Source organism: Tasmannia lanceolata, unplaced genomic scaffold (genome assembly GCF_043159265.1).
Source record: "Tasmannia lanceolata isolate RefF3 unplaced genomic scaffold, GAP_Taslan_0.1 ptg000015l, whole genome shotgun sequence".
Lineage (NCBI taxonomy): Eukaryota > Viridiplantae > Streptophyta > Magnoliopsida > Canellales > Winteraceae > Tasmannia > Tasmannia lanceolata.
In genome coordinates this window covers 48,988,196-49,132,374 of record NW_027518692.1, presented here as the reverse complement: position 1 = coordinate 49,132,374, position 144,179 = coordinate 48,988,196, and the positions used below count along the sequence as shown (strand labels likewise).

General features: G+C 38.6%; 6 protein-coding genes and 1 non-coding gene across 12 annotated transcripts in view; 4 read left to right on the top strand and 3 right to left on the bottom strand.

Moving 5' to 3' along the window:
- LOC143892131 (beta-adaptin-like protein C) overlaps positions 1 to 10,838 on the bottom strand; it is a 23,667-nt gene extending 12,829 nt beyond the window's left edge. The window contains exons 1-3 of the mRNA XM_077396592.1: positions 10,640 to 10,838; positions 4,584 to 4,781; positions 1 to 86 (exon numbers count right to left, since the gene is read on the bottom strand). The exon at positions 1 to 86 is cut by the window's left edge and continues 28 nt beyond it. Coding sequence (XP_077252707.1) covers positions 1 to 86; positions 4,584 to 4,781; positions 10,640 to 10,726 — 371 coding nt within the window. The 5' untranslated portion in view covers positions 10,727 to 10,838. The remainder of the gene's footprint in view (positions 87 to 4,583; positions 4,782 to 10,639) is intronic.
- Positions 10,839 to 11,747: 909 nt separating this feature from the next.
- TRNAL-AAG (transfer RNA leucine (anticodon AAG)) lies at positions 11,748 to 11,830 on the top strand. The gene has a single exon. It is a non-coding gene; the product is annotated as a tRNA-Leu (tRNA).
- Positions 11,831 to 20,726: 8,896 nt separating this feature from the next.
- Positions 20,727 to 23,581, top strand: LOC143846086 (putative indole-3-pyruvate monooxygenase YUCCA9). The gene is made up of 3 exons (XM_077354502.1): positions 20,727 to 21,380; positions 21,868 to 22,239; positions 22,947 to 23,581. Exons 1-3 carry the CDS (start codon positions 20,727 to 20,729, stop codon positions 23,148 to 23,150), a joined length of 1,230 nt encoding a protein of 409 aa, XP_077210617.1. The 3' UTR covers positions 23,151 to 23,581.
- An 11,275-nt stretch (positions 23,582 to 34,856) lies between these two features.
- On the top strand, positions 34,857 to 53,746 carry LOC143892163 (NADH dehydrogenase [ubiquinone] 1 alpha subcomplex subunit 9, mitochondrial-like). Its single transcript, XM_077396609.1, has 12 exons — positions 34,857 to 35,024; positions 35,645 to 35,741; positions 36,296 to 36,360; positions 36,631 to 36,716; positions 36,867 to 36,951; positions 37,039 to 37,109; positions 42,394 to 42,525; positions 52,122 to 52,237; positions 52,385 to 52,508; positions 52,586 to 52,654; positions 52,944 to 53,064; positions 53,179 to 53,746. Exons 1-12 carry the CDS (start codon positions 34,934 to 34,936, stop codon positions 53,313 to 53,315), a joined length of 1,194 nt encoding a protein of 397 aa, XP_077252724.1. The 5' UTR covers positions 34,857 to 34,933; the 3' UTR covers positions 53,316 to 53,746.
- Positions 53,747 to 56,410: 2,664 nt separating this feature from the next.
- LOC143892072 (RAF-like serine/threonine-protein kinase 20) lies at positions 56,411 to 73,634 on the top strand. Of its 3 annotated transcripts, none has more exons than XM_077396544.1 (9): positions 56,411 to 56,692; positions 57,388 to 60,123; positions 60,693 to 60,779; positions 70,030 to 70,182; positions 71,393 to 71,556; positions 71,635 to 71,782; positions 72,095 to 72,217; positions 72,292 to 72,379; positions 73,100 to 73,634. In XM_077396544.1, the coding sequence occupies exons 2-9, from the start codon at positions 57,421 to 57,423 to the stop codon at positions 73,288 to 73,290; spliced, it is 3,657 nt and encodes a 1,218-aa protein (XP_077252659.1). In that variant the 5' UTR covers positions 56,411 to 56,692; positions 57,388 to 57,420; the 3' UTR covers positions 73,291 to 73,634. The 3 variants fall into 3 exon arrangements, with proteins under 3 accessions (XP_077252659.1, XP_077252658.1, XP_077252657.1); XM_077396543.1 differs by having other exon boundaries at positions 57,276 to 60,123; XM_077396542.1 differs by having other exon boundaries at positions 56,411 to 60,123.
- Positions 73,635 to 75,511: 1,877 nt separating this feature from the next.
- Positions 75,512 to 102,801, bottom strand: LOC143892067 (uncharacterized). Of its 2 annotated transcripts, none has more exons than XM_077396537.1 (9): positions 102,578 to 102,801; positions 99,986 to 101,406; positions 96,592 to 97,270; positions 95,941 to 96,024; positions 92,353 to 92,499; positions 82,286 to 82,383; positions 76,541 to 76,640; positions 75,920 to 76,018; positions 75,512 to 75,832 (listed from the first exon to the last, which is right to left on the bottom strand). In XM_077396537.1, exons 1-9 carry the CDS (start codon positions 102,701 to 102,703, stop codon positions 75,770 to 75,772), a joined length of 2,817 nt encoding a protein of 938 aa, XP_077252652.1. In that variant the 5' UTR covers positions 102,704 to 102,801; the 3' UTR covers positions 75,512 to 75,769. The 2 variants fall into 2 exon arrangements, with proteins under 2 accessions (XP_077252652.1, XP_077252653.1); XM_077396538.1 differs by having other exon boundaries at positions 99,986 to 101,443; positions 102,578 to 102,701.
- A 5,365-nt stretch (positions 102,802 to 108,166) lies between these two features.
- Positions 108,167 to 138,384, bottom strand: LOC143892062 (uncharacterized). 3 transcript variants are annotated; one of them, XM_077396530.1, is made up of 9 exons: positions 138,133 to 138,369; positions 133,151 to 137,342; positions 128,232 to 128,355; positions 126,653 to 126,735; positions 123,433 to 123,677; positions 115,172 to 115,258; positions 109,567 to 109,666; positions 108,690 to 108,894; positions 108,167 to 108,539 (listed from the first exon to the last, which is right to left on the bottom strand). In XM_077396530.1, exons 2-9 carry the CDS (start codon positions 137,132 to 137,134, stop codon positions 108,169 to 108,171), a joined length of 5,199 nt encoding a protein of 1,732 aa, XP_077252645.1. In that variant the 5' UTR covers positions 137,135 to 137,342; positions 138,133 to 138,369; the 3' UTR covers positions 108,167 to 108,168. The 3 variants fall into 3 exon arrangements, with proteins under 3 accessions (XP_077252645.1, XP_077252646.1, XP_077252647.1); XM_077396531.1 differs by having other exon boundaries at positions 123,433 to 123,674; positions 138,133 to 138,366; XM_077396532.1 differs by lacking the exons at positions 108,167 to 108,539; positions 109,567 to 109,666 and having other exon boundaries at positions 108,752 to 108,894; positions 138,133 to 138,384.
- Between the last annotated feature and the right edge of the window lie 5,795 nt (positions 138,385 to 144,179).

Genomic DNA, 144,179 nt, shown 5'->3' with positions numbered 1-144,179 from the left:
AAATATTCTGTAATTTTATCAACGCGGATGCATCCCATAGTCCTGACAGCTAATGCACGAATTAAGGGATTTGGATCCTGTGAATCCTGCAAAGGAACAGAACTTAGCAGTGCAAGATAACAATTTGATCGCAACAATATGAATGCCAAACCATAGGTAGATATAGCACTTCACAATATTTCAAATAAATTTCCAAATTTTGATAGCCTAAACGGAAAAATGACAACTCTTTCACAAAGGTGTACAATTTCAGTCAACAAAAGAAAAAACGACCAAAACATGTTCAGCATTTGACATGGGCCACAGAGATATCTTCTAACCGAGTTTTCATGATAAAGCAAAACCCATAAAGGTTGACTGTTACTTCATTAAAGAAATGTTTGGTACAAACCATTTGCTTCATATATTGGGGATCGACAATGCATTGCTCATATATCATTGAAAAACAATGGGTTTGTGTGCGCACAAATGCACAAAAAGTAACGAAAGGGGGATGATATCAGCGTACTTGTGTAAGCTAGGAATGCAGGCATAACTAATTAAACTGAATAGGGGTCGAGTGTGAATATGGTATAACTGTACTGTTTCTGTGCGCCAATTGAGGTCGCAATGATGCATTAGTTACACACAACTGCCCTAGTTAACTAAAGTCAACCTAAAACCCTTTTTATCAGTAATAGGATATAAAAATAATGAACACAGATCATAGGGGAAGAAATTTCCTCACAAAAGACTCCTTACACATTCCTACCTTAGTTAGAAGATAGCAATACTGTCAGCACTTTGGAGGATATGAAAGAAGATAAAAGTGAGGTACATGAGTTAAAAATTTCACGGATAATCCCCGTAAATCTCCAATGGCCCAGAGATTGGTTCTTTGCTAAGAGATGACGTTAGACGAGTCCTCCTCCACGGGAAGATTTCTTCCCAGGTAATAAGAAAACAGAGAAGGGCTCTAGCTTCCGTCTCCCTCTAGTCTGCCCTATTAATTGGTCCAGAAAAGCAAAGGATGATATCACCTGTGTGATTCCTGAAAACACCACTGATACCCACTGGGCCCAGGTTACCAAGAGCAGCACGATCAATGTTGAAGGTGTTGGGAGGAGGGAGGGTCCACATTACCATTTTCTTTTCCCTCTCCACTCTAACTTCCAATGACTTCTTCTTTCTCTTGCTCCATAATACTCATGACACCATCAATGGAGTAACAGCCAAAAGGTCCGATCCCACTCCCCAAGATGGCACCACCACCATCCCTCAAAAAGTCCCATGAAGGATGACGCAAAAGAGAGTGAACATATTGCACCATACTTTTACCGAAAGATCACAACGGCCAAAAATATAATTGGAGGACCCCTCCACCTTCAAACAAAGAAAACATATCTGCCAACAGAAAGTTATTCCGCTTGAGAATACTAAGCATGTTAATCTTTTGGTGCACCACTGTCCAACAATAGCCATGGACCTTGGGCGGTGTGGGTGATCTCCAAATTGTCATTCAATTAAAAAGGCCAGTCCCCTTTCACCAAGCCATGAAAGATGGGCTAAAAAGAGAGATAATATTTGGGGTCAGGGCCCAAAACCTCATATCCAACACTTTCAGGAAGGGAGGATTAGGGCAATCCTATGGATTACTAATTTCTCCAGACCTCCGGGAAAAGCATGAAAAAAAAAGGCTTGAATGGTATGATCCCTCCGTCACCCCAGAATGAAAGGGGTGATCCCATAGTTCTTGGTCTATGAAGATGCGTTGTTAGGTGCTCCTTTTCCCATTGAGGCCGAACATAAACATATGCTCGAGAGATAGCTATCCATACAGTTATGAGGGATGATAAGGGATGTATGGACTCCCGAGAAGAGAGGAGCCGTGGTGGAATACCACCCACCCCGACCGCCAGGATCCCACGAGTGAATAGAAAGTTAGATCTACATTGGTTCTCACCTGAATCGTCCCATCTATCCTTTTCCATAACTGAATCCCACAATGATTTACGTGTGATATCAAATACAAGAGGGAGGCCTAAATAGGAAACATGAATCTTGGCTTTCTTGCAACTAAAAGCCTCTACAAGCTCAACCACTCAACCCTCCTCACCCCTGCAATAGAGCTTTTCCCAAGATTGAGAATAGAGATTTCCCCATCATTGAACTTGGGTAGAAACAGTGAGGAAAGACTTGATGGCTAGGAACATAACAAAGAACATGACCTTGGATATGAGAGAATGGAAGAAAATGATTCATGTAGGTGAAGCCAACTAGTGTCAAGATTAGACTTAGTCAATTTGAGCCGGGTAGATCCTTTCACCTTCTTCATGTAAATTTTCTAAAGGATTCATTAGCCAACTCCAACTAGTGTGGAACAAAGGCTTAGTTGAGTTGAGTTGAGTTGAGTTGATTCTCAATCCTGACACACCCTCAAACCACCATAAAATGCATCTAAGATTCCTAACTTGGTCTATGAAATCATCATAAAAAATCAATGTATGGTCCGCAAATCGGAGATGAGTTCAAATCCCCCCCGGTTTACGCGATGCGCATGGTTTACAGGTGATTGCGCGCATCCGTAGGGAATAGTCCCGCCCTAAAAATTGGCGTGGGGATACCCTATGTCATAAAAAAAAAAAAGGAGTGGTAAGGAATCTTATGAACAAATTCTTGTGATGTTTAAGTTTGCCACGACTACATATGACAATAGGGAAGAATCAATTTCAATATTTTATGGGGTTTCACACATCAATGCTCCAGGACTGCCGTAAAAAGCTTAGTAAACTTCAAGGCATATAGAAAATCCATAAATTTTCATTTATAATAGCTTTTCGTACCAAGTTATGTGGCTGGGTATATTATGTCTTGCACATAAAAAGACTCAAGATCTTTACAGTTTGTCTACTAAGTTCTCCATTATGTTGTAATGTAGACTGTCATCTGCCATTGGGCTGGTATGCTGCTACAAACAGCTAGGCATTTGCTTATGTGAAACAACCAATTACTCCAAAAGCTTAAGCTGTTAGAGATGGCGTTATTTAATCTTTTACACTTTAACAGCTTAGCATGATCTTCCATCAAGTTATGATGCAGATTTTGGTCCACACCCGATATGCAGATTCGTCCAAATTATTCTACATGCACTGAGCTATGTTTGACCAATTAAAAATTTACATTTAATATTGGTGCATCATGCTTTTCATTCGAATCAATGTATCACACATTTAGAAAAGCAGTTCAGATGTGTTGGTAGCATCACCGACATGTTTTTTTTCTCTGAGACAATCCAGATCGATTGACAAGGGATCTTATTCAATGGTTGCCTTCCACAGTTTCCAACTTTCTTCTCGGTGAAATCAGCTTTGAAAAAATGTCAATCATGGACCATATACTACAACTAACATGCGTTCCCTAGTACAGTCCCAAGCCCGAACCCTTCAGAAACTAACTAGTACTCCAGTGCCACTGCCATGTCTGCTCTGGCATGTGATTCCTAGTTTATCAAAGCTGACATCATTGACAATTTTTTGATAGAGGATATATTGCTGCTTCATCTAGATCTAGGTATCAGATAATCAGTGTAATGTATGATCTTCATCACATTCAGATGATCAACATCATGGTACATATATGCTGTATTGTTATGTATCAATGCATGTCCATGAAATTGAATGATTTGTCATGTATCAATGCATGCACTGTATCCTGCATTTGAGCATTGAAAAAGAAGAGCCAGAGCGTGGCCGTAGCAATCCCTCATTCTTAAAGGCAGTTGAGATTTTATATTCTTTTGGTTCCGAATGTTACAACTAGATAAATTCAAGAACGGATGGGTGAATCTTCCCCTTCTTTCTGTCATGTGAGGAGATCGGCTAACGACATAGCCGATAAACTACCTAGGGAAGGGGTCTCAAAAGAGGAGTTAGTTCTTTTTTATTTTCTTCCTCCTTGATGTTTGGTCTCCTCCCCCCGTTTCTGTGGGCCTTCCTTTTGTTTCTTATCTTGTATGTTATTTGTGGCTTGTATTGACCATCTCGGTCCCCTTTTGACTTAATGAATTCTTTACCATTCAAAAAAAATGTTACAGCTAGATAAAGCTATAGAATATATGCACAAGAATAAGAATAATTATTTTTTTTTGAACTATCTACAGTATTGATTCAAAAAATAAGAATAAATATGAATGCTTCTGTAATCATAACAGATCGTTGACTTCAAGTTTAATCTTATTATTTCATGTTTTTTCTATAAATAGACCTATGCTTGCAGGCAATTGAACATTCTAAGAAATTTTTTCTGTCTGCAGCATTCTTCCTTGAAACCAACACTATTTCAGGAAACTTTGGACCAAACAACTGAAGAAAACTTTCAGCAATCAAATTCCTGGAAGCTTGAACAAGTGTCACACCCATGTCCGTTAGATATGAACTGGGCAGTTAAAGGAACCAAGTAATTTTATATGCAATATTTAATGGAAACGCATGAACAAACATTAAATAGGCAGCTTATAAAGAGTAAGTATTTAAAAAGAATGGCTCCATTAAAATTCATACCGATGAATAAATCAAGGAAAAATGTATAATTCAAAAGCAATTTACCTTCACGAATGTATTTACAGCAAGTATAGCTAGGTCAGGTTGACTTTTCGCGTAGTTTATAAGATATAAATAGACAAGCTTCTTCAACTCCAAATTCTCTGTCTGCATGCAGTTCACCACGTCCGTGAACAATGATGAAACATCCTTCCCAACAGTCATTGCAGCAATTACCTTCTTCACGGCATCCTTTTTCTTATCCTAAAAGGCATATTAATAAGAGTAAGCTTAATATGTCAATAAACAAGTCTGAAGGAAACCTGATAAAAATAGTTGAATCCCAGTTAACCATAAACCAACTCATTGGGCAAGCACGCATTACAGCCATGATTGGCAAGCATACAGACAAAATACCAAGAACCATGAGATTTTATAGTAAAAGATGAAGGAATAAACTAATTTTAAGATTAAGAACAAGACGCATAAGCTCTAGCATAAGGAGAGGAAATTGGCAATAGAACTTTTCGAAAGATGCAAGGGTTAGCAAGAAATTGATGTTTGAATCTTCCATCCAATATTGCCCAATATTTTCCTTTTGAGGTTCATCGCTTAGTAAAATAGCATAATTAAGGAATAATTAATATTAGAGATTGATGTTTGAATCTTCCATCCAATATTGCCTTTTCTCTTTATAAAATAGCATAATTAAGGAATAATTAATATTAGAAATTGATGTTTGAACTATCTTTGTATTATCTTTGTTCCTTCGGGACCACCTCAGTTCTGTTTTTACATATATATATATATATATTCTGTTGCCCTTTTCAAAAAAAGAAATTGATGTTTGAACTTTGAATCTTCCATCCAATATTGTCTTTTCCCTTCTCTTTTCTTTCTCAGTTATTTTGCATTTTGACCACCTCTGTCACTTTCTTTCTTTCTTTTTTTAATGTTGGATTAGTCCCTCTAATAAAATTTCATCAATATTAAAAAATAAGAAGAATTTTAGTGCAGTTTTTTTTCATCTTTCCGATAAGTGGACATTGGCTGACCTTTTCTTCTGCTCCATCACAGAATATGTCCATTCAGATGAAAATAACAAGTGACAGTGGATAGCAATTCAATACAATAAGAAATTCAGAACCCAGTCTTGCATGATAGAATTTTAGTGGCTAAGAAACTAAAGCATGGGAATTCTGATTAAAGGTTGTTTCACATTTTGTGGACTGCAAAAGATAAGCATTCCGTCAAATGATTTATTGCAAGTTTTCTCAGTCGATTTGGCATTCCCATTTTGGTCCTCGCAGGGGCAGACAAGAAGACCACCTACAGACATGATCTGATCTGAACTCCCACAATGCAAGAAAAGAACTGCAGCTTCTAATTGTTGACATTTGTCACGACCTTGTGGAAAATATGGACGGAGCATAATTGTTGCACTTCCATAAAACCCAACATTGTGTGAATCGAACCATGAGCTTTACAATCCAACACTACGCACTTGATCACTTTACCATGAAATCACCTAGTGTTATATAATAGAAGTTATATGCAATATATAAACCTAAGGTGTTCTGAATAAAAGAACACCGTAGTTTTTCTGAATATTTTAACAATTCCCCACTAAATTAAATAAAAGAACACTATAGTTTTCTGAATTTTTTAGTATTTCCCCACTAAATTATTCCCGAATCTGAAATTGGTAACCATGGATTTGATAATACCATCGGCCATCATTGGGATTCCGATTTAGAGTCCACCATCTCGTGATAGGGGTGCAACTTGGGCCAGGCTCAACCCGAACCCGACGGGTTCAGCCTGAATTTGGATCGGGTTGGGTTGGCATTTCCTCGGGTTGGGTTGGGTTAGGGTTGGGAAAAGCCAACGGTTAGAGTTGAGTCCTTGGCAACCCGAACCCAACCTCCGTTCTCTAATTTTATCTAATATCCTTTGGGTTATGGTATTATTCTGTTTGGCCCAGGGTGAACTCGAACAAACCAGACTCATCCTGACCTGATTTCAGGTTAGATGGGTTGGATTAGGGTTGAGAGATTTAGAAGCAGGTTGGGTTAGGGTTGACCATCCTCAACCCGAGGCCCGGTTGGGTTAGGGTTGAGGGAATGCTACCTAGGGTTGGGTTAGGGTTGGCCTCAACCCGATCCAACCCGACCCAAGTTGTACGCCTATCTCGTGAGTGATTCAAGATTAACTTTGGCTATAACAGTAGAAACAATTGTGTCTAGATGGTTTTAGATGAATGGTAAATAATAATGCCAAATGAGTCGTATTGGAGTTCGTTGAATCATTTGAGTACAGAAGCTCCTAGGGTGGCCGATGCATTGAATCAAAACTCGGAATCCTTTTTTAAAATTATCCATTGGTTATTCCAGGCTACTCTCAATATCATCCAGTGGACTAAGGAGAGAGACCTACGGGGGTGGGGGTCCATACATATTATTAAGTAGAAGGAAGGATGTTTCTTTAGTAACTCAGATTGATCAGGTCCTCCTAAGCCCCAAAAGTATATGCAAATGAGCTACTTAAAAGTTTTAGTAGTGGCTACTGTTCCTCCCTTCAAATTGAAGAAGTTACATGGCAACTTGGCAACTCTCAGGTTTAGCCTAGCAATGAAAGCCCAAAATTACAAGAATCCAAGCCAGGCTACATATCCAGATGGTGCTCATGGCCCTAGTTGTAATCATTGAATCACTACAAGAATCACATCTACTCTGAAAGGATGTCTTTTCTGCAGCATTTTTCAGTGAGATTGGTGATATGTATACTTTGGGTGTAGTTTAGTCAACTACAAGATTGCCAACATAGGAAAAAATCCTTTCTTCCGATCCTACAAGTTCATCCTTCAAATCTTGATTTACCGATTTCCCTACAGAATGGAAAATGAATTTACACCTCCCATCAAATTAACAACTTTCTTTCCTATCAAAAGTTATCAACATCAGGTAGGGAAGCTGTATCAACAAATTAACCTGCCAAATAAACTTCAAGCCAGAGCAGATGACACATCCAGAGCAGAAAAAAAGATGATAGAGGAAATCAAAGCATTTGAAAAAACTACCTCGCAAACATACAGTAATCTATTGAAAGGTATCGAGCTACGCATGCATGTAGCGGACGGGTTTTCGCAAACACATAGAGTACATTGTTTAGAACATTTGCTCACTAACCATAAGGGAGTGATTTTGTCAGCTGTGACAAACAAATCGTGCCCATCACATCGATTAGATGTGAAAAATGTGTCTTCTAATTTACCTCCAATAGGAATTCTGTATGGCAATTCCACACGGGTTTTCACTTCACGGGAACAAAGACAAGGTTCCAATTTGTTGCGCATCATAAGGGGTTTTTACTAGTAAACTAGTAAACTAAAGAGAGCAAACTCATAGCATAATAAACTAAGGAATATATCATTTCCCAATAATACCGTATTCAATGGAAAATTATTGTGCCTCGAGATTTATCATAATTTCATAACCATCTTTTTCATTTAGAAAAGAGGATATGTCAGTCCCTTCTATGTCTTCATCACTGCATAATTGGTTCCTATAAATCAGTTTGTACTGATGGCATTATCACCACACAATGATCTATCAATCCTATTTTTGAAAAAAATGATCTAGCAATCCACAAAATAGTTGCAGAAGGCCACTTAACAGTTGAAACTAAAGGTACTCAGGCCAGCCACAATTGGATGATTACTTCAAATAGATAGAACCTAAATGAGTCATAACAGAAAATCAATGGGAAATTATTATGCCTCAAAATTTATCATAATTTCATAAGCATCTTTTTTCATTTAGAAAAGACGATATGTCAGTCCCTTCCATGTCTTCATCACTACATAATTGGTTCCTACAAATCGGTTTGTACTGATTGCATTATCACCACACAATGATCAATCAATCCTATTTCAAAAAAAAATTGATCCATCAATCCACAAAATAGTCGCAGAAGGCCACTTAACAGTTGAAACTAAAGGTACTGAGGCCAACCACAATTGGATGATTACTTCAACTAGATAGAACCTAAATGAGTCATAACAGAAAAGCATAAACTATAATCAAGGGATAACCCAATAATCCTTCACTAAGTGTCTATTCCTATTAACAGATATCACATCACACTCTCATAGGTGATATCACAAATTCTGCTTCAGGAATCCAGTGAGCCTTCCAAGAAGACTTCCCTTAATGATGACAAGAAAACTTTTGGTGATTTACTTCCTTATAAACCAGAATGAATAATCAAGACCCATCAAGGTATGATCCAGAGCGTAGTTAATCAAGAACCTCTATAAGTTCCTTAGGCAACTGAAAACATTTGTGGTGGTTTTTTTTTTTTTCTTTGAAGTGAATTTGTGATGTTGTTCTTTTCCTCTTTTCCCTTTTTTTTTTTTTTTTTTTGAAGACATAGGGTATCCCCACGCCATTTTAGGGCGGGACTGATCCCTATGGATGCAGGCAATCACCCATAAACCACGAGCATCGGGTAACTCTGAGGGAACTTGAACTCAGGCATTTTTAGAAAACCCATAGAGAAAACAAGCAACTAGAAGACGACGTCACTGAAAAGGAATACAATGAAAGAAAGAAACTATAAAGGGATAAGGTCTCCAATAACAAGTGATTCCCTTGTGACAGCTTCCTTAGGACCTGTTTTTTTAAGATTATGACAACCGATTGTGAGTGCCAAACCGATTATTGGACACAAATTTATGTTGGAATTTGAGTCCAAATAATTGGTTTGGCACTCAATCGGTTGTCATAATCTTAAACGAACAGGGCCTTGGCCAACTGGTCTGCCAGTTGCAATGGCCTCTCAACAAACACGGTCGAACAAAATATCTAACATCGAGACAATATCATGAGCCTCCTCAAAAATGTTGGGAAAGGATAAGGTGACTCAAGTCAAGGGATATCCACTTAATGACGTTACTTGAAACACCTTCCTTAGCCAACTGGTCTGCCATGCTTCCTTTCCAACAGTTACCAAATTTGAACTTCTACCAACCTCTGTGCGTATAAGGTTTCAGGCCTTTCGGCTAATTTTTCCCCACCCCATACATTCCAAAGTAACAAACAGTGACACCTGTTAAGGTCCATTTTGATGTAAATGTTCACTAGTGGCAGGTGCAATGCAAGTAGATCATGTTTCACTCATTTGCCACTACATCTGACTGTGTAAAGGATAAAAGAACTGTTGATCTTTCTCTACTTATGCTTGAGTACCTAATATACTTAGGGATTCTGCGATTTATCAAGGCTAATAGACGGGTTTTTTCCCAATTTAGCAAAAAATAAGTAATTTTATAATAACATCCTCAAGGTAGTACAGTAAATCTCCTCCTAAATTAACAAAAAGAATGCTAACATTACAAGGTGTTGATATTTCTCTACTTATGCTTGAACACCTAATATACATACGGATTCTGCGATTACTCAAGGCTAATAGACAAATTTTTCCCCAAATTCAACAAAAATACTAATTTTATAATAACCTCCTCAAGGTAGCATGGTAAACCTCCTCCAAAATTAACAAAGAGAATGCCAATATTACAAGGCTTAAAGAAGGCATATTAATTAATCATCATAAAAATTAACAAAGAAAATGGTAATATCAGAAAAAACATCAAGCAATTCCCATGAATCTTCCCCATCTTCAGTACGAAATCCAAATTTTCCACACATTTAAGCAATTGCCGATACATCAAACACTATACATACACAAACATGACTCCTAAAATGAAATAAACTGCTGAAATCAATCATTTCCCAAACAAAATGACGAAAATCCGATGAGATTTGGTTCCGATCGATCCATATCCAACATCGATCTCATCAATTTCAGATTAACATTTGAAAAAAAAAGAATAAAAATAAAATTAAAATTAACAGAAATTGGACTATATAAGAAGAGACAAAAGAAAAGTGAAAATCAAAGACGAGGAGAACGGATCTGATGAGATCTGCCCTAAGATAGTCAGATAAAACCCTAAGATCCATAGAATGAAGATCTAATTGAGATAAGAAACGAAATTTCCAAATACTTTAGATCGAAAACGGAAAAACTCGTCAAATGAGAGAGATAGAGAGAGATTTTGCCTTGTACTGAGAATTGAGCTCGTCTTTGAGTTCAGGGATTTCTCCCTTCTTCGTGGTGGAAAAGTACTTAGAATCGTGGCCACTCATCTTCTTCTTCTCCCTCTTCTTCCTCTTGTTATTCTTCTCCTTTGCTCTCGATTTTTTGAGGTAAATGGAGAAGAAAATGTGCAAAAGACCAAGATGAGCTTTGCGTTGCCGAGGAATTATATGTCCGTAACTAAGTTCCCAAATTAGAGATTTCGCCCCCACTATAGGATTATGCGCCCATTTTATGTTAATAGTGGGGCGCATAATCCTATAGTGGGGCGAGGGGGAGCGAGCATAAGATCCAGCATACAGCCCATGTTGGATCAAATATCAAGGTCAATGGTTTGAGGTAGTGCTGCAACTTGGGTCGATTTTACCTTAAAATCGGGTCTGGTTGATTCCTATTTATTTTTTTTAGCAAAAGCTCAAACCCGACCCGACCCAAGTTGCACGCGTAGTATGAGGCTTGTAGCTCAATGGTTTGAGGCTTGGCTTCTCAACCTTGAGGCCTCAGGTTCGGTCACAGCTTTCCAACCAAACCAAAAAAGTATAAAAAAGGGTGGCAATCCTTTATATTTTTTTGAAGTAAAAAACTAAGAAATTTTAGAAAAAATTTCCTTTCCAAACTTTTCCATAAAATTCCTGCAATCCAAACAGGGCCTTAGTAGAAATATTAAGACAATTTGAGCGATCAAAACTAGCAAACCAAAGACTCCTACGACTTTTGTATGAAAGTTGCATATTGCAAACCAGATCCGAAAATAAGGCCATGTTTCGCCACCATGAAAAAAAAATCCATGGAATATTTGTCGGGCCAGATGTGAGACGTGGAGGAGATGGAGAGACTTGAATGAGAGGAGCATGAAAAGCCCAAAAAAACAACAAAACAAAAACTTAATTCTAATTACTTATTTTATTTGCACTAGTTTCTAGGAAATTTTGATGATATCCCACTCCGGCCACACAATTCTCTCCCTATGCCTCTAAGCCCTTTTCATACATAGGAGCCCATAAGAATCCCATTGAACGAGCATAATTTTTATAGACTAAATAAAATAAAGAGTCAACCTTGAACAACAAAGTTGAGATGGCCGAGTTGGTCTAAGGCGCCAGATTAAGGTTCTGGTCCGAAAAAGGGCGTGGGTTCAAATCCCACTCTCTACATCATCATTTTTAAAATAACCTTATCAAGGGGACCAATGCGTACTGGTGGGGAGAGAATTATCATCGCCCATTATTCTATGCACCAATTTTAGGTAAAATTACTGAGACCCCATTAAATACGTTTAAGCAACCAAAAAAACAACCCCATAACTTTTATATAATTACCAGCACCATACATTTTGTTCTGATGATCCAAAGCATTCATTCATTTGATGAGCCCTGACATGGATAGGGTGTGCCCAAAAAATCAGCTCCATAAGATCATCCTAACCCTTCGATTTGTGAGGGTTAAAAAGAATGCTTTGAATCATCCAAACAACGTGGGCAGAAGGTTCTCTAGTCGGCTTTTCTTTAATTATACATAGACAACGGTGTATGAAGCATTTCTCCATCCTTCTTCTCATTAGTTTATTTTTTCAACACTTTTCTGCAAGGGTGCCTGCGAGTTAATTTAGAATACCTCTAAATGAAAGGATACTGTCATTTGAAAGGGTGCCTTTGTGTCTTTTTATCTTCTATAAAAGAAGGCTTGGGTCTCATTTTCCATTAGATTCTCTGCTCTTTCTCTTTTCTCCTATTTTCCCTAATGTCTGTCTTGAACTCGAGGTGCAACCCTTGTTCTTACTCTATGAGGTTGACAACCAAACATTCCTCACCACTTTTCTACAAGGTAACTACAGGCCTTGTCTCCTACCCGCTGACTACTTACACCATTACTCTACGAGGTAACTACCTGCAACCAAAATGGCCCTTATAGATATCTGTTCTCGATCCCCCCCCCCCTGCCTCACACACACACACACATCTACCTCTCTATCCAATATTATCCATCCATTTTCTGGTTATATTATATTTTGCTTGAACTTATATATGTTCTTTTTATTCTGGGAAAAAAGGGGCATAAAACAATCACTAAAAGATAAAGGAAGGGGGGTAACTACCTGCAACCAAAATGGCCCTTATAGATCCCCCCACCCGCCCCCCTGTCCAATATCATTCATCCATTTTCTGGTTATTTTACATTTTGCTTGAACTTATATATATATATATATATATATATATATATATATATGCTCTTTTTATTATTATATTTTTTGAATGATGTCTTTTCTGGTTCATGATTCTTAAACAAAACAATTTAAAAGGTTTTTCGTAATAGTGATCAAAAGGAAAAGGGCTTCTTGGGAAAGACCTTTCCTTTAAACTGAAGAGGCCCTTAGATTTCTACATTTATTCCTCTCATAATATTGGTTTTTCATTGAATTTGTAGTTTCTAGCTGCTTCTTTCGAATGTTAGAGCTGACCCATATTCTGAATTTTGAAAAGTATTTTTTATTTTTTAAATACGATTCAATTGATTAGTTGAAAATATTGGTGAAATTTTACTATGCTTATTTGTATCTAAGGCCACGCTTGGCATCCATGAATTTTTATTTTTCATGGAATATAAGTTTATCCAGTGGTGGTAGAGGGAGGGAATTGAGAGGGCACGAGTGAGGATAGGGTGAGAAGTGGGCGGGAAACACGGCAAAGAAAAACTAGATCTAATCAAAATAAAGTTTTATATTTCTTATTTTCAGCCACTCGGCAACATCTCCACAATCTTGCCCTCTCAAATTCTCTCCCTCTCCTACTCTTTCTACCCCTCTCTCACCACTTGGCAAACTAAGAGTCCCCGAAAAAAATTTCATGGTCGCCAAACATGACAAAAACAAAAAACTTGTACTGATATATTAATTGTTTAATAAGAAAATCTAAAAATTATGTTTGCTAATCCCTTTTCTTATAAAAAAATAAATACAAAATGAGATAAAATAAGGAAATGATAAATGCACCCCTTTATTACTTGGGACACCCAGCTACAAGGTATCCATAACTGCAATGAACTTCACATTTAGGGTCTGTTCACTTGTTTTTCCGGGAAAGGAAGAGAAAAGGTTTCCCGAGAATCTGACGTGGCAAAAGGAAAAGAAATCCCGAGAAACTGTGCAGGAAAAGGTTTCCCACGCCTGTTCACTTGTGTAGGAAATCCCGGGAAATTGTGCAGGAAAGGGTTTCCCATGCCTGTTCACTTGCCAATTAAACATTGGTGGGAAACCTAAACATAAAAAATCATTTTAAACATTTTAATCATTTTTGAAAGATACATGTTCTCATTTTCCTTCCTACTTTTCCATAGATTGTTGAAGAATTAATGCATATAAACCAATATTTTTCAAAATTACGTTACACCATGGATGATCCAAACCGTCCATTTGGATTACAACATAAATAGGAGGTTCCCCAAAAGTCATCTCCATAGCATGATCCTAACCCTCCGGTCTATAGAGGGACTGGACGTTGTGGGTCTGTTCTAGATTAGAGGGCTAGGATCATCCTGTCCAAACATTTTTGGGGATAAAAATGGTCACATTTCTAACTCTACGGTTTGAGGATAAAAAGGGTGGTTCCCACCAAATACCACCCTTGATATTTGATCCAACGGCGGCCTCTTAAAAAGTGTGCTGCTATTGGAACAACTATCATGGGTGGTACCCTTTCAAGGTACTTGATGGTTGGGCGCAACATATAAAAAATCAGTTTTTCTAACTCATCCCATCTTTTGTCTCCATAACAGAGTTTACAAAGGGGTGTTTTGTGTCATTTTAACACTTCTTGCACATAGATGTTTTGAAGAATATGAGGAATCCTTAACGTGGTTCAAACTAGCATCTTCATACACTTGCCCCAAAGTATTGCTTTGAGGCTTCTTATAAATCCGGGGAGCACTTTGCACCTAGAAGTAAAGAAATCATATCAACCATCATTATTGACATTTCTATAAACATAAACCCAAGGGGGCATGCCATTATTTTAGTACATAAAATGCTTTAAAATGGTTACTGCAAGAACAACTTTCAGCGCTAAGATTTCAAGGCAACAAAGTTTTTTTTTTTTTTTGGTAGGCAAAAAAGTAATATTTCTATACACTGAAATATTTCTATACACTGAATGGTGTTCAGGTACAACCATAAAAAGCAAGTGGTTTCTCATGAAACCATCTCTCATTTCATTTCTTGCTTTCCATCTCATTCACCACTAAATATTTCATTCATATATGTCACAACGGCAACACTGGTCAAAACATTTGATGCTCAACATTTGTCAACATAAGCTAACCTCCAAAACATAGACGTAGAAAAACAAACTTGTGTACTCCCTACATACACGAGTTAGCACTGAAGCATATTAGCCCACAACGAAAACTAACTACACGATGAACCCGTCACATCAGAACTTGTCGAGCCTTGGGAATCCAGATGAAGGTGGTTGGTATCTGCTTTCCTATCTTCTCTGGGCCCACTATTGGCTTGTATAAATGCTCGAAGGGCAACCTCTGCCTCATCCCTAGTACCGTAGGACCGGCAACAGGCTCCACTAAACTTGTTCACTTGATCATGACAGTCTTACCAACTGTCATATACACATACCTGCCTTCCCTTGAAGACCACATAAAATTTTATTTTGCCCATTAGCCTGCATAAATGCAATTCAAAATAATATAATGAAAATAACATACAAGTACTAATAACCACCACTAACATAAACAACATAACCATAGTTTGTCATCATACCATCAATTTCTCACCACCTACATAAGCAACACAAACCTGCTGGACATACCCACCAACATAACCAAAAGCTTCAAACACAACCGTATCCAAATAACACAACATAACCAACCATAAACAGAATAGCATGAGTTTCCCACCACCAACATAAGGTTGAGAACCCACCATAACAATATCTAAAAAACCTAACTTCAAAATAAGAAATACTCAACCCACCATCAAAAGAGCGAAATACTGTAACGACCAAAACCAGATATAGGGAGAAGCTACTGCTCTAAAATAGCGATAACTACCTCGTGACGTCCCTCGTCCTCCAGGGAAAGGAAGACCTCAGCTTCCTTATGATGGGTATGGAAGTACATGTAGGCTCTAACCCGCTCCCTGTAGGAGAAATTCTCCATGCTCATCATCGAGTCTTTAAGATGACTGAGGTCGTGCACCTCGGCAGTTGATGTGATGGCATCAGCCGTCATCCTGATACTGTTGGACAACCTATCCATATTTTGTCCAAGCTTTGCATCAGCACCCCGCCTCCTCTTTCCGCTGCTACCCGGAGTAGGCGCTTTCACAGGGGATGAGTCACTGAACCCCATGCTAGCGTCTCTAATAGGAGAAGAATGACGTGATCTGGAACATCGTGGAGGACCTGGAGGAGTAGCTGCAGGGGGAATCTGTCGGCCATATCGTCGAGCCCCACTGGGTCGCTGGAAGGAAAAGTACCCAACTCATCCTGGAAAGGGGCATGGCTGTCGTCAAGAAACTCTCCTGTAGCATGATCCTCCCCAAACACATACTTCCATTCTTCATAAAGGGGGTAACGGGTGTTAAAGAATCAAAGGTGTCCGGGAGTACTCTGGAAAAAATGGTGTAATTGTAAGTAATGAGTGGAAAGTGATTACAGAGAAAAACAAATCAACCACAAAAGCATTGGAGATTACCTGCAGGTAATCATTCTTCACTTCATCGTCAACACTTATTTTGCATTGTATTGTATCCCAACCAAAACCACTGCGACTGAGGATAGTGTGAACAATCCTGTAATTGGTTTTCATTGTCTTCATTTTGTTCCTCACATGATCTTTCGTGATATCCCTTCCAATTCTAATGGTAAGATCCTGTGCCACCGCGTTTAATGCAAGCTCTTTAAACCCGTTAGCAATCTTGTTGCCCTCGGCAACCTGATGAGCTAAGCTTGTAACAAGTAGTCTATCCTCATCCTCTCCCCAATGATTATTTTTTTCCTCCCTTTCGACACCCCTAAAGTAGACGCCATCTTACATGTGACATTGTTCATGCAGGAAACATGATACCATCAAACAGAAGACGCAAAAGTAGTACTAAAAGCAAATACGCATTCATCCCAAAGATAAAGTAATAAAAGCAAAGTGTAATAAGAGCAAAGTATTCGGGAGTGAACATAGATACAACCCAAAGACAGATAATAAAATGTAATACTAAACAACAGATCATCCTAAGTATGACCATGGTGTGCCTGGAAATCACGCCACAAATGATCCATAATGCCTGTACGGATCAGTCCTCCTGCTCTCACATCCTCGGCCCTAGAAATAGGGGGCAAAGGAACAGGTGGCGGAATCTCCTCCGGAGGGGCTACTGCCAACTCACGGTCAACCACTTCAATGTACCCATCGTTTGGCATATCCCTCCTGATGTGGTTGTGGACGCAGCAACAGGCTAACACAATGTCCACCTGCCGTTTTAAAGGATACATGGGTGGTGAATTTATTGTGGTGAATCGCTTCTTCAGGACCCCAAAAGTTCGCTCGATTACATTCCTAACCCCTAAATGCCTCTGATTATATAACTCCTCAGGAGATCAAGGCATGCGCCCCCTGATCTCGTTCAGGTGGTAACTAAGGCCGCAGAATGGAGTTATAAAATGAGCCAGGCATGGGTACCCAGCATTGGCAAGGTAGTATTTTTCTGCACTCACAAGAAGGATTATGTCTAAGTTTCATAACTCATACCATAAACTAAAGGTAAGGTAAGGTGTAAAAAATAAAGTCTTAAGTACCGGGTGGACACGGAATGGGTTTCGCGAGTGATAAAGCGGATGCCAAGACCCGTGAGTCTGATGCCGACCCCTCCCACCCAGCTAACACGTAAGTGAACTTCATATCGAAGTCACATGCAGCGAGCACATTCTGAGATGGGTATCCCTTACGACACCAAAATCTGTCATTCAACTCTGCACTTACTCTTGCATGTATGTGAGTCCCATCGATTGCACCAATGCAATCCTACAATGTACACATTAAACATCAGGATACATCAGCATATGAACCTAAGGCCCTAATCAGTTACTAACAAATACAGAGGTAATGCTTGCTACCTTAAAGTAGGGCATCCAGTTCTGATTTCCAGCGATTTGATGTGGTGTCTCCGTTGAAGGAGGTAAGATGAACAAGTGCCGGATATTTAGCACGGCATCCAAAACCTTGTTAAAATACTTCGAAACCGTCGCCCCTGACCGTTTAATTACTGCCCTAACACGGGGGTTCCTGTCGCTGTGACCAAGTATTTGTAAGAAAATGGCCACTTGTTCCTCGACACAACAGTGGATTGTGTCTTTGAGTAGAGACGTGTTTCTTAAGATGGCCACAAAAGTACGGAAGCAGCGAACATCCATACGAAGCACAACGACACAGTGATTCTCTGCATGTGTGATACGTGTAACATATTCCATGTGGGTTACGTACCCTGATTCGTAAGGGGCTCTTGTCCTGCGCTGAAGGTTTCGTCTAATCCTAAATAACAATGCAAACACCATATCCATAACTACCGCTGCTGCTCGAACAATCATCATCCTCCTATTATTGCTTATCGCGGCATGATGGTAGCCCTACAACACCCACAATCCCCTTTCAGACAAAACATCCAAGCTCCCAACCACCAAAAGACCCACAACCACCCATTCAAACATAGGCACCACATAGAAAGCAATCCCAAGCATAGATAATAAGAAGCCCCAAACACTACATGGAATGGGGCTTATAGGAGAAAATATACCTCAAGATCCGAACAGTAGTAGTAGGAGTGAAAGAGGGAGGGAGAACAGAAACGTCGTTCGGTGCCGGAGAGAAGAGTCTACCAAAAAAAAAAAAAGATGTACGAGAAGGGACTTTTGAAACAACACAACACATATGAAAGTAATAAACAAATTGCTATCAAACAATATATAATTTTAAACTATCAAACATCATAACCAAAAGGAAAACAAGATGACTGGTGATAATCACCATACAGGCGACTATTGTTAAAGGAAAACTGGTGATAACTAAAAGGAAAACAACACTTCCAATTTGATTTACACTATCACTACTGTTAAAGCAGTTCCACAACTAGGAATGAGACAGCCTTTCACAGGACTTTAGACAAACACCATGCAGGCGACTTCCATTCACTAGTAAAAACTTCAAATCCTATCTAAAATACTAAATGGATCTACCTAAAAAATATAAGGGTGCAGTAACTGACCTAAATCAATTCCACAGCTAGCATATACAAGCCATTAGCTATGGTTGGTTCTCATTTTATAATAGAATCATGGTTGCAATTTCTTTATAAATTCATGGTTTTACACAAACCAGTGAGCAATAACAAAGCCATGTCATTTAATTTCAGTATAAATTCATAGATTTTACACAAAGCAGTGAGCATATACAAAGCAGTGAGCATACACAAAGCAGTGAGCATATCCAACAAACTTAGCAAACCCTAGTTCACCCGATCCATAGCTAAAACCCACAAAAAATCCATAGCTAAAACACCCACAAAAAATCCATATCTAAAACCCACAAAAAATCCGTAGCTAAAACCCAGAAATTCCATAGCTAAAACCCACAAAATCCATATGGCTATACATCTTTCTCTACCAAAACCCCCCCAAAAAAAAGGAGAGGAAGAAGACGACGGACAGAGATAAAGCAGGGAGAGGATGGCCTACCTGATGCGAGCTACGTGTAGGATCTCACCAAACTGTGAGAGAGAGAGAGAGAGAGAGAGAGAGAGAGAGAGAGAGAGCTTCGTGGAAGGAGCGACAACGAAGACGATAGGGTTTATGCGTCTGGGTTGGTAGAAAGAAGACGAGGGTTTTGTGTTTTTACTTCTCTCACCAAACGGCTTTACTGCCTCACCCAACGATTTTAATTTTCTCGAGAAAACGAATCGCACCAATTTTATCGGATTTGGTTTCCCACTATTGTGAGAAAAGGTTTCCCTACATGTCATATTTTGAATTTCCATGTCATTTTTTACTTTTTCCACCTAGGCACTATTACTTTCTCAGGAAAACAAGTCAACACCGCTATTTTAGCTTTCTCGGGAAAAAAAAAGGTGTTTTCCCGAAATTCGATTTCCCGAGAACGCAAGTGAACAGAGCCTAAGGAATGAAGTGACCTGATTGCCACATACAATGCAGCCGGGTGTCCCAAGCGATGAAAAGGGGCGCATTTATCATTTCCCGATAAAATAAAGTAACTCTAGAAAAAACACTGCTGAAAAAACCAACAAAAGAAAAATGAAAAATTCGTAGTGGAAAACTGAAAGTATAGCATTATGTTTTCAAAATCGAAAATAGATAAAAAAAATGCAAATCTATCAGTGGGAAAGAACAATATATTGAAATGTAGTGATCTAATGAAGCACTTCTAAAAATACAGTATCTATGAAGTGGATCTAGATCCACCAAATGGGAAATCTTGAACAAAAATAAATTAGTAAACAGCATTGCATTGTCTATGGTTTGAGAGGTTCTTTTATACTTGTACTAGGAATATAGGGGGCATGAAGATACAGATATTTTTTTTTACATTTATAAAATCTAATAATTATAATAATAATACTAAATAATTCCAGTGAATTTTGTAGAGGCCCACAAATCTTGTGTTGGTAGAATTGATAATGATAATACTAACAATAATTCTAATGAATTTTGCAGAGGCCCACAAATCTTGTAATGATTGAGTTTCCAAATAAAATATAGTAAAAGGAAAATTCTCTAGTAAAGAAAAAAAATCAATGAAAAATGTCACATTATAATATAAGGAGGCGGCCATGATTATCATTTGAAAGCACCAATTTCCACTCTAATGGCATGTAGCTCTCCCTCCAACACCTCTATTTAAATCCCCGCCATCCTTCTCAGTCTCACTTCACATACAAACACCACTCTCTCTCTCTCTCTCTCTCTCTCTCTCTCTCTCTCTCTCTCTCTCTCTCCTCTTCTCTTTTTAAAAATTCAAAAAACCCAACTCATTTCAACCATGTTTTGTGCATCTGATCAGGAAAGTTTCACGAACTGCCGATGCGTTTGGGTTAACGGTCCGATTATTGTCGGCGCGGGTCCATCGGGGCTCGCCGTGGCAGCATGCTTGAAAGACCATGGAGTGCCTTTTATAGTCTTAGAGAAAGCCAACTGCATTGCTTCTTTATGGCAAAACCGAACCTATAATAGATTAAAACTTCACCTTCCAAAGAAATTCTGCGAACTCCCAAAACTCCCATTCCCTGAAAAATTTCCTAAATACCCAAGCAAGAATCAGTTCATAGAGTACTTAGAATTGTATGGGAAGCACTTCGAGATCAGCCCAAGATTCAATGAGTGGGTTCAGTGGGCTAAGTATGATGAGATTTGTGGGCTATGGAGGGTGAAGAGTGAAAGGAGTGGTGGTGGCGAGGTGGAGTACATTTGCCGGTGGCTGGTGGTGGCCACAGGAGAGAACGCGGAGTCTGTAGTGCCGGAGATAGAAGGGATTGGGGAATTCGGGGGGCAAGTTATTCATGTCTGTGATTATAAGTCGGGGGAGGATTATAGGGGAAAGAAGGTTCTGGTGGTTGGATGTGGGAATTCCGGGATGGAAGTTTGTCTGGACCTCTGTAACCACCACGCGATTCCATCAATGGTGGTCCGAAGCTCGGTGAGTGGGACCCATCAACCTCACTCACGTGTTGCCCCTCTTTTGGGTTGGCCATACACGTGGAACAACCAATTACTCGAGAAGCTAAACTGTTATAGTTGGTGTTATTTAATCATTTATACTTCAACACCCACCCACGACCACCCCCCCCCCTACGTGTGACCTCTCTTTTGGGTTGGCTGTACACGTGGAATTTTCACATCGAGCAGTTATTGGGTTTTGAACCCAGGACCTGCCGAGGCATATCTCTTATACCATATGAGACCACCAGTCACTCCAAAAGCTTAAGCTGCTAGAGTAATCATTTATACTTCAACACTAGTCTTATTTAATGATTTGGGTTCAATTTTGAAAATTTGAAAAAAAAATAAAAGCGGGGAAGAACAAACCTAGAATGAAAATTTGTTATTTTCAACCTTCTTTTTTGCTTCGAGGCCATGCGTTTTGTTGCTTCTAATGTTTATTTATGGGTTGCTTCAATGGACAGATTCATGTGCTGCCAAGGGAAATATTTGGGAAATCGACCTTTGAGACTGCTGCTTTTCTTATGAAATGGCTGCCTCTTTGGCTGGTGGATAAGCTGCTATTGGTTTTTTCATGGTGGGTGCTTGGAAATACAAAGAATTATGGCCTAAAACGCCCTCCAATTGGGCCTTTGGAGCTCAAGAACAACCACGGAAAGACCCCTGTTTTGGACACTGGTGCATTGGAGAAGATTAGAGCGGGTGAAATAAAGGTAGTTCGAGGAATCAAGAGGTTTTTACCTGGGATAGTTGAGCTTGTTGATGGTGATAATCTAGAGGTTGATTCGGTCATTTTGGCTACTGGATATCACAGCAATGTTCCTTCATGGTTACAGGTGAGCTTAGTTTCTCTTTTTCACTTTTTTACATTTTTTTTACAGTTAGAATGATGTAGAACTTTCCCTTTTTTTTTTCACTTGTTTTCAGATTTTGCTTGATAACTTGATTTTGGGTTGTGAAATTTTGGGTTTTTTTAACTTTTCTATACTAGTTTCTTTTCACTTAGTTTATGTTGGTTTGATACATTAGAAAAAGGGTAGAAATGAAAAGGAGCTTTCTTAAAAACTGGATTTGACTGAAATTTCAGTGGTGAGGATGTTTTTGAGGTCTCAAGTTTTCTTTTCCTCTTTTTTTTGGTAGGTCAGTTTTCTTTTCCTTGAGAAGATAGATATGACTGAAAGTTGGTTCATGTTTTATTATGAGGACTGTCACATCTTTCCTAAAGAGGGTTTTAAAATATCTGGAACCCAAAGCTAGCTGACTGGGTTTTATTTGGTGGTGTCTTAGTCTTGTTTTTTTATTTGCCTTGATGAAATGGGGTAACCAATTAGAGAAAAAAAAAAACTTTTTTTAATGAGAAGTTTGGACTTTAGCTTATGGCCTTTGAGTCCCCTTTCCATTCTTCAACTGCCAGTACAGAAATAGAAAATGTTTGGCTAAATATATTTTTTTAAAGGTAACAGTAAAAATGCTTGTCTAAATATATTCTTTTAAAGGTAACAGTAAAATGTTTTGCTAAATATTGCTGGACTTTATTTTGCAGGAGAGTGATTTCTTCTCAAGAAATGGATTCCCAAAGCATCCATTCCCAAATAATTGGAAAGGGAAGAAAGGACTTTATGCAGTTGGGTTTTCAAGGAGAGGGTTGTCTGGTGCATCATTAGATGCCACAAGAATAGCAGAAGATATTGGAAGACTTTGGAAAGAGGAAACCAAGCACACAAAGCCTTCATTGCCTGCCACATGAGGCGCATTTCACAGTTTTAATCAGTGTTTCAAAACACGGATGCAGGTCAAGACATGGCCAAAGTAATTTCTAGTCGGCTCGGCACGACGTGGTCGAGTATTCGGTTGACGCAGCTCAGAACTCGGTTGATGCGTTCATAACTCGACAGATTCCAAGGAGTTTTGGTTGACTTTGGCAGGAACTACCGGACTTGGACAGGAACGTCGTGAAGGTAAAAAGGAGTCGACTGACTTTGGCGGGAACTACCGGACTTGGACAGGAACGTCGTGAAGGTAAAAGGGAGTCGACTGAGGGGAAGTCCACGATTAGGTAGGGGAGTTTTGAAACTATGGTTTTGATGTAGACATTCCAACTTGATTGTCTTTCCTTCTTTAATGGCCAACATAATAGTGAGTGGGATTTGACTGAGTGCCAGGAATGGAAATTTGTGTATAAAGGAGACTTACTTTTGCAAAAATTTTGTAGTTTGTACAGGACCCAATGATTGGATCAAAGGAAAGAATATCATTCCCTTCTTATTGGGCTGTCCAATTTATTAAACAAATTGACCTTCTCTCTATAAATAGGCTGAAAAGCTGGCATTTTATTCCTCTTGTGAACTTAATGCAAATTTCCTTTCAATTCAATATATTTAAAAAGAGGGTAAGTAGGGGTGTAAACGAGCCGAGCCGAGCCGAGCTGGCCAGGCTCGGCCAGGCTCGCGAGCCTTATCGAGCTCGGGTTATATTAAGTTCACACCCCTCATCTCCCCTTGACAGCCCTATCTAGTGTAATTTGACTAATCATTTTTACATTACAGGGGGTGGTCCAAGTAACAAATGGGGTTCCAAAAAAGAAGTGACATATTTTGCCTCCCCCTTTCACTCCATGGACAACCCTTTTAGTGTATATATTAATATATAATATATATATTTAAATATATTAAATTCTTAACGAGCCGAGCCGAGCCTGGCCAGCCGGCTCGACTCGTTAAGGATTCGAGCCGAGCTTTTTCCGAGTCGAGCTTCCGAGCCCGAGCCAAAATTGACACCCTTAAGGGTAAGATAGGGACTCATAGTTTAGAAAACATATATGGTGGCTGACCGTGAGATTATAAAGGGCAGAGAGAGAACCATCTCTCCCTTGGATTTTAATCCAAGAGAAAACCCTTTTGTTGACTTTTCCTTGGTTCAAAAACCAAGGCAACATGTTTTGTCTCTACCTGCCCTTTATAATCTCACGGTCGGGCATTATATAATTTCTCCATAGTTTATTTACATTACAAAAGAAGTTAAAGCTATGTTGCATGTAGATAGGCCCACTTCAGCTTCCATGAATCATCATTGAAAATTGCAGGTAAAGAATTGTGTGGCACTTCATGAAAAGCAACTGCAGCTTGCATGAATTATTTCTACAAAAAGTAAGTTAGGACCTTTATTGTTTAAGTTATGTTGCAGAGAAGGAACCTGGGAACGAACCCTGCCGCAATTTTGAAATGACCAATTACTCCAAAAGCTTAAGTTGTTGGACAAGGCGTTATTTAATCTTTTGTACTTTAACACTCCCCCTCACGTGTGGCCCCTTTGTTTAGGGTTGGCCTACACGTGGCACATGTGGCTCCTCTTTTGGGTTGCCCATCAGATGTGGATTTCTTTTTATATCAAGAAGCCTATATGGGGCACATGTGGTCCCTCTTTTGGGTCTGCCATTAGATGTGGATTTTTTTTATATCAAGGAGTTTTAACCCATGACCTTTGCTTTGATCCCAGGTGAAACAACCTATTACTCCAAAAGCTTAAGCCGTTGGAAAAGCCGTTATTTAATCTTTTATACTTTAACAGCAATTTCGATGAGATATTTCAAATGTTTCTTTTCTTCTCTCTCTTTTTTTTTTTTTTCTACTTGTTGCTTTGAAATGATGCCAACTGTCTTGCTCAGTCTGGGGTGTTGTTAGAGATGCGATACTGATCGCTGATCATCTCCCTCGTATGGGATTCTTTTGTTTTATTCTTTTTTCTGTTGTTTTTTTTTTTTTGTTTTCTCTTTGTTTGTAGTTAAACCTTCTCGATCTTTGTTTGTTAGGTATTACTTATGTAGTTTTCGTACTCGATTGCTCATGCAGGATACATTCTGAAGATTATGGTGTTTTGGGATTAAGATATGGCTCTGGGAAGTTATCAATTGGAGCCACGTTTACGCCTTTCCCTCGTACGTGAATGGTATTTCATATTTATGATATTGCTGGGACTTGCTGTTCTCGTTATTCCTAATTATAAATGGGTGTATCATATCTTGAGGATCTTCTTCTAGATTCTCAACTTATTAAAATTGCACTACTTATTGATGCTGCTCTGATTGTAGTAGCTGCGCCTGCTGAGTTCCCAAGAAATGCATGGATGGTAGGCAAGATAGGGAGGATAACTGCAGGGGTGCAATACAAGCCAATTTGTGAGTTTTGATTCGCAAATTACTTATACTAAAAAAGAGGTTTATAACCCATCAATCATATATTTCTTAAATCTTAAATTCCAAAGAAATCAAGAGCTGTTGGGAACTCCTGAAACTCAATTATTCAATCCTATCACCCATCACATAAGCAAAGTTCCAAAAAATTTCAACTTGAGCACTCCGAAAGGATTAATTCCCTACCCTCATTTTATCATTAATTTTTCATCCATCTAAATCAAACTCCAGTAACATAAATTTTTTTAACAGAACTGTATGAAAAAAGAAACAAATTGGGTGTGTTCCAAATTCCAATATACCACACCATTTATACTTCAACTATTCTGCAATTAATTTTTCATATAAAATGGGCCATGGAGAGGATCCCCTAAATCTTTAATGTGAGTTAGTCGCCATCAATTGTGGAGATAAAGTTTGTAACTGCTAACCCTAAATTTATTGCAAAAGAATTTAGGTGTAGGATTATGAACATTAGTACAGCCGTACTTTCAGTTCTTTCCCCTTAACTATGAACTTCGCTTTTTCTTTGGATCTAAGATCCTTCCAAACTCTTTGATATATACCCACCACCAAGAGAAAACCCACATGGAGGGTGCCACCACCTTTCTCCTTCCATAACTATCACCCCACTTTGCATCATCCCTCTAAATTCTCCCCCTCTCCATTACCCCTTTCTCAACACCTGGCAAGCTAATATTCCATGGAAAAAAAGAATTCATGGCTGCCTTCGGCAGCAAACCCATCTGCACCATAGATTCGTCGTACCTGGAGCAATATTTGGCTCAAGGACATCGGATTTGGATCTAGGCCTCAACTCAAACCATCAAGTTACATCTTTATCTTTGGGTTATTATTATTATTATTGAGGAATTGCTAGCGTCCATAGCAAAAGGCATTTCGAGGCTGGTCTGTGCATGTCAGACCATCTAGCAAATCCCTTATTATTATTATTATTATTATTAGGGAGATGATTTTTTCGCCCCTGTAGGATGATGTGCCCTCTTTTAGCGTGACTTGACATCAAAAAGCGTTAAAGTCTGCTTCAAATCACGTTGAAAGGGGGGCGCATCGTCCTAAGCAAAGGGGGCGGAGAAATCATCGCCCTTATTATTATTATTATTATTATTATTATTATTATTATTATTATTATTATTATCAATAGTGGTAGACGGGATTTGCAAGCCAATTTTGTGGAAAGCCATTTCGCGGCTGGCTTACGGATGTGAGAACAGCCACACAGGTTGACATTTTGGCAGATTTTGTCTTATTCATTTAATTTATCGGATGTGGCTCCCTATTGTCACATGCAAAAGGCAGCTGTGAAATGGCTTTTCCGCAAAATTGGCTAGCAAATCCCTGTACCTTGTTAGTCTTTTAAATTTCTGTAATTATAGCTAAAAATATTGATCCATCCAATCATATGTCGGCAGATCTATAGCACTGTCACCAAGTCACCAACACGCCATGCAGACTGAACTTCTCGATCAAATTAAATCCAATTTTTTTTAATGGAAATTAGTAGCAAAATTTCAACGATTTTTTTATTTTATAATTTGGGCAGGCGACAACATGTGTTCTCGACCCAATAGCTACATACGTAGCTTAATCTGATTGTCAATAGGCTTCGATAGGCTATTTTATAATTTTTCTTCTTATCATCATCCATGGGGGAATAATATTTTTCACCCAGTGCGCTCAATACCGTCATTGCAGGGTCTGGGAGGAGTGACTAGATGTACGCACCCTTACCCCTGCTTTACAGAGAGGCTGTTTCCGCGACTCGAACCCGTGACCACCAGGTCACAATGGGAATAATATTTTTCACCCACTTTTCAAAAAAAAAAAAATTGCAAATATGGATAGTGTAAATGCATTCATTTTCATGTAAATGCAAATGAAAGGGGTGGAAATTAATATCATTTCCCTCATCCATATTATAAAATGAAAGGTTGGAATTAGCTTAAATATGGAAAAGGCTGGAGGAAAGCAAATTCTACGTGAGAGTCTAAAACCAGCTGAGGTTAAGGTTCTTCCTCACTATCTTATTCAAGAATCCAATGTAGAGAATATGTAACTAAATAATGTATTAAACTAGAGGTATGCTAAACTCAAGGGCGCCCCCCATTGGCTACAAGTAACCAAAGTGCATTTAATGCTCTTTGACTTGCAGCCATCACAAATGCACAATGGTGAGGCGCCCTTTCAGCCCACTTTTGCAAGGGCCCCTGAGTTTAGCATTCCTCATTAAACTGAGGATGACCTATAATTATGTAATAATATTCCAAGCAGGGTGAAAATGACTCAGTTGGACATATCCTTGGGGGCCCACCTCATCTCAAGCCGTAGAATAATTGAAATCAAAGCTATAATGGATTTGTGATTGCAATCACAGTGAGAGCGATAGGCTCGTTCATCTATGCTGCCATTTGGTGGCCGAGGGACGAAGAGGCCCACGGATGCCAGATGTAAGCCGGCCCATGTGGCAGGCTTGTTTTTTTATTGGATCCCAACACCAATGGCACAAGGAGGTTTAAATGGTTAGAGGTTGACATGGGAGGGGACCTCCCTATTAACTCTAAGTCAAATCAATGGAGAATTTGTTGAGGAGGACTAATCATCTTTAGTCTGTAGGACATAGACTCTCTAACCATGCATGAAGCTTCTTTCCAATAATTGGGTTGATCGGAGAGAACCATCAGCGATTTCTGCTGTATGCCTGGTGGAATTTTCTTGTTGATGAGGTGCATGGGTATTCATTTTTTATGGATTGATTCCACAGAGGTAGCTTGGAGGGGAGAGAAGGAAGTGGGTGGTGTTAGAATATATCTAGAAAGATCTAATGGTTGGATCATTATGGTGGTATGTGAGGGAACTCAATAGTTACTCTATACTCATTCTTAATTATGTTTTGAATTTCAAATATAGGTAGTTTTAGTACTTTTGCATAGGCGGTCTTGCACAGTTGTACATGTTTTTCATGTTTTTCATGTAAAAGCCTCTATAAATAGAATGCAAACACACACAAGACATCAACCGTTTCTCTTCATAAAACAACTACCGAGTTGTCTAATCTACCATTCTAATGATATCTGATCTCATATATTCTAACACGTGGATCCGCGTTGAATAGGAAAACTAAAGTCGGAAAGAGAGTAACTTTGTTGTATTTATATAGCAGAGCGCACCATACTTCTTTGAAGAGTGGGAGGAGTGGTCCAATTGGGGTCCTTGTTACAATTGATCTGGTCCCAAATTTTAAAGGAGGTTGTTTGCAGGGAGGTCTATGTTTGAAGGACCTAGTTAGCCCATGTGATCTCTTCATGAGCTAGAGAGGGAAGGGAAGCTGCCCTTGTCAATTCAGTTTTATATACTCATCACAAGGTTTATTAAAGTCTACATCTTCAATGTAACTTAATTCCTAGAATGCAACGCTTTGTCCAACTAAAAGCAAGATTGAATTGAATTTCGAAGCAACGGTTTCCTTGGATATTTGGGTACCTTGAAATGGTTCTTTTCAAGAGGCACTTTTTTGCCTGTCTGCCTTGTATGCAATGATAAATCTATCTCATCACCCCTTTTACTTCAGTCTTTCTAGCACTTAAGCTAGTATTTTTTTGCACCTGGTACTAGGTAGGTGTGTTGATTTTTCCTATTCAATCACTTAGAAAGTCATTGGTAGTCTTAATTCTTTTAATATTTCCTATCTTTGATGAAAATATTGACTATGTTTAGCAAATGATGCCTACTTTAGCTGTTACCGGATTACCAAATTACATTATCCAACACAATCTCTAATTCAAAAGACCATGTATTGTGCTTATGTCTTGTATTTTGGCAATGATTTATCGAGTTTTATAAGGGATACGTCTAGTCGTAATGAAGTTACCACGCTGATATTTAATCCAACGGATGACTTTTTAAGATGCTGTTGTTGGACCAGGACATTTTTGTCATGCCCTTATGTGCACCCATATAGTTTCACGTGATTTATCACCCACACAGACTAATGTGTGCGACGTGCCGACGTAGATGCTGGTGGCAGCCCCGGCATGGCCCTATTGAGGTCTGAGTCAACGTCTCAGAAGGAAATTTTATTTTTCGGATAGCTTCTCTAGGAGTGTATATGTATATGTGTGTGTTAAACACATTGGATATAAAGTTTTAATGTTTTCTGACAGAGAGAAAATATAGAGTTTTAACGCCCTTAAACTTACTTCTACAGTGGACGTAAGCAACCACTGAACCACGTAGTGCAAATATCAGTAGCCTATATATAGTAGAAGCTTCAATTCAAATCGCATGGTTAACCATGTTCTCACGAATTTTAATGTTCCTAGGACAAGTTAACTTACACAACGTCAGCCAAATTTCTGAGCATTGATGATTTCTACCACTCCTCCTTATTCCAGTGAAAACACATTGAGGCCATCTACCACTTGGTCCACTTCATAAGACAAAGGTTGAAGTTGAAGAAATCAAGACACATTGTCTTCCTTCAAAAGAGTAGTCAGTAAAGAGCTTTCCAAGGACTTGATTTTTAATACCATTATCAATATTTCATATGTACATAAAATATAATACAATTGCAACATAAGGATATGATAATCATTGTATAATGGAAAATCACTTATATTATAAACATTCAGTTAATCATGGGTCGGAGATCGTAATGTCGGTTCTCATATTTTCAGTATTGAATGGGACTAAAACACATTTTGGATCGAAAGAGACTATCTGATGAATTTTTTCTTTCTTTCTTTCTCCAACAAAAACCTAGGTCCGTTTGGTTGCACCAAAAATTAAGAAAATCAAAGTAAAAGCACGTGTATTCCTTTTCCCACCATTGTTTGGTTGCCATATACTATTCACATGAAAGGTCCCGGTCGGCGGTGAATTTTCCAAATGCAAGCCTTCTTCGCCATTTGACTTTCCTCTCAAATCAATAGAAAAAAGAAGAAGGGAATCTGTTTTCTATATTACATACATCCAGCGCAATTTGGAATTGCCTTGCTGTTTAACATGAAATTAATCAAGTCAAGCTAAAAGCCCTCAACTCCTTCGGGAAACCTTGATTTCAACCTGTTATTAAAAGCAGTAAGAGCTGAAGATAAAAAATGTAAACTAAGATCAATAAGATGAGTAAAATTATAGACTTTTTTCACTTGAGTTTCTGAATTCTGAAGAGCTAACTCTGTTTTTCAGACCCATAACTTGCCCAAGACAGATGGTTACCCATAACTTGCTCAAGGCAATTGGTTAAGTGCAACTACCCAAAAGACTGATGTAAAGGATGTTCAGACGATAAATTAGGCCTAAACAGTGAGTGTAAGGTTTCTGTAACGACCCGATTTCCGTCGTGTCGCTACGAGCAAAAGAAAGTAAAAATCATGGAAATATTTTTTTTTTTTATACAAGCATCAACGACGATCCCGATAGAATCTTATTACAACTTAAAAATGATACATGACGTAAGACGTCAAAATGCAAGGACTCCAGGAACGAACTCTCTGATCACACAGTCCCTTATCCCATGGTTCCTTCATTTGCAAATGCTCCGCCATCTAATGCCTCAACCCCTGTGGTGGAGGAATCAACGTCAAAGCAGGGTCATCCAAAGACCGAGCAAAGTAAAAGAGACAATAATAACAGTGCATACAATAAAATCCACATTTCAATAATGTCTAGAATAAAGATTACAATGCCCATGGCAATATAAATCAAAGGAGTGACAATAATTTCAATGTATGCTATGTATGCATGTATGCAACAATTTTATAAAATGAGACAGCACATTCCCCAAGTACATCCGGCTTTTCCCCCATTTATTTTTCTGTCAGTTCTTTTCTGACTTTTTCATTTTCTTTTATTTTTTTCTGCCGGTGTCCTTGCCGCACGGCTAACCACTACCCCTGTCTGAAGGTAGTGACGTTATGGACTTGGATTACGGTCTCGCATTTGCCGAGCCGGGGATACTATCCCTCGGGGATACTTTCCCTTTTTGGTTGGTTTGCCAACGAAAGGCAGTACACGCTTCTCGCGTTGGCCTTTGGACCTTAGGTCCCAGGATGATTCCACCACACCCTTAAGTTCCCCTTCACTTTCCCCCATGTATGCAACATGTATGCAATTACTTACCTTTTGCCTTTCTTCCTGCATTCATTTCAATTCATTTGATTCCAGCATTCATTTCAATTCATTTGATTCCAGGCAAGCGAGTATAAATTCACTAAGCAGGTATTTATCAGGCAATTTATAAGCAGAGCTACATTGCATAGACAATTATATTGAACACCATTACAAGACAAGGTCTAGCTGTCACCTGCCTTTTCTTATAGTCGCAGTAGGACGAGATGGCTCCTGTAGGCAAATAAGTGAAATAGGTCAACACTAGTCCTTTCTGTGTCCATTTATGTCCTAAAATAAGGTTCCCTGTGTTCACTATTCATGTGGGCCCCACATGCTACTATTCATGTGGGCCCCATCATGTCACTATTTATGTGGGCCCCGCATGTCACTATTTATGTGGGCCCCATCATGTCACTATTTATGTGGGCCCCATCATGTCACTATTCATTTCACCATAAGTTGATAAAGTTTACTTTACGGTTACTATGCTAGTATTTCACCGTTAAGTATATAGGTGGTAGAACCAACCATTACTTTATCCATATAGGTGGTAAAACCAACCATTACTTCAAATAAAATATAGGTAGGTGGTAGAACCAACCATGAAAGAGATCATTAAATAATTTAGGTGGTAGAACCAACCATTGAAAGAGATCATTGCTTTCAAATAATTTTAGGTGGTAGAACCAACCATTGAAAGAGATCATTAAATAATTTAGGTGGTAGAACCAACCATGAAAGAGAGACTATTATAAAAGACTTACTTGGTAGTGGATTTTCTTTTTCCTTCTTCTCTCTCTCTCTTCCTCTTTCTCTTTCTTCTCTTCTCCTTTTCTTCTCCTCCTCCTCCTCTATTTATAGACATTTTTTTGCATAGTACTTTTTGCATAGTAAAGACTATTTACTATTTTAAATTATTATTTCTGTCGGTCAATAGTATTTTTGCATAGTACTTTTGCATAGTAAAAACTATTTACTATTTTAAATTATTATTTTCGTCGGTTAACAGTATTTTGCATAGTTAATAATATTTTTTTATTATTAATTTTGTCGGTCAATAGTATTTTTGCATTTTTTTATTATTATTTTCGTCGGTGCGATGATATTTTCGTTTCCACTAGGGATGGGTCCCGCTGGTGGTAGGACCCGCTGGTCGTGGGGCCCGCTTGTGTGGGACCTACTTGTGTGAGACCTACTTGTGTGGGGCCCGCTGATGTGGGGCCCGCTGATGTGGGACCTGCGGGTGTGGGGCCCGCTGATGTGGGACCTACTGATGGTGGGACTCGTTTGTAAATAGTACTCGGTGGGTCCTACTGTGAATAATACTTTTAAATAGTGTATCTCAATAGTGAACTTGCATAGTATTTCTGCATAGTAATCTCGCATAGTGACTATTGTGAATAGTAATTGTGAATAGTGACTATTGGAAATTTTTAACATATATATATATCTATTCCGTTTTTGTTGACATCTGGGGCGGTGGCTTAGTGGTAGGAAGCCGTTCAATCTTAGCTTAGACTTGGGTTCGAATCGTGTACGCCCCATTATGCCAGATGTCCTCATGCCCGATTAACTTGGGGAAAATGAGTAATGGCCGATGATTACCCACCTATGAGGCCATTTTTATATTTATATATATATATATTTTACCGGTTCTTACAGTTTCCCTCTTAGAGTGAAAAACAAATTGAAATGTCAGAGACTGACTAAAGAAGCAATTCAAATGACTCAGTGCCAAGTGAAGCTTTGGTTTCTAGTGTAGTCAATTAAGCAAAACCAAAACCTCCACTAAAAAATAATGAGTCAAAACTGATCCTTTATTTGTACACCGGGTCCTTTACTTTAGAAAGGCCCTTTTTATAAAGATTACCCTCGTCTCTAGTTATTTCTAGGATTGAAACAAACTACTATAATTCAAAGGGGTTATATGCTGTGTGACCGTATAGTCCAGTATCTTTTAAAAAGTGTTGTAAGCTCCACTCCATAGGATGATCCAAACCATATGTTTGTTGGGCCCCATATTGGGTGCCAAAAATCACTTCCATAGGATGATCCTAACCCTCTGATCCATAGAGGCTTCCACAATGTTTTTGTTCCTCTATAGCTTGGAGGGTTAGGATCATCCTATGGAAATGATTTTTGGGGCACAACCTATTTACATTGTGCCCAACAATGTGCCCGACGGTTTGGATCGTCCTGTGGAGTGGGCTCTAGAACACGTTTTGAAAAATACCTGACGATACCATGCGAGGCACACACCATGTAAAATAAATCCTAAGTAAGAGAAGATTAAAAAGAATAAAAAACAGAAAACTGAATCGGGAAAGCTTTAGGTAAGTGAAAATGTAGTTTCCTTTTACTTATGCTTTTTGCTTCCTAACAATAGTAATTTCCATGCGAGCAATGATAGATACAAGGGAGCCCTTGCATATAGAGTGGCAAAAGGGCTCTTCATTGGGTCCACATCATTTCCAGTTACATTTTAAAATCGGTTGAAAAGGAAAAATCAGTTACATTTGATGACGTGGATCCAATCATGAGCCCTTGTGCGGCTCTTTATGCAAGGGATCCCTTGTATCTATCATTCCTCTTTTCTCATTAAAAGACAAACAAAAGGGGGGTGTCAGATGACAAGAAAATGGGTGTGAGGAATATCATTTCCCTAGTAGCAAATAGGGGTGCAACTCGGGTCGGTTTGGATCGGGTTGAGGCCAACCCTGGGCTGCTTCATTGGATCCGGAAGCTTCATCTAGCCCAACCCGAGATAGCATTCCCTCAACACTAACCCGACCCAACCTGAGCCTCAGGTTGAGAATGGTCAACCCTAAGCCAACCCCTCTAAATCTCTCAACCCTTACCCAACCAATCAAACCCAAAATGGGGTATGGTTGGGTTCGGGTTCACCTTGGGCCAAACCCAAAAATACAAAAATAAATAAAAAAAATATATATATATATAACCCAAAGAAAATCAAGATAAAATTATATGACGGAGGTCAGGTTCGGGTCGGGTCGCCAAGGCCTCAACCCTAAACCCGAGTGGAGGATGAACCCGTCTGGTTCGGGTTGAGCCCGACCTAAGTTGCACCCCTCATAGCGGTGGGACCCTATTTTTTTAAGAACCTTTTGTTAAGTTTGGTAGGATTAACACTCGCGCGAATTAGAAACTCGTCTCTCTCTACATTTTTTTCTATTTTTCCAAGAGCAGGAAGAATGATGCAGGCATACAGAAGATGTTTAGGGCACCAGTCCTTAAATCCCTACCCATCTATATCTCCTCTCTATTCCATTTATTCTCTCTCCGGTAATTCCACTTCATAATCCTCTTTCTAGGGTTTTGGAAATTCTCTCATTTTCTCTTCTTATTCCTCTTCAATCATGTGATTCTCTGATCTCCTTGGTTTCTTTTTCCTTTATTTCAACGCATTTTTTCCCCTTTTCCATTACGCCCTGTTTGGATTGCAGGAACTTTTAGGAAAAGTTTGTGAAGGTAAAATATTTGTAAAAATCTCTCCTTTTTTTTTTTTTTTTACAATTGAACAAAGTTAACTCAAACCAAACCTATTAAACTTTTATGTAGACGGTCCTTCAATTTATGATGATATCCATTAAAATTAACGATTATCATATTGTTTCCCTCTAAATTGTGTAAAGAAAAAACAAATACTGAGTTTTTTTTTGTTGTTGATATGCGCTTATGTTTATGGGTAGTTTTAATGTAGTAGTTATGTAGTTGTGGGTATGTAGTTTAGGGTTGTGGTGTTAGTTATTTGTGATGTGTCTTGTTAGTAGGTAAATGAGATTGTGATGTGGCTTTCCCTCTTTTGTGTGTGTGTGTGGGGGGGGGGGGGGGGGGGGGGGGGGTACGTCCGCCCCTCGCATTGTATTTATATTTGAAATTTGGTGATTCGGATTTTATTGCAGATTATGGAATTGATCATCCTCGCCATGGATCGACACTTACCACTAAGGGCGTGGGACATCTTGTTCGCAAAGGTACAGGTGGAAGATCATCCGTTAGGTACAATGTTAACTGCATTTTCATTTCATTTTCTCCTTTTAAGTTGATTGGAAAGAGCTGCAATCTTGTGATGATGTGAAACAACCAGTTACTCCAAAATTTTAAGCTGTTAGAGTTGGTGTTATTTGATCATTCATACTTAAACACTCCCCCTCACACGTCCCTTCTCTTTTGGGTTGGCCTTACACATGGTTTTTTTTAATATCAAGCAGTTGTTGGGTTTTGAACCCATGACCTGACATGAGGCAATAGCTCTGATACCATTTGAAACAACCAATTACTCCAAAAGCTTAAGCTGTTACAGTTGTTGTTATTTAATCATTCATACTGCAACATGCAAAGTTGGTTTGTAAATAATATTGAAATTAAGTAGTGTGGATTGCAACTTTTGTTTAGATGGCATGGGGATGAAATTGAAGGTTCATAAAAGAGTTTATTCATGGAAACAAAGATAACATGAATTGAGTTTGAGATTATAGGCTCATGTACGATGCATCATATTTTCCTCATCTCTCGTTTTATTATCTAACATGGAGTTTGTGTCATTTCGGCAGTGGAATTGTTGCGACTGTGTTTGGAGCTACTGGGTTTCTCGGCCGTTATGTTGTGCAACAGCTTGGTAAGCCGATTTGAAGTTTATTGTCTTTCCCTCCCTTTTTTAATATTGAATTCATATGATGTGCTCTTTGTCTGGATTTCTGTTCCTTATATTTTTTCTAGCAAATTTCAATATCTTTTGAGTTAGGTATGTGGGAATTGTTTGTTCAATCACTACATATGTTTCTATTTCTTGAAAACATTGTGATACCATGAATCTCAACCTCATAAAAGAATTTTCATAGAATCATCATAATGCTCTGAGGTGCTTATATTCGTTTACAAATGCCAGCTAAAATAGGATCGCAAGTGCTGGTTCCTTTTCGAGGTTCTGAGGATTCTCCTCGCCATCTCAAATTGATGGGTGATTTGGGCCAGGTAAATTACAGACATTTCTCACATTAATTCTGATATTGCATTTGGGAAGTCTTTTCAGCTTGGAATTGTACTTCATACATTGGTTGCACTTATTTTTCGTACGTTTATCTCCAGTTTACATTTTGATATTGTAATATCTAATGCATTCAGATAGTGCCAATGAAATACAACCCAAGAGATGAAAATTCAATTAAGGCGGTGATGGCAAAGGCTAATGTTGTTCTTAATCTAATTGGTTTGTATTCATATATAGGATTTGGTCTTTGTGACCTTTGGGGAGGCTGTGTGATACATTATGCTGATAAACAATTTGTGTTGGCAGGAAGGGAGTATGAGACTAGGAACTATAGTTTTGAGGAAGTGAACCATGCTATGGCAGAGCAGCTTGCAATGGTTGGTACCAACTTGTTTATTGGAGAGAGGTTTATAAAATCATTCTTAAGCAATTCATATTGTTTGTGGATTTATTTCTTTTTGAACTGGATGGTCTTGTAGCTTTATAAACTCGTGTTTGTGGAGGAAGAATGTTCTTCTGGAACATTTCCATTTAGTGGAAAAACTATAATTCTTTTGAATGGTGATGATTTATTATTAAGAAAGAAAAGGGCAACAGAAAGACCTCGACCATGGCTGACTTATGTCACAAGTTTTAAGAGCTTTCTATGGTTATGATGCGTTAAAGTATAAAAAGATTAAATGACGCCATCTCCAACAGCCTAAGCTTTTGGAGCAATTGGTTGTTTCACATGTCATCAGAGCAAAGGTGTCCTGGGTTCAAAACTCCTTTCTTTTAAGATCAAAACTCCTTGATATTAAAATTCCACATGCAATGGCCAACCAAAAAAAAACAGAGGTTCCACTAGTGCCATGTGTAGGCCAACCCCAAAAAGAGGGGCCACACGTGAGGGGGAGTGAAGTGTAAAAGATTAAGTAAAGCCATCTCCAATCGCTTAAGCTTTTGGAGTAATTGGTTGTTTCACATGATGCATGCATAGGAAAGAGACCATGTGACTAAGGGAAATGAGGGGTTTCTTTATTTGAGTTTTACAAGCTTAAGACTTTAGGGATTAATTTTTAGAGTTACTTAAAGAGGCTTCAGTTATTCTTTAATGGTATTTTAGTTTTTCATATTTCATCAACTTATGTGAGTTTTTTTAGTGATATGAAAGGGGGAAGTGGGAGTCACTAATTTTACAATATTGGGTTTTATCTTTTTTGAAGAGAACTTTGCTCTTTTTCTCTCTATTGTTTGGGTGTTATTTTAGTTTTTCGGGAATTATTCATGCTTAAATCTTATATTTCTACCCTCGATGTCATAGGTGGTTTCAAAATTGTTGTCCATGCTATGAAATTCTTTATTGCAGATTACATCAGATTTATAATCTTTTAATAGTCCAAACATCATCCTGGGATTTATGTTTGAATGACAACAATTTTTTATTTATTTTTGAATAGTAACATGTTTATATTAAAGCAAATAGAGACTGAGGAGATCCCTAGCAGTACAAGTACCATAATAAGCTCAATGAAAAGAAAACATAAGAGTACAATAATCGCTATGGGGGAAGGAAATCGAAGAGTTACAAAGACTCCTTCGCAACACCCTCTTTAGCCAAACTATCAGCGTCACTATTCGCTGAACGCCTGATATGATTGAATGACGTTGATGCTGCCCCAATTCTGTCTTGAATTTCATCAAAAAAAGCAGTGAATCTCTATGGGATTGGATGAGAGCCTCTTAGCCACCTGATTACGTTGAGGGAGTCTCCTTCAACCCCCACTTTATTTAGGTCCACGTTGTGAAGCAACCTGATTCCTTCCTTGGTGACTGGCACAAACTTCCGCCTCATTTGAATTTGCCACCCTGATCGGACCTCTAAACGCCCATATTACCCACCCCCCCCGGCCAACAAAAACTACAAACAAACAAACAAAAGTACCTTGATCTAGATGATCAAGACAACAATCAAAACCAACAAAAGAGCAAAAAGTGATCAAACGAATTGAATATGATCACAAACTATTAGAGCCTCTCTATGCACACCACTACAAACAAGCTAATTGGCAACCTCATTTGCTGTCCTAAAAACATGGTAAAAAGATACATATTTTCCTTCGACATGACTAGAAACCACCTTTAAAGCTTCAACGAACCTCATTGGAAAACCTTTCCACTCTCACACCCATTGGACTGAATCAAGAAGATCACAACCCACACGAAGAATACCATCTTAAGCGTCATTACTTTTGCATCAATTTTTTTTGAATGACAATCAAATATCATTAAAATTTGAAAGAAACAATAAGATCGAGGAGGTCTAGAAAAGGAGAACAACAGGCTATAGAAAGCCAACTAAACAAACCAACGCAATCCCAAAAACCCAAAACCCAAGAAAAAAAAAAACTCGGTCAATTCCACAACACGTGAGCCGATCCGCCTCACAATTAGCGACCACCATACGCGCTTGAATTATGTCTTGCGATCCTCAATCATATCCAATATCTCTTTGGTAGCATTAGCAAAGCCTTCAGGGGAAACATTCGACATCCCTCACTTAAGGGAATCAGCCTCAATGATCAAGCAGATTCAGATCCACCAATTTGATGCCAAAGAGATGAGCCTGCACTTCAGCCTCATTATAACCCGTCTCACTAATAGGACCTGAGAAAGCCCAACTAATCTCGTTTGAAGAGCTCCTGAGAAGGCCCACAACACTAGCATGGCCCAAATTGCCAAGGCTCGACCCGTCGAAGTTCAGCTTCAGAAACCGGATGACTTCCTAGGATTCATATCAAGAAGTAACTGATGTATCTTATGCGTAAAAAAAAAGTAACTGATGTAACCCTAAATATTGGGAGATCAACCGTCCACTAGACCATCACTGAGAAGATTTGATTTTGACTACTCTGAACACTCCTAGATGTCTCTTTAAAAACTCTTTTGTTCTGTTCTTTCTATACTAACTACAACATATTTGCAAAAAAGAGGTTCCATAGATTTCTACCCCTAGAACGCTAAGGAGTGAACACCCAAGCCTCAATAAGATCCGCAGCACAGCCAGGATGAACCAACTTACTCTGAATAAACTAGACAAAAGGCTAAATTGTATTTGTGAACCTACAATGAATTAGTAAATAATCAATTGTCTCAGCGTCCTGAAGACATTGTGTACATGGTTAACTAGGTTCTTTTGTCTATGCTGGAGATGGTCTATTGTAAGGATTTGTCGAGACAAGCCGTCCAACAAAAAGCTTAATTCTAGGAGGGGCCTAGGAATTCTAAGCTCTCCGAGCAGCCACGCTAATATTTTGACCAAAGGCATGTTGAACAAAACTTGAAAATCAGTGAATAAGGGATGGCTTCCACATCACTTCTGCATCCAGAATTTAATCTTTCTCTCCATTTCTCAGTCTGAAACAGATACCATCTAAGAATCTAGCTCCACACTTCCAAATTTATTGCTAGACCAAGGAGCGTTAAGATCTATAAACATCCTATGAAGACCAACAGTCAAAGATGGATCCATACTTGGAAACAATGACCATATACCAATGCCTCATTTTTTGGCTTGCACATCTCCTCCCATTTGACGAGATGATATTTTCTGTTGTTACCGTCATCTTTCCTGAGGAAATTTCTTTGAAGTTGCTCAATTTTCTCAATCACCTATGAAGGGCAACGAAAAAGGGACATGTAATAGATAGGAAGGTCCGGCGGCATATTCTTGATGAGAAAGATTCTTCCCCCCAAGTTACATATTACTTTTCTTTTAATGTGATAAAATTTTTCCCACTCTCCCAATGATTGGATCCCATAGGCTCTTTGGAGGTTTGCCAATGCACAGAGGAAGACTTAGGTAAGAGTTGGGAATGGTCCTAGTTCTACAACACAACGACGTCACAATTTAATCAATATTAGGTTCCATGACCTCATACTTAAAAAATTATTAATTCGTTGCCCCAAAACTACTTCGTAGCATCTAAGGCTAGCCTCGAGGTTTTTAATCTTTCCTACCTAAGGAAAGCCGAAAACTAATGAATAAGGTATTGTCATTTGTCATATTGAAGGTGAGGGATATTGACCACATCATTCCCCGTGCAAGATCCTTCAATTGGACAACTTGATTTAGGTTTAAAGGGATATTGACCATATCATTCCCCGTGCAAGATCCTTCTATCAGACAACTCGATTTAGGTTTAGACATTATCCAGTTGAAGGCTTCCTCCATGATGGTGAACAGAAACGGGGAGGGGAGGGTCACTTTGGTGTAAAGCTCTAGAGGTCTTAAAGAAGCCTTTAAGCAATTCATTGACAATAATAGAAATCCTGACTGACAAAACACAAGACTCATCCAACCTCACAATTTAGAGTCGAATCCCATCCTAACCATAAGATGATCCAAACAATCCCACTAAACTCTGTCATACATTTTTTCCATATCAATTTTACACAGAATGCCCCTTTTCCTAGTTAGGTGATAAAGCTTGATGCATTCGTTAGCAAGAATAGCCCCACTGAGGATTTCTCTTCCGTTTATAAACACAATTTGAGTGTTAGATGATACCTCCTAAAGCTCCACAAGTCTATCCTCCAACACTTAAGCTAAAACTTTATAAACAGGACTAAAAATCGGCAAGTCTTTCCACACCATCCTCTTTTAGGAATTAAAATAATGAAAGTAGCTCCCATACGACCATACCTTTATTTATATTCATGCCTTCAAAAAATTCATAGAACAATTTCATGATATCCCTTTTGGTCCGCTCTCAAACCTTGGAAAATGGTCCTCCAGCGCCTCACAAGTCCTAGAATCTAATTGATCAAACAACATATTCTATGACCTAGAAAGGGCCGACCTTCAGTCTGAAACTCCCAGCCCTTTCCCCTAAACAAGTTACATTAAAATCCCCCTCGCCGGATACAATAGAGGATCTGCTAGTCAACACTAATCAAGGAGAGCCAAACCACATGGAATCACGAATGGGGCCCAAAGTAGGATTTTACACATCTGAGAAAGCCAACTGGGAATTGCCCTCCACCCTTTGTCTAATGGAAACAGAAAAGACCCGTTTAACCTCCTTTAAGGGCAAATTTTACCCCATCCCATGCCACAAGAATGTTGCCAGCTGTCTCGGAAGCATCAAGAGCCAAAAACCAAGATTAGGGGAACACCTAAGGCCTCTAAGGTTGGCAATAGAGATACCTTCCAGTTTTGTCTCTTGAAGAGAGAAAATAGAAGGTTTATTCTTCCTAAGGATCTCTTTCTCATGAAGGTTTTTTTTGGAGCCTAGTCCTCTAATGTTTTAGTTCAGAATCATTAACCCACCTCATATTGACACCACAACATTTTTTTCCTATGGTGTATGCTTTTATTTTTTATTTTCCTCTTTATTACTATCAATATGGGATACATATCATAGGTAATTCTTTTAGTTATTAGTGTTTTACTTTCCAGATGATTGACCTTTAAGGCTAATTTTTTGTTCTAGCTTTCTTTTATTCCCTTGTGGCTTTATACTTAGGTTATCTTGTTCAATGTGTTTAACTGTTTTGATTGTGAAATAGAATATCGATTTATCTTCTTCCATAATGGGCAGGATCCGATTTACTGTTTGGTCTTTTTTTTTTTTTTCCAATTTTAAGTATATAATTGGACTTTCTTGCTTACATATGCAGATCGCTAAAGAACATGGTGGCATCATGAGATTTATACAAGTTTCTTGCTTAGGTGCATCTTCAACGTCTCCATCCATAATGCTAAGAGCTAAAGCAGCTGCAGAGAAGGCTGTTTTGAGAGAATTACCTGAGGTCATACTTTACTTTGGTTTCTTTCTCCTTATGAGAAAATTCCACCTCCTTTTCCCTATTTGAATTATAAAAGAAAGTTTGTATACTCTCAGCAAAAAATAAAAGAAAGTTTGTAAAAGGTAGAAAAGAAAGTTTTCAACCATATGTATCTTGTTTTGTGTGTTTATGTTTCTTGCGTCTTAACGTGTAGTTAGCTACACATCGAGTTTGAATATGCTTTTGAGGAGATTATAGATCTCTCGGTTTTCAACACGATGCTTGCAGTCGATGTGGGGGGAGAGGGGGTTCAAAAGTTGGGATTAACCTACTCTCTCTTTGAAGAGTCGCTACCTAGATTAGGGCCTAGAGTTAACGCTGACCTCAATGGATCAATCTTCGATACTAGAGGGGGTTTAAAATTAAGTTACGGTGTTGGAAGGTGTTAGCCCCAACTAGTTTGGGACAAAGGGAGATTATAGTTCTCTCGGTTTTCAACACGATGCTTGCAGTCGATGAGGGGGGTTCAAAAGTTGGGATTAGCCTACTCTCTCTTGGAAGAGTCGTTTCCTAGATTAGGGCCTAGAGTTAACGCTGATCTCAATGGATCAATCTTCGATACTAGAGGGGGTTTAAAATTAAGTTATGGTGTTGGAAGGTGTTAGACCCCAACTAGTTTGGGACAAAAGCTTAGTTGAGTTGAGTTGAGTTGGAAGGTGTTAGACACCAACCATGCCCTTTGAATACCAATATTCATAAGCCTCTTAATGTGATCTTAATATGTTTGATTCATTGAGTGACCACATTACGTAACATGTGAATGAAATCTAAATCATGCATTGATGCTAGGGAAGAATCATGCCATATGCATGCACCATCCATGGATAGGAAACTATTGAAAGATGTGACTTGAAGCTGATTGTATGGATGCACGATGTACTAACTTAACATGAAACTATAACTTAATGATGTGATTCGGTCATCTTAGCATCCATTAGATTTATTTTTTTATTGGACTATTAGACACATGTTATTTTCTTTTATTAATATTTTATTTGAATTATTAGCCTTTTTTAGCCTAGATGTGGGGGATGTCTACATCACCCATGGCCCACCATACCCTTTTCTCTCCATGGCCCACCATTCTCACCTTTTCCCAAGGTCCACCATCACATAAGCCTTAACCCACACATCGGCCATTAAAGAATCCGGTCTTACTATTTTTAGTATGTACGAACTATTTTTAGGAAGCACATACTTGCCATTTTCAGTAGGTGCAAACTTACGTTTTTTTAGTAAATCCGCAAAAGACCCTTCAACCCTCCTTATAAATCTTGGATAAAAATGTGAAAAGAAATCTTCCTACATTCAGCGTACTCCTTCCCCTCTTTTTCTTCCCTTCTTTTTCCTTCTCTCATGTCTTCTACTTTTACATCTCTCTCTTCTCGCTTCTTACATCATCTATTAATTCTCTTTCTTCCTTCTTACGTCTTCTATTCATAATCTCCCCTTTTCACTCACCCTTTTCGGTTGAGTCTATAAGTTGTTTCTCTCTTTCTCCATTTTCACCCATCCTGGTTGGGTTTTGTAAACCGTTTCCTACCCCCCTTCATCCTTCTCGTTTGGGCTTATAAATCGCTTCCTCTTTCCCCCGTTTCACACTTCCCTGTTGAGTTTATAAACCATTCTATATTTTCCCATTACCTTTTCTCCTCGATGTTCTTTTCCTTTTTTTTTTAATGGTAAAGATTTCATTCAAAAGAAAGACCGAGATGGTCAAATACATGAGCGTGAAAAGTAAAAAGGAAAGAGAAATACAAATTTTTTTTTTGAAAAGTTTTTCAATCGCATATATGAAGAAGCGGGGGAAAGAAATCAAAAAGTTGAAAAGACGACAAAAACACCCCATCCTTGGCCAACTTATCTGCCACCCCGTTGGCCGATCTCCTAATATGACGGAAGAAGATATTGGTTCTCCCCTTGATATCATTTATCTCGTCGAAAAGCTCGGCAAATCTTCAAGGGGGGACATGAGCACCACTAAGCCAATGAATTACATTGAGGGAATCCCCTTCTACCACCACACTTTCTAGGTCATCCCGCACCAACAATTTGATGCCTTGATAAGCCGCACGTACCTCCGCCTCACTCTAATCTGTCACTCCAATAGGTCCTGCATAAGCCCACTTGACCAATCCCTCCTCATCTCTTAAAACTCCTCCTATACCAGTCCTTCATTTCCATTTTCTTGATCTTGATCTTGATCTTTGTCTTATTTTTAAATGGTAATGAATAATATCTTGATCTTGATCTTTTCTGGATCTTGATCACCCTTTTCAAGATCTTGATCATTTCTTGATCTCGATCTTTCTTTCCTTCATCTCTCCTTATCCTCGTTGAGATCAACTCTTTCTTCTCATATCTCTATCCATATCTATTTCTTAATTTAGAGGCTGCACTATACTCTACACATATCCCTATCCATATTCCATTACCCCTTCTAGATTTCATTGGGCCATAGTTAGGGGTTTATTTTATATCCTTTTCGCATTGTGGACAGACTAGTATATTATTATTTCATCTTGGTTACATATCTGATTTCTTTGGAATGCTACTTGATGTTTATTCTATTATGAGAATGTATGGTGCAAATTCCCATAAATCATCCTGTGAACCTTAAATTCACATCAATTTGGTATCGGAGCCTTGGGTTTGCATCACTTAATAGCATGGTAACCGTGTATTCAAATATGCAAATGAAGTAAATGCAGAAATGAATAAAAAGGTAAAAAAACAAGGCCTAAAGTGAAGCATTGCCCTGAACTACACAGGTTACAGAGTTGATTGACAGGTTGGCCAGTCTATCTGCGCCTGAGCACAATCAACCCTCTAGATGGGGTTCAAATTTTGGAAAAAAGAAGTTTTAATTTCAGACTCAAGATAAATGGATTCAAATGAGGTTGCTCTACTTCAAAGACTCAAAAAATTGAATGACAATGGAACTGAGATTTGAATGATCTAATCCATAATGAACTTTCCAAAACAATATGCTTTTTCAAACAAACTAACATTTTACCAACTAAGCTAGCCTAAGCTATATTAGATGATGCAAATTGAAGAGAAGTGGTTTAAAACATGAAAGGACATCAAACTATTGCAAAAAAACTAACAGCAACCTAAGCATGCAAGAAACCCAGGAACTGAAAGTATCGAAAGGAAAGATTATGAAACAAAAAAACTTGAAAATATTAACTCGAGTAGAGAAAGGGTGTGCTTTCCTTGTCTTCTGTTTGGAGGTGCTCTTGCACTTGAACTTGAACTTGAACTTGAGCAACTCTTTCAAAGCTCTTGTACTTCGCATTGAGAGAAAATTCAATTATCTCTTGAATTTCTTGTTCTGTCTTTTTAATTGGTCTAGCACTCTTTTTATAGAGCCTAGGGTTTGAGGACTTGAGTTGAAGAATCAATGTGGGACTAAACTTTATGCATAGGCTAGTTTGAAGTAGATTGAGTTGAGTTCAAATGGGTTGGATTGAATTTTAGGCTAAAACAACTTAGACTTGAAGGTTAGAGATCAGTGATAATGTTTTGCACAAATTTAGACTTTCCTACAAGTTTATTTGAGCAATAATGATGTTTTGATAGAATCCCAATTGGAAATAATGGCTTTGGAGGAGGTTTTGTGGGTTTTTTTATTTGAAAGTTATGCAACTAGCTGGCAAGATCTAGGATCGAGAGGCCAGATTCTCGACCAAGTGGCAAACTCATCGACTGATGAACCATTGCATCGACCGATGGACTTGAATGCAGATCGACAATTTTCACCATAATAGTTAGGGTACTTTCAAAGCTTTTGAGATTTTTTTTTTAGAACTGATTTATAAGGGTCTTTTGCACTATTCTGAAGGGTTTGAAGAACATTGTGGAATGTTCTACAACTCATATTCCAAACATTAGTCAACTAACATCTTTAGGCTCAGATTATCTTGGGTTACTTTCGAAACGATTATCCTTTCAGACTTTTGATGCTATTTGAGGGGTGCTTCGACATATTTAAAAGAATTCAAGCGATCATTATTGGCAGTTTGGCACACACAACCTCTAACTTTTTTTAGGTTAGGAAGGACAAATGACGTGTGTACAGTATTTTAAGTTTTAAAAAGATTTCTATTGAATAATGAAAGTCATAGAAGATAATAGAAGAAGGGAGACCATTCAAAATAATAATAATAATAGTAGAAGAAGAAGGGAGAGTGGGTTCCAACCAAGTTGGACGAATTTATCATTCTAAAAGAAAAGTAGGTTGAAAGAACTTCTGTTGCAAAGGTTCAAGTTAAATTTTTTATGCATCCTAGTGGGCTTAGGGGAGTGATTAGGCATCATGTGGTTGATGCAAAGTGGGTTTACCTAGGTCTTTTCGGCATTAGAGATTTAAATGAGGTGGAGGCCGGAGCTCTCTTAGACAGTCTATCTCATTCCTTTAAAAATCTAAATGGTGGAAGGGGACTCTTGTACCATCAACTCTTGGGCTTCTAATATGTGTATGGATCCTTGGAGGTGTGGCATTCTTGAGGACCTGTGGGATTTTTCTTTTAGGAAGAGGTGTCTTTGTTCATTTTTTCCAAGAGGCAGTTGGTTTAACGGGTTTGTGCCGTGGAAAAGTGTATATGGTTTGAATATTTAGTGGAAAATCTATATGCTTCCGCTAGCTCCCTTAATCATTTCCTTGGCTAAAGTTGTTACTCATTAGAAAAAAATGATTGAAGTGTAAAGCATTGTTAGAATTGCATTGGATAAGTTGCTTCAATCGATCTGAAATTGACTGGTAAGAAATGCAATTTGAAATAGATTTGGTGAGACCTTTTTCTCCTTTTAGATGCTGCATGCTTTTACTTCATCAAAGGAATTCCATTTGCTTTTCTTTTGATAAATAATGCTTTTCTCAAGATGAAGGAAATATAAAAAACAAAAGTGAGACGATAGCTCCACAAGGATTATAAATTGAAGAACAACAAAAGAAAATAAACTAGACCAATGGTAGCACTCTAGAAACTCCATCTCTATGATACCTGGATACTTATGAGAGTTCCAACATATGTGTCTTACATATGTTGGAGTTGGAACTGTTGATTTCGGGAAAATCATGATTGTTAACCATTGTGTTATGTGTATGGAGGATGCGGAGTCAGTGGATCATCTCCTCATCCATTGCAAAGTAGCGAGAGAGGTATGGTGCAAAGTGATTCGAAGGTTCGGCATTTGTCGGGCTTTTCCAAAGAAGTTTTTGAATTTGTTCTTAGGGTGGAGTAAGGTTCTGTGGAAGAGTAAGGGCAGGATCCTCTGGAAGATGTGCTTCCTAGCTATTATTTTGGTGATATGGAAGGAAAGAAATGCTAGAATTTTTAAAGGAAAAGCAAAAAATGCTCAATTTCTTTATATTAAAAGTCATCGCTTTGGTGATTTCTTAGGCCACCCATCGTTTGCTATAAACTCTGCCTATGATCTGTGGGAAAGATGGCGCGAGGTTTGTAATAGTGAGGAAACTAAGAAGAAAATCTTGCAAGCCTGGACCCCACCACCTCCTGGTTTTGTTAAATTTAACTTCGATGGATCAAGTTTTGCGAGCCCGGGCCCTGCCGGTATTGGGGGAGTCCTTAGAGATGCTGAGGGGTCCACCTTGTGGGCATTTGCGGGCCCCCTTGGCATAGCCGATGCCACGGAAGCCGAAGTGCGGGCTGTTCATCAAGGTATGAGACTTGTTGCTCGAGATGGTTGGGAAAAGGTTATTGTGGAGGGAGACTCGGCCAATGTTATCCGTTGCTTAAATGGTCCTCAAAAACCTCCTTGGAGATTTGATGAGATGGATGATTTAGCTAGGTGCAAGTGGTTTGAATTTGAGCATATTCGCCGCTCGGCTAATGAGGTTGCGGATGGCTTGGCTAGAGCGGGTATTCCGCTAGAGGTGTTGGCGCTTTATGATGAGCTTCCTCCTTAATTGCTTCGCTTTGTTGTATTTTAGTACTTTTATTTTGTCTTTTCTCTCTCTCTCCTTCCCTCTTTCCTTGATGTATTGACCATCTCGGTCGCTTTGTTTTTCAATGAAATTTGGCTACCTTATTCAAAAAAAATAAAATTGTGTCTTACACGATAAGATATTGATACTTGTACAATTAATAGGGATATTTCTATTTTTTTTAATGGTAGTAGGGATATTTCTATTGGTCAAACTAAGTATCATATTCCAAACGTAAGTTTGTCTTCCAATTCACTATCATGCTTTTTGCTTGCTAAGTTGTGTGTTTATGACTATAATTTCAAGTATGCTGAGTCTAGTAGATATTCAAATTTATTATTAATTCATTCTTCTAATGGAAATCCAATTAAGTTTTATTTATACATGTCTTGTGTCTTGTCTAATTGTAGAACCCATCCATGTCCGTGTCCTATAGTTTGGAAAATGCCAAGTCGTATCTCCATTTTTCCTGTTTGTATCCTCGTCCGTATTTGTATATTGTTAGTGTGTGAGATCGCCGATCTCGCCACTGGATTATTTGGGTGCTATATCAGGTAACTAGGTTAGATGAGGCGCCGAGGCTAGATTAGGATCATGTTAGATTAGGTTCATTCAATGTTTATCTCCTTCTATGAGTAACCCTTTGAGAGTTTTCATAAAAAAATCCTTTGAGTGTACTATATAAACACTCTTTAGGATTAATTGCAATCATCTAAGATTAGTGAAATACAATTTATAACGTGGTACCAGAGCAGGTCGATTGGACCGAGTCCTGATCACAACTTGAACTACTTTGTTTTTCGGAGGACGACCGATCTAGCCATCTGCTCTGCCATAGTAAAACTCTTATTTATCTTTTTTTTAACCATGTAACGTACTTTGATTTTCATAACCAATCTTTTGTGCCATGACCTCTTCCTAAGCTCCACAACTAACCACACCAGTGCCACTGCCACTGTGATCAGTTCACTGCTGTCTCGATCTGGCCTTCCAACTCGTTCACCAACGTTCTAGATACCGCTGCCGGCGGACTCTTCTAGTACCTATTTGGCTCCACCCAACATTTGCCCCTGCAACCTTGCTTCACCACATGGCCAACACCGAGCCTTACCTTCGTTATACTGTCGCTGCACGCTTGCTTGTCTCCTACGGCAAATGTTGGGTGGTCACCTCTTCTTTTTTTCATTCATTGCTTTCTATATTGGCGCCCAACAAGATCCGAAACATCAGTGGCATTGCTCTCTTTATCCCTTTGAATGTTTTGTATAAATACTTACTAGGTTAATTGCTATCATCTAAGATTAGTGAAATACGATTTATAATATATGTATCTGGGTAACTTAGTGTTTTAGCAATATTTTTAGCAAATCATTTGCTTTACGGCGCATGTGCTGAAACATAGCAGCAATGTCGTCAGTGAACTCCATAATTTCAGCCCACACGGTCCAATATCATTATTTAAAGCCATTGAATGACATTAAAAGAGTCCTCTTCCACAACAAGAATCCCATGTATGATATATTTGAACATTTAAAGACCTTCCAATAGCTGCCTTTCTGCTTCATTCGAATTACAATTCACAAATGCTACAGATTCGAGCAAGTGAGAACCATTTCCATTTGTGATCTCTAGGGACACCCCCTAAACTAGTTGGGCCTTGGCTTCCAAATGAGTTTACCTCAAAGTCTTAATCAATCCCCTAGAATCATCTCCCACCGAAACACAATCATTTCCTTCGTTCATCCCAACACATCCTTCCAACTTTAATGAAGATCTTGAAGAAAATTTTCCAAAACTCTTTCCTAGTATTGGCCTGTTGGAAACGATGTTCTTTATTCTACAAGCAAGGCAACTCATTGATGTTACCCTATCTCTGAAATTTGATCATTTCGCTCCTTCCGGACTTCCCATGGGAATGTCAAAGGGATAATTCTCCGTGAGGTGACCTTTGTTTCTGGAAGGGCCACCAACAACTCCTCAATCTTAACACTGCACACCCAATAAACTCAAAAAACCCTCAAGAAATAATACCAAATCCTCCACTCCTCAATCTCAACACTACACACCCAATAATCCCCAAGCCACCATCCTTATGGCTTGCATATCGCTAACCATTCATTACTTGGAATTTTATTATGAATTCCACTACCCACCCTTTGAATCCTTTCCAATCTTTCCCACCGGAGCTGGAACCTTAAAGAAGGCTATGTAGTAGATACGAGCTTTAATACAGTGGCCTTGATTAGAGTGACTATGCCACCAAAGAGAGATATTTCCTTCTCCACATAGACAATTTCAGAAGGACCACCGAAGCCTAAAGGCAAACCCAAATTCATAGTATGAAATTAGATCTTACCCCTGAGGATTCCAGCAAATTCCTCAATGACACTAGCTTCCACTGCCACTCAACTCCTAGTTAATCTTTAAACATGAGCTAAATTCAAACCATCGTATGGCTTTCCAAGTTAATGGCTTGTTGAGAAGAAATGTCTCGAAAAGTTGTGTCACCGGGCAACTGGAAATGGAAATAGATTTTGGCTGAAATCATGTAAAATCTGGTTAAAATTTTCGGTATTTCTAAAATTTCGGCAATTTCAGTGGAAATCTTTAAATTTCTTCGGACATCATTAAAATTTTGGTGGAAATCTTGTAAATAAGTGTGAAAATGAAATTTCGGCGAAATCTTGTAAAAAAACGATTAACTGTGAATTTCGCTTCGGTCTTAGTCGAAATCCGAAATTTCGGCCGAAATATTTCGGTTTTGGCCGAAATTTAAAACCATGGCTAACCATATATTAATATTATTGTTGAAGTTTAAAATCCACATAGTACTCAACTATGGAAGATTCCAGTATTAGAATCATGATCTTGCTTCAGGTTTTCACAAAAATTCACTCTGATCCAATGTTTTGTATGAAAGCTTGCTGTGATAAAGTTTACTCCATATTTCTCTGCAAAATATCTGCAGATGGACAGTTGCTGGGTTAATAATATACCAAAATGTTAAACTTTTCATTCCACGGGCTGATTAAGCACTAAATGCCTTATTTATCTGCGATAATCAACAATTGACAAGTGCACTACTTTCTTCATCTCTGTTGCCTTAACACGTGGTATGATTTAGTAAACCAGCACTCTATGATCTGATGAATTTTCATGTCAACTTCAATGTTCAAATATAAAAAAAATCATGTCAACTTCACGGTACTCGAAACCATGGTGCTCTATTTTGTTCTTCAACTGAAAGTTACAGTAAGGATGCAAAATTCACCATAAAAATCCTTTGACCCTTTTTTTTTTCTTTTTTTTTTAATTTGATATTTTGATTTTGACAGGCTAGCACTAGCAAGGATCTTTCAGCAGTTCACTTTTTAACTATTACATTTTGCAGCAAAAAAAATTGAAGTTTTGGGTCAATAATATAATTGTGTCAAATTGGCAATAGAACTTTATGAATTGCTGTGGAACTCATGGACATTCACCTTTCCTTGAATCAAAAGATTCATCAAATGAGGACACACTATATTTCTCATATTGCTCTCCTAATTTCACAGGTCATTTTTCCAAGCCCCTATAATGCTCATATGATATTGATTTCCATTCACAGGCAACAATTATGAAGCCTGCGGTTATGATTGGCACAGAAGATCGTATCTTAAACACATGGGCGCATATTGCAAAAAAATGGAGCTTTCTTCCACTTATTGGGGATGGATCAACAAAGTATGTCTCGAATCTTTCTTTTTTCCAGAGGGTTTGTTGAAATGAAATTTATTATGAAAAATGATTGTAACTAATTAGTGGGTATATTGATTCATAGCTTCAGTAATGGGAGGATATTTTAAGTTTTTAACTAACATCCACTTGTAGAATCCAACCAGTATATGTTGTTGATGTTGCCGCCGCAATTATTGCGGCTTTGAAGGATGATGGCACCAGCATGGGGAAGGTCTACGAACTCGGTGGGCCCGAGATTTTTACTGTCCATCAACTGGTAATTTTCGCTCAGTTACGCTTTATTCTTTGCAGTCATTTGAGAGCTCATTCTTACTTATCACAAGCGTTCTGCAGGCAGAGCTGATGTATGACACAATCCGTGAATGGCCCCGATATGTGAAGGTTCCTTTCCCCATTGCGAAGGTAAGTATATGCCCATTATTCTTTATTCAATTCTGAAGTGTATACTTGGTGTTTAGAAAGTTCTGCAAATATGGACACATTATTGTGAGCATATTTTCATGAATTTTATATTATTGCTATAGCTTGCCTTAAAACATTAATGAAACCATGCTTTATATATTATCAGTTGTGGATATTTGAATTTCGAACTAATAAAGTTTTGTTCAGATTTTTATTTTAAATGTCTACCCTTTCTACTCTGATCTTTAGGTCCCATATCTCTACCAACAATGTGTGGTTGATTCTGCAGGCTATTGCATCACCTCGAGAATTCTTCCTAAGAAAAGTTCCCTTTCCCTTACCCACACCTGATTTATTCAATTTGGATCAGATCAACGCTCTCACTGTAGACACATTAATGTCAGATAATGGTTTGTTTCTGGCATGTCTTGCATTAAATTCAGCCTTTATCTTAATTTACTTTTATCACTAGTGTTACCTCTTACAGTTATCTTACATATATCCTTGTTTTCCTGTGATGGCAGCTCTAACATTTGATGATCTTGGGATAGTGCCTCATAAATTAAAGGGTTATCCCATTGAGTTTCTGATATCGTATCGAAAGGGCGGGCCTTCATTTGGTTCTACAATCAGCGAAAAAGTAACTGGTACTGAATTCTAGTATGACATCTATTTTTCTCGCGTGTGGGGGCTTCAGTTGTTCCCAGAAGGCTACTTGACCCGATATTCCGATTCTAGCAGGTATGGATGCCCTGATGATACCATGTGAACACCTTTATTCTGTAATAATCAAAAGGGTTTGTCAATTGCCCAATATCTTTTGATCTATTAAGAGTACCCTTCCACAGGAGGGAGAGGTCTTACACTTTAGGTGTCTGTTCTTTCAACATTGGTCTTTTTATTAGGCTTTTGGAGTGGGTCCCCCATCCATGTCTAGGTTAGCTATAAAAAAATAAAGATATGGATGGTGGGTTGCCATAATCAGTATAGAAAACAGAGCTTTTCTATCATTTCTTTCTAGTCTGAACGGACTTCTGTGCGCATGTTTGGAGTTTTAACAACCCTTTCCAAGAGAAATTTTGGTTTTGTGTTTATGCTTTTCCAGTAATTTATCTTTTTTGATCTTGTGGTATTTAAATTTCGGTTCTCATACAGCATTAGGTTCCATGTGTACACGCGGATTTTAGAATCCGGGATTTCTTCAAAATTGTAGCTAAGCGACGAGAGAAGAAGCGGACTAGCAGTCGTTTTTTACTTCTCACCCTTCTTTCCGCCAGCAAGAGAGTAGCAGATCCTCCCATATTTCCAGGTTTTAGAAATCTGAGGATGAGAAGGTTTTAGGCACTAGTCCCTTCCAATCCAAAGTATCAGTTTCCACTTTAGTTTGCAAGGTTTTATGTTAAATTTAGAATTAGAAGATGCTTTTGATTCATATACAACTATCCCGTCCAATCCAATTTCTAGATGAGTGATGCTAACAATTTTAATAATTATGATAGTTTAAACTTGCAAAAAATTATCGGGGAAAATACTATACATAAGTGCAGTATCGCCTAACCCCAGCTTACCGATCTGAATAATAGAGAGTTGCTCCTAACCCTCTATACATCGGAGGGTTAGGATCAATCTATGAAAATAATTTTTGGGGCACAACCTCTTTAGGCTGTTGCCCATCTAATGGATGATTTGGATCATCCTATGGTGCGGGCCATACCGTACTTTTAATAAAGTGAGGAGTGCCCTCATCAAAATACACTAGTGCTGATAACATTTCCCTTATAAAATTTATTATTGATAATCCGAATTTTAGTTTTACTAAGGTAGACACATCAATGCTAAGGTTACAAAATTCTTCATCATTGGAGCATCGGTGCAAGTAGGCTAGTGTCAGCTAAGGCGAGACAAAATGAGGTGTTTACATGATAACATCTGTTCAATATGTTATTAGTGTAAAGACTGGGGTAAAAATAGTTACTTACCGAGGTATTATTCTACCATGGGTAAAGAGAGTCATGTATCAAGGCAAAATGAGTTACCTATCAGGTTAATGTCCTGTTAGAGTAAAGAGTAGGATAAAAAGATTTAATTATCAGTGTAATATCCTATGGGGGAAAAGCTATTAACTATCGAGATGACAATATAAGAGGTGAATATCGCATCGGAGTAATATCATTTCAAGGCAATGTATTTTTTATTTTTTTTGATCGGTAAGCTGGGGTTAGGCGGACCCCGACCAGAGATTCATTAAAATAAATATAAAACAGAGATACACGGGGGCCTGAATCGGCGCCAAGCTAGAAAAGATATATCAAAAAGAAGTAAAAGAAAGCTAGAAGAAATAGGAATAATCAACTGAGAAGAAACTCCCATGACTTCAAGCAAGGATTGAGCAAGACAAAGGAGGCAATGGAGCCATCTGAAACAACAAGAGAATAGGTCTCTTTTTTATAGTAGCCACAACATGATGAGGATGTGAGTAATTTACGCCGTTTGTAGAGAGTTGCAAAGTGTAAAGTAAAAAGAGTTGCTAATCTTCTATGAGGTGTAAAGTGAATTATCCATTTGGGAAAAAGAAACTTATCTTTTGGGGAGTGGATCTTACTTTTGAGCTTATATAAGAGTAAGTAGGGCCTACTTATGAGCCCACATAAGAGTAAAAGTATGACCCATTTACAAGGGTCGTATAAGAGTATCAATATAGCTTACATATGGAAGTTGCATGGCAGTCCGAGTGGAGTCTACATGTGGCCCCCTAATATACTTCATTTTTTCTAGGCCATCTGCTTTATCTTTAGGGGCTGTTTGGATATGTAGATTTTAAAATCCAGGTTTTAGTTTGAAAGCAGTGTAAAATTATGGATTTTACAATCCATTATCCTGGATGTCAAGAAATCCAAGTTTTAGAAATCTCTCCCCCATCCTGGGATTTCTAAAACTGGAAACACAGGACGATCTCCTACTCTCTCGCTCGATAAAGAAAGGGTTGAGAAATCAGAAAACATCGGACAATCTCCTTCTTTTCTCGTCTCCCATCTAGGATCAAGATTTTGAGGAAATCCAAGATATTAAAATATTGATATCCAAACGGGCCCTTAGTCTTTCTCTCTTCTCTCTCTGCTCTCCGAATGACTACTGCACCATTGTCGTTACACCAGTATCGATTGGTGCGGCCCCACTACTACTAGCCATCTAATGTTCCTACCAAAATAAGTATGGGTGTCAATGGACCCAAACGATCCGAAATGTTAAGGACATTATTTGAACACACTAGTGAGATTCGAACGGTGTCCATTGGATTCATTTCCTAAGGCCTAAAATTATCACGGATCGTGACCATGGTGTAGCCACAAAATCCGATGGATCGTCCTAGATCCAATAAAGCATGCAACGTATGAAAAATCCCTTCATATCTTCCCTTATTTATGTCTATTCTTGATGAGTATTTCCTTCATTCCCCTAACCCTAAGCCCTAACTGTGAACAATGAAAATACAATCTGGAACACTCTAAACAGCCCGATTCAGAATGGATTGTCAACTTGGTCCCCACCCAGTCCCAGACCTAGGAAGGGACCCACTCATAACAAGGAATGGGTCCTGTGATCATGAGATAGCCATAGGAGAATGTGATCCCAAGCGGATCCGATGACAACCCTGGTCCTAATTGTGTAGGATGTTAACTGTTAAGTACGATCTAAGACCCTCCGATGGACTGTCCGATTCAGAATGGATCTTGTGAAGAAGACGAAATAACGACAAAAAAGGGAGACAAAAAGCGGGAAAAAAAAAGGTGAGAGGGGAGAATGGTGGGGGGTAAAATTTTGTAGTTTCTGTTAGGACTCTCATTTGTTAATGCCGCCCTTTTCTCAAGGATGTCGCTCTCTGACACGCCAGGTTGAAATTCAAGGCGTAAACGACGGGTAACAAGAACAAAAAAAAAAAAACTCAAAACCCTAATCCAAATCGAAAATCCCCCTTTTGGCATCCTCGAATTCGATCCTGAAAATCTAATCTCTTTCTCTAGTAATCGAGAGGGACAGGTACTTGCCTCTGATTTTCTCTTTATTTCCCCTTTTGAAATTTGATTATTCTATCACTATAAAGTTTGATTTCGATTAAACCCTAGAATTCCATTTCTGAAACAAAAATCCCTATTTTCTTTTGAACTCGTCTCGTTGATTGCAAGTTTTTTTTTTAATTAGGATTGAAAGAATTGTGGATGGATTCGATTTGATTTGCATAATCGATTTTGCTCTGGACCATTCAAAAAAAAAAAAAATCGATTTTGCACTGATGCATTGGATTGGTCCTCTGTTTATCAATTATTGATAGTCTCAATTTTAGCCTTAAGAAAATTTCACCCATTGTGTGAATTTTGGGGGATCATATGGTCTCTAGGGTTCCTTTTGGGTACCATTTCTGTGGGTTTTCTTGAGAACTGTACAAATAAAATGACTGATCATTCATTAGATTTGGTCGCACTATGCGATCTCGATGTTTTGTTGATTCTACCCCTTTCTGGTCAATGATCATGAACAAAAAGTTTAAGCTTCACAATTCTCTTAGACGACCCATTTAACTAATCGCCCTTACCATGTCGTTTGAATCATATGATGCTGTTAGTTGGGTGGGAAATAGTGTCTGAAGCTGAAACCTCGGCGAGCTTAGGTGTGCCTTTGAAAGTACATTTGGTGAGTTTATCTAATAATTATGGGAGTGTTAAATGCATGTGTAGAATTGGCAGCATAATCATTTGGAGAACTGAGGGATGAATAGAAAAGAAGGGTTCAAGGATCCAAACAATGTTTGTCCACAGCTAAATAGAAACAATTTTCTTCAAAGCATGGCAAGTGACGTACCTGGGCCTTCGAATAATGTCTCTATGCAGACGGGTGAGGAATTTTCGTTGGAGTTTCTTCATGATCGTTTTACTCCAAGGAGAGCTTTCGGGAGACCTGATATTGATCAGGATTATGCAATAAGAGGGGGGTTAAATTTCAATCAGAACCACGTGGGCTATGAGAATCTCAGTGCCATTCTCGGGCTTACGAGAACGGAGTCTGAATGTAGTTCTGATGTTACAAATTTTGCTTTAGGAACGGGAAAGGTTGAGGATAAGGGTTGTTCTAATAAAGCAAGCAATGTTCACAAGGAGACCCGTAGACATGTACCCAGTAAATCTTTGGGGGAAATTAATTGGGATCAAGAGGTTCCAATGCGGGAAACTCATTCCAGTGATTCTCTTTCAGAGTTCTCTCGTGGGTACCCCCATTGTAGATCGGGAGCATTGGATAGTTATCAAAAGATGAAGTTTCTCTGCAGCTTTGGGGGACGAATCTTGCCCAGACCGAGTGATGGAAAACTAAGATATGTGGGTGGTGAAACACGGATTATCAGCATTAGGAAAATCCTTTCTTGGGAAGAGCTTATGCAGAAAACATTAGGTATTTGCAACCAACCACATATGATCAAGTATCAGCTCCCTGGAGAGGATCTCGATGCCCTCATATCTGTGTCATCAGATGAGGATCTTCAGAATATGGTAGAGGAATACAACGGGCTTGAAAAGGTTGATGGCCCTCAAAGACTTCGGATTTTCCTTATCTCTTCAAGTGAATCTGAAAACTGTTCTTTCGATTCAATAGGCAGGCAGGGCAATTCTGAATATCATTATGTTGTTGCTGTTAATGGCATAGTTGCGCCCAGTACCCAGAAAAGCTCGAATGGGCACAACTTAGCAAGCCAATTGGGGCATTACTCAGATGGGTCTCCAAGTTTTCACAGAGATTCTCGTCCCTCTGCTGCTCAGTTATTTATGGCACCCCAAAATGCCGCCATGTCACCCACCCACTCACCTCCTTTTTCTTCTGTGTCACCTCGGCGAAAAGATTCTAGAAATACTCAAAAGCACTCGTATGAGGATCATTTCGGCTATGGAGGTAATGATAACACCACCCCCTCTCTCTTAGACCAACAACCTGAGAAATCTTTCTTCACAGATACCACCTATCATTTTCATGGGGAGATGTCAAAGCGTGATCCCAACAAACACAGGGATGGTGATCAACCAGTAAAACCCCGAGGGGTGCATTTTCATCAGCGCACACCCAGCAGAGATTTTGCTCGTCCAACATTTCATCGTGTTAGGAGTGACTTGGATGGGTATTCCACCTGGGAAAAGCCTTTGATTAATGAAAGGGCATTTCATTCCGAAAAGTTCCAAAGGCAGCCGGAAGAGTCGCTAGGTTTGTCAGCATCAAATGATTCAATTGGTTCTCACCATGGGATGCTACACGCGCTTTCCGATTCGATGCTGCAGGAACATTGTGAGAGGTCTGTTTACTGTTTGCAAGAAGGAACCATAGCCCCCTTAGACTTTTCAAAAGAAAATCCCAATTGTTATGAGAACTCTGAATTGAATTGTGAAAAGTTGACACAAATAAATGAGAAAGGTGTTCTTTGGAATCAGGATGAGAACCATCGTGACAGTGATATTTTTATTAGAGATCCTGTAACTGCCACCTATCAGATTGAATTTCCTGGCATCGACAACCAGCTCACTGGTATGTGTAGCATTCATGTTTCTTCACAAGAATTAAAAGTATCAAATAACATGGCTCCTGTATCTTCATCCAATGCTTCGGAAGTTTGTCCAGAAATTCGTCAAGAACACTCCCTAGGATCTCAAAAGGACAAAACCACATCTGAACTTTCTTTCACGGGTCAAAGAGCTACCGAGAATCAGCAGTGCAGTACATCCAAGCCGTTAAACGGATATTTCAGAAGGGATGATAGCAATGGCATCACATCCATGCCTCCTTTTCCATTGCTCAATAATTCTTCTAAACTTATAGGCCTCGATACATTTCCTGATCTCTATTCCAAAAGACAGTATGATGATGAAATTCTTTCAAGTGATCTACTTAGCGGCTTGCCCAATGACCTAATTTCTTTTGTATCTCCTAAGTTGCAATCTGTTGAATCCCAGAATACGAAAGCTAGCCAAGAAACAAAAGTTGTAAGGTCTGTAAATTTGTCCCCGATTGCTACTGAGAATGACACTGATCTCGGTTTAAACTCGCATACTGATAACCACACAACTTTGTCCTTATTTCGGAATATGGTTATGGATGAAGCTTTAAGGAGAGAAAATTCTCTCGCTTATCAGGACCCTATGAATTGTCCTTGTCCAATGGGCGAAGAGGTGGATATGAGGGGATGCCATTATCAACCCTTGAAGGGGGAAGATGCTATCATAGTCCAAGCACAGCCCGGGCGTAGTTCTAATGAGCAAATTCAGCTGGAATCAGTGGTAATTGTTGAAGATGTAACTGATACTTTGCCTCCAGGCTTCGGCTCTTTATCGCCCGTCATTCCCCATGTGCGAAATGAGACAATTGAGGATGTGCAGGTTCACGACATCCCATCAGAAGAAGATGCAGAAAGCACTCCTGCAGAGTCAGAGTCAGAGGTAATTCTTGTAGGTATTTGATTCAGAGCATGGTTTTAAATTTCGGCTGAAATCCGAAATTTCGGCCAAAATGTGTCGGTTTCGGTGTGGGCTGACACCAAAAGTACATTAATTCGGTGTCGGTCTAGATTTCATCCGAAATTTCGTTTTTCTGAAATTTCGGCCAAATTGATTTTTTTTTTTTTTTTCAAAATTTCCATTTTTTTCCGAAATTCCAGAAAAAAATTCGGAAATGCCGTTTTTTTTTACCAAATTTTGGCCAAAACCGAACGTTTCGGTTGTGGCCGAAACCGACACCGAAACCAAAATTTCAATCCTTGATTCAGAGCAGTTTCTTTTATGGGATTTGCTAGCGTCCATCACAGAAGGCATTTCGCGGATGGTCTGTTGCATGTAAGAGCAGCCGCACAGGCTCACTTTTCAACAGATTTTGTCTTCATTCATGACGGGGCTGCGCTCACATGCAACAGACCATCTGCGAAATGCCTTCTGCGATGGACGCTAGCAAATCCCTTCTTTTATAAGCCATGTTTATTCTGATCGATTTGAGTTATTGTCCTTTGTTCTAGGATGTTAAGACTGATGACAGGGATGAGGATGAATCTATCAGTGATGCTGCAATAGCTGAAATGGAAGCTGGAATCTATGGCTTGCAGGTTAGACATTTATATGTTACAGTGGTCTTATAGAATTTTGATATGGAGATACCTTGTGTAATACAGTTTGATTTCAGCATTTTCTTTCTGATCACACATTCCAAACTGTCACAGTCATGTTTGTAGTGTCTAATGGTTTAAGAGTTGAAATAGTTTGTGCTGAATTGATTTGTGTACTTACTCCGGCTTATGAATTCAACATTTTATGAACAATGTAAATTTGCTAATTTCACTCATTTTTATGGGAGCCAATGTGGAGCTCTAATCTTTCTTTAAGTAATTTGCATGTCCAAAACTGTTGAGCATTTGAAATCTCCAAATTGATTTCATCTCGTACCACTGTTTGTTGAAACATTGCATCGATGATACCAAGTGAGGGAATGTTGCATGACCAGTGTTTGTCATTTCTCTTCAACAAATTGAACTTGCAAACAAGAATCATGTACTGAAAGTATTCATTAAATCCATCAGGTAGGAAGTTCGTACATGAATGGTTTATCGTAGTGTTTCCAAGTTTATATAGTTGGCAGTTCAGTGACTTCTGTCCATGCTGCCACATTGATTTTTTTCATTGAGATTGGAAACTGAGTTGAGTTCCATCTCGGCTCACACTTGGGTTGACTTGATCAAACTTTTTAATAAATTTATTCAATATATTACGAATAATGTTGTAGACACCCCATTTTGACCTGACCCAAATTCTCCAAAAATTGAATAAATCCCAAATTTCGAGTCCCGAAGCCGAATTCACTGTCTTCCCGAATCAAGTCTCAAGTTCCCGAAACCTAAGGTCCGGAACCAAATTTAAAGTTTACAAAAAAATCCGAACCCGACATGATCCTAAGTTAATAGCCCAACCCGACTCTGAGAAAATTTAACCCAAGTTGCACTCTAATCATTTTTTTTATATCTCAAAATCAAGCAGGGGGGAGGTGAAATATCCAATATGGGTGTGCTAATACCAACCCCATGGGCAGTAAACAAATAAGAGCTAAATGTTACCCCCCCCCCCCCATTTTTTACCCAGACCACCCCTCGTAGTTAAAAAAAGAGTAGTCATGATATACTAGATGGGTCTGTCTAGAGAGTAAGGTGGGGGGGTAAATTTATTACTTTGCTTGTCCTACAAGCAATCGAATGAGGGTTTTGAGGGGAGGCCTCTCGGTTGCAAAAGGAGGAGAAAAGCAAAGAAAAAAAAAAGAAAAAAAACAGAGGAGAAGAACAACACACAGAGCAGAGGGAGATAGAAAGGCAAAAAAGCAGAGAGAGAGTGGAGAAGAAAGAAATCAAGAGAGCAAGGAAAGCAGAGGGAGGGTTTGCTGCCACCATTGCCACCTCCACCGACGACCATCCTCCTCCACAACCCATTTTTCTTTTTTTATTTTATTTACAAACCCTCTTCCACCCTTCTTCAACCTCCAACCACCGTCTTCCCCGGCCATCCTAGCCGGAATCCGGCAAAAATCCAAGCCGCCATCAACCCCATCTCTTCCTACTACCCTCTTCCACCATCAACCACCGAACCACACCCATTACATTTTTTTTTTAAAAACCCATCTTCTCCGATCCCACTCCACCGGAATCCGGCCGACCTCCAACCTCCTTCTCCACTCTCACCATCTTAGCAGCCACCATAACCACCATTACCATCATCCATTACCTCGGAAACCCTCGAATCTGGCCACCCAAACCCACATCAGCCGGCCACCTCTGCTGTTTCTCTACCGCCACCTCCACCGACGGCCAACCTCCACCGAACCACCTCCACCACCACCCTTCACAAACCCATATACCCTCTCTCTCCACCTCCACCTCCACCTCCACCAACAGCAACCACCACCTCCAAAACCGAAACCCATTTCCACCCCAAACCCATTTCGAAAACCCATCTCCAAACCCACTTCGAAAACCCATCTCCAAACCCATTTCGAAAACCCATCTCCAAACCCACTTCGAAAACCCATCTCCAAACCCACCTTCAAACCCCTCCATTACCGCCATTCTCCCATCCCTCCACCATACCCATCTCCGGCCGACTAACCATCTTCGCGCCAACCGGCCACCCAAACCCATTTCACTTCCACCCATTCCCATTTTCTTCCCTCCTCTGCCTCAGCCACAACAATAGAGAAAGAAAAAAAGGAAAAAAGCAGAGAGAAAAACAGAGAGAGAGAGAGAGAGAGAGAGGTTTGGGGTCGTTTTCCCCAACCTTGTTCTTGCCGACTAATATCTCCTCCACTGAGCCACCATCTCCATAGAACCCATTTCCTTTTATATCACCATCATAACCACCACCATATACCATCAGACCTTGTTTTCTCCAACCAAAACCCACTTCATTTCGACCATTTGATCCTCTGTAGAAACCCTTTTTGCTAATCCCTCAATTCCTCAGCTACTATCCATGTAAGTCTTAGACCCCAAATCCTACCTCTAAACCCATTACAACCTAGACCCGATCGATCTCTATCCCTCTTGTCTGTTTGGGTTTGAATTGAAAGAAGAAGAAGAAGAGCTCGTATTTCCCGAAATCCGTCGGCCTTGCAATTAAAGAAGACAAATCAGTGGCTGTGAGGATTTCGAATTTCAGAGAAAAGGAGCAAAGAAGAATTGCTAGAGAACGCCATTTAGGAAGAAGAGAAGGTGACTTCGCAGCTCCGGCTATTCGGAATCTTGTAAAACGAAGAAGATACAAGGACGATTCTAGCGCGGAATTCTCGTTCGTCATCAAAGGTAATTTGTTCAGCTTCTTCTTTGGTTGCTTCATTTCTTACCTTGTTAAATCTCCTTTCCGTTGGGCCTTAATGTCTCTGTCCTTCTCTTTCGAATTCTATTTTGAATCATGATTTCAATTTCTTTTCCAATTGGGAACCATATCGGGCGATGACGGAATTTTTCTCGAGCCAACCCCTCGCCCTTCCCATCATTTTCCCTATCTTAGGGTCTTCACAGGGTTTGAGGGGTTTTCCTTTATTTTCGGGACTATTCTCCTCATGTTCCTAGGGATCCTACTCAAGCTTCGAGATCCTTTCGACTATAGGGACATTCTCTTGGGTTTCTTTTTCATTCAGAGTCATTCTCCTTAGGTTCCTCGGGATCCTTTTCGAGCTTCAGGATTCCCTTGATTACAGGAACACTCTCGTCGGGTTTAGGCGATGACGGACGGCAACCTCTTGAGCCAAAACCCCCTTTCGATCAAAAGGGATAAAAATACATAAAAATCAAATAATAAAAATCCAAAAAACATCACAAAATACTCAAAGCGTACTTCGAAAAGCAGTCGAACTACGTTGGCTTGATCCCTTTCTACAGGGTACGTAGGCAGCTTGGGATCGTCATCCCAAGTTCAGTCAAACATTTCAATAAAATCATTTAAACCCCTCAAAAAATCATTCAAACATCCAAAAACCTTTCAAACCTTTCACAACAAAAATCAAAATGGGCAAGGATGGTGATTGCCAGGTCACTCAGAGCCTTCCTTTCATTTCATTTCCGATTTTGATCGTGGTTTGCCGGTTTTATCGGTTTTTCGACGTTTTATCGGGTTTTGGGATGGGCGACGACGTAGCGTGGCCCCTTTACAGGGATTGTCCTCGCTGAGCCCAACGATAGGCTATGACGATCGCGAGACTTGTCCGATCTTTAGCGGATCAGGATCACTGAGCTTGATTCCTTTAGAATCGCTCCCTGAGTCTATCGTATGTCCCATTTTCTTTTCCCTGGCATTTTGTGTTTGCGCATACCGTCTATTTTCTGATTCCTTTCTTTCCTTACATCTTTTAGTTTATCGTGTGTTTGTATTTGGTTCCTTGTGTGTTTACTTTCAGCTTGCTTATTCCTTGTGCGTTTAGTTTCACATGCTTAGCTAGATATTTACTGCTTTTCTGCTTATCATATCTGCTATTACTTGCTTAGCTGTAGCTGTGCATGCGGATGTTATTGCTTTCCTAGATGTGATGGGTTAGGATTAGATGCGGTGAGTTAGGATTTTGATGTTTATTTTCTTTTGCCCATCCCCGGGTCATACATGCTTAGATAGACGTTTGCTCGGGGATACTTGTTCCCATTTCACATGATTTTAGCCCAAAAACTCTTCAAAATTAATTGAAAATGGCATAAGAGACCAGGTGCTTGCACTTGGGCGAATTGGGGGCGCTTAATACCTTCCCCATTCGTCATCAGGCACGGACTTTTGTATCTCTGGTTATCCGTTGCAACAGAGTATTTCATGGGATCCAGGGCCTACTTCCTTGGATGGCGACTCTTCTTTGTTATAGGTACATCTTGGTTCCGGGCTGGTCCTTGAATCGAGAGGTATCTCATTTATATCGCCACCCATGATGTGAGTGGCACCATTTCGAGAGTTCCTTGGTAGAGCTCTCCTTCACATTGTGGAGATCTTAGAGGATCGGCGTGGGATCTCGTGTCCCTCGCCCATTCGTCCTCGGGATCGGGGTCCACAAATGTATGTAATATCAAAGTTAAATATGTTTTTTGAATGGTGAAGATTATTAACAAAAAAGGGCAAAAGCCCAATGACCGAGATGATCAAGATACACCAAAACAAAAACAAAAAGAGAAGAAAAGAGAAAGCAAAGAAAGGAAACACAATGAATAAGTAGCAATACAGCAATAGTAATAAGATCCTTAGCAATGGAGGTGATCAAACTTAAAAATTGACTCTCTGTCAATTCCTGAACCAGCAAGTAGATCCATATTCTTAAACTCTCACTAAAATCAACATGAAATGACTGAAATATTTCCGTTTCCACCCCCATTGAAACGCATACCGAAATCAAAACGCATACTGAAACTAAAATCGTAAGTGTATTAGTGGTATATTGTAGCCGTATATGTTATATGATTATATTTATATGAATTGCATGTGAAATGTGGCGTATGTATTTATAAAAATTTATATGAATTTTATGTGAAATGTAATATGTACTAAATTACCATTTACTACATATTACAATAAAATTTGTACTAAATTATCAAACATGCGTGACAATGTCAGTAGGTGTTCAATACCATCATGGGTGGGTTTTTTGCTTATGTGATGGTTTTTTAGTGTGTATTTATGCTTATGCTATCACTTCTTGAAGTTTCAACTTAAATGTCCATCGTTTGCATATGTTTCCATAATTTTTCGTAATTTTATAGGATTTTCATTAGAATTTTCATCCGAAACCGATGTTTTTCCATTTCCATCATAACCGAAATACATACCGAAACCGAAGCCTGAAACCTTGAGTAGATCTACACCACTATCCGTAGATTGCCAAATATGTTGAATCTCGGTTTTGTTTCCCTCGATCCCATCGAGAATCTTCTCGATAGCATCCGTGAATCTCCAAGGATAGAGGGCCCCGTATGTCACCCATTTGACAACATTGAGACAGTCATCCTCAATGATATGTCATTTAACTGCTTCTGATCCACAAGGCAGATACCACAAAGAAGCGTCTAAACCTCTGCTTTCTTGGAATCCTTCTCACTAATAGGCCCCAAACAGGCACATATAATTTTTGTTTGTGCTTCTAAGAAGACCCTTGATGCTAGTTGGGGCTGGGTTGCCGAGACTTGAGCCATCAGTTCAACTTCAATATTCTATGAGATGGAGAGTCCCAGCTGGGGACATGACACTCCTTGCTGCATCTGCCCAACCAAATCTCCTCCCAGGACATGTTCAAAGACGTCACTGAAATACCTCTCAAAATTGGAAGGTTCGCTGCCTGCTTGACTACCAAAGAGAAGATTTTCGGGTATTGCGCAAACCTCTAGTGGTGCGTTTGAAAACTCCCATGTTCCAGAGAGGTCTACCTCTAGAAGACCATGAAGTAAAAACCCATAACTGAAAATGGTCTTCAATATGACCAAGAACAAGCCAACCCACTCCAAAAAGACCAAGTAGGAGGTATCAAATTTCACCCGTGAATCTGCAGTGAAACAGAAGGTGATCCACAAACAACATCGGCAAGGCATAAAGTACAATGATTAACAATGATCTGTTTGGGATGGAGATAATCGACTGTGATTATCTTGTCAAGACGCGTAGCATGACAGAAAACTTCAACTCTTTTGGTGTGTGTTTTTGTGCGCGCGTGAGTGGGTGTGGGTCTGTGTGTGGGTGCGTGTGCGTGCCTGTGTGTGGGTGGGGGACTGCTCCAAGCTCTCCAAGTGGGCAAAGAGTTACAATGATGGACCGGCTGATATCCTATCAAAGTTATATGTGTTTTTTTTTTTTTTAAAATGGAGTTATATATGTTTAATTTACTTATTATTGTACAATTTGTTTACTATTATGAAAATTTGACTGCTCTTTAAAATCTCTTGTCCCACACACGTATATAATATTTAAGCACAAATGTGTATGCTCACTATTATATACACAGTACACTTCATAAAGCATATGAGGAAATGTGTGTTGTGTGTGTGTGTGTCGGGGGGGGGGGGGGTAGGATATATATTTCATTACTGAATTAAAATAGTGAAATAATATCCACCCACCCTTGTTTTGACATTAACTCCCCACTTTATTAAACCCTTTTTTGATTGGCTGTTGATAGATTTTAGGGAATTATAACAACCTTCAAGAGCAAATTATGGAAATGTAGAGTGCAAGGGGGTACTATTATCAAAACCAGGAGTGTGGACATCATTTCCTTTGACATATTATGTACCATATAATGTATATTCTTCTATCAATTTGTATATTTCCTGGATGTCATATAATGCGTACTATGATATCTTAAAAGTCGAAAAGGGTGGCAGGCTCAAAAGTGTTAGCCACCTACAAGAAAGGAGCAAAGGTTGGATCCTGTGGATCTTGTGCTCAAGTTTCTTCTTCAATGGAATTTAATGCAAATATATCCAAGATAGTTCTTGTAGTGGATCTTGAGTTTTGCTTTGCTTTGTGGTTCTCCTTTTTGGCAGATTTTGGACTTGACTCCATAGTCTAAAGGTCTCTTTGGATGGCACCAAAACCACTACAGTGTGTTGTTCTTCTTCCACTCCATTTGATTAGAGTCTAATACCGTTGATCAATGTGTGATTACATGTCTTGTTCGTAGACTAGGGAGGAATTTTTTAAAAAATACACTCCCGCCAAACAATCAGAAGGTCAAAAGTTATAAGTATGAGAAAACCGGTTTCTTTTTGTACTTATCCTCGCAATATGTGCTCATTCTCCACAAATTCTACACCTAAAAGGTAGATTCTCTGATGATAGAAATCACCTGAAAGTGTCAGATTTCTATTTTGTTTAAAATGGTTGTGGAGTAATCACAAAAATAGTGTTTCTCCAAAAATTATTCCGAAAATTATTAATATTCTTGTTTTTGTCATGCAAGGTTGTTTTGATTAATAAAATAGCCTTTATACTATGTCACAAATATCTCCGATATTTTGAAAATATCGCATTTTTATCGTGACATTTTGATAAAACAACAAAATCTCAAAATAATCATGAGATTTAAAAAATATAACGATATTTTTATTTTTATCATGAAATGTCGCAATATCATGATATTATCCTGATATTTTTACGATAATTTTATTATATATTTTTTCTTAAATTTTATATATTTATATATTTTTTAAATAATTTTATTTTTATTGTTTTTTCCCGATATAAACCCGAAAAATATTTGTTTTTAATATATCCCAAGATTTTCCCTTTCCGAGAAATTCCTCAGAACGATATTTGTGACATAGCCTTTAGATAACCATCCTAACCAAATTATAAGATTTATCTGAAGTTAGAAGTGACAAAACAATACCATTCAAAAATAAAAGAAGTGGCAAAACAATTTTAAAAAAATAAGGGATGGTTTTTGCTCGTTTGTGTTTTATCTCAGACATGCTTGTGAGGCTTACACCTAAGACCTGAGGTGCTTTGAGGTATACACCTTAGTACTTTATGCGTTTGTCTCACAGGCATGTGTGCCTTGGGGAGTTGAGGCCTAGCCTGGTATGCCTTCTGAAACACTGGATATTTCACACAATTAGATATGCCTTCAACTCAAAAAGGAACCACCAACATGCTTTGTAAAATTTTAAGAATCCAGCCATCAAGGAAATGGATCATACTTGTATTTATTGGGCTAAAGATCTAAAACTTTTGCCCACTGGCTTATGTCTAGATAAAATACTTGAGGATTTCTATGTGGGAGGTACACAATATTAGGTGATTAATTGCTAGCCACCATTTATCATAATCCTCAAGAGAAGCTATAGTCCCGATGAGAATGAGGACACTCCTTTACTGAGAACGTCAGAGATAGAAAAAAGTACTTAAGAGAATGAGATGATCCATTTATAAGTGACTAATGTGAATTAAATACTTTACATTCTGAAACATGTTGAAGAAGAGGCTAATATCCTCCTCGAACAAATAATATAGTGAAAATAATCAATGAAGAATATAAAATGAGATATCTTTGAAAAACTCTGGCCTTTCCAGTTATATTTTTCTTAATGTATCTTGGATATTTCTATCTCATACTTGTACCAATACCTAGGGAACATATCCTCTTAGCTTTCCTACAATAAGAACTCAGAGCTGACATAGCATGACTGGAAATTTTTATGCATAAGAACTTTTTATTGTAATCACAGACAGCTTTTAGCATGATGACTCTTCGTAAATTATAAAATTCCAGAAATACGAACGTCAGCACAGGTGCCATAGTATTTTGGAAATATTATATAGTCCTATTTCACCTAGTGGATCAGGTAAGGCTTGCTATATCAAGCCTTATCTTTTCTATCTTTTCAAATATTATATAGCAAGCCTTATCTTTTCAGAAAAAAGAAGAAGAAGATGAGGCTTGCTATACTTTTTTTTTTAATAGCTAAGGCTAGCTATACTTCTATGTCAACATTATTATATGGGATTTGCTAACCACCTTCTCAGGAAGCCATTTCACGCTGGTCCTTTGCATGTGATGAAAGCCACATATGTTGACGGTGTCAGATTTTGTCTTATTCAATGACGTGGCTGTCATCACATGCAAAGGATGGGGCGAAATGGCTTTCCGCAAAGGTGGCTAGCAAATCCCTGATTATATTGTTGCAGGTTCCTAGTTTTTTAGCTTCTGAGAGGTTCTACAATCGTCAAAAGCATAGTTTGATATGCAATGCCTTGTACCCTGCTAGTCAATGAGAACTTCTTTTTTTTTTTTTTTTTTTTCAATTAGAGAAATTTCCATTTTATCCCCAGCTGAGTGTTTTGGATGCTGATGAACAGATCATAAAGAATGCTGATCTTGAAGAACTACGGGAGTTAGGATCTGGAACATTTGGAACCGTCTATCATGGAAAGTGGCGAGGAACAGATGTTGCTATTAAGCGGATAAAAAAGAGCTGCTTTGCAGGGAGATCGTCTGAGCAAGAGCGGTTGGTGCGTCTACAAATGATTACCACTGAAATATCTTTCTATGGATTGAATTTTTGGGTTTTCCATTAGTTATATTTGTGTGTCCTTTGTTGTGTTTCCAACAATCGCAGCATTTTCTTTTCCTCCTAAAGAACTGGATTCGGAATAATGGTCTCCGATGATATAGTATTTAGATAAGTGGTGAAAAATGGGTTCCAATATATTCCCTTTACACTCTAAAAACGAGCGATTGATTGCAATCTACCCTGAAAAAAGAACTTCCACATCCGGTATTTTTTTTGAAAGGTAACAATTTATTCTAACTGAAACGTGTTACATCATTCGGGGACAAGACGTCCCACGAGTGCAGTACTAAACAGCCAAAACCACCAAATTACAATATTACCCCGAACCTCACTGTTATGGCACTTTCCAATGACAGTAAGATTTAGCCTTCCATTTCTTCCCCTGAAACTTCCTCCTGCTAAGTAATGAAAACCATCACTTTTTCATTCTCCACCCCCTCTTTAGCCAATTTGTCTGCGCAATCATTTGCCAACCTTTTTTGGCGTTGCAGATGTGGCTTGATTCTATAAACCGGTATTGATCTGGAAATATGATTCCCTGGTTTGACTTTGGTTTTCTTTAGTTATAACAGGGTGACCTTTGATATGTTCCTAACAATCGCATCACAATATTTGCTTCTTTAAGAAAAAGCAACCGATCCTGGACATATAGTTTATGAAGGTTTGAAACTTATGTAAGTAGTAACTAGTGACTTCTGGGTTTAAATACTTTCCTTGTACTATGTTAAATATGGTGGTTGGTTTCAATCTATCATGAAAAACCTTTTGGCATTGATCATATCACACTGTTTAAAATTTTCTTGAGTAAATCATCCACCCACTCGGGTCGACTTGGTTTTAAACTTGGCTGAGCTATCTTCTAATTCTAGGTTTTGCAATTTGCACTACCCAGCTGATCAAAAAATTCTTACTCACCTAAGTTATTGAAAGTTTGACTGCTTCAGTCATTGACCCGCCTGAGTTGACTCAGTTTTTATCTTGGCTGAGTTCTTATTTGTGTCCGAGTTTTCAAACATTGATCACACACACATGCACCTGTTTAATCTTGGGAAAATTGGAATAATGGATTAAATTGAAGTATGCATTTATGCGTGAGTCCCTGTGTATTTGCTCTATATACGGATACAATTCTTCTTTTGCCTCTGTAGACAAAAGACTTTTGGAGGGAGGCACAGATCCTCTCTAAACTTCACCATCCGAATGTGTTAGCTTTTTATGGGGTGGTTCCAGATGGGGCTGGTGGAACATTGGCAACTGTTACTGAATTTATGGTGAATGGGTCACTTAGGAACGTCTTATTACGGAAGGATAGGTAAGTTTGCCTCCATTTTCCCTCCTTTTTTGTTCTTTTATTTTACTTAATCACTAAGACTCAAGGTTGCTTTTGCAGGGCACTTGATCGCCGTAAAAGGCTTATCATTGCAATGGATGCGGCTTTTGGCATGGAATACTTACACTCAAAGAACATTGTTCATTTTGATCTGAAATGTGACAATTTGCTTGTTAATATGAGGGATTCACACCGACCTATATGCAAGGTGAGTTGCACACAACACAATCTCATACAGAAACAATGACCTATTTGCTTGTCAATATGAGGGGATTCACAACGACCTACACTCAAAGAACATTGTTCATTTTCCCAAAATTTCCACACTTAATATGAAATTTGTTTTTTTAACCTAATTTCGGCTGAAACCGATGCCAAAACCGAAATTCAATCCTTGATTCCAATTCAATAACATCAGAAGCTTATTGGGTTAGCACTCAAGAAGACCCATGTAAGTTCGCATCCTGATTAGCTGCTTATCTCATCAATGAGTCAAATTATCATGAGTTGGCCATCTCAGGTTGGAGATTTTGGATTGTCGAGAATTAAACGCAATACCCTGGTTTCGGGTGGTGTAAGAGGAACCCTTCCTTGGATGGCACCAGAGCTATTGAATGGTAGCAGCAGCCGGGTTTCCGAGAAGGTAAGCTTATTAATGCGTGTAAGTGTTTTAGTTATATTGTGGAAGAAATTAACAGGTTCTTTGGGTTTCAATAGGTTGATGTTTTCTCGTTTGGTATTGCAATGTGGGAGATCCTCACAGGGGAGGAACCCTATGCCAATATGCATTGTGGTGCAATCATAGGTAAGTTTGTTACGCTAGCAATTAAGTATTTTTAAGGAAAAAACATTCATCCACAATATTTTTAATTATTTTTATATAACTCTAATGTGTTTCTATATGTGCGTACTTATTTTTATTTACTTTTGCTATTTATGTCTTCCTATATAACTGCACAGATGTGTCTATTTGTATAGTTTTTCATCGCTCAAATGTCCAACATTTACAACAATTCTCTGACACCAAGAGACATATGTGCCAAGTTACATCTGTTATAAATTTATTACTCGGCATTCAAAAATATTCTGCCAAGTACATACATAGAACACTCTGCATGTGGATCTGTATATTGGATGCAAGACCCTCAATTATCTTTTGTATACACACTAACTGCTATACCCAATATTGTCAGACACACCAGCAATTCTTATCTAGTGGTATCTTTCACTTGTTCGCAATTCTTACCTAGGTACTTCGGATGTTAAATGGAAAGAGGTAAAGTTAATTGGTGTTTAGAGTTGAACATTTCCCTCAGTTTGTTGCCTTTCTTCAAGAACCATAAGAGGGGTGACTAAAGTCACTAAACTAGCAAAATGCTTGAAAGATCCATTTTTGACAGGAAATGAACTTTGTTTTAGAATCTGTCCTTGCCGAGGCTCGGATTATTTATTTATTATTTAGTTACAAATCAATATGTACACAAGTTTGAGACTACAATTGTAACATAGTGTGTTAATTATGAAGGGGGAATTGTAAACAACACACTTCGGCCACCAATTCCAGATCGATGTGATCCAGAGTGGAGAAAGCTAATGGAACAGTGCTGGTCACCTGATCCTGGGGCCCGGCCGTCATTCACTGAGATAACTAGTAAACTACGGGTGATGTCAATGGCACTTCCGACGAAAGGAAATTCTCCTGGAGTGAACAGATGAAGTTTAATTATTTCTCGCAGTTCAAAGTGAGGATTACTTTGATGAAAGAATATAGAGCTCACATGTGACCTTTGACGTTGCTTCAACAACCATCAATTGATGTAAAGAGGAGGGTTATAACCTCCAGAGATGAGACCATGAATAATGCTATTGCCTTTGATTGGCAGTAGATTTATTTATTTAATTCTTTATAGTCAAGTTATATGTATGTAAAGGTTTTGTCTGTAAGTCACTCGAGTTTGTATATTCTTTTGTTTAAATACACACACACATTCAATCATTCATATGGTTATGTATCTGATTGAAGGTTTTGATTTTAATGTCATGTGTCAAGTAGAAGGCTATTCTTTAACCAAAGCTCAGCTTAGCCTTTCTCTGTGCTTAATTTCAACTGAATATTTCAATATCAGCATGTTCTGAGGCTTCTCCAAATGGGTGATGAAGAGTGAAGTATGTGAAGCTGCTAAAGGAACCATTTTTCCAGTGAATGGAACATAAAAACATGATAATAAAAAGAAATTTTCTGTAGCCATTATTTGATTTTTTTTGCATTCCATTAGCGCATATAACTTTTTTGGAGGAAAATGGAGTCACTTTGTGGAAGTGAATCTGGAGTTTCAAAAATAACAAAATGGAGTCACTTTGTCATCCTTCTTGGAAGGATATGTATTTCTTCTCATCATCTTCCACGGTTTTCATAGGGGCCTTTTCATTTTTCACCATGTACTGCCTTGTGTAAATGGCTTCTGAAATTTTTCATTAGAGAATCCAGGTACTCTGAAGAGTAATTTTGAGAAGAGTTCTATAAATTATATCAGAGGAAAATGATATGGGGACACAATTGTTTTACGATCGCCCCAACACATATCAAGAGGCTGTTATTTTGCTGACTCTTTTTTTTTCAAGAAATATTTTTTCCACATTCATGAGTTTCATTTTCTTAAAATTACTTGCAAGTGTTAGTAATTGTGGATTGGACTTTCCAGGATTTGGATTCCTGATTTTTTGGGATCTCAGCCTCTTCTCCTCGACGATTAATCATGAAAACAAATTCCTGGCAACCAAACATGCCCTAATAGTATTGGGCCCACATATTTGGATGGTCTAGACTATTCATTTATCGGTCCCCACCGTAAAGCCTATTTACGACAGAAAGATCTAAGCCAGCCTCGTTTTTTCACACGTAAGTTCAGTCGGAATCCCTTGAGTTAAGAAACTTCCGACTGAATTAAAGGAGGGGAGTCATGTCCACTCTAGTGTATTTATGAGTTATGACTGCTCTTACACTCGAACCATGTCTCAACTCTCAAGTAAAAAAGGGAGTGAATATATCATTGCCCTTATTTTTTATAGGGAAATGATATCAGCACAACCATAACCTTTTGACAGTTATTTAAATACTGAAACAGATGCATTAGTGAAAATATCAATACATGGTTGTGCTGATATCATTTCACTTTTTAGAACCTTTTAAGCCATTCATTTTACACCAAATATAATGGAGGAACCGACTCTTTGGTTACCTAGCTTTTTTAGGGCAGGGAAAGTAGGGGTAGAGTCGCTTTTATATGACAGGGTAAGAAGGGATACAGAAAATGAATCGAGCCCATTACACCAGTAGAGCTGTCTAGGAAACACCTACTACTCCCACATTTTTCCATCGTAGAGTTCTCAATGGAAACAATTTACTTCTATGATCAATGGTAGCAGGCAAATTTGGGGTCGGGTAGCATGCGTGTGGGATCAAGACCGGGATCTTGTAGCACATGATGAAAACAGTTCCCTATAGTAAATACCAATGTGGGTGAATAGGGTTTGGGATCCAGTCAAGCCATGTCGGGTTCAGGTCGCAATAAAATCAAAATAAATCAGGGGATGGGAAGGAGTAGGATTGCCCAGGCCTCAACCCAAACCCAACCTGAAATTAAATCAGGTTGGCTTTTTTAAACCCTAACCCTAACCCTAACTCAACCCAACCCGAGCCAAAATCAGGCTCAGGTTGAGCCCAACCCAAGTTGCACCGCTCAGAGAACCAGCACCCTTCATCTTGAGCCCTGCTGCATTTCATCAGATAGCTCAACTTCTACAGCAGCACAGTTCCTTGAGAAATTTTTTATGCATGCATTTCTTCATATGCAGTGTCTCCAATAATCTAAAGCATGTTGTAGTAGTACTATTAAAAAAAGAGATAGATAGAGAAATTTTGCAGCCTGGAACCGAGTGAATAAAGATAATTCCATGATTTCTGATTCTGAAATTGGACTCAGAAAAAACCTCAAAGGACAGCGTTCAAATCAGAGTGCAGAAAGATTGTGTTGCTTCTCGAGCAAAAATCAAAGAAAATTATTTTCATGAGCTCAATTTTGCCCTAATTTGAGAATAAAGCAGTGGGGTACACATTATTTGGCCTGCACTTTTAACTTAGATTCCAAACAAAAACAGACAGATACCCGGGGAGCCTGTTCTAAGTTTGAACAAACTAGGTGATACCTGACTTGCAAATTGGACATGATGTTCTTCTTCTGAGCCACGGATCAATACACTGCCATTCCAATACAAAATATCAGCTATTTAGCAACACTGAACAAAAAAAAACTTCTAAAATTACAAAGATGAGGAGAGTTTATACTTCTCTGTGAAATTTATGTAAGCAAGGAAGATGGCGAATGTTTTCTCCCATGGAGGGGGTCTCGAGGCAGATTGCACATGCTTCTTCGAAGTTAGCAGTCTGTATGTGAGATAAAAAAAGAAACAAAACAGAAGGATAAACTAAAATTGGCTTCCATAGATAGTAGGACCTTTTAAATACAGAGATTATATGATGAAAGGCCGTATAAAGACGTAAAGGGAGTATGATAGAAGTGCCACCCTTGATATTTGATCCAACAGCAGCTCCTCAAAAAGTGAGCCGCTGTTTAATCAAATATCAAGGATAGGATGATGAGTACGTGTTTTATAAGGCCCTACATCATATAATTTCTTATTAAATACGTAAAATACCCAATCAAAAGCATATAGTCATATACTAAGATTGACTTGTATAGATAGTAGGCCCTATTAAATGCTTGTTCCCATAGCTAACACAGCCTTTCAAACGCTTATTCCTATAGAGAACACCGTGCCTTTTAAATGCTTATTTATACATTGATAAAAAAATAGGCATAAAACTATTAAATGCTTATTTCTATAGATAATACAGGCTTTTAAATGTTTATTTTTACATTGATAAAAAAAAGCAGGAAACTATTACCTGGACTGTTGATTGGGGCAAGCTATTGATCTGGTTGGAAGATGCACCTACATGTTCGTGATTGTCGTCATCAAGAGCCAACAGCATCTCGTAGTCATTCCTACAACCAAAAAAGAAGTATGATCCGTAAAACAGCGTAATAATAATAATAATAATAATAAATAAATAATAATAAAACCATTCAAAAATAAATAAAAATCAATCCTTTCATTTTATAAAGATCCTAGAACAATGAATCCAGCTATCATTTTTGTCATTCGCCTTAAAATCAAGGACAGTGCCATATAGCCATTTGCTGACAAATACAAGATGACGGAAGAGAACATACAAGCAAAATTGGAGAAAAGATGACCCCGGAAATGAACCTTAAGCAAGCACCTCAGTGGTTATCAATAGACAAACAAAAAGTAGTCAGGGAAACAATAACGGGAAAAGCACCCTAAAACACAGTAGGATGGCTTGGAAACAAATAATGCCAACAAGATCTTTGAAATGAGTGGAACAATAGGATCTTTCATGATAGGACGAAGAGTTGGTATCATATGGCTCTCGATATCAACCTTGGTATAGCTACATGGTCCAAAGCGAAGGTGGGAATCCCTTAAACTGGTGACATTCTGCGTAATTGGCACTCGGTCTTGACAGAGCAAAAGCATCGTCAAACTCCTCCATGCTGGACACCACCGTCGAAAGGGTGGTTCAAGCATAACTTTTCCAGTTGCTCACAGGGCAATCCAGGAGACTCTGGCATTGGTGGTGTTATTCGTGACGCAATGGGAGCCACGATCATGTCCTACTCCGGTCCGGTCGGGATATGCGACGCGAATGAGGCTGAAGCGAGGGCCCTTCTCTTTGGGCTTTAGATGGTATGAAAAGCACAACCTTGGACCTCTAATCGTTGAAGGGGATTCCGTCAACATTATAGCATGGGCAACGAATCGTTGTTCTGAACCTTGGCGTCTCTCGCATACGCTTGACAAGATTCGAGACCTGGTTCGTATTATTCAGCCCAAAATTACGCATTGGTGGCATTCAGCTAACTCTATGGCGGATGGGTTGGCGAAAGAGGGGGCACATTTGGCAGATATGTGCGTATTGTTTAATGGATCCATGGAGGGGAATGTATGATCATTATTTTTTTCTGTTATAGGGCCGCTAGGGGGGTAGCTCAATGGTATGTACTCTTGTATTGGGGACAACTTGTCCCCTCTCTTTTCTAAGATAATGATTTCTGGAATGGAATTGTTAACTTTCAAGAAAAAGAAAAAAAAACAAATAATGCCTACAGACTCCATGGTTGGCCAAAGAATTTGCAAAAAAATTGCCACCTGACAAGCATGTGGGCAGCACATGGGCCCTTTAAAGATTGCATAGAAGAAGGAAATGAAGCTAAGAAAAAGCATAAAAATGGACTTCAGCATCCAGGAGGAGATAAATCGTTCTTCATCAGCGGTTCCACTTCATCCAATAAAGCATCAATTAGTCGCCAAAGACCCAGAAGCAAAGGAAATTTTCTTATCATTATGATTTGAAGCACCAAAATGGGGAGGCCAAGAGTATCCTACAGCTCCTACAATTAATCCTCCTAAGGAGCTAATAAGTGCCGCAGGTTCATGAATCTTTGGAACACTCTTCCCAAATATTCAACTAAGTCAAACTGACAGCCCATAACACTTCCAAGAAAATGAAATAATGAACTCAGCAACATCCACCAATACACAAGGAAAAATTTCACGGGTAATGCTGCCCAGTTGGCTAAATCTATTTGCACTTCCAAGAGAATGAAATAATGAACTCAGCAACATCCACCAATACACAAGGAAAAATTTCACGGGTAATGCTGACCGGTGGGCTAAATCTATTTGCATTCACTCATTCCAGCCAAAAGCCAAATACTCCATAGAGAGGGAAAGTACATCTGCTAGAAGGAATCTATCTCACTCTACAAACCATACAGAGAATGATTGCCGCCTATAAAAATCCCCTCGTGAGTGGGTTCATATCTGAGTAGAGAATGGAAGCGCTCCCTCCCAGGTCGACGGAAGCCCTAGGGAGGGACTCTCTCTCTCTCTCTCTCTCTCTCTCTCTCTCTCTCTCTCTCTCTCTCTCTCCTGTGCTAGCAGAAGATGAGCCATGGAGGTGGAAGGCCGGATCTGGAACCGTGGAAGGCCGGCTATAGGCGTTGCGAGGCCGTGGATTATCGGATCTAGAGGCCATGGAGATTTTGGGAGGTCGTGGGTTGCCGAATTTAGCAATAGGGTTGCTGGGTCTGGCCGTAGGAGGCCGTGGTCTTCGGAATCATGATCATGGGTGGTGGCCAGTGGCAATGGAGGTTGCAAGATTCTTGATGACGGTGGTGGTGGCTGAGACTCCTCCGGTGGAGATGGCTTTTGTGGAGGAGATGTAGGAGGGACTGGAGATGATGACTGTGGAGAAGGAGGTGGTCGTCAGCGGGGAGGATGACCCGTCAGTGTTTGGTGGTGGTACACTGGTACGAGGTGGAGGCCGCCGGATATCAGACGATATTGTTGGGTGGTTGGCTATCGTGCACGGTTAGGGGTGCATAATAGCTCGGGGCCTTCGAGCGGGATTTTTGAACATTGAATTCGGAAGGTGGTGGAGAAGTCTGTGTGATGTGGCAGGTCACGATCTTGACTTGGTGGGCCCCACAATATGACACCTTTTGTTGGATTCGATACAATTGAGGCTATTGGGTAATGTAAGGGGTAATGGGTTTTTCTTTTGAGCCAAGGAGAATGCTCCTGAGCAATTCATACTATGTAAATCTGGTGGGACTACTGGTCCCCATTGTAAATTTTGCTGGTATGAATATATTTGTCAATTTTCCAAAAAAAAATAAAAAAATCCCCTTGTGTCAAAACTGGACCTTGCAAAGAATTTTATCTTGAGAATCAAGTATTGTGAATAGGGAATCAAGTCCATGTACCTTCTAAGAGATGAGAAAAAGAACAAAAAATAACTATTTACACACAGGTTCAATTGCTTCATTCAACTTAGTAGCTCTGCCCTCTGCAATCAACTTGAAGCAAAGCATCCAAAACGACTACCCAAGTTTTCTAAGAGGCCGGGAATGAGAGCAAGGGGGTTCAAGAAAACCAAGCAGGTGGAACTGCTGCAGCAATGCAGCATCCATCAAACAAAAACTCAACTTTCCAACATGACCAACATTGAAGACAAGTTGCACAACAATATCACTCTACAGTCTACACAGAACCACATCCTCTTCAGGTCAGAGGTGGTGATGCCCTAGCACACCAACATCCTAGACTAAAATGCTGATCCAGTTTGCGTCAGTGTGGGCTATACGGAAGGAGAAAACCAGCATACTTTTCAAGAGAGGGTGATAACTATGGGCAAAAAGAATGATTTAGTTAAGTGGGCTTTAGCTAGGAAGGATTTTTTGGGGTGGGACTACGCAAGATTCGTTTAGATAGATTCTTGAGAGCAATATCCCCAAAAAAGGTGTTGAGATTAGAATATGTTTTAGTGGTTTATTTTGCATTTCAGTAATTCGTTTTATGGGTAATCATTGGGCCCAACATCATTATGGGTAATTATCTTGTCAAAGACTATTCTTCTTTCTTTGATTCAAAAAAAGACTATTCTTCTTTCTTTTACTTGAATAGGAACAAAATGGCAAAATAGAGAACTACAACGCTTCTTATTCTAAAACTAAACTTTGATGGTTGTAACTTTGGTAACCAGGCCCACCAAGAGTGGCTGGTGACTTTAGAGATGAAAGAGGTGATGTGGCGATGAGGATTGTAGACGCCCGCTTCAGATGTACTTTAGGTAGACGAGGTCGCAAAACCGTGGAGGCATGGTTTCAAATTTTAGTTTCAGAATGCGTTTCGGTCCTCACCGAAACCGAAATTCCAGCCGAAATTTGACGAAATCGTTAAATATATTATTTTATCTTATACCAAATTTCGGCTAAAATTACCAAAATTTCAAGAAAATATTAAATAATTTAAAAAATCAAGATTTTTGGTTGATTTTCCTTAAATTTCGGTCGAAATCGGGTAACGTTTCAGGTATTTACGATTTCGGTTTCATCGTTGACCGAAATCTGAAATTCGGTCCGAAATTTCGGATTTCCGTCGAAATTTAAAACCACGGCCAAATAAGTGGCATATTTGCTCTTAGTTTTACTTCCAATTTTTATTTTCATTTTATATTATTTGCTCATTTTCATTTGCACTATAATAAGTGGTATTGGACTTTTCATTTTTTTGAATAAGGCAGATTTATAAAAAAACAGAACCGAGATGGTCCTGAAGAGATACAAAGAGAAGAGGAAAAAAAAAAAAAATTTGGTATAATATTGAGTACAAGTTTCTTCTTCCCATGCTATATCTCTTCCTACCACTTCCTCTTCTTCCCTTTCCCTTTCTTCTTCCTTTTCTCTTCCTCGTCCTACATCAAAGTGGTATCAGAGATCGATCTATATTTTAATGGCTACAATCCATATGGCGATTATGAGGCTACATGTCTACAATGGATCGATGCTCTTGAGGCATACTATTAGTACTACGGTTATGATCACCGAGCGAACATTTGTCGAGTCAGAGGCACTGTGAGACGAAATGCCAAGTCGATGTGGATATAAATGTTGACAGAGCACTTTAACTTGGGTGAGCCTCTATTACGTCGAGGTCTTTGATGGGCATATGAGGGCGGCTTATGCGCCATTGGCTTATGATCGGTATCAAAAGAGGTTGATACATGAAGAAGCAACTCGTTGTGAACGAGAAGCCGAATTCGAGGCAGCGATGAAAAGGCTAAAACTTCTCATGAGTCAGTGGGATGTGCAGAGGAGCCGCTTAGCTAATTCTTCTCCCATACCACCTAATGATGAGGTTAGTTCTCAAGGAGGGGAGGAAGAAGTTGTGAACACTATTGAGGAGTCAAGTGATGAACCGGATGCTATTTTTCGGGAGGCCATGGAGTAGAATGAGTAGATTCCAATCTAGATGCACAATCGAATTACATATACATAATCAAGTAGAATCCAACAATTCTAAAAATCAAATCATAGAATTAAGCGAAATGTTACGATCATACTGGAACGAAAAGACAGCACATGAAGTTCCTCATTTTCTTTTTGTATTTTTGTTTTTCTCCTTACCCTTCTTTCACGTAAAGCTGATATATAAGGATTGCTTAGAACTAATGTTGGCATCACTCAGTTGAGAAAGAAGGAATCTTCAAATTTGGGGACGGATAAACAAATGTTTCTTAGAAACTTTGATTTCCCAACAGACAATGGTTGGATTCCAGATCCATTTGTTCGAGGAGCTTTTTAGAACAAAGGCGAAGCATGGAAACTTTGATTCTATAAGTTCTTTTATTAAACGCTATGTGGTTATTTGATAAATGGATGTTGATAGATAGAATGAGGCACTATAATACATAATAGTACAATGTTCAATAACTTTGATCATACATCGTGATTCACATTTGTATGGATCATACAACGTGATTCACGATCAAATTATATGATATGATTCGAGAAACACACGCACAAGCACACATATAGGTGAAAAAAAAGTCAAGACATTAAGTAATTACCATTTGAGAAAAAATTTAAAGGAATTCAGCAGCTAGAGAAGTTAATGTGACGCATGAAGGTCTTATGGGTTTAATTTGTACCATTTTTTTTATCCAATTTCCCACCCATGCAATGAAACTGCAGATTAATGAATGAAGGCAATAGAATCTTACTCATTAAAATCACGCTGAACTTGCAAGAAGTGACCAGTCCTTGCCATGTCACCACTGTTTCCAACTGCAGTTTCCAGTGCTTCCAATAAATGAAGTCTCTGCGGAATGCAAACATAAATAAATGAACAAATAAAACAGATCTTCATACACAAAGGAAAAAAAACAAAGTAACCTTTTTTGTGCCTGCCAAGTATATTATCAAATAAAAAAGAAGTGAAAATTTAATAAGCATTCAAAAGAATGCCAAGAATCAGCACTCTTGTGCCATTTCATCCAATAGCGTTCCATTAGATAGGAACAGATTTGATAAATAATGATAACTCTCGGATGGAGTATTAGAACAGAAAGATCCATTAGAAAATGAACTATTGGTAAACAAAAATACCCTGGAAAAAGAATATGCAAAGCATAATTAGGCCAGAGACCACTGCCTTTAACCAAGATAACCAACCAACCAGTCAGTATGTCACTCAATGGATATTGGAGTAAAACAAAACAACAGCCACCACAACAATGAAACAAATGTTTAGTCCCGTCTTAAACATTACTCATCGATGGTACCTTCTTAATTAAGTATTAATGGTCCTTGCAAGAAATTAATTAAAACTAAGGTTTAAAATTTCAGTTTCGATTGGCATGGAAACGGAAACATTTTGGTTTCAGTGGAAATTTAGGTGGCAATTTCAGTGGAAATCTTGTAAAATCACATAAACGTATGGAAACATATACAAATGATGAAATTTTAAGATGAAACTTTGGGAAATGCTAGAATAAACACAAATACATATTTAGAAATTGAAATACGGAGAATTCATAAAAGAAAGAAAGAAAAAGGAACACAAGAGGCGATTCACAAAAAAATTTATGCACGAAAAAAAAGGAACACATGGATATCAAGTTTCCCACTTTAAGAGTTTCATTAATACTGTGGGAACATAAACTTCTAGCCTTTTCTTGTTAATTATATCCCCTATGCAAAAATAGACCTTTAATAATCCATCAAGAAGTTCCCCACAAGTTATTTACAAAGTTTACATAATAGAACATAATCATAAAAATAAAACAAAGTCACCATAAGTACTCTTGATCTGTAAATCTTGGGTATTGCTTTTGCAAGTTCTGACAATTTTGTATTTTGACTTCGTTAAAGAAATCAAAGTTCGTTTCCTTGGAAGTAGAAGATCTTTGACCTTTTTCGTAGAGGGATGTTCATTTTTCTTTTAAGTAACTTTCATTTAGAATAACTCACCTTGATCCATACATTTTTTTTTCACTAGATCATTGTCCATTATCTTCCAAAAGACAATACTTTGTTCATATCTTTTCTCCACCATTGGATCTTCACGAAATCTTTCTAGAAAGATCATTTCCAGTCGGATGAAAATTTCACTGTTGGATCTTCGTGGAATGAATTTTTGAAGATCCTTTCAAATCCCATCTATTTTGAATCGAGAAGAGTACCCTGGAGGAGATCCTTTTCAATCATATAACTTCACTACTGGATTTTTACAGAAGGATTATCCGAGAAAGATCCTTCCTAGTCCATGTATATTGAGTCATTGGATTTTCGAGTAAGTGTCTTTCGGATGAGATCATCTTCAATGCAATATATTTCTAATTCTGGATTTCCACAAGACTTTCCAAAGAAGATCCTTATTAATCTACAACATTTACTTTGTCAAGTTCTTTGATTCCAAGGAAAGAGCCCATGCTCTCTTCACAAGCGACATCCCAAAAATAAACTTTACTCAATCTATCTTTCTATCTTTCCTCATGCCATTACATTATATAGAGAGCCAAAACCCAAGAATAGTAACCCTAAATACTTGTATAACCATTATTCTCAATCTTCTAACTAAAGCAACATAAATAAAAAGTAGAAACATGACTAAAATATTCCTAAAATAGTAATCCCATAATATACCTATAACATATTCGTAAAATCCCTATAACTTAGCCAAATCAAGTCCTACTAATCCTTAGTATAGATGGGGTTTTTGATGCAGGGAGCGTCAACCAGCAACATCAAGATAAAGATATAACTTAACCAAATCAAGTCCAAATCGTAATCATGGGCTCTTTAGATAGGTAATCGAAAAACCTTTCTAAAAATACCAAAATCAGGCCAAAAGAATAACATTTGATGCCCCAAAAAAATAATCCAAATAAAATGACGAAAATAGAAAATAAAAAAATAAAAAACTTATTCAACACCGCATTGTCATGGATGAAACCTTTCTTCTACTTGCACCAAGCTTTGTTTTCATTTTTACCCATGACATGTCTTCTGCAATTCTCTAGGAACAAAATCCCCTTTTGTTACTATTTTATTTATTTATTTATTTTTGAATGGTACTTTTGTTACTATTTAATAGAATCCCTTTTTTTAATCTTTTATCAAAGTTCATTTCTTTCTTTCTTTTTGCATTGTCAAATTTTATCAATGAAAGGGGTGAAACCCAATGACTGTGGTGGTCAACTACAGAACAGCTGAACTAAAATAAGAAAAAGGAAAAGCTAGATGCTAGAGATAATAAAAAGTGATATGGGCAGTGAAAATTGAATGAAATCATTTGTTAGAGAGGCATCATCTCAAATGGGCTGACCCTGGTCACCCTGGAGCAGGCTAGAGCGTCTGCCTCAAATTGGTTTACCGCCAAACACGAATCAACTCTATACTATGACCATCCAGAATGTCCCGAATCTACTCGATATTGCCTGCAAATCTCCACGAGTGTCTAACATCCCCTCTCAACCATCTGACCACGTCGAGAGAATCACCCTCAATAATAATCAAATCCATCTGTGTTTGATCCAAAAGCCTAAGTTGGGATTGAACCTCCGATCTCTTGGTTGAAGAACAAAGGCTTGGCCAATGAGCTAGAGGCTCAATCCGAATAATCTTCTATCCTGATCGGACCTGAGAAAGCCTAAATGAAATCCCAGTTGGGCAACCAAGAGGGGAGGTGAATTGGTTGTCTTCTAAAAAATTTATCCTTTTAAAAAACTTTTGCAAGATTAGTTTTCAAAAGTTTAATGAATATTCTATCTGAGACCTATTGACAAATACTTGTTAGATGACTTTTGAAGACCCTAGTTGATTATTTCCTTTTAATATTTTTATCAAAATACTTGGTGGATAAATAAAGATTACAAATAAAATGCAAATCCCACAACAAAATAAAGGAATGAGATAAATAGTTTCTTTTAGGACTTTTATCAAACACTTGGTGGAAGATTTAAACAAGTAACACAAAATAATGAACAAACACCAAAACAAGATAAAGTAAAGTGAGAGAGAGAGAGAGAACATACACACAAGATTTATAGTGGTTCGGCCTTCAAACCCAAGACCTACGTCCACTCTTCTTGAGGTCACACTCAAGGGTATCCACTATTCGAAGGCCACACAACGCCCGACTTCAAGGCTCCTCACAAGTCAACTTGATACAAGAGGATGGCTCCGCGTCCTCCACACTCGTCAACAATTTCTCCTTAACGGTCGAGATTTAAGCCCTTCTCTTCGAGTCTTTAAACTCACCAAGGGTCACAACCCTTCTCTTACAATGGTAGGCATAAAGATGAAGTACTCTTTTGCCTCTTTTGTAGGCTATTACAAAGATGATGGCTCACAAGCTCTCCACAAGATTAATACAATGAAGCCCTAAGGAGATCCTCTTCAAATAGATGTGAGTCTTTAAACTCACCAAGGGTCACAACCCTTCTCTTACAATGGTAGGCATAAAGATGAAGTACTCTTTTGCCTCTTTTGTAGGCTATTACAAAGATGATGGCTCACAAGCTCTCCACAAGATTAATACAATGAAGCCCTAAGGAGATCCTCTTCAAATAGATGTGCAAGTGTAGAGCTCTTTGAAGAATTCCTAGAAAAGCTAGTAGATTTGAAAGTTAAGGCTCAACAATGATTTTCAATCTTTCCAAAAATTCAAGGAGTTGTGTTTTAGGGTTTTTAGAGATGTAAATATAGTTGTAGTTTGAGAAAAACCCTAATTTTGTGTCTTCACGGGCGTCACGGACGAAGTCCGGACGTCCGGCAAATATGACCGTTTGAATTTCAAAATCGCGCTTTGGTCCATCACGGACGTCCGCCAATTTCCCGGACGACCGCATTCTTCTCGGTTATTTCATTTGAAAATCAAATGTTCAGACGGACGAAGTCCGAAATTCCGCGGTTGTAAAAACTGGTTTTTCAGCCGTTTTGTAAAATTTATGACTTGCTCATTTCTCGTCGGATTTTAACGTTCTCGTACTCTATGGACATGAGAAAAATGACAGCTATCTGTTAAAAATATTTTTAAAAATATTTGAAAATGTTTTGGACCAGTTAAATCAGGTATAAGGTGCTGGACTCATAACCAATGTTATGTTTTTCCATTTGTAAACTTTGGTTAGCACTTGGGCTTTGGTTCTTGGGCTATGGACTTTTGTTTTTGTAATATTTATGACCTTTGAAAATAATTTTCCATGTAATACAAATAGGTTTCAAGGTGGTTTTGAGAATGGTTTGAAAAACACTTTTAAATGTAAAGCCACTCTGAAAAAGATCTCCAATACAATCTAGAAAGTTAAACTACTTAGCAACCTGATTATATTGGCTTCAAAGGTCTTCCTTGGGCTCTTGGCTTGTAAGTGAACACTTGAGAATACTTGGTCCATACTTGGTCACCAATATTTTGTTCAACTTCAAGCTCCTCTTGGCATATGCTAGGCTTGCTTGTGGGATCCTCAACTTGAGCTCTATGCTTTAACATCTTCCATGGATGAAGTCTTCATTGTGTGAAAGCTCTCTTGGTTCATTTGTGCATGTTAATCCTTAAGCTAGGTGTTGTGTTGTATTGTGTAATGACGATATGACATGTCAAGTTCCTGCCTAAGACACAACACTACAAAGCAACACATTAGTCCATAAAGACTAATCAATTTGGGTTTGCTAGCATCAAAACAACAAGGAAAAGGTGATTAGTTGAACCCATAAGGAACCCTTGGGCTAACACTAAATCACACCACGATTGACCGTCCTCATAACATCTCCAATACCCGTGGGCCCTGTTACTGAGAATCATGCAATCAATGTTCAGCTTCAATTTCCCGGGATGGGGTGGTTCACACCTGAGGTGCAGGCCCTCCTTGGAGCATTTGCTTAGCCCGGGTTCCTCCCAAGACCTATAGAAAGATGATGTCGAGATTCCTCTAAGGAAGGTTTGATGCCCACTAAACCACTTCCATTTCTGTTTGTAGCCTCCATAATCCTTTTGAGGTGCCTTTGAAGAGTCTCCTGTTTTTTGTGTCTTCTAAACCAGCCAAAGGATGGCAAATCTTGCTTCTAGGAGGCCACAGGGGCAAAAGCCTACGACTCAACATGGCCCAACTGACTCCAAAAAGGTCAAAAACAAAATGCCAAATCCTGTGGTTGAACTTATAGTGAAGCAAAAACTGATCAATAGACTCAGTGTCAGTACGGCATAAGATACAATGGTTGACAATTATCTTATGTTTGTGCTGAAAATGCTCAACCATAAGGACATTATTGAGGCAAGGTGCACAGCAGAATGCAATCACTCTCAACGGGGCTTGAAAACACCATCTTTTCCAGACATACGAGGGGGAATTGGGGTGTACCAAATGATTGAAGGAGCGAATGTTGAATGAACCATTTGAAGGCCATCTCCAAACCCTTATATTCTTTCTCTTGTTTCTTCTTCGATAAATATTTTCTCTTCCCTTCCCAAAAGAATTACTTTCATCTTCATTTTTGTTTAACCCAAAAAATAACAGGCCCTCGAGTCGAGGCTAAACATCCTAGAAACAATAGCAGGAAAACACAACCAAACATCACTACAATACGTCGCACCATTCTTGTGAATATTGAGTAAACCCAAGCCATCACATCCCGATAACCGTCTGGCTGCTTTAGGAAGTTCATTGCACTCGAAGAATTGCTTGTTGCTCTGGGCCCAACATGACTCATTAGCAAGAGCATCCACTACGTTCTTGCCTTCCCGATATTGGTGAGAGTAGAACAATGATATCTCTGCCACAAGCATGTGAATTTCATTCCAGAAATAGATGGACCAAGGGATCTACCACTTAGCCATAAGAAAATCTATAAGAACCTTGCAGTTCTTGTAGAAGTGAGAGAACGCAAAAATAAAGTTAGCTTTGTCATCACAAATGATGCGACCCCCACCCGAAAGACCTGCATTTTCTTTGGAAGTACGTCGATGTTGAGTTCGTACCAGGCTTGGGTTTGGACCTATATGTCCATACATCATCCATCCTCTTCAGGCTCCTTGAACATTGGATTTTTTCCATATCTTCCTTGTTCATGTTTCTTTTAGGCTTAGCGGGCTATTTCCCCTAATATGTTTAAAACCTTTTTTGATTAATTAAAATATAGGCAAGGACTTGGCCTCCATTCCCTTGCAGAACTTCTCTTTCCAGATCTCCCACAAAATGAGGATAGGAGTGATCCTTATGATGAAGCCCATGAGAGATTCATCATTTCCTACGATTCTGATCCAGCAGCATATAAGGCAGCTTTGGGCCAAATCAGTATTTGAAATATTGACCCGAAGTGTGCTGGTGAGGAAGTTCCAAACCTCATTAGCAATGTGACTCTCCACAGAGAGGTTGTTGATAGTTTCTTCTTTCTGGTTGGCACAGCAATTACAGATGGAGGCCAATTGGATATTTGGCACAACAAAATGCGAATATCCACAACTAAGGAACGATTGAAGAGCTTCCATATGAAAACACTAATTTTAGGGTGAACAACTGCCCAAATGTCGCTAAGCCCACTCCTTGGGACCCAAGCATCAGACCATCTCACAAGCAGAATGCGTGCTAGAATTGCCAAACCAGCACATCACACAATCTTGTGGCAGGTGAACTTTGGAACCATGAATCTGCTCAATCACGTTAGTTGGGAGAAGCCGCTGCACTTGATCCAAAGTCCACTCCCCCTTTTCAGTAATAACCTCCTTAATCTGCAGATTTGCATGCATGTAATTTCTGTTTTTCGCCATGTCAACGAGCTGCATTTTGCTGATTCACATGCCAGTCCAAAACCGCACATTACCATGTCCGATGATCTACCTATTTTTCTCCGACTAGGTGTTTCTCACTTCTGTCCTATCACTCCATTGTTTTGATCCTCACTGGTTATCTTCCATCGTGTTGATGAGACTCTCTTTCACATATTTGGATCTGATGAAATCACTCCATAATGCAGTTTGCAGATGGAAACGATGCATAATCCTTCTAAAGAGCCTTTAATCTAAAAGAACCATAATACTTCTAAAGAGAAATGATGCATAATCCTTCTAAAGAGCCTTTAATCTAAAAGAACTACAATATTTCTACAGAGAGATGATGCATATTGCAGATGGACCCCCACAGCACCAAATGGCGCCTTCTACTGTGATCTGTATGACCCCATCATAAGTTTGCCATGATAATTGCCGATTCCCTTTCGAAGACGGTGCACGGTAAAAAAGACGTATTCTATCGTAACTCGTTCCCCGGAATTCCTTCGAGAGCCTGTTGAAGAATTTTTATAGATTCCGTCATTTCACTGATTCGTATTGGGTAATAAAGATAATAACGAATAGAAACGAATTAATTGGACTCAACGCCGAGAGAATAAAAATAGGCAGATTTGTCAGCTTGTGATAGATTAAAGTGAGCTTCCCTCCGCTAGATAGAAGTTTCCCTTTCCACCTATTGGGGTAAGAATTCGCCAACAATCGAAGTCTGACACGTGGCATGCGCGGACCCAAAAGCGGGCAAGGACAAGAGGGTAACCACACCTGGATCCTTCCAGAAACCATGCAACTCTATTCCAGGAAATCAATCCCGTGTAATCGCGTAAGGAGATAAATTTAGAAGGAGATAATCTCAGGGATCAAGCCTAATCCACAATTAGTGAGAATCCAAAAACAGGAACATTTCGGTCGTTTCATATCTGTTTTGGTAGAAATTTAAAACCATGTACATTCCCTTAACCGACCTAACCAATCATTTCACTATTTGATTATCTACTTCATTTCTTTAGAATTGGTTTCTCATTGGAGATTACATATTATTGGTGACCTTGCATCATCGGGTTTGAGATTTCGCATGAGAAATCAAGATTGTAGTTTTGTCTTTTCATCTTTTTTATTTTTATCTATCATATTGCTGGCTTCTTGGGGTATGTTGCAAGGGTTTGGGTTTTAGCATGAGATGGCGAAATGTGAAGTTGTTCTTTTTTTTTTCTTCTTTGCATTGTTTGCACAAGCCTTGATTAGCTTGGCACTTTGCTGATTTATAAATATTTCTTGTTTGAAAATAAATAAATACTCTTACAAAGGCCAAGATCGAGTTCTTCATAATGGACTCTGATCTTTTTTAGATAAGCTAATGGTGAAAGTGGCATTCCTTTTTTGTTGAAGAGCACGAAAGTGGATTCTTTTAATTCCATCATTTGGGCCAACAACTCTTAGAGAACCGAGGCTAGAGCTCTTTCTTACCGGACTCTGAATTTTCTATAAAAACTTTAAAGATGAGCTACTAGTGAAGTAGGAGGTTCTTCTAAAGCCATCAATTGGGATCCAAAAATAAGTTCCAGCATTAAGGGTTTAGCTCCAAAAAGGCGATTTTACAATTATAATGGACCATTTGTAAGAGAAATAACCCTTTAATTCAGCTTAATTATGACAACATAAAAGATCTCTTTAGAAACATAATGCTCAAATAACCTACACACAAACACACACACATTTTTTTTTTGAATGGTCACACACATATACATATACATATATATACACACTAGCATTCTTGACCCATGCTATACATGGGCTTGAGGGGGAATCGTGGGACCCACCCCATGAAAACATGAGATGAAATGGTGGCACCGCCCAATGCATGTGTTTGGGCTCAGTTGGTGGGACCTACCATCAAAACATGGGGTAAAATGAAGGATCCACCTGATGCATGGGTTTTACTGGAGTTGATGGGATCCACTCTATCAAAACATGAAGTAAAATGGTGGCCTACTTGATGCATCGATTTGGATGGAGGTGGTGGCCCCCCACCCTATGTGTAAAATGCTATGTGTGGGACTAAAATAATGGGTCTTGCCTATTCAAAACACATGATGTAAAATGATGGCCCCACCCATGCTATGCATGTTGTGTAAACAAAGGAAAATATTGACCCTCAAATTACCAAAAGATTTTTTCACTTCTTTGTGAACCCAGAACCCAAATCAGATGCAAGAATTTAATTAACAGTCCTAAAAACCCCCAAGAAAAGAAAAGAAAGAAAGCCGTTTCAACACATATGTTGGCGTTTGTGTTCCATAGAGAGGCCCAAGAAACAGTAATGGCGGCTTTGTATAGGATCGGGGGAAATCGAATAGCTGCGGAAATTAATAGCTGGTAAAATCAATTTTGTAAGGTAAAAGATGACACGTATGGGTGAAGGTTATCCGCAACTTCAAAAAGCGAATGACTTCGAATTTGTAGGGAAACTGAAAGTTAGCAAGCAGACCAAAACAGATTTTACTATAGGAAAATATTTTTCAAAAAAAATTCTTGGAAAAAAGAGAATGACAAATGGAAAGAAACATGCTTAGTATATATTATAGATAGATAGATAGATATATTTCAGGAACATTGTTGAAGCCAGTGTCTTAGCTATTAAGGCCTATCATCAAATATCCCTCATGTAACACTAACATTGAAGACTACCAATCTCTTGGATGCCTTGTTGATAAAAGGTTTTGTCTCTAGACCTTTAGATTGTAGCTTCAAGGATTGGAATCCCAATAAATCTCTTCACAACACTCACATGAAAGAAATTGAGGATTTATGCTACAATATAACATATAACAAAAGAAAAGGTATATCGTGCCTTTTCCAGGTCAATTGTCAAGTACACAGTGTTGCTTTGAGAAAAATAATTTATAATAAACATTAATTAAGAACTATTCAAAAATAAACATTAATTAGGATAATCTTCATTTCAAGAAGCATAACATGAAACATATGGGTAGAAAGCAATACCGTGTCCAAATCCATACTGGAAGGAAATTGGATACTCCTTCCCCGAGAAGATATCCCAAGAGAATGAGCATGAAAATTTCTCCTTAACTGTTGCATTCTTGCAGAGGAAGGCAATCTACCACGGTTTGTTGACCGAACTGAAGAACTCTGAAAAAATAATGCGATGTGTAATGTTTATTTAAATGTTCAACGGAGAAGTCTCTATGAAAAAAGTAGAACAGGTGATTTATAACAGTGACACAAAATACAAGATCTAGAATAGAAGCAATAATTTTTCACAATTTGAATTTCAGTTTATTTTAATGCTTGAAATTACTTGGAAGATTATTTTTTTTCTTTTTTGAAAATACTTGGAAGATTATCTTACTTGTAGAAATGCAGGTAATATTTGAGGTATATATTACCTTTTTTGGAGTTTTGATTACAACAATTTAATCAGGAACAAAAAAAAAACATCTACAAGACAAAGATGGCTCCAGTTAACACAATTTGTAAATAACAATGCAGATCTTGACTCTTGAGTTTGTAAACCATTTCCAACATAGTCACAATTGGTCAGGACTCCGATGATTCTTCGAACTTTCCAACTTACCAACTTAGTCACAAAAATCTCATGACATTATCATAACATGTTCATAGAGTGAATAAAATGATAATATCGAGAGGTTTTAAAAAAAATAACGAGATTTAATTCCCCATTTGGTTTTCCTATGTTCATGATCTTATCGCCATTATGCTTTTTTATACATTTTTCTTAATTTTCTATGTATTTGTTTGTTAAATTCCTCATGTTCATATTTTTTAATATATTTTATTTTTTTCCAATTTTTTTACAATATAAACCTCAAGAGAAATAGAAAATTTTTAAATTTATTCAATAAATACCCTTGCAGCTTAGTTATCAATTCCGTTCCGGCCGGAACACACCAGAATTCTGGTTCCGGTCTGGATTCCGGAACGGAATGCCTATATTTTCCGTTCCTGTCCGGATTCCGGTCATTCCGGCCGGAATGGGCAAAACCCCCTATTCCGGCCGGAATGGGTTGGAAAGTTGGAAAAAAAAAACAAATTTAAAAAAAAAAAAAAACCCAAAAATTACAGAAATGCCCTTATGGTTGTTGGGGAGTGTATTTTACATATTTACCCTTGTTTTATGACCGTGGGGTGCTGTTTGGAGGGCTATTTTCGTCTTTTTGCAAAAAAATCGAAAAACATTCAAAAAATTCCCTAGCCGGAGTGGAACAAAAATTCCAAAAAATTCACCATACCCACTGGATTTTTTTCATATTTTTAACTTCTTTTTTTTTTTAAATTCCCCTCGCCGGAGCGAAACGAAAAGTTTCGAACGAAACGCAGAAACGAAACACCGAAACGTTCCGTTCCAGTAGCCAAAACGGAACGGCGACCGGAACGGAATTTATAACTAAGCCTTGCAGAGAATCTTTCAAAAAAAAAAATACCCTCGCAAAGAAGTTCACGTGTACCAGCAATAGCCAGTCTAAGTCTAAGATAGTACTCTCTTGGGTCATCTTTGTCACTCCTTCAAAAAGATGCATCATTCTGACCACATTAACATATTATGTTTTGTATGATCCATAATAGGGGTGGCCAGAACCGAACCAAACCCGAAGAACCGAACCGGAACCGAACTGTTTAAAAATACTTTGGGTCCGATTCGGTTCCACTGATGAAGAACCGAACTTATTTGGTTCGGTTCCGGGTCTAATGTTCTTGGTTCGGTTCTAGAACCCGAACCGAACTTTAAATATATATATATATATATATATATATATATATAATATTTTTATATTTCTATTATACATACACTTATTAATATAAATTACTTATAATATTAATAAGTAGTAGTTAATACTATTCTTATAATAAGAAAGTAACTTATATTATAACTTTAATTAAAAGTTTTTATAAATTATAATTAATAATTAGCCATTAGAACCGGAGAACCGGACCGGACTGAACCGATTATGTTCGGTCCGGTTCGGTTCGGTCCTACTATGTACTACGGTTCGGTTCGGTTCGGTTCTTACGGTTCATGGAACCGGGAACCGAGAACCGAAAAAAAAAGTAACCAAGGACCGAGAACCGAACCGGTTGGCCACCCCTAATCCATTATGTGCATCTCATACTTGCTCTCATCAACTTTTCCCATCAGAAGACCGATCATTTCAAAGTGCGTCTGAACCTTGTCAGTGCTGTTTTTATGAAATATTTGGAGTTACAAAAATCACAAAGATATACCATTTTTTAAGAAGAATGTCATGTCTCTATAGAAGTCTTCAGATTTGATACCAAGATGATATTGAAACACTACAAAGGGAGCAATCAAGAGTATATAACATGTTACTTTTATTCACTGAATTTTCTACAAACTTCATAACATGTTACTTTTAGTCACTGAATTTCCTATACACATGTCTGAAGTTTTATAACCAGACATGGGTGTGACTAGGGATACACTGAAAAATTTTCAGCCATTGGTGAAATGATGTGTTTGGGCTATTATGGATCCTCAAGGCTGGTTTTCAGTTACTTCTTTTAGGTTTAGTGTGGTAGACGACACCGTACTTCTGTGATACATTTATGAAGACGCCAGTACCTTTGAAGATCTATTAGACGACGATATGCATTAAGATCAATAAAATTGACATTTTAAAGGAACTAATATTTCAGTTAGCGAATATGTGCATTTTGATTAAAGGATCGGGAGAAAATGGCAGTCATCCTTTCATCCATTGCAGGATGGTGCAAAATATTTGAAATTCCTTAAGTGGCATACAGTTCTTGGGTATTATCATGCACTTAACCTTTCTACCCAATAAAATCCAGCCACCTTGGAGATAGATACCACATTTTATGGTCGATTAATCATTCTTTGGGTGACTTGAAATAAGAAAAATAGGAATATCTTTTAGGACAAGTGCTTGTCAATCGAAATATTATCAGGGAAGCCAAGAGCCATATGATTATATCGACTTTAAATGGAGTTTAACAGGAGGTAGGTACAGGTTCCTTTCATTAAGTGTGGAGGAAGTTATTCATAGCCCGCATTAGGAGACGATAAGGTCAAGATGGATTTTCTCACCCACCATGAATCAAGCTCAGCTTTGAGGATAGCTCTTTTGTACATCCGAGTTCCGAAAGGTGGGTGGTATTTTTAAGAATCACAAATGAGAAATTTTAAAAGCCTTATGATAGCAAGGATTCAAACAAAACCAAGGTGAACAATCTTGTTTCCGGACCTTACATTTTCTTGGGAGAAAGTTAAAGGTTGAGGGTGATTCTTCTGATGTGATTGTGTCAGCTATCTCGTAGCCCAAGACTATAAGGTCTTGCTCAAATAATGGACGAGATTTTAGAATTATGTAGAGAGGCTGATATTTCTTTCAAACATATTTTCAGAGACGCTGATGAGGTGGGTGACTAATCATCTAAAGAGGATACAAATAGAGAAGTAGTAACGTGGGTCAATTGTTGCCCCATTTGTAATTTTTTCCTTTTTTATTCTAACTAGAAGCTGATTGCTGTATTTTCAATAATGAAAATCGGCATCTAGAAGGGCCCACTTACCAGATTTGGTAATCCTCGACTCCTAATAGAAGCAGCACGCTGGGCATCCTCGTGTTGCAGCGTCCACGCGATACTTGCATCAATCTGTTAGTTGGTAAGGAGGAGCAATCTGTCAGACAATAGATTTTAACCACACCCAAGAAAACAACTGTATATATTAGAAAAGGGAGGTTAGATAAAGGATAATTTTGGGCACAAGCTATTAACTTTGTGGCCCATCAAATGGAAGGTTTGGATCATCCTATGGTGTGGGCCGTACAATACTTTTTGAAAAATATTGAACTATGCGAGCTTACGACATATAAAACTCTAAAAACCAAGGGGGTGTGGGAAGATCAAAATGCCACCCCTAACATTCTTTAAATAAAGGATAATTTTGTCATTTTTAAATTTAAAATCATCTTCCTTTTGAATTCTGTGTGGAGACCGTCAACTTTACCTCATTTGCAAAAAATTGCCAAATGCCATTACTCTTTTTGCAATTTAGCAAACTAGGTTACTCTTTTTGCAAATATGGCATAGTGGGTTACTCTTTTTGCAAAAAACCCTAAAGATATACATATAATTAAGAACTGATATGATCTGCATATACCCTACAAACCTATATTAAAAAATATACCTAAATATCCAACAAGGAAAATGAGCACAAACCTCAGAACCCCCAACTACTGGGGATTCATGGTAGAATTGTTCTTGGAGTTGACGTGCCAATATCTCATCTGCCTCAACTTGTCTACCCCTTGCACTAGAGTCATCATTAACTACACAACCTGCACCTTGGGGTTTGTTCCATCTTGTTTCAGGAGAAGACAGCTCATCAACTTCTATAACTGGTCCTAAGATGCCACGATGCCGAGAATTGGAACTTCTCGTTGGTCTCACATTTGAGGGTTCCCCTGATGAGCAGAGATATGAGACTTCTAAGTCATCAAAAGTAGAACTAGAGCATTCGCCAAGACGATTGCGTGTTGAAGTACGCTTCCTTTGTCTTTTCATTAGCTTTTGTGATTCCCGGTGTCTTTCATTTTCAGATCCAGCATGCTGGATGGAGCTGGGATACCTGACTTCCTGTAAATCAATCTCAGGATTGGCATTAAACCCAGTCATATGATCTGGACCGTCCGTTATGCTTTCACGTCCCCTACCAAATGAATTTTGTACACCATTGTCTCGACTTGAAAGATTCAGAACCTCATGAGATGAGGACAAATATGTCTTCTTTGAACGATTACGTGTGCTTCTCCAACCCCCAATTTCTTCAGCAGATCTGAAAATATCACCATTGGCATCTCCAGTGCCAGAATCCTCTTCCCCATGTATTAACAAATCCCTGCAGAAAGGCATCGTACTTTAAATAAAACATTTTTTTAATGGAAGCCAATTTTAGTGATACTTTAAAAAACATCATCATAATATCCTGAAGAAGCAAACGTATTTACAATTAGTCTATGTGGAAAATAAAACCCATGATAACCAATAATAAAGAGTACAATATACATAGAAGAGTTGACAGAACAGAGGGCACATTGTCGTTATTCTGTGAGTATAGATAATATGTCACAGTGCCCCATCCAGACGAAGCGGGATTAATCAGAGGTAGATCACAAATCCAATTTACAATTCCATAACAAACAAGATTGCCACACTACGCTGATATTTGCACACCAATTTGCATGCCTAGCATCCCCCAAAGACGCCTTAAAAAACCCTAGACATCAACATCATGCAAACTCCATTAAAAAAATCAACATCATCCAACCAAGCAACGGGACTAGAATGACTTGGTATAGATTTAACAATGGGAATGAACAAATCATTTCAAGAAGCCCTCCACCAAAATGTCTCGTCGTGTAACTGATAGTGAGTGCTCACTCAAAGTTCAACTTCCAAAGTCGAAAAACAGCCATACAGCCGCACTTTTCCTTTCCATTATTGAGATGAATTTAATGGATTTGGGAAATTGTATGGCGCAAACCTGTTCTTTTTTCTTTTTTCCTTTTACAGAATCATTTGTAAATAGATCATTCGGCATACGGTCCAAGTTGGCTAGCTTGTCAGACCAAACCGCAAAGCTGGAAAGCTTCTCAGACTTAGAATTTTCTTCTTCGTGAATGGGTAATTATTGTTGTCATCTGTGTGAAGAGGAGCGCCCATTTCTCTAAACTTTGTGAAAGCTCTTATAGAGAAGCAGTGAATAGAGAGGAGAAAATCTCCTTCTATTAGGAGGTTAGAAGGGAAAAGCTTATGCTAGAAACCTAAATCTCCAAGGATGGTGCGAATTGATTCTCAAGGAAAGCATAAAATGTTTTCCAAGAGCCATTTGAAACTAGGTGCAGAATTTGCTCTCTGTGAAAGCTTAAGATGTTTCGCAAGAGCCATTGAAACTTTTTGTTTCTACCAATGATGTTTCAGATATTCAAAATTTCTTCCATTAATTGCACTAGTTTTATTCAGCATTACATGTACACTTCTACATTTTGGTTTCTTCTATGATTTGTGGACACGGACACGAGTGTCACGTGTCGACACGGTAATGGGGTGTCGGACACGACAGACCCCCAAGATTTAGAAACGGGGGCACGGCTAAAACAAAAAATATGTATAGTCATGATTTGTGGACATGGATGTGTGTCGAGTTTGACACAGATACAAGGAGTGTGACATAGCAACCCATAAAAAATTTAGAAATGATTACACACCAATACACATACATACATAAAAAATTACTGATTAGTATCAAAATTTGCAACAATATAAATAAGGAATTCATTTAACAATGTCATAAATCTTAAGATTAATCAACTATAATCTAAAACAAACATGAGATAATTAAACAACAACACATTCATCAATTAAATATTGTTCTCATCAGCCTCTAATATGGAGCGAGAAAAGAACAACAATAGGATACCATGAATATAATATTGTAATAAGAGTTTTTTTGGGTGTTAGGTTAAGGGGAGGGCATGTAACAACAAATATTAGTTAAAGAAGAGCTAAAAAGAAGAGTTAATAATAAAATAGGTAAACAAAATATTGAATAATAAAACAAAATATCACACTATACACGAGACAAAAACGTGTTGAAATGCCCGTATTAAGTCTAGCAGTACATTTAGAAGTGTCAAAAGGAGTGTCAACACATGTGGACACGCGTTCGTGTCGGGCACGTGTGGACACGCGTGTCGTGTCGGACACACTTGTGGCATGTTAATCGCTGGTTTGTGTGGCATTGATCTTATCGATGGGACAACAGTTCGATATGGGACCAAGACCATGCAGATCACCTCATGATTCTCACCAGATCAATGATCATAGTATGTCTCATAAAATACACATGTATATGTACCTATCTATAATACTTCCCCAATCTGTATTACAGTTGCAAATAAGTTCGTTAGAATGGACATTCTTGATTTATGTAAACGTGTACGTCCAGGTTGTAAATGGAAGTTTCCTGCTTTAAAAAATCCAACAGATGCAGATTGTAAACACAGAATAATTAAAGGAAATCTACATCATTGAATCAATCCAAAATGTTTTACATGCTTCCACAAAGAGTAACTCTAACACCATACAATCTTCGAAGTTCATGATTGCAAATGATTTATAGAAGGCCACATAAAAAGAATACAACAACATTTATGCAATTTAAAATGCCTATAATTGAAGCCAATAAAGGGATGACAGGTAGGATAGAAAGAGATGCATTCTCACTTATTTCTGTTGCAGATTAAAGAACACAACCACAACCTCTATCAGTGTTGGAGTTAAGTTCCTTAGCATGGAAAATGAAACGTATCAGTTGATGAAAACCAAAAAAAATATTCATGCATAAGGTCCACACCATCAACAAGAGAATTTTGTGCCTTAAAGGCCAAAAGAAATGTAGATTTTTATACCAACAAAAAGAAATATTAAATCAGTAAATAACCAATATGGTATTGAATAAATAAATATAGTGTTACGCACAATTCAATATTCAAGTAACATTTGACAAATATTAAAGAGAGATATTGAACTACGAATTACTAGCTCAAGATACCTGTTTGATGAAGATCTAATTCTAGCATTGCACTCATTGGCTAGCGCAGTATTCTCCACTACCCCTTTTCCTTTCATTCTATCAATTTGATTGCCTTCAGAACCAGCATTAAGGATGCTTATCTGACATGTCCCATCAGAAGAATTATTGAATGGCCCTTTTCCATTTTTACCATCTGTGACACTGTTGCAATTGTTTTCAGATGTGCTTTTGCTCTTTGCTATGTTATATGGAGAGATACACCCGTTGCGCACTAGCCGCCTCCGCTCAGTTTTCCTTGGTGAAATAACAGATTGCGGTGATACTAAAACAATTTGTTCAGTATTAGGTTGAGAGTCGCTGCAAGGATCAATTCCTTCCCCAAAATCTCTATCTTTCAGTCGGGAACTAGCATCCACATGATCCATACTCGTACCAGCTCCATCATATTTACCATTTGTTTCACTTTTGCAGGCATTACTGAATGCCTTACAGGAACTTGCAGCATCATATGGAGGAAAAAATTCATAAGTTTGATGAGTCATGCTTTGTGTTTCTCTGTCTGACCCACCAGAGAGAGATGATCCTGTGCACATTTCTCTGTCTAGATGATTTTTGGATGTACCATGGGAACAACCCATTTCAGATTTTGTAGTCTTAAACTCATGCCATTCATCCACATTCAGAACATGGTTGTCATCATGACAAATGAAAGGTCTAGGAGGAATCTCAGTGCTTAGGTCCTTTCCTAGATTGGAGCCTCTGTGACCTAGGGGCATCTTCCTTCTTGGATATCTGCCTCTATCAGGATAGGAAACATTAAATGCAATTTTCTCAGTTGCATCAATCATCTTTTGTCTACTTCCACCTTGAACTTTGACTGTAGGGTCTGCAATTTCACTAATATCAGGAGAAGCACTCCCAAGTTTAGCTCTATCAGACCCATGAGAACTAGATGGAATATCTAATGGAACGGTATTAAGGTCGAGCGTGGGTCCTGTATGTTGAGTTCGTACACAATGCTTATTATTCTCAAGCTTCTTGGAAGCCCGATCGGAAATTTGCATTTTTCGGACATGAGTATTTTCAAACTTCTTAAAACCATCAGATGTGGATGTCATATCGGACCCAAATGCAATGAACAAACCGCTGCCCTTACTCTCATCATGAATTCCAGTATCGCTTTGACGATTGGAGTTGGAACACAATTTCATCCTGTTTCCATTATTAGCACTCGGCCTATAACTCGCCTTCAGCCCAATTTCAATCCCCCTATCCAATAGGCCCCCATTTACACTATCGTCGAGCACAGATGAACCAACTACTTTTGTGAGATCTTCCCCCCCAATACGCTCCAATGACTCATTAATCTTACGCAAGACCAATCTATCAGGAGTGTCCGGAACATCCATGACCTGATCAGTGTCCATACAATCCATATTCTGCATATGAAGATTAAAGATTCCAAAGAATCAACACCTACCAATAAATTCAACTGAAGATCAAAACCCTAAAACCCAACTAGTGATCAATCCTTACAACCCATCACAAGATTTCCTTCTCTTTTCATCTTAAAACAGTAAAACAAAGAATCAATCATCAACAAAAGACAGAGATCACAATATAGCATTCCTTCAATCCCCTCTGTCTAATTAGAATAAAAATAAATAAACCGATAGGCATTCAACAAAGGAGGAGTGTCTACTTCGCTTAAATTTCAAATCTATCAAACTAAAAATATATATATTGTTAAAAAATAAAAAACAATTTGAAGGGTTAAAATCATGATCAGATGAGAGAGAGAGAGTGAGAGTGAGCAGTGATATATAAAACAGGGAAGTTTCTTCCATGAAACCCTAATCAAATCTCAAATCTACCAAACTAAAAAAACATATTTTTAAAAATTTAAAAACAATTCGAGGGGTTAAAATCTTGATCAGATGCGCGGGGGGGGGGGGGGGGGGGGGGGGGGGGGGGGTAAATGAAACAGGGAACCTTCTACCGTGAAACCCTAATCAAATCTGTTAATTTACCAACCCTAAATTCAAGATCAAAGGAAGAATAAAATTCAAAGCCATTAAAAAAGGAACAAAAATTTAGATCACAAAAAGCAGGGATAAACCATTTTCAGAAAACAAAAAACAAAAAGCAAGGATAAATAAAACAGGGAGTTCTTCCATGAAACCCTAACCCAATTAAAAAAAAAAAAAAACCTAATCCAGTTCAAAAAAAAAACCTAATCCCAGATCAAACAATAATAATAATAATAATAATCCAATCCCTTAATATACCAACCCTAAATTCAAGATCAAAAGAAGAATAAGACTTCCAAAAAACAGAGATTAACCATTTTCCCAAAAAAAAAAAGGGATAAATAAAACAGTGAAGTTTGTTCCATGAAACCCTAACCCAATCCCTTAAATTAAAAAGCCTAAATTCAAGATCAAAAGAAGAATAAAAATTCATATTACCAAAATGCGGGTACAAAATCAGAGAGAAGGAGATGTGAATGGGATTGTACGATCTGACCTCTTAAATAAAAACAAAAACAAAACAAACAAAAAAACCCTAGAAAAATGAGAAGAGAGAGAGAGAGAGAGAGAGAGAGAGTACCTTAGGGTTTGGGAGGTTATGATGTTGGTTGATGAGATCTAAGCTTGCAAAAAGCCTGGAAGTAGAGTCGAGGATTGAGAGGTCTAAAGGGGAGGGATCCATACACACACTCTGTGAAACCCTCATCTATCACGATTAACATTTCCATTCTAAAGCACCATGCGCACGTTATCCTCCGGCGCACGATAACATTGTGCAGTGTGCACCCGCGGTATATATTCAGCGAATCATCGTTGGGCGCACGATAATAGCGTGGGCACTGCCGTACATTTTAGAATTGAATCTATATATGGTTTGATTTTGTTTGGGAAATGATATATCCGCCCCTTTTGATCACAAGGAACACCCCCTGTCAGCATTTGTGGCAATCAAGGGCATTGAATTCTCCTGACATAAGTACAACAGCCCCTCTTGAGTCATTGATATGCTGACAGGGGGTGTTCCTGGTGATAAAAGGGGCGGATATATCACTTCCCTTTTGTTTCACTGATGGTTTTACATTTCTGTGGGCCCACCAAAAATGTTTTTTTTTTCAGTGGGACCCATCAGGCTAGTTCATTCTACTGGGACCAGCCTGAATAAATGATCTTTAAAGACTCCGTCAAAAAGGGAAACTCCACATCCAAAGAGCATTCAGAAGATTTTTACATAGTCATGCTACTTATAAATTTGTGAATTTTAAAATTCTATATTTCAAAACAATAGATTTTTGAAATCCAAATCCAAGGTGTATCAAATGGGAAATGGCCGTCCATCCCGGTTTGAAGAGATGAAAGGTACTAAGGAACAGCATGGAAACCTCTATAGATCGGAGGGCTACGATGTAGGGCCATTTCCGAAATTCTTCACTTCACGGTCTTTTTCGTCCGCGGGCCACCCCTTTTTATTATAAAAGGATAGTCTGCGTATTTTTTTATGAATAAAATATTACCAGAACAAAGTTTGTGAACAACAAACAACTTAATTTCAAGGTAAAATCATCCGAGCAAGGTAGCCAAACCTAGGAACAGCATATCCAAGGATTTCAGGTAAAATCATCCAATTAATTAGGATAGGTAGTTGAATTAATAAAAGAAAAGATCAACTACTGGGGAAATCATGGCATTGATTTGGTTTACCTACATTGCATATTGTCCAAAATATGTTCCTATTACATACTGTCCAAAAGAAACTCCTATCAATGTTGAACTCTGACCAAATGTTAACAAAGCTATTGCTAAAAGCTGATGAATAGGTCACAGGAGAAAAGACACTAAACCAATCAAGAAGTGTTCTAAGGTATGGGAGTGACATTATCAAAATGAGAGTGGGGTTATCATTTTCCAATTTGAAAATATGTGCATATAGAGTGGGAGTCCGTTTTGCAACCTTTCTAAATCAGTTGCCACACATAGTTTGTCTCCTGTATGTTAAAAAGCTAACAATTGTAAAAGAACATATTATACACTCTACGGGTAAAATTGATCGAGGAGAAGTATGGTGCAACACCGGGGAATTGATTTCAAATGACAGGTGGAGTCAAAGACGAGTGACAGTGTGGAGGGACATTAACTCAGAGCAGCCACTTTAATGAAGGGATTAGCTTCAGAGTTTACTAGGGTTGGAACGCCAGACTCTTGTGGCATTTTCGTCCACCGGCTCTAATTGGGCATAATTGGAAATTAAGAATATTTAGGGGTAAATAAGACAAATTGGTTAAAATCTGGATTTTCAAGTATAAATACACATTATACACTCCTAATCTGACACTTTTTCTCCAGAGAAAACCCTAGAAAGTGAGGAGATTGAAGAAGAAACCCTAGAGGGAGAAGAAAGGGCTACCGAAGGAGATTTCTAGCAAAGGAATTCCAGTTTTAAGGTAAGAAACTAACTTTTGATCATAAATAATGGTTACTAATGGTGGATTTATTAGAGATTTGTAGAGATCGTTAATGTGATGACAAGATCTTCGATGTGCGACCCTTCTTTTATCGTCGATATCGATTTGAATATATTTCCAATGATTTTTCTTGGATTCGTGGGGATCTTTCATTGCAAAGATTTCCGTAAACGATTGTTTAGGGTCGCCTCGATGAAGAAGGATGATTAGTATTGAATACATGGACTTTATGATGATTTTTTATGAAAAAAAGATAAGGGTTTTTGGCCAAAATCCCGTCAAAACTCGGAGGAACCGTGGATCTGGAAAAATTTTAGATCACGCGCATGGTTGACCGTGGGGACCGACGGACGACCGTCCACAGTTCTGGATGTTTTTAGGAATTCGATTATGAGGAGATTTTTAGGGGTTGTTTTGGGTTCCAATCAACCCTATGAAGTATAAACATTGATTTTAGATTATTAATGTATGTAGGTGTCGGATCGACACAGTTTTCGGATCTTGCATTTGTGAGAGAGATTAATTGAACTTTTGTTAGTGAGTACCTTCTTTATACTATGTATTCATGAAATCATGTTTTAGAAGCAATCATGTTCTTGGCATATTATAATTATGAAAATTTGATCAAGCATGTGTGAATGTTTCCGTGTTGGAAAGGTTTATTGATTTGATTTACTGATGATTCCATGGAATTAATTTTGGCATTTGGGTCGTGGTTCTAACTATTCGTATTATTAGGCTACCTATGTGCTTGTGAAAGTTCTCGTGGTACCTTTGGTATCGTTACCTACTAGTGAGGTTGTGGCACTGGTACGTGATTACGTAGAATCGGTCGAATGCAAAATAATGGGATAGTTCTCGTGGTGCCTTAAGCATTGTTACCTGCCAGTTGGGGCCGTGGCACTGGCCATGACAATTTTAGACCGATCAACTATCTGTTAGTGGTGCTGTGCCACTGACCGTAGTGAAGCCTAAGCGATATCTTTGGTTATTATATGATTTGGTGCATGTTGCATCGTGGTTTTACTTGCCGTTTAGAAAAGTTGTTTTGGTTTTCCTTTCCATGATATATGATTTGACACATTTATATATCTGTGATAATTCTTCATGTTTATGATCATGCTTTACCTATGTATATTATGATTTTGCGTTCGCCCATTCTAATATATCTAAGTTTTTCAAATCAGGAGGAATAGATGAGGTTTATGTCGTGGGGATTGGGTGAGCGTGGAGTAGTTAGATGATTATCTTCGGATTCGTTTTAATTAGAGACTTTAGCACAAATAATTTATTTGTTTTTTCATTTATTAGTTGGAACTTAAGAGTTGGAGTTTATTTCGATGGATCATTGTAAAACTTATTAGCATTTAACTTGAAAGCAACTACTTTTAGTTGCTCTGCATACTTGTTTTATGCAACGGGCGATGAATTGATCTGTTTGGGCTTGTGTCATATGGGTGAGCCATGGGCACACAACGCTATTACAGACCCCGTTCCGGGGCGTGACATGGGTGAGAGGGTAAAGTTCTGGCGTCATCTGTGGTGTGGAGGGCTCCACTAAAAGAATCATTCTCTGATGTATTTGAGGTCGTGGAGAACGAAGAAGTCTGGGTAAAGGGAGCACAGTGCAGCAAGGATAAGGTGGAGGTTAAGTTTTAGAAGAAATCTATTTGATAGGGGGTTGGGGAGCGAGGCAAGGCTTTTACAGGACCTGGCGTCAGGTTACATAAAACGATCGGGCTACGTTAAAAGGGTTTTGATCGGGTGTTCTTTGGGCTCGTTTAGTGTTATCCTTTTACGATCTACGTGCATCTAATCCCGCAATCTCACCAGTGGCTAAAGTTTGGAGGATTCTTGCTCCTTCTAGAGTTTGCGCCTTTGCATGTACGACAGCGTTAGATAAAATTCTCATTGTGGATCATCTGTGACATCATCAAATGTGGATCATAGACCACTACGCAGTTTGAATTGAAACAGGAGAAAGTGTGGATCATATCTTCTTTCACTGTAAAATGGTGAGGTACGTATGGAGTAAAGTACTTTGTAGATTTAGTATTTCTCGGGTTTTCCCAGCCAAACTCTCAGAGCCAATAGAAGAGTGGGCGACAGTCCATTAGACGAGTGAAGGAAGGATTTTATGGAAGATTTATCTTGCCAGCGATAATATGGGTTCCATGGAAGGAGAGGAATGCCCGGGTGCTCGGAGGGTAGGTGAAATCCCCTCATTAGCTCTACATTAAAGTCATTGCTCTCACACTAGCTTGGGCAAGAGCTTTACCAAGTTTCTAATTTGTTTCGGCTCATCAGTTAGGACGTGGTTGGCTATTGGTATGTAATAGTCGGGAAGGAAGGCCGATGCTCTCTCAATCCTGGAGCCTCCCAGGAACAGATTTTTAAAGTTGAATTTTGACGGATCAAGTTTGGGCAATCCTAGACCAGAAGGGATTGGTGGAATCGTTAGAGATTAAGGAAATACTCTATGAGCATTTTAAGGCCCGATAAGGGTAGCCAACTCAAATGAGGCGGAGATGAGGGCAACGCACCAAGGCATAATGATGTTGGAGCAATGCGGATTAAACAATGTTATGGTGGAGGGTAATTTCCGGGCCTGTTTGGTTGCCACATGCCTGGCATCTTCTAGGATGTCCCAAGTAGGAAAAATGCTTTTTTGGTAACTTTTATGGGTTTGGTAGCCAATTTAGCATCACAATCCCTAGAGACTACCTAGACAAGATTCAAAGGTAATAATTGCTTGTCCAGTGACGTGGCACCCATGTTCCCAACATACCTTCCATGCCATTCTACTTAAAAATTGAAGAATTTGTCAAGTAGAATTTTGCCTTCTCTCTCTCTCTCTCTCTCTCTCTCTCTCTCTCTCTCTCTCTCTCTCTCTCTCCGCTTTCTATATATTAATAATGACACCCCCTCCAATTACTCTTACGATTGGCAACCAAACACTATTTATCACTATTCTACCAGGTAAATCCTAGGTAGATCAAACATTACAAATATTTGTCTCCTCCCTATCGACCACTTATGCCACTAACTTACAAGGTAACTAACTGCGTCCAAAAGTGATTCGAGCGGATGGAGGATTCTTCATGTCCTTCAAGATTGGCTCTGTGGATGGATGAAATATCCAAGGGTCCTTTGAAATATCCGAGCGGGTGGTGACTCCCTCCTTTTAATTCCACCATCTAAGGAGATCTAAGGAGATCGACTAATTCGAGGCCGATAGGTTAGCAAGGTAAGGATGCTCTAGGTCAGAGTTGTAAGTGTTTGATTTCCAACCACTTTGAGTGTATTTCTTAGTGGTGTATTCTTGCTTTTTTGTACTGTAATGATCCTCTCGATCGGTGGGGGTTCCCCGTGTTCTTTTATTTTCATTGATACAAATCTTTGCCATTCAAAAAACAAAAACATATTATACAGACTCAAGTGGGTGGAAGTGTGCCTAACTTGGGAGGCAAAGGCAAAGCCTATTTATGTTATATACAGCATTTAATCGGGCCGGGCTTCAGTGAACCCAACCCAGACCCAACCCAACCTAAACTTTTACGGTACTAGAAAGCTCAACCTGAATTGAGGAAGAGACAAGAGACAAGAGACAAGAGAGTAGGGAAAGAAGAAATGAGGCAAAAGAAGAGAGAAGAATAGGAAAGAAGTGAAAAAGAAGAACAGAATGAACAAGAAACCAAAACAAAATAAGATACTAATAAACCTTGCTTGATGGATCTTTTCTCACTAAAATTTTGATGTCTTCTTTTCCAAGCTGATTCTCAGCACATAAATCCAAGGTCTCTACCCTAGTGCTGCAACATCCAACATTCGAAATATTTTCTCTGGGCACTGAATTAACCTCTCCAGTGAATGGATTTGTAAAATTCATGTGCCCATTATCCTCCGTTTGCTCTTCTGACTGCAGACTCCCGCAATTTTGGTGCACAGGTTTTCTTCCTTCCAGATCAATTCCATCAATACAACTATTTTCGGCAGATTCGACCCCGGGTTCAAGATGAACCCTTTCGTTACAAACCTCTTCCATAGATCCACCTGTTCTTGAGGATAATTTATCATTGGATCCTGCAATGCCAACAAAAATGTGCTTAATGAAGTCATTTTTACACTTTGTACCAATTCCAAACCCTTCCACCAAGGTAGGTAACAGATTAGAACATCTTAAAGTTGATCAATGCTAGAGAATTCTGGCCAAGGGAGAAGAAAACTGCTCACCAGCTTTTTCAGTTTCCATGGCTTCAATTCCATACAAGTTCTTTATCAGCAAGGTTGTTCCAGGAAACATCATCAGGTTGGTGCGTCTTAACTGTTCTTTCTCTTTATCATCCATTAGTTTAAACCCAAATCCCGATGTCCATGTATCCACTAAAGATGGAATTGCAGATAAAACCAACCTTTCAACCTTGAAGGATTTTAACATCTGCTGTCCACAAAATGCAACAAATAAATACTGTCAGAATGTAGTCTGTAGGAAAGCGCAAAAAATTTACCATGTGCCTGCAAGGCTAAACACACAAAAGAAAAATACATCATACCATGTAAGATGCAAACTAGGGAATCAAAAGCTATTTTTAATACACAAAAAGCAAGAAAATGTGCTCATTTGTTGACAAACTCAACTCCAAAACATAGAGGCTTAGGTAAGTAAAAGAATTCAATGAAAAATATTAAAAACCAGCTACGAGAGAGAGAGAGAGAGAGAGAGAGAGAGAGAGAGAGAAGAAGAAGAAAAACAAAAGGGGACAAGTGATACGAGGATATGGGAAGTTTCATTGACTCAGCAGAGATCAAAGAAAAAATTGACAAGAATTTATACACGTGGTGTTTCATTAAGGCGTAATTGAGCCAAGCCAGCAAATTTTTGAGAGGACCAAGAAGTCTCGGGACATTTGTAAAAAACTATTTCTTGCAAGATAAAATAACAGTTGGGAAACAAAACTTTAAGCAACAACTCTAAAAGTTGAAAAGCAAAAAAGTTCACAGTAGCCAATTAAAACGCGTAAAACAAGGTGAGTTTGCCCCGCTATCAAAGCATGGTAGTGTGGATATCAGTAGCCTATATTATTTGGTATCGGTAATGGTCAAAGCATGCCTCTTCAATTGCACTCATAAGACGTCGACACATTCCTTGGCGACGATGTTCACTGCAAGTTGCAATAAGAGGCATTTCTGCCACTGTAACTCCATGCACCCTACACAACATTGAAGGCTTTATTATAGGTATGATGAACAAAAGCATACAAAGGTTAGACTATTATCTTTTTTCTAACTTCATAGATGAAATAGACAATAAACAATGAAAATGGAGTCTACGATTTGGGCATGCATGCAGTATAACGATTAAAAAAAAAACATGCTTGCATCCATAAAAGGGAAAATCTCCCAAATAACCAAAAACTAAACCCTGGTAACAAATATTTGAATAATCATGATCATGATATGCCATACAAGGGTCGAAGCATATACACACGTAACTATGCTGGCATAGTTACCGGAAACTTCTTAGTTGGATTCTATTCTCTGGAACTCGCTTCAGAAACTAAGTTGTCCTAGCATCCCAAATTTTGGGGAAGCGTGCTTCCAAGACGGTTCCTACACGTTTCCTCTTAATTAAGAGTACGCTTCCTATTTAGGTGATTATTTCCTCCTAAAATAATGTTTTCTCTTTTTGATAATGCTGAAGGAGCATATTTAAGAAAAGAGTGCATTTAAAACTTGAAACCTCATGTTAAGTTTCAAATGAAAATTATGTAGATCTTTCTCCAAAAACTTAATATTAAATATACATGAATAACCCGTGAAACTGTAAATTTCTAACACATGTAATTCTAATTAGTCACAAGTATCTTTTTTTCCTACTTGTAATCCTTACCTATATTAACCTTTCCTCCCTAATCTACGACAATCCTACTCTGTGTATACTTCTTATTCACTTCCAATAGGCTTCTTACGTGGTTCATGTTGACTTCTGGTTCCCACCCGTTTTCTCTTTACTCTAGAGCTTTTCACTTCCCACATCTTTCCTTTTCTAAACCCCTCGCTTCCCGCTTTCACTTTCCGCATCGCTTTTCGTTCTCGCCTCATACTCTGGCAACTACGGTTTGTGTTCGAGGTTTTATGGGAGAAAGAGAAAGATGAGAGAGAGAGAGAGAGAGAGAGAGAGAGAGAGTTTTGTTCTCTCACAAAATATATTATATATAAGTGCGCCACTAGGTTATACATGAAAGGACAAGAATAGCCCTAGCCAGGTATGTAAATTACACCGCTTCTTTAACACTCCCCCTCAACCTGGAGTGTGTATGTCATACAACCCCAGCTTATTATACATATCATTCAACTTTGCTCTTCCTAGTGGTTTGGTAAATATATCAGCTACCTGGTCTCCTAAAATAGTAAAACAGTACATATTTCTCCTTTCTTAATCTTCTCACGAATATAACAACAATCCACCTCAATGTGCTTCGTCCTCTCATGGCAGACTAGGTTTGAAGCGATATGAGCAACAGTTTTGTTATCACAATACAATGATGCAGAAGACAGGGAAGGGAAGCCAATCTCAGACAGAAAAGACCTAAACCAGGTCAACTCCCCACATATATGAGCTATAGCTCGATACTCTGGTTCTGCACTGGATCTAGCCACTACATCCTGCTTCTTGCTTCTCCATGACACTAAGTTTCCTCCAAAAAAATGTGCAATATCCTGTAGTCGACCTTCCATCTACAGGAGATCCGACCCAGTCTGCATCAGTGAACCCTTCCAAGTTCATGTGATTGCGTCTTTTGAAGAATAAGCTTTTACCAGGGGCCCTCTTCAAATACATTAATTATTTGGGTAATTGCTGCCCAATGAGAAGTACATGGAGAGCTCATGAAGTGACTCACCACTGACCTACTGCAAAGGAAATATCTAGACAAGTCACCGTCAAGTAAATCAACTTGCCAACAAATCTCTTGTACTTGCCAGTTTCCTCTAACAAATCCCCTTAATCAGGATAAAGTTTGACATTAGGGTCCAAGAAAACCTCAGCCGGTCTCACTCCCAAGGATCCTGTCTCTTCTAATATATCCAATACATATTTCCTTTGGGACAATGATAGTCCACCACGTGAATAGGCTACCTCAACTCTAAGGAAGTATATGAGGCGACAAGGTCTTTGGTGCAAAATTCTTTCTGAAGAAAGATCTTTAGTTCCTGCATACCTTCCCTATTACTTCCGGTGATACCGATGCGTCCGCATCAACAATCAAGAAAATGTACCCACCATCATGGGAGAAAGAGAAAGATGAGAAAGTTGAGAGAGAGAGAGTTTCTTCTCCCTATCATAGAATATTTTATGTGTGTCACCAGGGGAGAAGCCAGGATTTTGCTCCAGGGGGCAAAGAATGGTTGCTATATAATAATCAATAAATTATTATATAGTAAAAAAATCAAAAAGATATCAAAATTTTCAATTCAAATTACTTTCAATTTAAAAAAAAAAATCATTCATATTCATTTTTCCATGCCTACATAAAGTTTACTCAATTCAATTGTCCTTGTTGGGTTTTCTCCATATCCACAGTAGAGTTCCACAAATTTGACTTTCTACGATACTAAATTGGTGTAGAGAACTTCTCACAATCTTGCAACCAATGGAGAAATTCCAATAGGAGAAGAAAATGTCCACGAAGAATGAAATTAATCAAATAATTCTTCAAAAGAGAATTAATCACAAGAAATTAGGGAAGTGATATATCCGCCCCTTTATTTTAATTGGGACAGCCAGCTCCAGTCTATGATTTAGCCGACACTTTGATTTTATTGTTGACACACGTGTCCTGCCGTGTCCGACACGACACGCATGTCCACACGTGTCGACACTCCTTTGGACACTTTTAAATGTATTGCTCGGTATTAGGTTAATGTGGGTGTGTGGACACATAATTGTGTAATAATCAATAATTTTATGTGTACGCACATGTCACAATTTCTAGATTTTTAGATGTTTCCATGTCAGACTAATCATATCCATGTCAAAACTCGACACACAAATCCATATCGACAAACTATGATTATATATACTTTCTATTTTAGTTGTGTCCCTGTTTCTAAATTTTGGGGGTTTGCCATATCCGACACTCTGTGTCAGTGTCGACACACGACACTCGTGTCCGTGTCCACAAATCATAGGCTCCAGTGTATCTATGACTGCAGAGGGGCTGATGTACTTCACGTGAGAAGGATTCAACATGCCCGATTGCTACGTACACTGGAGCTGGTTGTCCCAAGTAAAGAAAAGGAGCGAATTTATCATTTCCCAAATTTTAATTACATTACTCTTCAAAAGAGACTTTAACACAAATTTCATACAAACTTCACCGTGTTAAATTCAGATGGAGGGGTTTACATACATTTATATCTCCACTCCTTTTTCTAGTTCAAATCCTACTTCTAATTCGACTATCATTTCAACTTCCAACCCAACTTTAACAAAAATATTTTCCTAGTTAGTCCCAATTAACAACAAATAAATTTTAGAAGGAAGGATGGATGTAAAAGACCTGCAGCCCTTTTCTAGACTTCTATTTTCTACTTCCAAAATTGAATTAGAGAGAAACTTAGTGTGAGACATAAGCCAACTGACCTATAAAAGAGAAGCACAGGCCTTACAAAAAAACAAGTTTCACCATATGAAGACTTGATTTTGTGTGTTGCTTGAACCAATATTATTCGGCACTTAATTCTGTCTGTGTGAGATTACAGAATAGCAATATCATGTAGAAAGACAGCAGCAGAAAACTAAAATGGATACATTCCAGTCTAGGATTTTCTAATCTAGGATTGATTGCTTACTTTCATCTGGTGATCAGACTCCTCCAATCTTGTGAATATTGACTCCTTATTAAGTATAACTCTTAACACATTGCAGCTAACTATAGTTAGAAATCTTTCCATGAAAATTGAATCTAACCTCCAATGTTTTCACAGACAAGTTTTCCATATAAAAGATTTTCATCAAAAAACTTGAAAAAAAAAGATCCATCCTATAGCTGTAATTTTTTCCCTGGAAAAAATCCAATGAGATAGTTTTGAGGAAAAATTAGCCAAGAAGAAGGTCAATGAGGTACACATCAATTTAGCCAAGACAAAGGGAAGGGAGGAAAGGAAATCACCTCGGGATTTCTTGATATGAGGAACACATCAATTTAACCAAGACAAAGATAGATAAGTGAGGAAAAGAAATCACCTTGGGATTTCTTGATGTGAAGAGGTGCTCGATTGAATCTAAATCTCATCAGACTATTCATTCTACAATGGAAATCTTTGTATTATTCTCCATTGCAATTGCAGATTCCATAAAAGTTTGAGATTAATTTTTATTCCATCCAATGGTAATGGTTTGAAACCTACTGCAAATAGGATTCTTCTCATCAAAACTCCTCAGAGAGAGAGAGAGAGAGACATACCTGGGAAACCAGAAAACCTCAAATCACTCAGTAACCGAGAGAGAGGGGAGACCTGAGTGTGGGAGATAAGCTTTAAAAACAGAAAAGCCCTAAATATGGGCTGCGAGAAAAGAGAGGAGTTGCTGTTTTGAAGAGAAAGGCTGGAGAAAATCACTGATTTTTTAAAATACCCAATATTTTTACGATAAGGGCATTTGCCCCTCTTCAACATCAATGGGAATTTAAGTGGGGGCAAAGGGCAAACATGTAAATTTGACTATATGTGAAGATTTTTAAGAAATTTTTTCAGGTTGGTAAATTGCCCCCCGCACACACCCACACACAGGCTTTGCCTTTGTGTCACTAGGGTTATACATGAAAGGACAAGAATACCCCTAGTCGGGTTTATTGTATGCTTTATGGGGAGTTTCAAGGTATTGGTGACATAAATACTTCCCAAGGATAATGGGTTTTCCTCTATGGATCGGCAAAGGGATAAATTTTGACAAATAGAAAGTTTGCCACCAAATGAAAGTAGTGGGGTATCATCTAAAGGCCAACATTTTATGGTGATGGGATGTCATGCAGTTACAACCTAAGATGGACGATGAAAATCCACTAGTTTCTTTAGGACTCACTTGGTAAATTTTCGTGGATGGCATCATCCCAAGAATGACAATAGCAAAATCTTCAGAGTACATGTAGGTACTCGGCACAATGCAAGGATTACTTAGTTGGTCGGTACATCATACCCCAACTCCTAGTGTCAGTGATTGAAATTCTTCAAGTAATCGAAGTTCCACGAAAGTCACAAGAGTGGGAATGTGGGATTTATGAAGGAGAAGATCACCCACATAGGTTTGTTGGTTGTGGTAAATATTTGATTCAAATCTACAGTTATTTCATAGGAGAAAGAGTTAGCACTTGCATTTGAGTTACAATACAAAATATATGAGACTGCCAGAACACAACTTCTGTAGTGATGGGTTATCAAGAAGGATTCAGGTTAGTAATCGAAAAGTACACCCTCAAGATGGATGCATTGTTGGGGCCTAAATGATATGCAAACAATGCATTTCCAACTTAACCGGCAAGAACTGGGTCCAAGTATTATGGTGTATATGCTTTCTCAAAAGTGTTACGGAAGAAAAAATTAATGTCATGCTAATGCCACAGATATCAAGAATTGAGAGTAAATTTGTTACAATATTCCGAGGTGTTAATCCATATGCCAAATCTAAAGAAATCATTTGCACAATAAAGTCATACCTGATAGATGCTACAGAAATAAGAACATCATCTTTCTCCATTACCACAGTGAAAAAACCTTGAAAATTTAAACGTGGGAAATTTGATCTGAAAATCACATAAAAAGGCTTTAAGACATTATATCAATAGTCACATTTACAAAGGAGAAAGGAAGCAAGGAATAAATCTAAAAGCAGAAAACACACAACGCACAATTTATTAGAAGTTCCTTAGCATGCTTGACACATAGTTATGAACCATGAAGAGTAAATGAAATTGGTGGAAAAGGCTATAATGTAAAAAGCAAATATTAAACTACATTTAAAGAATTTATTAATATACCATGGAACTAAACGAAGATTTTTTTTCCATTTGCAGCGAACAGATCACCTGTAGCTGACTTCTAATCATGCATGGAAGGAAGTAAATTTCTAAAACCTATATGGCCTTGAAAATACTTTAGAAGATGAAACAAGCCCATTGGGTAATTTACTACTACAAAATTGCATATCATTTAACATAGGGAAAGATATTCCCACGCCTTACTCCCAATAAACGCACAACCTCCGTTGTTTTGTTTTGTTTCGTAGAATGGGACGGGGCAGTATTTGTTTCTTTTCCCGGTTTTACTCTGCCATTTCTCTCTTCTTTTTTCTTTGAAATATGAATCCCTCATTTGTTTGTTTATTGGACGGGATAACACGAGATGAGACGAGTAGTGTTCTTCGGGAATTACCGATCATCTGGAGTGGTGTTGAACCCTAATCTTCTGGGTGTTTGCTCTAAAATGTCCAACATCAATGAAAGCGACTACCCGCAAGTCGAAACTCCTGATGATGTTGGACCCACCTCTGAATTTGAGCCCACCAACAAGTTGTGATCTCGAAGAAGAAGAAGGAATATACATACGCTTTTTTCTTGGGTTTGTACCTCTTTGAAGATGGTTGCAAGTACATGTTTGCGAAGATTTCCGTCAGTTTTGGTTTAGCGAGTCCTAGAAGAATAACCAGTGTTTAAAAACACGGATGTGGATCAAAATGCGGCCAAGAAAAATCCTTGTCGACTCGGTGCGGACGCGGCCAAGAACGCGATTGACGTGGCTGAGTACTTGGTTGATGCGGTCATAACTCAGGAGAGTCAAAGGAGTTTTTATTTGTGGTAAAGATGTTGTCGAGTTTGTGGGTTTTGTAAGTTTTAAGGATTTAGCAAGTCCTTGACATGGTTTTAAATTTTCGTTGAAACTGACACAAAAGGACTGAAATATTTTCCTTCTCATCTCCGTCGAAACGCTACCGAAATTGAAACATTTTTATTAGGGCAAAATGTAGAATGTAGCCAAGGGAAAAGGGAGTCGAGTCGACTAGGGGGAGTCCATGATGAAGCGGGGGAGTTTTAAGAGTATGGGCGAATGTGAATAACACATTGAAGGAAATAAGTGATTTTGGATAGGATAAGGATAAGGTAATTTAGGATTTGTGGGAAAGATGCTGTTAAGTTTGTGGGTTTTGCAGTTTTAGGGCTTTGGATTTGTAAGTTTTAGGGATTTAGCAAGTCCTCGGCATGGTTTTAAATTTTTGCTGACATAGAACAACTGAAATATTTTCCTTCTCATCTCCGTCGAAACGCTAGCGAAATTGAAACGCATATCAAAACCAAAACCAAAACCGTAAATTTATTAGTGGTATCTTATAATAGTATGGGTCATATAATTATATTTATACGAACTGATGTGAAATGTGATATATGTATAGGTATAAATATTTTTATGAAATAGATGATAAATGTGGAAATATGAGTAAGGAGGCGGGGCGAGGAGAGACTGAAGAGGATGTTAACCACATAATAAGAGCAGGTTGGTTGAAGTGGAAGCATGCTTTAGGAGTTTTGTGTGACCGTAAAATACCTACCAAGTTGAAGGGAAAGTTTTATAAGACAGCTGTGAGGCCAGCCACGCTATACGGCTCAGAATGTTGGGCCACCAAGAAGCAGCATGTGCATAAGATGAGTGTAGCGGAGATGCGAATGCTTTAGATGGATGTGGGGCCACACAAGGTTAGATAGAATTAAAAATGAAGACATCCGTAAAAAGGTGGGGGTGGCACCAATTGAGGGAAAAAAAAGATGAGAGAGCGCCTCTTAAGATGGTTTGGGCATATCCAACGTAGGCCTTTGGATGCTCCAATGAGAAAAGTGACTCGTGCCGAGTTGATGGAGTAAAAAGAGGTAAGAGCAGCCCGAAAACAACTTGCGTAGAAACAGCGAGGAAAGACTTGATGGCTAGGAACATAACAGAGAACATGACCTTGGATAGGAGAGAATGGAAGAAAATGATCCATGTACACGAACCCAACTAGTGTCAGGATTAGACTTAGTCAATTTGAGCCCGGTAGATCCTTTCACCTTCTTCAAGAAAATTTTCTAAAGGTTCATTAGCCGACCCCAACTAGTTTGGCACAAAGGCTTAGTTGAGTTGAGTTGAGTAGATGTTAAATGTGGAAGGTACTAATTATCAGACAGGGTATGTCACTAGGTGTTCGATGTTGTTAAACTACTATGGGTGGTTTTCTCGCTTAAATGGTGTTTTTTAGTGTATCTGTGCTTATTAGAGCACTCCCTGAAGTTTCGTCTTGAATATCCATTATTTGCATATATGTCCATACATTTCTATGATTTTACAGGATTTCCACCAAAATTTTCACCAGTAACCAAAATGTCTGCATTCCTGTCATGATCAAAAAACATACCAAAATAAAAATCAAAGCTTAAAACCGTGTTCTAAGGAGAGGAGTCCATCGATGGAAATAAATGATTTTGGATAGGCTAGGGATTTTGACTTTAAAGGTTTAGGAGGTTCGTGTTTTCAAGGTTCTGGGTGTGGAGGTTTTAGGGTTTTAGGTTTGCCCCGTTCTAAGGCTGTTGGACGGGTGGGTTTTGCAGTTTTGGGGTTTTAGGATTCAATTCATGGCTTTATTTCTAAGGTACAAATGACCATATTCAATTGTTGGGAGAAGAGTTGGTCATATAAGATGATGAATGCATTCAAAGGCAATGAGACGTTTGAGTTACTGCTTACTTTTGCTTTGTTAGTCATTGTTTCATGTGAACAATATTCCACAATTAGTGTTGCTAGAGTATCCTCTTACAAACAGAGGATTCTGGGGGCTACCTATCATCTAGCCGAAGTAGGATTTCACTAAGAATTTCCAAGTTTTCCTCTACAAACTGGAATATGGGTTCTTGTAATTTTTGCATTTACAAGATAGTTTTATCTAGCTCCTCGATGAAATAGACCAAGGCAGGAAGGGGAGTGTCAATGTTTTTTATTTATTTATTTTGTAATTGTGTAAAGGTGTTAGAAATGTGTTATGAACTGCAAAGATGTAAATTCGCGGGCAGGCATTGGAAGGGCAATGTATAGAGTATAGACCTTAGTCCCAACACAGAGTTCATCCGAATTTGTAATCATGAATCATTCCAGACTTTCCAGTCAAAAGCGCGCAGGAGAGTGAGAGAAAGGGACGGAGAGAACTGAGGAGAGATACGAATACTGCCTACACAAAACAATAATGAAGGTTGTGCGGTTATAGAGGATAGGGAGCGGGAATATCATTCCCCATCAACTTTCATCAAAGGAAACTACAACTTTGTATGAGTCCATTCATAAGTCAATCATGATAGTTCCTTTCTGAAATCACGCTACGCAAAGCTGTCATTGCATAGACCGGATGACACCAAAACGCAAGGGATTTTATCTTTCATTACACAATACTTCAATTGAATCATTCACAGAACGAGTCGGATTCAATATTACAGAACCCAAAAGGCGGCATCTATTTTTATTACAATAAATCAGCTCAATTGAAGCATCTGCTAAAGCATTCTCTTTAAGGAACATAGCCCCCCTCACAAATTCAGAACACTTTAAATGGCATTTCTAAAAGTTGTGATATTCTTCAGCTAAACCCAACCCCTTTGATTCTCAGCTAGATACGACTTCAGCGACATCTGAAAGGAGAGTGGTGAAAAAAAACCCACCTCCAATGATTAGCCTATCCTCACAATATTTATCACACATAATTGGTATTGATATTTGAAGGAAGATATGGATGCATATAGGGCCCATCGGGTTCCCTTGGGTTTTCTTTTGTAATGTGTCCATGTCACTCAAGTGACAAAGTAAGGAGAGGGCACACTTCGGATTTATGCAGACAAGAGGACTATATAAATTGTTTATGGGCTGGGTGTTCTAGCCTCACGAACATCTTCCCCAACATCACGAACTCCTTCTCTTCTTCCTCTCTTTTCTCCATTTTATCTCCCATTCTTGCTGCTTCTGATTTCTTCTTCGTTAATTTAGTTGATGTTCTAGATTTGTAACATGGCATCAGAATCGGAAAGAAAAGCTTCTGCATCCTGAAGCCTTCTAATCATATCCGAGGAGAAGACATCCGAAAAGTAAGCTTTATGGGCATTGATTCAGCAAAACATATAGATCATTCAGATCTAGCCAAAGATTCTAAAGGCAATAAAGGAGGTGAAAACAATTATGAGGTAAGCCAACCAAGTGTAAGGACATTGATGATTGATATTGATAGAGATAATATGACATATACTAATTGCGAGGATAGAAGAAATATGCGGCATGTGTTGGGATCTCTATCATCATCTATGACCAAAGATGAGAACAACGAGTGCCAACACAGCCACAATTGAAGGGTAGCAGACAACCGTTAATCCACACATTGTAGGAAAATCAACGACAAACCTAACGGCTATGGCTATCAGGTATCTAAATGAGTAACTTGCTGCCCTCAAAGCATCACTTAGTACATTTCCCATGAAGGCGTCAAGTCTATCTGCACAAGTGCGGATGCATCTGCTAATCATGATTCCAATCAGTGCCAATCTTTTACCTCCTGGATCATTGAGTTAGGAGCATATGTCAGGTAAGCATGATGGTTTTCTTTCTTTTGCTCCTATGTCCGGTGTGATTAAACTTGCAAATGGATCTGTTGGGAAAGTTGCCTTATTTCCCACGTATCTTAATTTCTTTTCCTTGTGGAAAACCAAAACCAAAAAGGCAAAGAGAGAAACCAAATTCAGTTACGGTAGGAGGATCTTAGGCTTGAGAGAAAAAAAGAGATAGAGACAAAAAAAGAGATAGAGAGAAAAGAGAGAGGGGAAGAGGGAGAGAGAGTTCTTAGGTTTTCTCAGGTTCCTCTTGGGCTTGGTTAAGGCGTGGAAAGGAAAGGATGGGAAGCCATAGAAGATGATGGATGCCGAGTGGGAAGACATTGAGTCGAAGGCGGTCAGCACGATTCGACTATGCTTGGCAAAAAACTCAATGTTTAGCGTTATAGGAGAAGAAGCGCCTAAATTGTGGGAGAAGCTGGAAAAGCTTTACATGTCAAAAAGCTTAGCCAACTGACTATATATGAGGTGACAGTTGTACAGGATGAAGATGCAGGAAGGCGAAAATCTTCTGGAACATATTATCGTATTCAAAGAGCTCGTGGATCGGCTCCACACGGTTAATGAAAAGTTGACGGAAGAAGACAATGCCCTTTTGCCCCTTACTCCGCTTCCCGATTCGTATGACAACCTGGTGACGACTTTATTGTATGACAAGGATACAATGAAGTTAGAGTAAGTCACAGTGTCGCTCTTACCGAATGAGAAGCAGAAGAAACGTGTTCTTGATTGGAGTCAAGAACATGGGCTGATTGTTCATATTAGGAATCAAAGAGTTGTTTGGATCACATTGTCGAGAGGGTGGAGAGAAGATTGGATACATGGAAAAGGAACCTTGTTTCAAGGGGAGGCAGGCTCACTCTTATTAAAGCTGTCTTGGCTAACATCCCAATTTATCAAATGGCGGTGTTCAAATGCCCTACAAGTGTGGCCAAGAGAATTGAGCAAACTCAAATAAGGTTCTTATGGGGGAACCAAAGATAAGCATGGAATCCCATTTGTGAAGTGGAAAGAAGTATGCAAACCAATTAAGAGTGGAGGACTTGGTATAAAAAGAATAAAGAGAATATCCCTTTTAGGCAAATGGCGTTGGGGGTTTGGAAAGGAGGAAAATCATCTTTGGGTGAAAGTTATTGAAGGTAAATATGGCGCATCTCCAGGTCATTGAGTGTCAGAGGACAAGTTCAGACGTAAGGGCAACATGATTTGGAGGGACATCCTAAGCTTCTGCCATTTATTTGAGGAAGGTATCAGGTTCAAAGTGTATCAAGAGAACAAGATCAGGTTATGGCTAGACAAATGGTGCTCGAATCAGACTCTCAAAGACATGTTTCCAGAATTGTATGCTATGACAGTGAACAAGGAAGGATTTGTAATGGTTTTCATGGAAAAAATCGAAGGTAATGTGGTCTAGAAGGTTCAGAAGAAACCTCTTTGATTGGGAGATCGCCTCCGTGGTAAGGCTTTTACAAGTACTTGAAGAAGGATTTATGAGGCAAGATGGGAGGATAAAAGGGTTTGGATCTATAATAAATCAGGAGACTTTATAGTAAAGTCCTACTACCATCATCTAGCGGTATGCCATGCGTCTGCAAAAATCGCCAAAGTGTGGACAATCCAAGTTCCTTCAAGAGTCGGCTTTTTTGGCTGGGCTGCTTGCCTTGGAAGGATTCAGAAGGGGGACTTCTTGAGAAAAATGAAAATGCTAATTGTTACCATTGCGCTTTATGCATCGAGGCATCGGGTTAGGAGAAACTACTACTCACCTCTTGTTGCATTGCACAGTGCCCAAGCTGGTTTGGGGTAAGCCGCTGAACTGTTTTGGAATTCATTGGGTTTTTCCTGAAACACTCATTGAGCTCCTACAAGTGTGGTCACTGGCCCCTTGGAAGAAAAAACGGAAAACTCGTGGAATGTTTCCCTTCTAGCAACAATTTGAGTTCTGTGGAAGGAAAGAAATGCTAGACTTTTCATACGGTATGCGAGGGGCCCCGCTCTTCTATTTATAAAGGTGTTAGCCCTTACCATCTCATGGGTAAAGTCACTTCCATCATTTAGGTTTGAACCTGCATATGACCTATGGGAAGGTTGGCAAGAGATATGTAAGAGTGCAGAAGAAAAAAAAGCATAAAGTTGTACAAAAATGGGTTCTCCCTCCAACCGGGTTCCTAAAGTTAAATTTTGATGTTTCAAGTATGGGCAATCCAGGCCTGGCTGGAATTGGGGGGTGTTAAGAAAAGATCAAGGGGAAATAGTTTGGGCTTTTGCGGGGCCCATAGGGGTCGTGGATGCAACGGAAGCCGACGTTTGTGCAGCTCATCAGGGCATTAAACTTTTGGCATCAAATAGTGTGGATAATGTGGTCATTGAAGGGGATTCCTTAAATGTCATCAAATGGCTTAAAGGAGTTCAAAAGCACCCTTGGAGGTTCGACAGGTTATTTGACGAGATTGGCGATTGCAAGAGATCAACGTCTTTAGTCTTCAAGCATGTGCGTCAATCGGCAAATGGGATGACCGATAGCTTAGCCAGATTAGGGGTGTCGAAAAAGTCCTTCGCCCTGTATGACTCTCTCCCCCCGTGACTCTATACTGTAGCTAAATTGTTCCTTGTTATTTTCGTTGTTTTCTCGTTTGTATTTTGACTATCTCGGTCTTTTCTTCAATAAAATTGGCGATCGTTAAAAAAAAAAATTGTTAGATTATTCTAAGAAGCCTCAAACAGCCACACTCACAAATCAGCATGATCCAAACCCTTCAGCGAGAGGGCCCCACATGGAGATGACATGACCTGAAATTATTATCACCCAACATTTCTAGACACTCAATTGGAGGACTCGAACGCAGGTCACTGCTCATTTTTATAACCGTCTCTTTTAAAGCCCTTCAATTGAGAATTAGGAATGTTCCATCAACTTGATTTCCAGCTCATGACATACATGGTCCATATGCTGACATCATGTGGTTCGGGTTGACTAGAGCTTCAAACGGCATCATTCCCTCAAAACCCCAATTAATGCACCCAACATACCATTCAAAAAAAAAAAAAAAAATGCACCCAACATATATGAGAAACATGAAACATGATCAATATGAGAAGAAATATGTAGCAGGGTATCAAAGAAAATGAATCTAGAATTGAAATAGGAAAAAAAAAAAAAGGAACATCACAGAAGCAGAGTCGACATGATATGAAAGTCCAGGAGAGAAACAAAAAAAAAGGAAACAGAATCTGGTCTAAGATGGAACTGCAAAGAATCAAACAAAAAAGAAGAAAACGAAAATATAAATGAATCAGACGAAGATATTCACCCCCAGTTGTATAAGACATGAGATATCATGTCAATGCCCGTTCTTGGATCCACCATGGGGAGAAAACATTCCTCCATAATAGTAAGAGCCACAGCTAATTTTGTGTTGCATTCTGCCATCAGTGCGAACTTTTGAGCGGAGTGAACTTTTGGGTTACCATGAATACATTTCAGAAGTGTCCAAGAAAGTCCATCAGAAATGGGGTTCAAGACTCCAACATGAGAAGACAGACCTGAGTAAACCTGCTAACCACGGTAAATCAAATTGTCTCAAGAAAAAGACGCATAATAAAGCCATAACAACAATGATTCATGCCAAATATTGATAACACGGGCAGCAAAGAAACATTCAAGTACACAGAAAAATAATATTTGTTAAAAGGGCAGGCTACAAACCTTCTTCAAAAAATTAAAAGCATATGCTACAACTACAACACAGAGCCTAGGCACTGTGAAGTCATTCTATGTTTCATTTCTTGTAGGATCTACGGGTTCCATTTTAAGTGCTTTTGTGCACCCCTTAAAATCTATTTCTAATGCAGCATCCTATTTAATTTTGATAGCACTAAGTCAACCATCGCCAATGCCAGCTTCTGAAAAAAGGTTCTACAAGATTTTAATTGCACAGCTTCCAAACATCTACACAAAACAATAACACTTGTGAGTTAAGAGAAAGATTGAGTACCATCCATTGACAACAAATTAGAAGCTGTAAATCGATCTTTCACAGTGTTCAGTGTTATATATGTGTGACACTACGATATTTGTGCAGGCTCAATGTACTAGGATACTGGGATACTTGCGAGGGCCCAATGCACTGTGTCTGACGCTGCATGATACCAACTCAGATACTTTATGGACACTTCTATTGGTCAAACAATAATAGAAATAATAGTTTACTCTCTTCGAATTAAGTATCATGTTTTTGTCTGAAGTGCCACATACTAGCGATTATAATTTTGAGTATGTGAGTTTTTATGGATGCTATTTTTAATTTATTAGTAGACTCATATTCTAAGTAAGATCTAGTTAAGTTTTATGGTATTTTATTTATACATGCCTTGTGCCTTACCTCGTTGTAAGAGACATCTGTATACATACACGTGTCCTAATTTTGGCTGATTTGTATATCTGCTCCCGTGCCCATGTTTGTATCTGGAAGATACGTCTACAAGGACAAGCATGGGCCTCCGTCACATTCTTGTAAATCTTCTTCGTTTCAACCATCACCAACCACACTAACACCTTCGTTGCGAATCTTCTATGAGTTTATCTTTTGCATGGGCCTCCGTCACGTTTTTTAATGTGTGAGCTAGAAGGGCATCCTGGATTGATGTCTTCAATCCAGCAAGGTACCGTGCTATGATTTGCTCCCATGATTCGCGTAGATAGTTTCTGGCAACGAGCCTATAAAACTCCTTCGTATACTGTGACACTGATCGGTTTCCCTATACAAGTCGGTGAAGTTTCTGGTCTATTACCTACTTGTAATTGAAGGACAGAAACTCCCAGCACATCTCTCGATGCATCTCCTCCCACTCAATGACAAGGGGGTCTCCTTATTGGTGTTGCTGATACTTTAGGGCTTGCCACCAAGCAGCGGCCTGTCCTCGTAGGCGAAGAGCTGTTAGAGGTACCACTTTCTCAATGGGTGTCCTTACGCTCCAGTGCTTCCTCAACAATGGCGCTCCAATCAAAGAATTTATCTGGTTCTTGCGTTCCATGGACTTCCGGTAGTTCCAGCTTGATCCCTGATTCTCATCTAGAGTTGTTGCGAGGTGGAGAATCAGCTCGAACAACCATACATTGTGGTGGCGGTTTCCTTTGCACATGTGGTTCAATCTCTGGCATATCTTCCTTATTATACCCGACTGGAGACGGTGCTTGGCTCAGACTGAGTTCAGTAACATGCCGGTCTAATCCATCAAGCCACGTCTCGTCTTTGAAAAGCCTCTACTAGTCTTTTAGTGTCTCTTGATTCTGAAGGAGTAACCCAAGAGTATGGGCATTGTCTAGGCTCTAGGAAGACTCTATTAGAACTTGGAAGCTCTTCTTTGTGTCCTGCGCTCGTTTGGGCAGCATAATGGAGGTATTGCTTAGACAATCCCTCCCTCCCTCCCTCCTTGTCGCAAACCCTTAGCCTCTCCTAACTTCTAGCCTCCTACCCCTTCTCTTAACCCTCTCTGTTGAAATCCCTACGCGTCCTAACTTTAGCGGCAAACCCAATCTCCCCCACCACTTTGTCTCAAATCACTTATAACCCCTCCCATCGGAAATGCAACTTCTCATCTACCTCTCCACTAACACCTTTCCTTCTCTCATTCACTCCGAACTCGACAACTCTCAAACCACACAACCTCCAACCCTCTCCCTCAACCCACGACTACCCCCATTCCCTCCACCAACACCTTTTCTTTCCTATCCCAACCGCACTACCCCATCCCTCTCCTAATACTTTTTTTTGAATGGTTGCACATTTCAGTCAAAAAGAAACGGAGGACCGAGATGGTCAACCGGAAGGTACAAAGAGAAGCCACGAGAAAGACATAAAATAGTTGCATAATATGAACAAAAATCGGGGAGGAAGAAAATCAAACATCTTCAACCCCTGTTTCCCCACGCAATCCCTAGCAATTTGATATAAGAGCTGTATGTATAATGATCTTTCAGTAAAGGTCCTGGTCCTGCATCAGAGGGCTTCATATTTTTATAGTGGATCCATCTTATAATCTTTGTTTGAAGGTAACTTGCCTAATCTAATAGCATGGCCCTTAAAGAAGACCTTGACCCCTTGGAGATTAGCAAACCTCACCTAGAAAATCTTAACTTGATTAGAGAGCTCTCCCCATCTTTTTCTCATATACAGCAGTCCAAATGACATGGCAAATGTCTTGCTAGGAAAGATGATAATAGTAATACTATTGCTTATGAAGAGGGATTTTGTTTTCCTTATCCTTTCTTTTTTCCTCTTGCTGTTTCATTTGGCTCATCTTGACTCATCTGTACTTTTTTGCTGTTTAATATATATTTCTGTTATTCCTCAAAAATAATACATAATAAATATGTTGTGGAATGATCACATTTCAAGTTCATCTTTCAAATCAAATTTAAATGCACCTAAAAGAACGCAAAGATTTTCTTAATTTATTTAAGCCAGATGCTTCTTTTAAATCTAAACTAGACATAAAAGGAACTATTTAACAACCATTGAAAATGCATACCTCACGACAGTTTCCTCCACAAAACCACATATCAGAGACCACTTCTTTATGCATACAATCTTCATTTATGCACGCCTTATGATCTGTTTAAGACAATACATTATCAATAAGAAAATTATGCACAAATTCAACACCAAGGCATTAAGCTTACTGGATACCCCATTATATATGTCCTCTGGAGTCCCCAATAACTAGCGAGTAGAGAATAAATGACAGTTGGGAATTCGGAAAACATAAGAATCAATTCAGGTTAACATTAAAAAAAAGATTTGTGCATTAAATACTTAAACAGTTAAACTATTTTAATTTCTAATGCAAAAGAAAGTTTATTTTCCTTCAGTCAGTCAAAATGAAGTTTATTTTGTATATGGTTGAAGTCAAAAATACAAGTGGAAATATTCTGGGCCATTTCATAAACACAAGATCATTTAAAAAAAATGGTGTTTAAAAACTTGGACACGGACAAGAACTCGACCAAGGTAGAAGGGAGTAAATTCAGGCTTGTCAATGAGTGATACAGTCAATCATTTATTAACGGGAGCTAGTCAAAGGATTTTTGGTTGACTTGGTAAGGAAAACTCAGGCTCAGATGACAATTCGCCCAAGGTAAAACCTAGTCAACTCGGGCGAGTCAATGGGTGACTCAAGGAGCTTTTAAACAGTGGAATAAATAAAAGTAGTGACTGTATCATTCAAGATACTTGATAAATTACAAAAGCATTTTTTTTATGACATGGGGTATCCCCTCCCCAATTCCTACAGATGCGCACAATCACCCGTAATCCACGCGAAGCGGGTAAGCCGGAGGGGGGGGGGGGGATTTGAACTCGCATCAATGGGGAGCATACCCATGACTTTAAGCCACACCCGTACGGGTTAATAAATTACAAAAGCTGGGGCTGTTCAACAAGAAAAACATGAATTAATGACAAATTAAGAATACCAAAAATGGAGCCCTAGTGCAAGGGAAAAAAGAAAAAGCAAATTCACTCTCACTGCCATTAGCACACATGACGGGACCGATACAGCATCAAGCGGAGCCCAATACTAATAAACAAGGAATACCATCACAGATTGGGAGCAATTGAGATGGCTTGTGTCACTTTCATGGGTGACAGAGGTATCAGGCTGGCAAAATGAAACTGACACACAGATGTTTCTGCCTTCTGAAAACCCAATTATAACTTTCAGAAAACTTTTTCCTCCTTTCAGTTATGATACTCAGAGTCATTGCTTTATTGACTGTTTTGCTGGGATATTTTCGCCAACAATTCAGATGGCATCGGCTTTCCACCTACACTACCCAACAGATCACTTTATTTCCAGTACTTCAAAATTTTAGATTATAAACTGTTCTCGTGCCATTTCGAAAAACAAAAAAAACAAACAAAACTGTTCCTTGTGATTCATCACCGACAACCAGTTTATGCATTCCTAAGCCATACTCTTGAAAGCATTTTCTTGAATCACAAGGACACCTCCCAGCCAGAAAATGGCTATCGGCAGCTCCAAGGCTCCAACAGTATATTCGGCTCAAAAGATAATATCAAAAAAGAACTTACAAAGGAGAAAAACTTACACTTATGTTGGCACTGTGCACATGTTAATACGACCAAGGAACTTGAAGGCTCTTTGTCATTGACCACATCCCCACAAACTTTGCATGTGCAGTTCGGGCAGTACCAACTGCCTTCAGGGAGCTCCTGAAATAAAAAATAATATTATGACAAAACAAGAGATTGTACATTAACAAACAAGCCATCACTAGAAACACAAAATCATTTGATTAATCAGGAACAATATATTATATCCAACATGAAGCTTTCAAAAAAGGGCCTTAAGATATGTACATTTAATAAGATGTTGAGCCAAAATACATAAATAGAGCATGTAAATACCAAAATTTGTTTGGACAAGTCTATTAAATAGGAAAGAGAAACATGTAGGGCAGAGACACCTGTTAACCCATTGGCTTCCTGTTAATGTTGAGATATAAAACAATCACGAATACCATTAATAATGGTAAGTTCGATTGACTTCGGGCAAAATGCAAAATTTGGGCAAAACCCAACTCAAGTGTGAGGCATACATATCTGAGTCCAATTTTTGAGGTAGTTGAGTCACCATTTTAAATAATTTGTCGCCTGTATCCTGTAATCATGGTTTTAAATTTCGACCGAAATCCGACTGAAACCGAAATTTGGCGAAATTAGAAATTTTGCCATTTACTAAATTTCGGCGGAAATTTCGGAATTTCGGTCCGACATTTTGGTAATTTCGGTCAGGAATTTCGAGAAAATGCCTTTTTTATTTTTTATTTTTAAAAAGTGTTAAAAATTTCGGCCGGAATTTCGGTCGAAATTTCGGTTTTTCAGAAGTCCGAAATCGAAATTTTAAACCTTGCCTGTAATTTTAATATATCGCCTGTGTCCGGTAATTTGTATGTGGCAAGTTCATCACCTCCAACTCTCAAAAAGTTCACTAGTCATCACTTTCGGGAGTGCAGAAAGTGACAACTCCGTGAATGTTGCAATGTCATCAGATCTCTTCCTTTGTTTTATTAGTGGAAACAAGGTAAAGGTACCTTAAAGAGAATTAAAGAACTACAACGTTTCACTTAACACAAAAACACCCCGTAAACTGTGTTAGGCATGAAAGGCCAATCTTCAACTACAAGTATTTTGTGCTGTGCTCCACAAGTTTTTACACCAATTTTTTGGCCACTATGCACATGAGAAATCCATCCAACTCTAATAAGGGACAGTGATATTATAATAATTGGAACTTGGGTCGGTACCAGCAAAAGGACGGAGACACACCTCTTCTTCAACCAAGATTGAACACAAAAACAAAGTGTAAAAAAAGGTCCCCTCTCAATTTCTCACCACGAGAAAACCCCAAGAAAAAAACTCGCTTTTTCTCTCACCACCCACACATGGTTGTGTGGTTTTTCTCCCCATAAATACCTAAACCTAGATCTAGCCCTAGACTAACTAGGAAACCTAACCCTCCCTCCCTCTCTCTATCCTAGAATTACTAGGAAACCTAAAATCAAGGGAGAGTCTCCTCTCCACTCACGTGGAGAATCCTATTTGCATAGGAAACAAGACACCTATCACAACAATTTCCCCCTTGGCTTGTTTTCCAACCACATGAAGATTTTCCAAAGGCGTCACCACCGATCCACTGTCACCGCAAACCAACATTGGCCTGTGAAGAGCCAACTACACATCAAATCATTCTGGCTCTAACTCTAGCTGACTAGATCAGCACGGCCGATGCACATGTGCAACTACACCGAGTCAATTGGCTAGTCAACTCTAGAGAGGGACCTTGATCCCCCCCCCCCCCCCCGGCAAGAACTAACCTTTCCTATGGTTTTAAATTTTGGTTTCGGTCGACACAGAAACATAAGCATTTTGGTTTCGATGGAATATTTGGTGAAAATCTTGTAAAATCGCAAAAAATGTACGGAAACATATGCAAAATATGAAATTTTTTAATCTTTAAAAAAAAATATGCAAATGATGAAGTTTTAGATGAAACTTTGGGAAATGCTAGAATAAGCACAAATACGTACTTAGAAACCATCACATAAGCAACAAAGCCATCCAAAATGGCTTGATCACATCGAACACCTAGTGACATGCATGGCCACGCATGTCTAGAACAGTAAAGTCCATAAAGTACAATGTGATGAAGTATAAGAAAGTACAATAACCAGTCTCCCCTCTAAGGACCCCAACCCTATGTCAATACCAAATAGAGTTACGAGGTATTATTGGTCTCATCCAATCTGACATCGCATGCATAAGATATGGTTACTTTGTTGTGCAATTCAATGATGTTGCATGCCAAATATCATTCTCTACATTAATTGAATGAACATATGAAATGCAAATAATAACATATTTCCATTTTTTGTTGTTTAACCATTTCGGTCGAATTTCACGAATTTCAGTTGAATTTTGAGAAGTTTAGTCAAATTTCAGGAATTTTGGTTGAATTTCATGAATTCAGTCAAAATTTTGGGAAAATAGTGGCGTGAAAGGAAATCATGTAGATTTCGATTAGGTGGGGATGGAAATCAAAACATTTTGGTTCTTTCAGGGAAATTTAAAGCCATAACCTTTACCAATTGCTAGCAACATGGAAACCCATCTATGCACCAATTGCAAAAGAAACCTTATGCATGTGCATGCCACTGTTTCCAACTAACTATCAAGATCATAAGAATACTTACAGAAATTGTATTACCTACTAGACGATATAATCTGTCATACTTCTCTCCTTTCATCATAATCATACAGTCGTGTGTGATTTTCATGGCTCCAAACACAGCTAAGTACCTACAAGCCTTGGAATCCAATAGGCCAAGAGACACTAGATTCTTCCATATATTTGGTATAGACGACACACCGCCAAAGTACAAATCACTCGTCGAACATCTTGATATTCACTGTCCCAATTCCAGTGACATAAGAAGTGGACCCACTCAAGGACAATACACCTGGCCTATCTCCTAAAATGTATCAAAATAACCTTTTCTGAAGATATATGAACCAAGCATCATGAATCTAGAATCCACTCATCACAAGGAGAATAATTACTTGTGTAGGCTATGAGAGCATATCTAATTGTTTTGCTCTGCTCATCCGTTATTGCCACCGCCGTTTTTGTAGCACCATTGTCCGACTTGTCAGCTCGCTTCGGACAATCTCACTTTGTACGCCTTTACCACTGACTATGGATCTTGACCTTCATTTTCTAAATCCTCTGCCAGACATCCTTCCTTTTCGATTTTCCTCACAAACAATCAACCCAAGATTGCAGCTTGCAAGCAATATCATCAAAACATCTTTAAAGAACATCTTTTTCATCACGCTTGATCAAGGGAAGGTATCATGCCATGAGGATGGGACCAAGGGCCATGGGTTGGACTCATGATGGCCAAGAAGATTCACGATCTGATCACCATATTCATGGTAGTAAGTTGTTGCAGTCATTGGAAGGGTTTTCACGGCATCCTTTAGAAACCTGCTGTATCTTTTTACATCGCTCAACGCTGATGAATGCATTTCCCTTCACAATTTGATCTATTTAGATGGGAAGGAATTCTAAAGTGTTTCTTTTTCGTTCCGACAATAGCCTAAAGAACCTTATTTCCTTCCAATATATTCGAAGTTTTTGAAAGGACTCTAAAGTTATGATTTAAAGGAATCCCTTGCATGATTCTAGTTCACGATTAGATTGAATTTTTTCCGAGGCTGGATACCAGATTCATAGGAATCCGGACGAGTGGTGCAAAATGCCTCCAGAATGTTTGAAACCTAATTTCATTGATAGAAGCAAAGTTATTGTGATGGCTAGCTCGGAGTTATATCTGATGCATCTAGAGTGATTATTGTGGCATAAGTCATAAATGCATAAGTTAAAGTGGCTTGGATCAGATTTAAATTCTTACAGAAGTCAACCTTCGGTAAAATCGTGGATTGATGAGGCTTTAATGTTACTCATCAATTGAATACAAATTATTCATATCTCGAATGGCAACTTTCCAATATTTTCTAAAGAAATGGAAATATTTTTAAGAGCTAACAAAGAGTGTCAATACTCGATAGTTTTCTCATATTCATCGAGAAAGAAATTTGTTGGCGACACACTTGGCCAACTATGGTATCTCATGTAGTGAGAGTATTTGCTGGCAGTCCACACATAAATTTTTAGTTTTTTTATTTTTTCAGGCCCTTACCTTTGACCTTTTGTTTTCCTCCCCTGTATTATCTCTTGTTGATACAAAATATTTTTCATCTGTTCAAAATGCACACACATATACATAATATATGGTATAATAATATACAACATGTATAAGTGCAGTTTAAGGTTTGATAAAATGTAGTATAACCAGACCCTTGGATGTTACTAACCTGAAGACCGAACAGCAATCATTTTAATGCGACAGAAAAAAAGAATACGATTATAAAAACAATGGCAACTTGTGGCTCAGAGCAACCTACCTGGTGTCCACTCAATATTAAATATGGTCGGGAGGACCCATATAGATCTGTTATTATTTAAGATATTCAATAGAATGGGAAATTAAGTCCCTAAATAAAAACCAAACAGCTACCAGTGTCACCATTATGGATATATTCATGTCTTGAAGTCAAATCATGAATTCATCTTACTCCAATGATCTCAGCATACCACCTGGATTCAATTGTAAATGTTCGAGTCAACGATCACATTCTTTGGCTGAATGCTTTGAGAAAACCACGATGTGGTAAGATGAAACTATATAAATGTTACAACTGCACAAGCCTTGCTTAAGATCCTGATTTTTTTTCATCCATGGTCACATAACGTATTTGGAGATTTGGGGATGTGACAAGTGGCAGAGTGGAGAACAGTAGCCATTTAAACAGCGTTCAAATGGAAAGCAATGCATTTAAAGAAAACAAATTGCATAGAATGTACATGTTCAGCAAAAAGACAAACCTTTGCAGACAAGCAAGCCTGATGAAATGTAGATGGGCAGTTATCACAACATATCAACTCACCCCCATCACCACAGAGTCCACAAGTATCATCATTTTGATCTACTTCCTCGACTTCTGCACGTGGACTCCCTTTCCTGGCCTTGTACTCCGCGGACCAAGACTGTAGCTGACATAGAGTGAATAGTTTACCAGACTCCAGGAAAATATTCAAACACGGCCGGTATAGCTTGAAACCCGCATGAACCTTAAACTCGGAAACAGATAGCATCTTGTTGCAACACTTACATAGGACTCCATCCCTAGAAACCCACCCATCTTTTACAATCTCACCGTCCTTTGGGCTTCGGTACTGGATTACATCATTCACAGATACAACACCGGCATCAATCAACCACGAAAGCACTGTTCTAGCTCCAGAGGAGGACCACTTCCCATCTATGGATGATAGTTTCCCGCCTTTCCCAGGACTTCGTACCAGCAACTCGCAACACCCTTTTTTACTCTTGAATTTTCTCACAGATTTCAATTGAGAGTTACTAGAATGTTTACTGTTTGAACTAACATCTTTGTTCTTTATTATAGATGCAATCAAAAGATCATTGTCATCAATATGACATCCACGCAATCTCTTTTGTCCGCTTTTGTTGGGGCCTTCAGATTTTTTCACCTTGGCAATTTTTCTGCTAGTTTGAGGGTCTACAGACTCGCCATTTGAATGACATAAAGGGGCTTGATCAGTATTCGCACATTTGGGCTTTGTTGGGCTCTTTTCACTATGTGCTGCCACAACAATTTCTTTAAAATCTCCACACTTGACCCGAGACTTTTTAGATTTGGATGGGCTAACAAGATGCTGAGAAGAGCACACAGAAGGGGATGCTATTGGAATGCCTTTCATTCTATGACCTTCTTGGTGTCCGTCCAAATTGATGGAATTCATATTCTGTTGCTCTCCGTGTGACTGGGAAGCTTTAATTTCTGATATCTTCTTAGACTTCTTATGTATCTTTTTCGTCAAAGCAATGCCCGATCTTGCTGCAGATAAATCCGATGTCTCACATTTCAAAGCTTCAGAGGAAATGCCAAGCTCCTGTTCCATATTATTTTCAGTCTTGTCATCCATAACAGAAGACCCAACACAAAAAACTTCTTGGCTGAGACAACCTTCGTAAATACAAGACTGGGGTTCCTGCTGCATATTAACTCCGATAGTTTCCAATATATGTTTGCGAGCAGCCACCTCTTCCTTGCGGTGCCTATCCATTTCAAGACCCAAGTTCTCCACTTGGGAACAAAGAAATGGCATCTGTTGTTCAATTGAAGTTTCTTCACCCTGTTGATTTCCAAAAAGCATCTTTCCATTACATCCATTAAGTGTCATCCTATCGTGGCATTTATGGTTTTTTCTCGGACGACCACGGCGTTTACCTTGATGACCCTTATTTAAATTTCTGACACAGAAATTTTCTGCTTCAACCTTTGCCTCACCTGTCAAACAAATTCCTGGTGTCGCAGAAGATGTGCCTTCCATCTCTTTTGAAGCTCCACACACAGTTTGATATTCACTATGCTGCAAGCCCTTCGAGCCCATTTTCTTTTCAGATAAAATGAGATCTTCTTGGTGGATCGAAAAACCCGGATCTCGTTCAACTTTATCGTCCACCCCAAAACAAAGAACCTCTCTGGCAGTACCATCCCAACAAACAGTATTATGTTTGTTCGCATGACCAAGCACCTCTTCCTTACCGTGCTCCTCCATTTCATGTTGTAAAGTGTCCTGTGGATGAAATGGGATCTGCTCTTCAGAAGCCAATTGCTCGCAGTGTTGATTAAGTCCAGAAGGTAATATAAGTTCCGGTGCTTGTTCATTTATCTTGTCCTGCATATCCGTCCCATCGATTGCCCTGTTCAAATCAAGGGGTGTAGGTTCCTCTTCTATAGTGGATTGAAAAGTTTCAAGCATAGAATCGCCTTCAGCCAACTTTGAATCCTGTGATACTGAAGGTTCCAAATTCCATTTTACAGAATCTTGGGCCAAAGAATCATTCGTAAGCAAGTATTCTGTCTGAGAAAGACTTGACTCTCTCCCACTAATGCTTGCAATACGCAATGATCTTCTTACTGTTGGCTCACTTACTGATGAGTTACACTCCGTACTAATTGTACTTCTAGTAACAGGAGATCCATTTCTGATGCTCTTGACCTGGCTTTTAAGGCTTGTTTTACACACTTCTCCATCATGAGAGCGCTTCCCCATTGATACCTCCAATGTAGACCCAAGTTTAGAATCATCATTCGAGCATAATAATGTAGAACCAAGTTTAGAATCATCATTTGTGCAATTATGCTCATCAGATAAACTTTCATTGCCATATTTCTGATTACATGCATTTTCAGGTGCCTCAACCATCATCTGTGTAGTTCCAGCAACTACTGGGATATACTGCGGGCAAGTACCCATCTGTGCCGGTATGCTATCAGACTCACAAACTGGTACTAAACTCTCATTCGAGCTGTCTAACGGACCCCCAGAGGTTTCTACAAGCTGATTTCCGTCCAAATCCATCTCTTCAGCAGCCAAAACAGAGCCACTTCCCGTGTTCAACACAGTCGATACACCTTTAACAGCTTTCACATGCATTCCTGATCTCAGCGCGCACATTTTTTTGTCAACCCACACCATAGTCACAAATGGATCGAGAAGACACCATCGATGTGTAAGCGAAAAAGAAGATTTCATTTGTTGCATATCATTGTCAATGTATGCTAAGGTATCCGATAGGTCACACCAAAACCCCATAACATCCACCCACAGTCTCCCGTTTTCGTCCTGCGCCGCAAGCAAACTCTCACCGCAAGACCTCCAAGCTTTAGGGAATGACAAAAACATGAGTCTGTTGGGTGGAGGCGATCTGTACATTATATCATCATAAGTCCTGCTATTCCTTCGCCGCGTCTTAATTTCCCAGCCTGTAGCCATGAAAATCTGATTTATATGCCAACGGAGTCGGGGGCGGAGATCCCTTATAAAAGTGTTTTTTTGTGCTATATCAACTGTATCTGACTTCAAAAGAGCAGACCCCTGGGGTCTATCATCCACGTATATAAGAGATCCTGAATTCTCTTCAAGAGGGGTGACAATGACAGCACCAGTCAACAGAAGTTCAGCTGCCCTTTGCTGAGAAACAGCCACTAAGATAGGCTTAGCTTCAGTAATTTCATTAACATTTCGTTCACGTGGACTTGCTCTTTTAGTTTTAGAAGCTTTTCCATCATTTTCCTCGCGTCTAAAATCCTTAACTTTAGTAGCTTCGTTAACATTTCTTTCTGGTGGACTTGCTCTTTTAATTTTAGAAGCTTTCCCATCATTTTCCTCGCGTATAGCGTCCACCTTTCCATGTCGCTTAAGGAGAACACAACTTGATGTAATGCCCTGACTGGACGATTCAACTATGTTGCATGTTATTGTTTCACCGATGTGGTGCAGATTCGGTACATGCACCCCGGACCAGGGGGCAATTTCGTCCAATGACTCCGATTGAACCAAATCCTTACCGATATCATAAATTGAGTCTTTATTGTTCTGATTGGGAAGCTCATGACCAGACCGCCCTGCCCATGAGCAACTTTCCATGTCACTTATTTTACTGGGATTGTTCTTCGCGCAACCAAAACCATCCTCTCCAGACGAATGTTTCAAGGATGAATGACTTGTTATGGTCGAATTTTCACAGTTCGAATAGGATAATCCATTTGTGTGCTTGCAAGTCTCTGCTTCAAATTTAATAGCTCCTGTAACAAGACATCTCTTACTCATATTTCCAGCATTGTTTCCATGGAAAACCTCCATGAAAATCTGACGCTCCTCAATCGACCCTTCAAAATCATCATCGCACAAACCCCCAATTTCTTCACCAAATAACAGCTCCATTGATTCCCCCTTCGCAAAAGTCCTCCCCGGCTTCATCTTTTTCCTCGACATTCTCTCAAACACTTTTTTTTGCCAACATTAAACATACAGAACCCCTCATGCTCTGAAATGTATTAACGGAATCCCAAATTCCACAATCTCATGACACGAAAAATGGAACCTTTCAATTCAGATCCAGCAGCAACCCCATGGAACTCAAGTAGAGAAAATCCCAATTTACGCCATTTGAGCATTGATAATAAACCCACGACCAGAAACCCTAAAGGGAGAGACAAAAAAACATGAAAAAAAAATCCAAAAACCCTCAACACTGACCATTATGCTGCAGATGTGAAGGAAATCCTAATCATCGAAAATCTTTTTTTCTTTCATAAATCCCTCCCCCGCAAGCCCAACCCATTATTCCCAACAAAACGGCGTTAAAAAGATGCAATATTTTTTCCAATTAACATCAACAGAAGGCATCCAGAAATCTCAAATTTCTCCCAAATATCATTTTTTTCATTCCCAAAAAAAAAACTAAAATTTTTAGAGAGAGAAAAAGAAACACACGGACAGAAACACAGATAAAAAGAGAAGGAAACCCTTATTTCAAATCTCAAAACTACCCAAAACCCAACATTGGTGCAAAAGAAAAAAAAACCTTAACACTGACCATAATGCTGTAGATGTGAAGGAAATCCTAATCATCAAAAAATCAAATTTTTTCACAAACCCTGCCCATTATTCCCAACAAATCGGCATTAAAAAAAATCAGATGCAATACTTTGCCAAAAATCTCAGATTTCTCCCAAATATCTTCATTTTCCCATTCCAAATAAAAACTCAAATTCCTTCGCATACAAAGAAATACAGACAGAAAAAAGGGACAAACAGATAGAAATACAGAGAAAGAGAAAGGAAAAAAACCCTAATTTCCAAATCTCGAAACTACCAAAAACCCCCAACATTAGGGCAAAATCCTTGCGAAAAAACTCACAGATCAGACCATAATGCACGAAATAAGAAGTAAATAAACGAATTCGAAGAGGAAAACAGAGTAAACTTACCTTGGAAATGGATTACGGAGTCCGAAAGAGAGAGAAAAATAGGGTTAGGGTTTGGTTGGTGTTCCAGAAGGCGGTAGTATCGGTCGAGAGAAGAGAGAGGGCAATAGTACTGGACCCAAAAAGGTAGCTCATTTGGCTTCATCGCCCACCCAAAAACTCACCCACTCTTAATACTAAATACAAGGGTGGTAAGGGGGGACGTTTTGGGGTTTATGGAAAGTTTTCCATGTAAATGCTCTTTAATAAAAGATCCTTCCTATATCCCTCAAATCACCCTTCTTCATGTTGTCACACCCCTTCGTAAAAATAAAAATAAAAAAAATCTAACTCCATTCCAACGGTCCTTGTGAGTTGTGACTACTGGGGTTTTAGTTACTAATAGTTTTTAATCTGCTGTTTAAATTTAATCTTTTTCTCAATGCTTTTTTTATGGGTTCTTTTTCTCGATTTTGAGAATCATGGTTTTGAGAAAAAATAAATAGATATTGGCTTGTTGTTGGTATCATACATGGAAACTTCAGGTCAAGAGAGAGATAGAGATGCCCTTAATTTGGGCGAAATTATACGGTGTACCCGTATCTGCATGTAACAGGGGTACGACGTATTTGCCGTCTTTGGTGTATCACTCTTTGCTGTTTGATACGGTCATAGTTTATTATAAAGTCAGTTGTTGTTGGATCAAAATGCAAATAGGTGGTGATGATCTGAATCATCTAACTATAATTAAATATACGATCAACCGACATTTATCGAATTTGAGAGTGAAGAAATTATGAAGAAATGGTTTGATACTCTTATTTCTCTAACCGATAGATCAATGAATTTGCCATAGTTGGTGTTTGATACAGTCGTAGTTTCTTATATGGTCAGTTGTTGTTGTTGGATCAAAATACAAATCGGTAATGATACTCTGAATCATCTAACTATAATCAAATATATATAATCAACCAACTTTTATCGAATTTGAAAAAAGGGTAAGGAGAAATGGCCTGATCATCTTACTTCTCGGACCGAGATATTCATGAATCAGGATCCTGATGCATGTAGGTAGCTCTGTATAGACACCACAGAAAAACTCTCAAACATTTCAAATAGATTTTTCCCTCACTAAAATGTTTGAGCAGCCTCTTTTTATTTCCCCTGGTATGTTACCTCAACATCAATCTCCGTGTTGATACACAAAGCCGTGCCCAATTAAGGTAAAAGCTCAGCCACAAGAGTAAGCCATCGTGCAAGCTCCACTAAGGCCCTGCTTGTTTCTGATCTTGAAAATTAATTTTGAGTCCAGTAGTCAGTTTTGGACTGAAATCAAATTTCGAAACCCAAAAACAAACAGGATCCAAGAGAAACTAAGGCCATGTTTGGCAGTCATGAAAGTTTTTCCATGAATTAGTAGCTTATCATGTGGTGGGAGTGGGGGGTGGGGGGTGGTAGAGGGAGGGAGTTGAGAGGTCACGAGTGAGGAGATAGTGAGAAGTGGCTGAAAACAGGGAAAAGAAAAGGTCTAGTCAAATGGAGTTCTTGTTTTCCTTATTTTCAGCCACTCTGATTCATCTCCTCGTTCATGCCCTCTCAATTCTCTCCTTCTCCTACCAAAAAAAAACCATGGTTGCCCAACATGGCCTAAGCAACCTGCATAGAAAAGAGTGGAATATACAGAGGTGTATCATTATCAAAGGAGTACGAATATTATTCCCTATATATAAGGAAAGTCTTCAGAGATGGGATGATATCATTGTAATGAAGATTGGGGTGGAAAATAACATAAACACCTCTATCTAAAAGGTTAATTTTCGAACATTATGGACACACATGGCTTGTGACTACTGTTTCCTTTCAGACCACCTTGGTAACTCTGTATATTTATGCCCTGTTTTCTATATTAAAATTGTTAAAAGGACAACAATATTCATACATAAGGAATAAATTTTCAAACAAATGCCATCACGACAAAGATCATTACTAGTGGCTGACAGTCCACCAGCCAAACTATCCTCCGATGTTGCACTGCTTGACTTAGATATTCAGGTCGATAATAAACACATGGTGACTAATTATTCAAAAAAATAATCATAATAATCACATGTGACTAGCAGATACAAATGGCTATTCTTTTGAAAATTTACTCCTTAAATATGGGTGTTTTAGTCATTTATTGGCGCCATTTGCCCCGTTTTCAAAAGGCCAAGAGATATCGTACTAAATTTAGCGTACATGGCCCACCGAGAAGAAGATGAAGTAAATTACTTTTCCATTACCTATTTGGATTGTGGGAACTTTTTGGAAGAGGTTGGAAAAGAATAACATTTCCGTATGGGTATAGTTGTTTTCCGCCAATGGCAAAGGAAAGGAAAATGACGTGGCAAAAAGGAAAGGATAATAAAAGAAAAGAAAATGGAAATGTATAACGAGTAAAAACCTGTAGTTTTGTTGTCAAGAAAGAGAAAATAATACAAGCCCAAAAGTTATTTTCCTTTTCTCATGCCTAAAATCCTCTACTCAGCCGGATTTTAAAAGTAAGAAAACAGGCCCTACTTTCCCTCAACGTCGACCAACTTTATATCTCTGTCATTTCCCCACTCCACTAAAGTGGCTCAACAAAACACCTGAATTTTTATCTTTTAGAAAATAAGAAAGGGCACACGCAAACAGTGCCTCTTGAAAGCGAAAACAGGAAACCCCATTAAGAAAACCCCCTTTTTGATCTTCTAAAAAATGGAAAATAGAAAACCCTATTTTGATCTTTTCAAAAACCCTATTTGGATCTTCTTGAACATGAAAATAGGAAACATTGTTTTGATCTTCTCGAAATGAAAACAGAAAATCCTGCTTTAATCTAAAAAACGGAAGTAGAAAAAGCGTATCTTGATCTTCTCCGGACAAAAATAGAACACCCTATTTTGAACTTATAGAAAATGAAAACAGAGAACGTGAAACAAAGGGAGAAAGGGAGAGGGAGTATCTGGTTCTGAGGATTGAATTAGAACTTTAGACTCGGTAGGTTGAAAACAATAGAGGGAAATGATATATTTGGCCCCTTTTTTTTACTTGTGAAAGCCACACTAATGTAAAAGAGTGGACATTAATACACAAGAGGGGGTTGTCCCAATTTTAAAAAGGGGTGAGTATACAGATTCCCTATATATTTGAGGGAAAATAAGTGCAGGTAGAAGTACAAGTGGAGTCCACTTCTTCAATGATCCAAACCATTCATTTGTCGGGGCCGAATGAGACGAATGGCATGACCTTATTTTAAATATAATGCGGGGAACACACTACAGCATAACAGGTCCCACCATCGATCACCTGTTGATTGATCTGGACCGTACATTTGATAGGCTTTGCTTAGAATGTTCTATGGGTCAAAAATCGACGTCATACATGCAATCCTAAAATCAAGACGTGTGTATTTTTGCTATTGACATGTAGTTTTTGACCATCCATGTTCAGTAACATACTAAATCCAGATTATAGGATTCTAGGATTAGATCATTAGCATGAGCTTGGGCCATAGATCCAAAGCAAGGCCCATCAAATGGACGTTACAGATCATTCAAAGGTGGTAACCCACCATATTCTAGCTATTACATGTGTGGTCAGCTGATTTGCTGACACAAATCGTTCATTCATCTATTTGGCCCTCCGATATCCCGAAAATGTCTTGCCTTTCTTCCAAGCTGTTAAATTTTGTATTTTCCACTAATTTCTTATATTTTCATTAATTAGCAAAGGTGTTTAAATAAGCACTTAGAGATCAACATAAGATGATAAAGATAAGATCAAGAGAATCCTAATCTAAACAATTGCCTTATCTATTCTAACAAGCTAACCTGCCACTAACATTCTCCACCACAAAGCTCGAATAGAGCCTGCAAAATCAAGATTTTATATGGTGTAAGCACGTATATTGATGGGCCACAACAGAATAGGTTTCTAAACCTTGTTCTTTAAACTTTCCGAGCCATCAATTTTACACCAAATTTATCAGTGTGTTAGGATCATTCTATGAGAAGATTTTTGTGGGCACGGTCTTAGATCATATTGGTTGGTGGGCCCCACTATATATAGTCATAGAATTTTTTATTTTTTTTTAAAAAAACGCCGTTCTCAATCAAACGGACGTTTATATACTTATTTTTCACAACAGAAAGCAATGAAGGATCATTAAGTGTAGGGGTGGCCAACCGGTTCGGTTCTTGGTTCTCGGTTCCTTTTTTTTTCGGTTCTCGGTTCCATGAACCGTAAGAACCGAACCGAACCGTAGTACACAGTAGGACCGAACCGAACCGGACCGAACATAATCGGTTCGGTCCGGTCCGGTTCTTCGGTTCTAATGGCTAATTATTAATTATTGATTATAATTTATAAAAACTTTTAATTAAAGTTATAATATAAGTTACTTTCTTATTATAAGAATAGTATTAACTATTACTTATTAATATTATAAGTAATTTATATTATTAAGTATATGTATAATATAAATATAAAAATATTATATATATTATATATATATATATATATATATATATATATAGAGAGAGAGAGAGAGAGAGAGAGGAAAGTGTTTGTGTGCTTAAGCGCATGAGAAATATGGTGCGCTGAAGGGTATTTTCGTTTCAAGTGGGTCCACTAGCTAACGCAGATGAAAAACCCAAACGCCATTACCCTCGTTTTTTAAAAAGGTTGTAGAAGTTGCAGATGAAAAACCCAAATGCCATTACCCTCGTTTTTTAAAAAGGTTGAAGAAGTTGCAGATGAAAAACCAAACGCAACATACATACATACATACCCTCGTTTGGGAAAAAGCTTGAAGAAGATCAGAAGTTGCAGATGCCCTCGTTTGGGAAAAAGCTTGAAGAAGAGAGCAAAAGTTGCAGATGCGTCGTTTTTTAAAAAGCTTGAAAAAGATCAGAAGTTGCAAAATAGCCTAAATAGGTTATGCCCCAAAATTATTTCCATTGGTTGATTCTAACCCTCCGATCTATAGAGGGTTAGGATCAACCCTCTAACATTCAGATTGGAGGGTTAGGATCATCCTATGGAAATGATTTTTGGAGCATAACCTATTTAGGGTATGGCCCATCTAATGGACGGTTTGGATCATCCTATGGTGTGGGCCATACTGTACTTTTAATAAAGTGAGAGTGCGCTCATATGAAAACAGTAGTGTTGGTAACATTCCTTCTGTTTTTTATTTTATAACAATTTGCTACCAAACTTCTCCTATGGCAACTTCTCGGCATGTGGCCATCGGGTGTAAAGATGCGAACATGGCAAATATTTGGCAAATGTTGCTAGCAAACAAAAAAAGAAGAAGCAATCATTACACCAGAAAAGTAAAATAGCTAAAGTATAAAGTTTTAAATGAAAAATTACAGAGAAATGTTTATAAATTTGTAAAATTACGAAAAAAATACCAATAAAATATCGAAAGTTATGACAATTACCGGAAAACAGATGAGGTCAAATCCGGAGAATTATTACAAATTTTTGACTGTCCAGATTTAAACAGAGGCCCTGAAAATCACTTTATTGTTCAACACCTACCTTGTTTAAATCTGTTGATACCACTGAGTGGTATTAACTCAGTGATCTCTCTCTTTAATGGATTTTAATGTTTCCTGAGTTATAACATTGTCGAATTTTTTTTGTACCAACATTTTTGCTTGTTTCTTTGGAGCATCATATTTGTTTAATTCCCTAAGGATCTGCTTGGATTTCAAGAAAAAAACATTTATGGCAGAATTTTTTCTTGTTAAAGGTAAATGATAAGATTATGGTTAATTTAGAGGGTTTTTCATCTGCAACTTCTTCAACCTTTTTAAAAAACGAGGGTAATGGCATTTGGGTTTTTCATCTGCAACTTCTTCAACCTTTTTAAAAAACGAGGGTAATGGCGTTTGGGTTTTTCATCTGCAACTTCTTCAACCTTTTAAAAAAACGAGGGAAATGGCGTTTGGGTTTTTCATTTGCAACTTCTTCAACCTTTTTAAAAAACGAGGGTAATGGCGTTTGGGTTTTTCATCTACGTTAGCTAGTGGGACCCA

Bases quoted from the DNA above. Each gene is read 5' to 3' on its own strand.
- LOC143892163 (XM_077396609.1), top strand. From the start codon at position 34,934: ATGATGCAGGCATACAGAAGATGTTTAGGGCACCAGTCCTTAAATCCC. The intron at 35,025-35,644 runs GTAATTCCACTT...ATTTTATTGCAG, and splicing joins TTCCATTTATTCTCTCTCCG to ATTATGGAATTGATCATCCT. The intron at 52,655-52,943 runs GTAAGTATATGC...TTGATTCTGCAG, and splicing joins TTCCTTTCCCCATTGCGAAG to GCTATTGCATCACCTCGAGA.
- LOC143892072 (XM_077396544.1), top strand. From the start codon at position 57,421: ATGAATAGAAAAGAAGGGTTCAAGGATCCAAACAATGTTTGTCCACAG. The intron at 71,557-71,634 runs GTAAGTTTGCCT...TTGCTTTTGCAG, and splicing joins GTCTTATTACGGAAGGATAG to GGCACTTGATCGCCGTAAAA. The intron at 72,380-73,099 runs GTAAGTTTGTTA...TTAATTATGAAG, and splicing joins GCATTGTGGTGCAATCATAG to GGGGAATTGTAAACAACACA.
- LOC143892062 (XM_077396530.1), bottom strand. From the start codon at position 137,134: ATGTCGAGGAAAAAGATGAAGCCGGGGAGGACTTTTGCGAAGGGGGAA. The intron at 109,667-115,171 runs GTATGACTTTAT...AATGTTGTGTAG, and splicing joins ATTTCTGTAGCATCTATCAG to GGTGCATGGAGTTACAGTGG. The intron at 108,540-108,689 runs GTGAGCAGTTTT...TTGGCATTGCAG, and splicing joins CATGGAAACTGAAAAAGCTG to GATCCAATGATAAATTATCC.
- LOC143892067 (XM_077396537.1), bottom strand. From the start codon at position 102,703: ATGAGGGTTTCACAGAGTGTGTGTATGGATCCCTCCCCTTTAGACCTC. The intron at 101,407-102,577 runs GTACTCTCTCTC...CTTCATATGCAG, and splicing joins ATAACCTCCCAAACCCTAAG to AATATGGATTGTATGGACAC. The intron at 82,384-92,352 runs GTATTGCTTTCT...TGCATTCCGCAG, and splicing joins CCAGTATGGATTTGGACACG to AGACTTCATTTATTGGAAGC.
- LOC143846086 (XM_077354502.1), top strand. From the start codon at position 20,727: ATGTTTTGTGCATCTGATCAGGAAAGTTTCACGAACTGCCGATGCGTT. The intron at 21,381-21,867 runs GTGAGTGGGACC...TTCAATGGACAG, and splicing joins CAATGGTGGTCCGAAGCTCG to ATTCATGTGCTGCCAAGGGA. The intron at 22,240-22,946 runs GTGAGCTTAGTT...TTTATTTTGCAG, and splicing joins ATGTTCCTTCATGGTTACAG to GAGAGTGATTTCTTCTCAAG.